This window comes from Petaurus breviceps, unplaced genomic scaffold (assembly GCF_028583685.1).
Source record: "Petaurus breviceps papuanus isolate PSGF00001 unplaced genomic scaffold, PetGlider_PUasm1.0 38, whole genome shotgun sequence".
Lineage (NCBI taxonomy): Eukaryota > Metazoa > Chordata > Mammalia > Diprotodontia > Petauridae > Petaurus > Petaurus breviceps.
In genome coordinates this window covers 18,069,709-18,203,797 of record NW_027186304.1, presented here as the reverse complement: position 1 = coordinate 18,203,797, position 134,089 = coordinate 18,069,709, and the positions used below count along the sequence as shown (strand labels likewise).

General features: G+C 37.7%; 3 protein-coding genes across 13 annotated transcripts in view; 2 read left to right on the top strand and 1 right to left on the bottom strand.

Moving 5' to 3' along the window:
* Positions 1–18,343, top strand: part of LDLRAD4 (low density lipoprotein receptor class A domain containing 4) — a 617,131-nt gene extending 598,788 nt beyond the window's left edge. For all 5 annotated transcript variants that reach the window (XM_069099596.1, XM_069099598.1, XM_069099597.1 and 2 more), the window contains 2 exons: positions 15,567–15,620; positions 17,680–18,343. In XM_069099596.1, coding sequence (XP_068955697.1) covers positions 15,567–15,620; positions 17,680–18,210 — 585 coding nt within the window. In that variant the 3' untranslated portion in view covers positions 18,211–18,343. The remainder of the gene's footprint in view (positions 1–15,566; positions 15,621–17,679) is intronic.
* A 27,025-nt stretch (positions 18,344–45,368) lies between these two features.
* Positions 45,369–81,248, bottom strand: FAM210A (family with sequence similarity 210 member A). 4 transcript variants are annotated; one of them, XM_069099593.1, is made up of 6 exons: positions 81,019–81,248; positions 78,434–78,568; positions 69,602–69,796; positions 64,200–64,691; positions 57,484–57,595; positions 45,369–54,785 (listed from the first exon to the last, which is right to left on the bottom strand). In XM_069099593.1, the coding sequence occupies exons 4-6, from the start codon at positions 64,643–64,645 to the stop codon at positions 54,552–54,554; spliced, it is 792 nt and encodes a 263-aa protein (XP_068955694.1). In that variant the 5' UTR covers positions 64,646–64,691; positions 69,602–69,796; positions 78,434–78,568; positions 81,019–81,248; the 3' UTR covers positions 45,369–54,551. The 4 variants fall into 4 exon arrangements, with proteins under 4 accessions (XP_068955694.1, XP_068955695.1, XP_068955693.1 ...); XM_069099594.1 differs by having other exon boundaries at positions 69,602–69,746; XM_069099592.1 differs by lacking the exon at positions 69,602–69,796 and having other exon boundaries at positions 81,019–81,247.
* Positions 81,249–121,003, top strand: RNMT (RNA guanine-7 methyltransferase). Of its 4 annotated transcripts, none has more exons than XM_069099588.1 (11): positions 81,249–81,402; positions 89,112–89,567; positions 92,273–92,408; positions 96,291–96,416; positions 97,668–97,783; positions 98,849–99,030; positions 104,181–104,345; positions 110,507–110,624; positions 116,974–117,075; positions 118,542–118,575; positions 119,847–121,003. In XM_069099588.1, the coding sequence occupies exons 2-11, from the start codon at positions 89,157–89,159 to the stop codon at positions 119,882–119,884; spliced, it is 1,428 nt and encodes a 475-aa protein (XP_068955689.1). In that variant the 5' UTR covers positions 81,249–81,402; positions 89,112–89,156; the 3' UTR covers positions 119,885–121,003. The 4 variants fall into 4 exon arrangements, with proteins under 4 accessions (XP_068955689.1, XP_068955692.1, XP_068955691.1 ...); XM_069099590.1 differs by lacking the exon at positions 81,249–81,402 and adding an exon at positions 81,513–81,698; XM_069099589.1 differs by lacking the exon at positions 81,249–81,402 and adding an exon at positions 82,062–82,218.
* Positions 121,004–134,089: the final 13,086 nt, after the last annotated feature.

Here is a 134,089-nt window from a genome sequence, read left to right as displayed (position 1 = left end):
CACACACACACACACACACACACACACACACACACACACACATAAACAATTTGATCCATTTACTCCTGTAAATTTTTCATTTTAAGCTTAAATATTTTTAGCTAAAAGTTGCATTTTCCTGCTTAATTTCTATGCCTATAAATATCCAGATTAATATGTATTTTATTAGAAATATAGGGAATTGCCTTGCTTTTTTCTTCATCCCATCAGATTTTCCTGCATGCACTACTACTTCTTTTAAGAGACATGTCCTAAATAAAGGTAAATACTGGTACATAAGAATAGTCTGATGCTTTGTGGAAAAAAGAGAGGTAAAACTAAAGTATAGGGATGGACCTAAAGGCTGTTCAAAGAGCCAGCCTTTAAACTCAATCTGTTACTGCCATCTAGAGTCGAAAGGGCAATACTAAAAATAAAATTAAAAAAATAGATAAATCAAATCAATAAAATGCATAGTTAGAAGAGGTGTAAGAGAGGAAGAGGAAAATAAGAAGCTCTTAACTCTGATAGAGATGAATTGCTCTAAAAAGCTGTGCTATCTGTGTTTTGAAATGCTCACACCTGAAGAGGTACTTTTATCCTGACGTTGCAGATGAGGAAACTGAGACTCAGTAGATAAACGACTCACCCCATAGTCCAACCATTAGGTCAAAGTGTGTGGGGCATAGGGAGAGCTTAGAGCCCAGTCACTGAATCCTATCTTCTGAATCTGAATCCTGAACCTTTTCTATACTAAACTGTTTCTCTAAGCCCTCTAGGCTTGCTGTTTACTAAAATAAGAAGCATATGCCCACAGAGTTGTTGTTACTGTTTAATCTTGCTATAAGGACTCATTTCAGGATTCAGCTACTAATTTAAAGATGACTTGTTAGGAAAAAAAACCTCCTGAAAAAACTGAGGATAAATTTAAAGAATTTTTTTTCATATCATTGAGCAAGTTGCTTTAGCTTGCTGCCTTTAATTTCCCTCTTTGTAAAATGAGGCTTTAATATTTTCATAAATTACCTTATTATAAATGTTATAAGACAAATGTCAAAGCATCATGGCATATGAGGTGTACTGGCCAGCTCTCTACCATTCATATTATTTCATCCAGACTGTGCTTTCCCTTAGAAAACACAAAACAGAATCTTTACACAACTCCATTGAAAATTTTAAACCATCATGAGTACATCTGAAAATACTTTCTCTTTCCACTGGGCATAACAGTAACCTGTAACCTGGGGGGTTCCACTCCAGCGTTAATTACCATTAGTGCTACATTTGTCACCAATCAATCTATTAGCTCCTTTCATGATGCTTGAGAATTCCTTTGTACCAAATGAAGAACGCCTTAATTATGAGGCCTGGATAGATAGAATTATATGTATAGCACATTAATACAAAATTGTATTAATAAAATAGATTATAAAAATTCAATATACAAAGGAACAAGCAGCTCTTAAACTTCATTAAGGACAAGGACTGTGTTAATTTTTATCTTAATGTCACTCTCATCACCTAGAACTATACTCTGTCCAAAGTAGGTGATTAATAAAATGCTTGTTGCTGAATAAATGAACTCCCATTGGTAGATATCAAACTAGCAGCTAACCAAATGGCCTGTATTCGACTTCAGGTGGAAAGAAGAGAAACCAGTTTTAATCTTGTGTGAACAGGGCTATAATCAATGGAAATTTCGGGGAAAAAAATAACATGAGTTTAACAGGAGCATTTTATGCTTTTAATGAAATGAAGAATATTTTCTATGTGAAATATGGTGATACTTTTAAATATTGTTACTTCAGCTAGGGGAATAGTGGTCAGAAATGCTAAACATAGGATCACAGATTTAGAGGTAAAAGGGACTTTAGATGTCATTGACTCCAGCCTCTTCATTTTACAGATAAAGGGACAGAGTTTCAGAAAACACTGTTTTATAGAAGTCTGGAAGATTAATTTCATGCATAATCATATTTTATGGATGGGAACTCTTTATGTCTTTAAACATATGCCATCAGAAGGCCGAGGTTTGAAGTTCCAATTCTGCTGTTTACCAATGATGTGACCTTGAATAAGTCACTTGGTTTTCATATGACTCAGTTTTTTTCCTCTGCAGAAATAAGTATGAGAACACCTACAGTATCTACTACATAAGATTGTTTTGAAGATCACATTTGATAACATATACAGATCACTTCACAATCCATAAATTGCTGTAAAAATGTTAGACATGATATCTACCATGTCACATCAGAGTGATAAATACTTAATGAATGAATGAATACTGTAAGCTTACTGGTACGCAACCAGGGACTGAATCATTACACAAACCATCATTTAAATCCCTTGAAGGCTCAGCTTACATTTGAAGCCTTTCCCAAGCTACTCCTTCCTCCAAGCTTTTAATAATTTCCATTTCTCTGAAATTATTTTGTAAGTATCATAAATTACTTATTTGTACATTATACCCCCTCCCCATATAATTTGTGTTCCTTGATAGGGCTGTTTTGTTTTTGTCTAATACACAATCGTATTTTGTGTATAATAGGTTAACAGGTGCTTAGAATTTGGAAATTAAGGATTAGCCCAGGTATCCATAACACTTCCCAGTCATTTCCAAACCAGTCCACCTGTACTCTCCCTGGCATGCCCTCCTTCTTATGCTTTGCAGTTATTTCTTCATGTGTTGTCTTCCCCTATTAGACTGTGAACTCCTTGAAGGCAAAGGACTGGCTTGCTTCCTTGTATTTGTATCCCCAAGGCTTGTTAGCACAATACTTGGCACATAGTTAGTACTCTATCATAAATATGTAAAAGCGAGGCCTCTTGCTTTTTCTGAATTATTTTATAATTTTGAAAGGTTTAAGGCAGACTTCTTAAACGAGAGATTTATTAAGCATGAAATTGCTATGGATATTCCTACAGGGAAAGAAGCTAATTTGTACTGAGAAGACACATGTGTATCTGTGTATTTGTACAATAGTTTGCCATCATTTGTTACTATTCCCCACAACAAATCCGTGAAGTCCTTTTTAATATTGTTTTATTTCTCTATTTTCAACTGATTATAAGACATAACAATGCAAGCATTAGCCCAAGAACATTATAGTTTTCTATTGTTGAGATAAAAATCTGTTATATGATAACTCTAGAAGCATTGCTTTTTGAATTAATGCCAACATTTAATTAGTTCCTCTTCTTCCTTCAAAAATTATTACTAATATTTGGCACATGAAGAAGCTGAAACATCTATAAGCTATAAAAAAGAATTCATGGCTTGCTAACTAAAGTCTCTTCTGCATCACAGGGTGGATGGTGCCTATGACAATTCTATAAAGAAGCATTGGTGCAGAATTGGCCTGGAAAAAAGTAGCCTGATGAAAGACTCCAAAGCATAATTTAAAGATGTGAAGTGTTTGTTAGTCCACTACTACTGCTGTCACATTCATTGAATATAGAATGAAAAAACTCAGAGCCTTCTTTGTATAGAAACTTTTATAGGACTGTTAAGAAGTAATGGATTGGGCGGCTAGGTGGCACAGTGAATACAGCACCAGCCCTGGAGTCAGGAGGACCTGAGTTCAAATCTGGCCTCAGACACTTAACACAAAAAACTAGTTGTATGAACTTGGGCAAGTCACTTAACCCCAACTGCCCTCCAGAAAACAAACAAACAAAAAACAGAAAAAAATAAGTAATGGATTGTAAACCTCACTTGAAGTGCTAGAGAAAGTCCCAATGAGCCTTTTATGACTGAAGTTTTTGAATTGGCAAAAATGGATACCAAAGTCATCCTTGGCTCAAGGCAACAGAAGATCAAAACTAGAAATCCATGTTCGTATCAAATTTGGAATATGGTTTTCTATTCTGTATGATTCATTTTGGGAAAGACATTGAAAAACTGGAGTGTATCGAGAGGAGGGCAAGCAGGACAGTGATTGGACTGGACACCATTGCTCTATGGTACGTGAATCTGTTGAAGGAAGCAGTGATATTTGCATAAGAGAAGAGATGAGTCCTGGGGAAATTAAACTTTTCCAAGGATATAAAGGACCCTCACATGAAAGAGGGATTAGGCTTGGTGTGCTTGGGCCCAGAATACTGGACTAGAAGACAGGGGAGGGAATTATAGAAAAATACTTTGGCTCCCTGTGAAGAAAGATTCCTAACCATGGGAGCTGTCCTGAGGCAAGAGCGAGCTCCCCAGAACTAGAGGTCTTTAAATAGAAGTGTGACAACCATTTGCTGGGCATGTTATTGAAGGAATTCCTAGTCAAGCACAAAATGTTTGGACTTGCTGACCAAGTCTACATTAGGAATCGGGAAACATAGATTCTGGTCATGACAGCCAAGAATTAGCCACATGACTCTGAGTAGTTCACTTTTCTCATTTTCATCTTTATCTGTTTTATCTCATCCTCACTTTATCTTCATCCATAAAACATGAATGTTAAATTAAATGATCCACAAGTTGCCTTCCTGCTCTGTCATTCTGTGAAATGGGATCATAAGATCATAGATTAAAGCTGGAAGGGGCATTGGAGGTTAAGTCCACCTCCATCCTTTTAAAGATGAGGAAGTTAAGGCCTGGGAAAGTATGTGACTTACCCAAGGTCATACAGCCCAGGTTCCCTGATTCCAAATTCGCTGTTTTCTATTCCACCACACTACCCTAAAAAGAACATGCCAGAAGTGATTCTAGTCCTGACTCTGTCATGAATTAGCTACATGACACAGGATCTACATGTGGAATTTAGGATTTAGGAAGAATGACCTGATAGCTATGAATTGCTGAAACGAGTGGTTGAAACCTGCACGTCAGGAGGGAAGGTTCTGATTCCATGAGTTCCTTTCAGCAGAGGCTTTCTATGTGCCAGCATCTTCTCCTCCTTCCATGATTTTTTGCTGGTGAGGAAGAATGGGCCAAGATCGGATACAAAATCAAAATTTCATATTTCGACCCTACCAGATCATTTCCCACGCTGCATGACATTTCCTGATCCCTCCTCATTCTACTGTCTCCCCTCTGTCGGTTATTCTCCATTTACCCTTTATATAGATTTGTACAGTTGTTCACATGTCCACTCCCCCATTCAAATGTGAGTTTCTTGAGAACAAGGATGGTCTTTTACCTTTCTTTATATCTTTGAACACTTAGCACAATATGTGGCCCATAGTAGGCACTTTAATGACTAACTGCCACCTCTTGAAGCACATAGACAGTATTGTGTGTGTGTGTGTGTGTTGTATGGTCTGTGTGTCTTATGCACACATGAAAACTAGCCTAAATTTAAGATTGAAATACAAGTGTTCCAAGACCAGTGGACACTAATTGACTTACCTAGATTGGACCTTAAGCCCATTCAGAGGTAAGGATAGAATACATTCTTCATTGGATCTGCATCAGTGTTTCTTACATTGTTACAGGTCACAATCCATTCATTCCACCTTATTCTATGTGTTACCTGTAGTCTCCCAGAGATAGAGGTATTTACCCAATGCATATAACATATTTTCTCAAATTTGACTCCGTGTTTTTCACCTCTGACTTTCTTTCACAGAGAAATGGAAAGAACCCCACCATCTATCAGTTTGATTTCAGTCCCTAGAAACCATAGGTACACTTTTCTTTGGTCATGACAGAAAGAGGTATGCTAAATGCTACCATAGTTGATTTAAAAAAGCCAATGAAAAGACTCACTTCCCATGAGGGCTTTTATTTTCCAATACTCCTTGCAGGGGACTGGAGTGGCACATCACTCTGGAATGTTGCAGCAGGAAAAGGAAAGTGACTCAATTGAAATACAATCCTAGAATCTCAGTTTAAAAGGACCTCAGAGGCCAGTTGGTCACTCATACCTGAGCACAAGAATCTTCTCTATAGCATACCCAGGAAATAGTCATAGTAGAGGAACTCACTGTTTCCCAGGGCACTTTCAGATAGCTCCAATTGTTCACCTTTTTTTTTAAGTCTAACATCAAATATGAATCTATCCCCTATTGCTTTCACTCTGGTTATGCCCCCAGGCCCAAGTGGATCAGGTTTACCCCTTTTCAACATGACAGCCCTTAAAATACTTGAAGACAGCTGTCATGTCCCTTCCTCCAACTCCTTCCCATAAGTCTTCTCTTCTCCCTGTAATTACAACTTCATAAGAGCAGGAACTATTGTGTTATTACTTTGAATCTCTCTCTTGCAGCTAGAATAGTGATTTGCACTTGGTAGGCACTTAAAAGTTCTTGGAATTCAATTGACCTGACCTGATAGATAGGATTCAGTAACCTAGATTTGTGCCTAGCAAAGTCAGGGGCTAAACAGCTGTAAGGCTCTTGGAGAGCCTTATATGATCATAGGAGATGATAGCACATTGTTAACTACCAGGGGCTCTACAGTTCTCTCCTTTGCCTTCTGGGGTCTTACTCCCATTTTTAAAGCAGATACTCAAGGGTAGCCTTTCTTAATTTTGGCTCTCTTCTGGTCCTTCTCTGGGCGGGGGGGGAACAGCAGCAAACAGATGCTTTGCACACACAGTGTTTACTTTGACTTTGTTGAAGTCATCACTAAAAGCAAGTAAATGAGAAAGAGAGGACGATATAGACACAATGCTCCACAGAAGGCCAGGCTCCAGCCAGATAGGGAGAAGGAACATTGTATGAATGGAGAGATGCTGAAGGAGGTGGAGTAGAGGGGGGTGGTAGAGGGACAGAATGGAACACACTCAGTGATTCTGAAGGGTCTTTTGCTCTCATGGATATATTCTTCAAAAATCATTCAATCTATACATGAAGTGATTTTAGCAAAATTTCTTGGCTATAAAGGGTGAATGTGTGTGAAGAATCTAGGGTAACACTGAGATTGCAGACTTGGGTGACTGGTAGTCACCTCAGTGGTAGTAAGGAAGTTCAGAAGAGGGAAGAGATTATATGATATAGAGGCAGCCAGGTTGCCAGAGGAATAATAATAGCATATATCTCCCAGGGTTCCTAGCATGTAGTGTTGGCTATTATTGTTGATGTTATAATACAAGTCTGAAATGCATATTGTAACTTATCCATGCCCATTCTTCCTATACAACACACTCTGTCCCTCTCAAAATAAAATGAGGGTGGAAGACCGGGCTGTTATTCATCAGTGACTATGGCAAGCCCCCACTTGCTGCAGCTGTGAAGTGATGGGGGAGGGGTCAGAATATGTAGGATACTGGGAAGAGAGGAATTTTGCCAGTGAAACCTGTATAGCTACTGCTGTGAATTCCTGTGTAGAAGCTAAGTTGTCCCTGCCCTGACGGACCAACCCACAGTCCAGAGGAGGTTGAGATCCTGAAAGCAAAGGGAAGAGGTTTACTGGGGAGTAGTGACTGATAAAAGCAGATGTGGTTACATTGGGAAAAGACCTAAGGCTGGCTATCACCGGATGGGTGGGATGCAGCCCACCTTCCCACCCTGCAACTTAATGATCACTCTACCCTTAGATATATGCCTCACTTTAGAGACCACTGTCCTAGCATACTAGAGCTGACATGACTTGGCTGATAGCTCTGAAGAGATGAAGTCCAAAAGCTGATAGCAAATAACAGGTATCAGGGAGCATTATCCCAACAGAGACTCCAAGACCAATTAGGAACATAATCTGCAGAGAGCTGTGCCCAACACCCAGCCAGGAGCAGGCCCTGAAAAAGTGGTGTGATGATATCACCATTAGTCATTACTTGCCCCTCCATGAATGGGCCTGGGCCACCCGAGCATGTGCCCCTCACGTGATTCCTATGCTTGCTGATTCTGACTAAGGATGTTTTATGTATTTGAAGAAAAGCTGCCCCAAGATTTGGTGTGAATGTTCTATTTTTTATTTTTTCACAATGTTAATTCTGTTTCTTTGAACTAATTGTGTCCTCTAGTTAACTAGGGAAGAAAAAAATGCATTGACCCAACTAATTGTAGCAACAAGCAACCCAGCGTCCCCAGGGTTGTTGCCACCACAGATTCTTGGATCTGCTTTGATAAAGGAAAGCAACTCAAAATGGTTTAACAAGCTTACTTTAATCAGTCAAATATATATCATTTACCTAGTTCAGGGGAAAAAGGTCAGCACCCCGAACTTCAGAATATACAGACAGAATTATCAAGACGGAGAAACAGATCAAGTAGACAGTTTTCAAACTGTCCAACCATTACATCCATACCAAACAACATCTGGGTTTCAACATCTGGGTTTTTCAAAGCCGAGGGGGGGGGGCTCTCAACAACTGCTTCCCAGAATCCCAATCAAATCACAGAACACTTCCCAAAGTGAACCCCAAAACAAAGCTGCAAATCAGGGCTTATATAGCCTTCTCCTGGCTCAGAGAATGTAACAATCTTATTGACTCACTGGCCAATCAAGAAGTATCTACTGAAAAACAAGCCTCCCACCCCAGGCTCCAGGTGCACTTTAGCCTACGGGCAGGGAAGATCTTTAAAATTTACATTCGCATTACACTAATGAACTGTGGTATTAAGCAGATGTAGACCCATACAGTACCCTAAACCTGGGTACCCCATTATTAGAGCAGGTATACCCCAAATACTAAAATTAGATACCTAAAACATAGACAAACGGCTATCGTGTCTCAGTTTGAGCAACCTTCTGTAGATATATCATCTGAACAAAAGTGACCCAAAGTTTCATTCAATTCAGCCCCACCCATGCCCACATAACGTGAATGAGAATAAAACAAAATAAAACATAACAAAACCGTAGCATAAACATGGTAATATCTAAATGTGCAGAATTTCTGGCAGTCAGTCCTAATCATTTCGCTGGACATTAAACTGGTAACTGCACCAAAATATAAAGAGTTAGAATGCAGGTAGTCTAGAGAATTTTGTTTTTCTTTTAATTTTGAGGTGCTACAGGGAAATCCCCCAAACTTCACTACATTGGATTGAGTCTCTGAATGCTACATTATGTTGCATGTTATTGTCAACTTTGTTATTTTCAAAAGGAACGATATCATTGTGGTAGTTTCTATCACAAATGGAAATAATGTTCAAGGGGAGGCCTAGAAACAGAATATCATTAAGCCATATGTACTCAATTAGGGAGGTGGCACAGAACTGTAGAAAGAGGATTGGATTTGGAGTCGGTTTGGTGACCTGATTTTAAACTCCCACTCTGGTACTTACTGCCTATATGACTTTGAGTAAATCTGAACCTTTCTAGGGATCATTTTCTTTATCTATAGAATTAGGGAATTGGAATCAAGGGTGAAGAACCTGTGGCTCTCTAGGTCCTCAAGTGCAGCCCTTTGAATCTAAACATCAGTCAAAGGGTCACACTTGAGGACCTAGAGGGCCTCAAGGCTGCAGGTTCCCTTCCCCTAATAATCGATGATCTCTGAGGTCCATTTCTGCTCTAAATCTTTACTCTTATCAATCATCCCTGTTTGTGTTCTGGACTTTTGTCTCTTATGTGATGCGGTATGTTTGAAATGGCTGCTTAACAAATGCCCTTTGATTGGGGAATGACTGACTAAGTTGTGGAACATGAAGGTAACGTAAGGCAGCGGTATCGAGCTGAAATAGAACCAGATCCTTGCGGCCACACCTTATTGCTTCTCTTTGTTTCCCCCATGCTTAGCACAGCGCTTTGCGCACAGCAGTTGCTTAATAAATGCTTGTTGAACTGGTTAACAAGCATTTATTAAAGTGCCTACTGTGTACACAGCACTGTGCTAAATTCTGGGAACGCAAAGACAAAAATGAAGTGGTCCCTGTCCTCAAGGAGATTATACTCTATTAGAAGGGAATAACATATGCAGAGATAAGTAAATATAAATTGTATACCAAGTGGGGATAAAGAAAGACTAGTTTTCTGATTTCAATGGCATAGAGAACTCCTGGGTGAGGAAGCAATTCAGCAGGAACCAATGCAATTCAGCAGTAATTTCTTTGCAAAATGTATATATTGTCTTAGGGTGTTGCCTAAGCATTGAGAGGTTAAGTGACTTTCCCAGGGTCATATAGCCAGTATATGTCACACATGGGACTTGAACTCAGGTCTTCTGACTCTAAGACCATCTCTCCAACTTCTACACCATAGTACCCTTCACATGGATGATAGCCCAGCAAAAATGACCTTCCTTCTTGCTAGATTTCAATAGCCTTTTCTTTCACTGCTCAGAAGGCTTAGGGGCAGAATCACATCTTCTACAATTCCTGCTCTATGATGGCTTCTTTTTGCCAGCATCCCCCACTCCCTTTTATTTGTTTATTTATTTTTAATTTTCCTTTTTTTTTAATCAAATGCTTTATTAACTTCTAGTTCACATCATTCATTTCCGCAAGATTTTGAATTACAAAATTTCTCCCTACCCAACACCCCCAAAATAGTGATCCCACTGGATATGCCCTCCTCCAATCTGCTCTCTCCTATATCTTCTCCCATACCCCCTCCAACTTTCCATTAGGGCATGGTGCCTGTATATCTTATTTCCCAGTTACATGTAAAATACTATTGATAATAGTATATATTTAAACATTTGATTTTAAAACTTTGAATTCCAGATTCCTCCCTTATCACCCACCCTTCCTGGGAAGATAAGCAATTCAATATAGGTTGTACATATGTAGTTATGCAAAACATTTCCATAGTGGATATATTGTAAAAGACTGACTATATTTTCCTCCCTCCTATCCCACCTCCCACTTGTTCTATTCTTTACTTTGATCCTGTCCCTTTTCAAAAGTAGGTGCTTCTAACTTCCCTCTCCCCCAGCCTGCCCTCCCTTCCATCAGCCCCTCTCTCATCCCCTTCCCCCCTACTCTCCTGTAGGGTGAGATACCCTAGTGTGTATGTCATTCCCTCCCTAAGACAAATTCAGTGAGAATAAGGTTGACCCATTCCCTTTTGCCTTCCTGTTCTTCCCCTCCACTGTAACCATTTTCCCTTACCTCTTCTATATGAGATAGTTTACCCCAATCTCTCTTTCCCCATCTCCTCTCATTATATTCCTCTCTCACCTCTTAATTTCACCTTTAAGTATCATCCCTTCCCATTAAACTGGTCCTGTGCCCTCTATCTATGTATATCTGTACACATATATACACACATTCACATATGTATACATATGCCCATACACCCTCCTATATAGACATATATGTGTGTGTATGTGTGTGTATATCCATACATACACATTTCTATTCCTTTCAATTATTCTCATACTGAGAAAAGTTTTATAAGTTACAATTATCATTTTTCCATGTAGGAATGTAAATAGTTCAACTTTGATAAGTTCCTTATGATTTCTTTTCCCTGTTTACCTTCTCATGCTTCTCTTGCTTCTTGTATCTGAATGTCAAATTTTCTATTCAACTCTGGTTTTTTCAGCAAGAATGCTTGAAAGTCCTCTATTCCACTGAATGGCCATATTTCCCCCTGAAGCATGATACTCAGTTTTGCTCGGTAGGTGATTCTTGGTTTTAATCCCAGCTCCTTTGACCTTCGGAATATCATATTCTAAGCCCTTCGATCCCTCAGTGTAGAAGTTGCCAGATCCTGTGTTATCCTGATTGAGTTTCCACAATATTCTTCTTCCTGGCTGCTTGTAATATTCTCTCCTTGATCTGGGAATTCTGGAACCTGGCTATAATATTTCTAGGAGTTTTCTTTTGGGGATCTTTTTCAGGAGGTGATCAGTGGATTCTTTCAATCTCTATTTTGCCCTCTGGTTGTAAAACATCAGGACAATTTTCCTTGAGAATTTCTTGAAGGATGATTCCTAGGTTCTTTTTTTGATCATGCCTTTCAGATAGTCCAATAATTTTTAAATTATTTGTCCTGGATCTATTTTCCAGGTCAGTGGTTTTCCCAATGAGATAGTTCACATTGCCTTCTATTTTTTCATTTGTTTGGATCTGTTTAATAGTATCTTGATTTCTCATAAAGTTACTAGCTTCCATTTGCTCCAATCTAATTCTGAAGGAATGATTCTCTTTAGTGAGCTTTTGAGATTTTTTTTTCCATCTGGTAAATTTGGCTTTTTAAGGCATTCTTCTCCTCATTGCCTTTTTGAGCCTCTTTGGCCATTTGAGTTAGTCTATTTTTTATTTTTCTTCAGTCAGGTTGTTGACTCTCATTTCATAATTTTCTTGCATCATCCTCATTTCTCTCCCAATTTTTCCTCCACTTCTCTTATTTGATTTTCAAAATCCTTTTAAAGCTCCTCTTATGGCCTGTAACCAGCTTGTATTTTTCTTGGAAGCTTTTGGTGCAGGAGTTCTGACTTCACTGTCTTCCTCCTGTTCCATGCTTTGATCCTTTTTGTCCCCAAAATAGGAATGGAAAGTTGAGTTGTTCTGTGTGCTTTGCTTCCTTTGCCTGGTCATGTTGCCCCTCAGTCACTTGACCCCTGGGCTTTTTGCCACAGTAGGATTCTGCCACCAGACAGGGGAGCTTCTGTACCAAATGCTGGGGTTTTCTCAGCTGCTGAAGGTATTAGTTGGGTACCCTCTCTGAAGCCTCCACACACTCTGGCAAGGTGGTCACATATCCCAGGATCTCCACCCTAGACAGTGATCCAGATCCAAGCAGGTTAAAGCAAGAGCGATTACCCCTCAGACTGGTCGCTTGGTCCCCCTAAAGTGTGCAGGCCAGGAGCTGAAGCTGCCACGTGGAGGCAGCTGCATGGCCACAGTGCCTCAGCGGCTTCTCCCTCCAGGGGATAAAGGCCAGACTGAACTCCCAAACTACTGGATCCCAAAGTCCACACTGCACTGACCTCTCACTTTGTCCATAGCATCTATGGGTTGATAGTTCTGGAAACCGCCACAGCTGCTGGTGATCTGAAGTACCTCTAGCCAGCGGCTGCTCAGCCCACCCTGAGCCTAAAACCTTGGCTCACATGGGGTTGGGGTTGGCTCCCAGAGCGCTGTGCTGGCCACTTCCTGCTGGTCTGCCGGGCTGTCTGCAGTGGGAAGTTAGCTTCTCTGTGTCATTTTGTGGGTTCTGATCCCCCACTCCCTTTTAAAGGAACTGATTCAAGAAAGAATACTGTGGTAGCAATAAATGTTGCCTCTTAAATGTGGTCATGTGGACTAATGAAGAAACCAAAAATCTTTAGCTTTGAAAATGATATGGGTGGAAAGAAGGAAGGGAACAACAAGCATTTGTATAGTGCCCTGGAGTAGTGGATTGAAGGCTAACTCTGGAGTCAGAAAGACTTGAATTCATGTCCTGCCTCTGGAATATATTAACTGAGTAATCATGGCCAAATTGCTTAACTCAATTCCCATGGAACTCTCCAAGGTTGTAAGTTACATATCATCTTCCTTATCTAGATGGAGCTTTTGCAGCAAGATCTCCTTACAAAATCTTATATCCAGCTGGACTGAAAACAAACAAAATAGTGGTTTGACTTCAAACAAGTTTGTAAGATAGAGGAGAATGCCAGTGGTATCATCCCAATTTTGTTGTTTTTTAAAAAATTAATTTATTTTTAATTTTTCCTATTTCACTTCCATAGATTTTCGAGTTCCAAATTTTCTCTCCATTCTTGCCCTACCCCCACCCAAGATGGCATGCAATCTGATACAGGCTCTATATACACATTCATCTTAAACATATTTTCACATTAGTTATGTTGTAAAGAAGAATGGGAACCAATGGGAGAAACCATGAGAAAGAAGAAACCAAAAAAAAAAAAAAAAAGGGAGAGCAAATACTATGCTTCAATATACATTCAGAATCCATAGCTCTTTTTCTGGATGTGGGTAGCATTTTACTTGAATTGCTAAGCAGAGATAAGTCTGTCAAAGTTAGTCATCTAACAGTGTTATTGTTATTTTTTAAAAGGTTCTCCTGGTTCTTCTCCCTTCACTCAGCATCAGTTGATGTAAACCTTTCTAGGTTTTTCTGAAGTCTGCCTGCTCATTATTTCTTATGGAACAGTAGTATTCTATTACATTCATATACCACAACTTGTTTAGCCAATTAATGGGCATCCCCTCAATTTCCAGTTCTTTGCCACCACAAAAAGAGCTGCTATAAATATTTTTATACGTGTGGGTCCTTTTCCTGTTTTTATGATTTCTTTGGGATACAGACCTAGAAGTGGTATTGCTGGGTCAAAGGGAATGCACAGCTTTACAGCCCTTCGTGCACTGTTCCAAATTGCTCTATGGACTGGTTGAATCAGTTCACAACTCCACCAATAACGCATTACTGTTCCAATTTTCCTCTATCTTCTCCAACATTTATCATTTTCCTGCTTTGTCATGTTAGCCAATCTTATAGGTGTGATATAGTACCTCAGAGTTGTTTTGATTTGCATCTCTCTAATCAATAGTGATTTAGAGCTCACATGACTATAGATAGCTTTAATTTCTTCATGTGATCCCTATTTGTAAAAGAGGAAATTGACTAAAAGAGCATGTGACCTGTTCATTATCAAAATTCTACTGTTGAGATTTGAAACCAGGAGTCCTGACTTTCTGCTACACTTGGAGGGAGAGGTATGAGAACTGCCTTTAAAATATTAGAAAGGCTTTCTTGTGGAAGAACTTTTCGGTTTATAAACAGCTTAGCTTCAGGGAACAGAAGTAAAATCAGTGTTCACTGGAAGATATAATGAGGGTGATTTCAGCTTCATATAAGAAAGACCTTTCTAGCAAAACTTTTCCAAATGGATATGACTACTTTACAAGGCAGTAAAAAAATATTCAAAGAAATGCTGAACATATTTTTCAGAATATTTTAGAAGAGACAAATGTTTTTGGTAAGGATTGAGCTAGAAGCCTGCTGAGGTCCCTTACAACTATATGGTCTTATACATCTAAGAAAAAATAAAACATTACCCATTCATCATACATAGTAGGTGTTAATTAAGGTCACTTATGTTACTTTCTCATTTGGTAATATGCTTTGAAATGTCACTTTTAGTCACATATATTACATCACCTCTGACTTGTGATAAATAGAATTAAAGGATGACTTATTAGAAGATATTTGTAAGACACTGAGATTTTGAGAATTAGCTTTAGTGACTTTGAAAGCCAGGGGGATTATAAAAGTCTTGCTTACTTAAGATAAGTTTTGTTGATTTTTCTTGGCTCAGAAAGTCCTGATTCTGTGTAAATTAACCTATTTTTACATAAAATAAAAATATGAAATAAAGTTAGTCACTTTGGTGACAAAAGACTGTTTCTACTTTCCCCTCTCTCACACTTTTAACCCTAAATTGAGCAGTACTAGATTAAAATATGTGAATTTCCCAGAAATTGATAGGCAAAAATAGTAATTATTTGGGGTTAGTATGTATGTACAAGTTAAAATATTTTTTAGTTAACACAACTTCAAACATATTGTAAATGAGACTAAATTTTTCAATATTCTTTGTCCCAATGGACCTTTGCTGTTCAAATTCAACCATAAAATGGAAAAAGTCCTTTGATGACCATCTCTCTTCTAACAGATATTATTTTTTTTCAAAATTATTATGTTTGCATATATGAATAAAAAGTGTTTGCTGTTAGTGGTGGTTGGTAAGAAATTAATGACATTTTTTCTCTGTGTTTGTGTGTTTTTCTTCTCTCTTCACCAATGTTAGGAAGGGTGCTTGTGGCCTTCAGACAGCTCAGTGCCACGACAGGCTGCTTCAGAGGTATGATATTTAAATTGCTTTGCAAGGTTCTCAGATTATTGTTTGGGAGTAGTGGGCTATGTTGTGTAGCAACAGTGTCTACTGTGGGGAGTCTGATGGAGTACAGAGGCAGAGGGAAAAAAGGGCTTAAATACCTGACAAATAACAAATGACTATAAATACAGCAGAATCATCAGGAGACAAACATACAAGCAGAGTACAGACTGAGACATAACATACAATGTCAATGTAAGTGGCTGCAAATATGATAAAGAAGCAGATGCCCCACCAAGGACTTGTGACATATAGAGATCAGAAGAAACAAAAGATATTCACTAGGGATAAGCGTGGAATTATGATGACAAGGGTTTGAAAGATTGAAGTGTTTGGTGACTGGCTATTTATGCACAAATCAGTGGTGCCAAACTCAAATAGAAATGGGGGTCACTAATGGGTACATAAAGATCTCTGTGGGCTGCATGCTGATGTAATGTTGTCACTATTATATTGAAATTTATTTATTTTGTTAAATCTTTTCCCTGCCTAGCTCACAGTTTCATCTGGTTCTGATGCACTCAGGGTAGGCTGTGTGTTTGACCCCTCTGAGATAAGGCACCTTCAAGGTCTTCTCAAACTAGAAATGGATTATGAAATTATAGAATCATTCACCCAGACAATTTTAGCATTAGAAGGGACTTTAGAGAATCATCTGTTTATAGGATCATAGATTTAGAAATGGAAGGGACCATCTAGTACAACCCACTAATTTTACAGATGAAGAAAGTGGGTCTTAAAGAGATTAAGCAACTTCTCCAGAGTCCCACACATGTGATTCAAATCTAGGTGTTTCTGACTTCAGGTCTAGCACTCTAGGTACTCTGCCACACTGCTTCTTGGTTCAGAGGAGCTGATGTTCAAGGTCACACTGCTAGTGGTCAGTAGAATTAAGTCTGAGGTAACTCATCTGAGTTTGCAAGAAGAAGAATACTACTTTGTCCTGAACAACTATTTGTTGTTCAGTAATTTTTTAGTCACATCTGACTTTTGGTGACCCCATTTGGGGTTTTCTGGGCAAAGATACTGGAATGGTTTGCCATTTCCTTCTCCAGATAATTTTACGGATGAGGCAACTGAGGCAAACAAGGTGAAGTGACTTGCCTAGGGTCACACAGAGAGTAAGTGTCTGAGGCCACATTTGAACTCAGGAAGATCAGTCTTCCTGACTCTAGGCCCAGCACTATATTCACTGCACCACCTAGATCATAAGTACTTGTTCAATAATTGCTCGATTAACGTGAGATAACAGATACTTGAAGAATTAAAGTAATCTGTCTAGGACATGGAATTAAAGTAATCCATAATCCATGTATGTTATATTTGAGCATACTAAACCTAAAGAGTCAATTATTTAGAATGTTCTATTCCCTTACTGTACATAGACCACATACATACATATACACACATATGTATAAAGGTTCAGGGGGGAAGCTATGTTGGTTTCTTCTTCCCTACCAATCTCTTCTCTCTATTCTGCTCCTCCACCAGGTTAAATCAGAGCAAAAGAACAGGAACTTCCACTTATTTCAGAACAGCAGGGGAGAGACACGTTCCAAATATTTGGCTCTTTGGAGGAAAAAATGTAAAGATCTACACACATGTATATACATATACATATATACACACAGGTATATATGTGTTTATATTTATGTGCATATATACATATACACACATACACATGTGTAAATTATATATAACAACATACATATACCTGTATTATATACTATCTTTCTATGCATGTATATTTTTTTTCTATGTAGAACACAGAGTAATTTTTGTTTTCTTCCTTTCCCTTAAAAGTAGTATTTTCCTTGGGGTGGCCAGGTAGCACAGCGAGTAAGAGCACCGGCTCCAGTGTTGAGAAGACCTGGAGATCGAATCCCGGGCTCAGACACTTAGCACCCACCCAGAAACACCTGGCCGTGTAACCTTGAGCAAGTTACTTAACCCCAATTGCTTTAAAAAAAAAAAAAGTATTTTCCTTGAACAAGAGTTTCTTCATGCTTGTTTCTTTCCCTTCCAGATTATGTATGCCCCCAGGACAAGGGACAGATTTACTGCTCCATCGTTTATGCAGAGGGACCGTTTCAGCCGCTTCCAGCCCACCTACCCTTATGTACAGCATGAGATCGATCTTCCTCCCACGATCTCCCTTTCTGATGGGGAGGAGCCACCACCATATCAGGGACCCTGTACCCTGCAGCTTCGGGATCCTGAACAACAGATGGAACTCAATCGAGAATCTGTCAGGGCCCCACCCAACCGAACTATATTTGACAGTGATTTAATAGATATTTCTATGTACAATGGGGGCCCGTGCCCACCAAGCAGCAATTCGGGCATAAGTGCAACCAACTGTAGCAGTAATGGAAGGATGGAAGGGCCACCCCCAACTTACAGTGAGGTGATGGGTCATTACCCTGGCTCCTCTGTTTTCCATCACCAGCACAGCAACACCCAGAGGGGAAGCAGACTTCAGTTACAGCAGAACAATTCAGAGAGCACAATAGTACCTATCAAAGGCAAAGACAGGAAACCTGGGAACCTTGTCTGATTTCCTCCTCTGGGCACTTGAGCGGAAGAGAAAAGAAACCAATAGGAGAGGGCAGCCCGTCCAGGCCTGCCTCCTATGCACAGTGTTTTGAAGTTTTACATGGTACACCTGAGTAAAACCAAATGTGCAAACGTGTTCTTTGTTTCTGATTCCTTTCAGGGGAATTGCATGCAAAGTGGATTGAAATATTACAGACTTCCATTCAGGTTGACCATGAACAGTGGCTTTTTTTGGGGGGGTGGGGGGTGGGGGTGGCTGGAGGGAAGGAAGGAGGGAGAATACTTTAAAAAAATACAAAAACAAAACCCACAAAGATTATTTGAATTATTTAATTCTAAAAGGAAACTTAGCACATAAACAAGGCCTCTAGGGCCTCTTTTCTATTGACTGAATGGCAGAGGAAAAAAGAAGAAAGTATTACTATGTGATCAAGGGGAAGAATTGGCCAGTTTACTTTTCCTCCCAGGGTGTGGAATTTTTGTTTTGTTTTGTTTTTGAAATACGAATCAAAATTCCTGTTTTGTGTGCCAAGGTATAAAGTGGGGAAATTAGATGAATGCAAGGAATCCATTTGTGTTGTGATAAATGTGTTTTTAAAAGTTGCACTATCTTAATGTTAGAAAATATATATATATACATATATATATATATATATGAGGGGAATTGTTTTATGTGAAGTTTTATCTGTTGTCTTTTCACCTGTGGATTAAATATTAGGCCTGAGGAATACTCTAGAGGTATCTGCCCCATAGCCTCAAGAGAAACGGAGTTGGTTAGTTTGTAGGGTTTTGCCTATTGTCTACCAACTTTCAGAAATCAAGAAATGTGTAGAGCTCATCCTTGCAATAACAGACATTAAAATGACAGGCATCATTGAGGTATCTTGGAGGCTCTTGGATGGAAGATAGCAAAAATTTAATTCCAGCATTTCTAACTTACATAGTTTTAGGTATTCTTACTACAATTTTAGACTGAGTATTTTATTAAAAACAAAACTGAAAACCAGACACTAAATTTCTACGTTAACTTTGAAAAAATGCTGCCACCCTTCTCCTTTGGACATTTAATATCTTCAATACACTTAAAAAAAAAAAAAGAGGCTCTGGAGCTCTTGTCTTCACCATAGCCTGAAATATATCAGTCACATATCCTGACAATATGCAATAAATTGCTTGAAAATGCAAGGGTTTGGGGGTCTTTTGGTTTTTAGTAATAGGTTTGGATCATAGGACTCTTTGTTGTTGTTTCTTCTGACTCAGTCAGTGTAAATGAGTAGCCCCTCAGCAGTCACGCCTCTCTACCTTCAGCCTATTCCTCAGAGGGTGTGAAGGATGCTAGGTGGGCAAGGGGCTTACGTATTCTTGGAAAGCCGCAGAAGCTGACTCACCAGGCAGCTAAGGTAGTCTTGGTCAAAAGACATTGACTTTCCCAATGCCCCCCAAAGGCATTGTAGAGGAAGGATGCCCGTATTGTCCCACCCCCAGGATTTCACTTAGCACTTCCCTTGCATGAAGGCAGGCTAATAACTAAACAGTTGAAGGATGGCTGTGGTGACTTTGAGAACACAGGATAAAAAGCACAACATGCACTTGAAATGCAATTAGGAAATTAAGTTTGAACCAGTAGCATTAGTCTTAGTCTAAATATTCCTGATATTTACATGTATTAATTCTCACTTGAAAGGGGAAAAAGTCTTTTTTTCTCCCCTACGGTCTTAAACAAATTTCTTTCCTGACAGCAGCAACTGAGTGCATTGTAGAGAAGTACTGTAATGGTAGTGTCCATCCTGGTTTGGGGAAGTTCAATTTCTGTGGGACTTCTGCGCGTGAGAAAATGTGACTGAAACCCTGATTATTAAAGTGACTATTTGATCTATGCAGAGTTTTAATGCCAAATCAGAGTATGTGTAACTTGTGTTTGCTGTTTGTGAGTTTCTGGAGGTAATTTTGTCATGAGGTGACTTTGTGCTATTCAGGTCTGAACATGTGAGTGATTGTATTAGGATCTAAAGTCCTGTTTCTTACTAATCCCGGTCTGCTTATTTCTGGATCTGAAATGTGATGGAGGCAGAGGGAGGAGGGGCTCTAAGCCTTCTGCTCTGCTCAAAGAGTTCTTGCTCTTTTTTGAGGAATGAGTGGAAGGCACGTTCCTTTGGTAGCATCCATGTCTCTTGGTGATGCCCACAGAACCGTCATAACTCAGACAAAAGAGAGGGAGAAGGATGGGCAGCCTTGTTTCCCATTCTGCTGAAAATTCTGACCAGGGAATGTGCAAAGGGAGGGCAGATTAGAGATTCTGAGACCAAATTAATCACAATTGAGCCTTCCCAGTCTTTGAGGAACCTTAGGGCGAGCCAATGACACCTATCATGTTACCCTGAGAGCCTTGATATGGGACCAGTTTAAATCTTCCCTATTGCTTTGGAGGCATCCTGAAAGATTAAGTCTGTTAAATATGCCCCTCACACTCCTAGTTCAGAACCCATTTGTTTTGTGTGTATCATTTCTAGCTCCCATAAGCTTTTTTAAAATGACCTTGGAGCTTCATCTGTAGAAGATGCCAATAACTTGTCTACTATAGCAAAAAGCATATTCTAATTGTCAGGTTAGAATTAGATAATTATTTGTTGTACAAATAGTGAGCCATTTTGTCTGTAATAATCCTGTCAGAGGATATTTAGTTTGATTATAGAAGTAGGTATGCATGTGGGGTCAAAGATTGTCTCTCTTGACACCCATGAGATCTAAGTGAAAGTCAGCTAAGAAAGTCAGGAATGACTTTCATTCCAAACATCTCCTGTCATTTTAAGCAAAGGGAGTAAATCTTCATCATTGCAATCCTCAGTGGTTTTGCAATATTTACTTCTAATTGGCACAAGAAAATATTTGCAAAGGTAGCAACTTCATCCGCTCTTTCTGGGATTTGTGTGCTAAGATGATAAAACTTGGGTTTAGTTCATAGCCCTGCAAGCAAATGGCAAACTTTCATCTTTCATTCTCATTGAAACAGATGTTCTAGTGATAATTGGGAATAGATATTTCGGTGTATAAGTGGGGAGAAAAAGGGTTGGCAACAGCATATCTTTTCAGTCACTGAATCTTGGAGGTCACCAGAGTGACATTAGGATTGACTTCTGAATTGGAAAATGAGAACAAATTGTAAGATCCTAGATTTAGTGTTGGAAGGGATTTTAAAGGTCATCTGTTCCAACCCCTATTTTACAGGTGGGGGAAGCTGAAGCCCAGAGTGATGAAAACACTCGTTCTAGGTCACAGGGAGAGTAAATAGAAAAGCCCAGATGTAAAGCCAGTCGTGTTGATCCAATGTTCTCTTCTCATTGAACCACACTGCCTAAAGCAGTAAACAAAACTAGCTTTTCTCAATTCAAATAGATCTTAATTCAAATCATGGTCTATGGTCAATGTTTATTAAAATGACTTTTTTTTTTAACTTAGGAAAAGGAATTGTACTAATCCCCTGCCTAAAAAAGAGTAAGACTTATATTAACACTTCAATTGCCCAAAGGCCTGATTGAGATTGCTGATTTTAATTTGGGATCCACCTTAGGCTCCTGGGCAGTACTTAGAGGAGCTGAAGCAGGTGGTGTAAACCCAGGGACCTTATTTATTATCAAGGAACCCCTAGATACAATTCAGAGAGGGCTCTGGGGGACCTTTTGGTGTTTGGGGTTTTATTGTTTGCAAGAAACATGAGTGGGACCCTGAGCTCTTCTCTATGACCAGTAGTTGGGCTGTAGAGGAGAGTTCTGGTAAAGGTCAGTAGTAGCATGACTGTTTCTTATTAATCCCAGCCTGTTTATTTCTGGATCTGTAATGTGATGGAGGCAGAGGGAGGAGGCTCTAACCCTAACCTCTAGCCTCTAACTGAGCTTCCAGGGGTTGGTGCCCTGAGGTGTGCTGGGACAATGACCTGCCACCAACCCACACCTTTGTTAAGCCAGTAAAGTTTCAGAAATTAATTTTTAGAGCCCAGGCTCAGTTCTTATAAATATCAAAATAGTACTTTAATGCAAAACAAGAATACTACAAAACTTGGGAATTTTAAAGTAAGCCTGTTTTAACCCATAAGGTTAAAAGAAAATAGACAAATGATCCTTTATAACACCTGGTTTCAAAATGGTTGATATGATGGTCTTAAATCTTTCAGAGAATTCCTCTTGGTTGTATACTTGGCCTAAACTCATGTGATATAGGAAAAAGTGGTTACCCATGAAACATTTGGGGAGAAAATGAGGGAGGTGTCTGGATCAGTGATTCAATCAGTGTATTGAAACTCTTTTCTATTACAATTTATAGCTTTGGAACGTTGCCGAGGATACTGAGAGGTTATGTCAATTGCTTAAGGTCACTGAGCTATAATATTTAGAGAGAGGGACTTGAACCCAGGACTTACTGACTCAGACCACTTCTCTGTCCAATGCTCTGCATCCCCACCTCAAATGAAACTATGGCTTCCTTGATCACCAGCATTAGGGATGCAAAGAATATGTGAGGTTGCTTGTACAAATTTTATATGTATGCGGAAAATCCCTGGGCACAGATGAATGAATACATTTTAAACCTTCTACTATCCCCAGTTCTTTCTCTCACTTTCCTTTTCCTTCACAATCCTTTCTGATCATCCCAGGAATGAGAAGGTCACATGAAGAAAATACATTTTAAGCACTTTGCTCTTGGTAGGGCACAGGTAGAAAGGGGAAAGGGAGAAGGAAGAAAAGGTGATTTCAAACCACGTTCCTTACCATATCAATGGTTTTCTTTGTTACAGTAATAGTGCATCTTCCATCCAACTGTTCTTTTTAGGAGATGGAGGAGGAGGGGTGTCTAGAAAAAGTTCTAGGACTCCCCTAGTTACATGGTGAGAGGAAAGTTTTTAAGAAACTCAAAAGCACACAGTCTCAGTCTAAAGAAAAACCATCACTGTGGTGTCAATAATAACCCAACAGCACTTGTGTCTGACCAGAGGGTGAATTCTATGTCACTCATTCAGTTCTCTTCTTGATTGAAGGGCTGCTAAGTCTTGATGTGTATGGTGTTGCCTATTTGCTTTAATGTTTTCCATTTTTGCTACTAAACTAACCCAAAGGACTTAGAAAGTCTGCACCTATCTGAAACTCTTTGAAAGTGATACAGTATAGGGAGGGAAAGAACTTTCCAGCCATCCCAAACTATATAACTTGTTCAAAATACCTCTCCCTGTGCTATATACTATATATATGCTATTTAGGCCAGGGAGGCCTAAACCCAGGCCAGTGGCAGAGCTTGGGAACAGGCCCACACCTAACCTTTTCACCTCTTTTTTTTTCATTACCTGCACCTCATTTTCTAGATGCAGGTCAATAAAATATATCTTGAAAGCTGGTAGTTATTAAATTTTCTTCTACCTTCTTATTCCTAGTTCTACACCTCATCATTCATGTCCTTGAGAAACAGCCCTTCTCCCTTCTTACAAAGAACATAGCACTTTCCAGTTCCCATTTCCTACAGAAACTTAGAATCATAGAATGTCAGAATTGGAAGGGATGCCAAGGGCTATTCGGTCCAATGTGTTCTTGAACAGGAACCCACTGTTCAACATAATCCCCCTGACAGTGGTCACTGGCTAATGTGCCCACTAGCCTAAGGCAGCCCCCTTGGTGGCTATTAGTATGGCCTAGATTTGTATCTTCCAATGAGTCCCTGCTGCTATCAGGCTGACAGACCTGTCTGAAGGAGCTCCAGAGTGGCCACAGCCAACCCAACTTGCATCCTGGGAAAATGTGGCTCTTCCTCAACGTCATTTCTATTTTGCAACGTTCTGTATTTTGTTTTAGGCACCACCATTTAGTATAATTTCATTTAAGCGCTGCATCTCTGTGAGGTTTAAACACACAAACACACACACACACACACACACACACACACTGTCAGTTATTGCCAGAGCTCAATGTGTGTGTCTGTCCTTTGCTTGTTGCTGCTACTGCTGCTGCTGCTTTCCTTGCTTGGGTATGTTAGCTTTCTAATTAAAAAGTGGTAGGGGCAGGAGTTTTGGTTAGGAAGCAGTTGTCTCCTTTCATCCTCGAGCATTTTGCTTCATTTTCTTGCTGGACCATCTCATAGTGTGGTTGGGGTTAGAGCTAGACACAGCATATAGACACACTATACATATATAATTTCAAAGAAATCTGCATGTTAGTAGTTTGTGAGCAACTAAGGTGCCTCCTGTTCTCTGGTCTAAGCAGAATTAGGAACCTAACCCCCACCCCGTTCCCCACCTTGCACTCTATGCTCCACCTTTGTCGTGCCTCACTTAAAATGGTGCTTTTTCAGTTGTTGGTCTCTTCTGTTTTTATTTGTAAGGTGCTGTATATAACTTGAATATATTATGCACATATCCTACCTACCCAATGGGTAGAACAAAAAATGTTAATACTGTAAAATAATGTATAGGTGATACCGATTTTAAAAGAAATGGCATAGAATTTGTGAATGCCTATGTGCTTTGTCCTCTTTTGTAAGAAAATTTACAAATGGATGCATACAAATAAAGTCTATGTAGTTTATTTTCCTATTAAATATCAATATTATAACACATGGGAAAAAATCCAAAAAACAAGTGACAGTTTGACCAGCCTGTGTATAGATAGCCATCAATTTGTTGCACCTTTGCTGTGAAGATGATTTTTTTTTAAACAAACACAGCTTTAATGTTACAATTTAATGTGTCTCATTTCAGCCACCATTTTGCTGTTATGAAGGTGGACCAGTATTAGCTGCTTTTGTTTTGGTCAGAAGAGATCTTGGTTTTTTTTTCCAACTTGCTTATCAGACAGAAGACACATCCCCACCTTGTCATATGAAAGTGCAAAGCCCTGTGAAAAGTCCCAACAGTTTTGTGTGTAAATGTGTGTACAAATGTGTGCACTCGCACACGTGTGTGTATGTGTGTTACTTTTTAAAGAGATGGAAGAATAAGGAAATCAACCTGTTGTCAGGGGGCTTTATTCAACTAGAAGCATTTTTGACTGTCTGTGTTACAAGTCTCTCTGTGCCTTTTTCTTTCTCAAAAAAAAAAAAGTGGCTCTAGCTGTTAAGCTTGTGAGCAATTCACATAGTTCATAGAGAAAGAATACCTCAGGAAAAAAGACTTTTATTTTAGAGTACAGATCCCATTCTTAATTTAACTGAGAATTTCTGCAAAGTTCTCCATGACCTTCCCCCATTCCCCCCACCCCAATCTTTAGGAGGGAGTTGGCAGAACAGTCAAATGAAGAGTTGTCTATGGTGGAAACCAAGAGTCAATAGGCTTTCTCCTCCTGTTGGCTTATGGTAGGAACTACACCACATAATAGCCAACTGCTGAATAAATAGATAGGTCAGAGATGATGTTACATCTTGGCTGTAGCTTAATGTTCAATCAATTCTCACAGCATGCAACAATAGTTGAGTGTGCAAGGTGGCTCCATTCTAAAAATCAGATTGTAACCTTGGCACATTTAGCTTCAATTCAAATATTTATCTTAATGTCATCAAAGGAAAAAAAAAACCCTCAGAATCCCACCCCACCATATTTATTAGAACCTTCATTAGGATTTGAAGTCTCTGAAGCCAGGTGCTATATATTGTATCCTGGACATGTCCTTTCTGGTCCTTTTCCATTGAGTGGAAATAAACATAGCTTTCCTGTTTCCACAATTTCTCCTTTAGTCTCCCAGAGGACATGTTATTTCTGTCTGAGTACTTCCAGAGTTTTATTTGCATTGTGATATTTTTTAAAGAGTCCACTTCTAAAAAATTTCTAATGAAAAACAAAGTTTTGCTGAGTAACCCTGTACAAAAAAACCCAACAGCATCATCACAAAACTACCCTTATATGTTGAATGGACCAAAAATATTTTTTTTTCCTTTTAAATCAGTGATCTGCTTTGAAAGGACAGTGAAAAGAGAAAGAATATCTAAAAAGCTCCTATAAGAACCTCAAGTCAATTCATAACGTTTTGGTTTACTCTGTGCTGTAGCCTGCATCAACGCTTTAAGAGGATTCGATAGTAACAGCTTCAGCCACATTACTGCCAACTAGTCCAAAATACAAGGCTAATCCTACTCACTTTTATCCGTACATCAGAATAGTTAAAACTTTTTTGGGTGTGTGGGGTGGGGGGAAATTGTTACCTGACTATCTGAAAGCCATCATGAAAAGCTCAGGATCCAGAGATACGAGACAAAACCAGAGTTTACTCTTAAAATATTGCTTCCTTGTGCCACACCGATCTAATTGGGATTTCAATTCTGCTGTTGAGACATTGGTTCATTTTTAACCTGCTTTGGCGATATAGGACTGTTGTTCACTTCACGGCTTTCAGAAATCACATTCTCAAGTATATACTTGTCTAGTTTAAAGCTATTTTAAAGTATGTAAAGTACTATCCGTCACATTTAGTTCATTTATTTTTATTGTAAAACAAATCTACTAATAAAACGTTTACACCTGTATTGGAACTTTTCCATAGTTGTTCATGTGAGCTCTAATGACCGGCCTCTGTTAAAGTCTTATATTTCCTTTAACATACCCATTTGTGGTTTCTTTTTCAGCCTAACTCCCCGTTATATGCAGGAAGAGATTTCCAACTGTTGTGTTATCTGCCTCTTTTAACTGAGCAATGGTGATGTAGTTCTTAGACCTAAGGTCTGTAACTGCAATACTTTTAAAGAGACATGTTGCTCTAAATGCTGTTTGTTAGTGATGAAATACAGATTTTTCTGCTTGTTTCTTGATGCTGTGGTCAAACCATGGCGCAAAATAATTAAAAAAAAATCAATGCTATGCAACTGCTTCCTGGGTTTTTTCTTCTTTTTCTGAAAATGCATATCCACATTAAAAAAAAAATTACAAGCTTTAAGCCAATGGCTTAGGAGAACTATTTACAGTCCCCTCCCATTCAGGTTTCATTGCTTCTGACCTGTTTGTTGAGCAATCTATTAAATCATTAGTAGAGTAGAGCGTAGTGTAGTATAGTATAACATAGCAACATGTAGAGTAGTATAGTATAGTATAGTATGGTATAGTATGGTATGGTATGGTATGGTATGGTATAGTATTATGCTATACTCAACTCTGGTCAACCGCATCTGGATTTTGTGTTTACTTTGGGATTTCACCTTTCAAAAGAGTTGATATTGACAAGCTACCCATAACCAAAGAAGATGTGCAGAAGATGGTGAAGGCCTGTCAAAATCACAACATTGATGAAGAGCTGAAGGAGCTGTGACTCCTTAACCCGGAGAAGAGAAAACCAGGAGACAGTTCTTCAAAGCCTTCAAATATTGTGAAGGCTATCATGATAAAGCAGGAGCAGGTTTTTGCTGCATGGCTCCAGAACCTAGAACTAAGCTTAGCAAGCTTGAATTATGAGGAGGCCGATTTCATCTCATCATAAGAATAAAAGGCCTGAGCTGCCCATCAAAGAAATTAGCTAAGAAGTATGGAGCTCTCTGTCATTGGAGATATTCAAACAGGTTGTCTCACTGAATGTAAGGGCACCAAGGTGGTACAGTAAATAGAGCACCAGGCCTGGAGTCAGAAAGATCTGAATTCAAATCCAACCTCAGACACATCAGCTATGTGATCTTGGGCAAGGCACTTAACCCCTATTTGCCTCAGTTTCTCATCTATAAAATGGAGACACACTGGAGAAAGAAATGGCAAACCACTCTAGTATCTTTGCCAAGAAGACCCCATGGACAAAATGTACGTAGCTTCAGACATGACTGAATAACAAGGGATGTTACAGAGGGTGTGAATAGAAAATGGGACCTTAAGATTGGAAGACCGACATTTGATCCCCCTTCTCACTTGTGTGATGACGGCCAAGTGATTTGACCTCTCCAAGCCTCAGTTTCTTCTTTATTCAAACAATCAGCACTTACTAAGTGTCTATGTGCCTATATCAGTCATTGTGGAATACATAGATTAAACAAAAAATCTCTGCCATCAAGGAATTTGAAATCTAGTCTAGGGAGACAACATATACATATGCAGGTAGATACAAAAAATGCTATACACCATGATTCAAGGGCGAAGGACCCAGCTGCTGGTGGGAGAAGTGAAGGGAGGAGATCAGGAAAAGTTTCATGAGCCTTGAAGGAAAGTAGGGAGGTAGAAGCAAGAAGGGAGTCCTTTCCACACCAGAGGGACCAGCCAGATGCAAAGGCATCTTAACAGGAGACAAAGTACTAAGGGTGATGAACAAGCAAAAAGAGAAGTTGGACTGGACTGCAGTGGGCATGAATAATACCGAGCATTTATATAGGGCTTTAAAGTTTGCAAAGTGGTTAACAGACGTTATCTCATTTGGTCCTCACAACCACCCTGAGAGATAAATGCTAGTATTATTGGTACTTCACAGATTAGGAAACTGAGGCAAACAGATATTAAATGACATCCAGGTTCAGAAAGCTATTGAGTGTCTGAGGTGGTATTTGAACTCAAGTCTTCCTGACTCCAGGTTTAGTGCTTTATCCACAGCTAGTGCCTATGTAATAAGATGAGAAGATGTAGGCTGGTACAGGGGTTTAAATGCCAATCAGAATTGGATTTTAGATGTAATGAGGAACCGTTGAATTTTATTAAGAAGGTGCTGACATCGGGATATCATCCACCTACAGAGTTGTTTTAAATACCATGTAAACTGTAAAAAGGGATATGAATGTGAGCTCTTGTTGGATGGAAGGTTGATCTATAATGTCTGGTTTGACTTCAAGACTGTAGTCTTGAGCTAATTATAAAGCCCATTTTATAAGCCCAGAATTAAATGTTCTAGAGACTTCTGGAGCCAAGAGGGAGTGAGGCAGGAACTCCCCGGAACCCTCCCAAATTCCTCTGCAAAAAACCTTGAAAACTGCCTTGGAACTGATTTAGGAGAAGGAAAGCAGCTTCCAGCTCTGCGGGAAAGATCTTTCTCACTGGACTAGGAGAAGAACAGTGGCCAGCCTCACCGCACCAGGTCTGCACCAAGGCTACAAGCCCCAGGGCAATCCACCAGCTAGGTCCGGCTCTCCTGAAAGCCAGCAGCCCCAGAGGCAAGCTGGCAGAGCAGCAGCATCACCCCCAGCACAGGCCACCAGTAGGGCCCTGCCTCATTGCTGACTAGTAATGAGGCCTCACCCCTGGGCCAGGTCAACGGTGAGACCACAGCCAACAGCAAGATCCCTCCTCCAGCGCCAGTTTCCACAGCAACCCAGGAGCAAGGCCCCACCCCAAGGGCAGGCCATCAGTGAAATCCCACAGACCTGGGGGGCTGGGGAAGCCAACAGGGAGAGCCCACCCACCAATATAAGCCAGTAGGGAGCCAGGAGCAAGTCCCTGAGGCCCAGTGGACACCAGCAAAAAGACCTTGAGCACCAACACAAGGGTCTTGGAACAGTGCAGTAGCAGATCTCAACTCTACATAAAATACCAAGTCACGAGATAGGCAGAAAAAAATGAAAAAACGAAAGAAAAAAACTTGATTATCTAACATTGCTATGGTAACAGGGAGGAGCAAGGCACAAACTTAAGAGGACAACAGTGTCAAAAAGGCTACATATGAAGCCTCAAAGAAAACTATAATTTGGTTTCAAGTCCAGAAAGAACTCCTGAAAGACCTTAAAAAGGATTTAAAGAAGCAGAGAAATAGAAAATTTGGGAAAGAAATGAGAATAACGCAAGAGAATCATGAAAAAAGAGTCAACAGCATGGAAAAAAATATACAAAAATTCATCAAAGAAAATAACTTCTTAAAAAATGGAATTGGCCAAATGGGGCAGGAGGTGCAAAGGTGCAAAAGCTCACTGAAGAAAATAATTCCTTAACAATTAAAATTAGGCAAGTGGAAACTAATGACTCTATGAGTCATCAAGATATGATAAAACAAAATGAAAAAAATGAGAAAATAGAAGAAAATGTGAAATTTCTCATTGGAAAAACAACTGACCTGGAAAATAGATCCAGAAAAGATAATTTAAGAATTACTGGATTATCTAAAAGCCATGATAAAAAAAAAAAAAAAGCCTGAACATCTTTCTAGAAATTATCAAGGAAAACTCCCCTGATAAACTAGAACCAGAGGGATAAACAAAAATTGAAAGAATTCAGTGACAACCACCTGAAAGAGATCCCAAAATGAGAACTCCCAGGAACATCATAGCCATATTCCAAGCTCCCAGATCAAGGAGGAAGTACTGCAAGCAACCAAAAAGAATCCAGATGTCATGAGGTACCATCAGAATTACACAGGATTTGGGGCAGCTAGGTGGCCCTGTGAGTAAAGCACCAGCCCCTGAGTAGGGAGGACCTGAGTTTGGTTCTGGCCTCAGACACTTAACATAAAAAAACTAGCCGTGTAACCTTGGGCAAGTTACTTAACCGCCCTCCAAAAGGCAAAAAGAAAAAAAGGAATTACACAGGATTTGGCAGATTCCACATTAAAGAACTGGAGGGCTTGCAATATGATATTCCAGAAGGCAAAGGAGTTAAGGCTACAAGCAAGAATCACCGTACCCAACAAAACTGAGTACAATCCTTCAGGAAAAAAGAATGGATTTTTAATGAAATAGAAGACTTTCAAGCCTTCCTAATTAAAAGACCAGAGCTGAATAAAAAATTTGATCTTCTAATACAGGAGGCAATGGAAACATAAAAAGGTACAAAAAGAAAGAAGAGAAAACTTAAGAGATTCAATAAGGCTAAACTGCTTATATTCTTATATACAAGCTACAATCATGGGTGAAGCAAGGATATCCATTATCCCCTCTATTATTCATTATTGTACTGAAAATGCTAGCTATAGCAATAAGAAAAGAAAAAGAAATTGAAGGAATAAATATAGGCAATAAGGAAACAAAACTATCACTCTTTGCAGATGATATAATGGTATACTTAGAGAATCCTAGAAAATCAATTAAAAAACTAGTGGAAATAATCAACAACTTTATCAAAGTTGCAGAATACAAAATAAACCCACATAAATTGTTAGCATTTCTATATATTACCAACAAAATCCAGCAGCAAGAAGTAGAAAAAGCAATTTTGTTTAAAATAATCATAGATAACATAAAATACTTGGGAGTCTACCTGACATGACAAATACAGGAACTATATGAACACAATTACAAAACACATTTCACACAAATAAAGTCAGATCTAAACAATTGGAAAAATATCAGTTGCTCATGGGTAGACTCACCCAATATAATAAAAAGGACAATTCTACCAAAATCAGTGTATTTATTCAATGTCATACCAATCAAGCTACCAAAAAAATTATTTTATAGAGGTATAAAAAATAATAACAATATTCATCTGGAAGAACAAGGAATTTTCAAGGATGTCAAGGGAATCAATGAAAAAAAATGTGAAAGAAGGTGGTCTAGCTGTACCAGATCTCAAACTATATTATAAAGCTGAAATTATCAAAATAAATCTGTTACTAGCTGAGAAATACAATGATAGATCAGTGGAATAGATTAGGTACACAATACATTACAGTGAAGGACCATAGTATTCTAGCATATGATAAACCCAAAGATCCAAGTTTTTGGAACAAAAACTGCTAGGAGAACTGGAAAACAGGATGGCAGAAACTAGGTATAGACCTACATCTCACACTGTATACCAAGATAAGGTCAAAATGAGTATGTGATTTATACATAAAAGATAATATTAGAAACAAATTAGGAGAGCATGCAATAGTTTATCTGTCAGATCTATGGATATGGGGAGAATTTAGGACCAAACAAGATATAGATAGCATTACGAAATGTAAAATAGATCATTTTGATTATATTAAGTTAAAAAGCATTTGCACAAACAAATCCAATAAAACCAAAATTAGAAGGAAAGCAGAAAGCTGGGAAATAATCTTTATAGTAAATATCTCTGATAAAGGCCTCATTTCTCAAATATGTAGAGAACTGAGTCAAATTGATAAGAATATAAGCCAGTCCTCAAATGATAAGTGGTCAAAGGATATTGAACAAGCAGTTTTCAGATGAAGACATCAAAGCTACCTATAGGCATGTAAAAAAGTGCTCTAGATCACTCATGATTAGAGAAATGAACATGAAAGGTACCACCTCACACCTATCCGATTAGCTAATATGACAGAAAAGGAAATTGATAAGTGTTGGAGGGGATGTGGGAAAACTGGGACACTAATGCACTGTTGGTAAAGTTGTCTTGAAGCAGAAGTTAAGTGACAGGCCTAGTCTGTCTCTTTCCCCACCCTGTCTCTCTGTCTCTTTCCTTTTTCAGTCTTCTTGTACAAAATTGCTAAAATGGAAATGTTTGCATGATTAAACGTATATAACCTATATCATATTGTTTACTGTCTAGGATGGGGACAGGTGAGAGGGAGTGAGTGATAGTATTTGGAACTCAGAATTTAAAAAAACGTGTTAAAAATTTTTAACAGGTAATTGGGGAAGAAAGAAAATGTTATTTTAAAAAAAAGTTAAATGGAGTTGCCAGGAAAGTCTTTTTTTTTTTTGTCAAAAGAACATTTTAAAGCATCCCCCTGGGGCAGCTGGATGGTATAGTGGATAGACCACAGGGCCTAGAGTCAGGAAAACCTGAGTTCAATCCTAGCCTCAGTCACTTATTAGCTATGTGACTCTAGCAAGTCACTTAACCCTGTTTGCCTCAGTTTCCTCATCTGTAAAATGATCTGGAGAAGGAAATGGAAACCACTCCAGTATCTTTGCCAAGAAAATCCCAAAGGGGGTCAGGGAGAGTTGGACACTGACTGCAATGACTAACAACAACAATAACAATAAATAGATCATACATACAAACAAATGCAAAGTGATTTCAGGAAGCCATGTTGTACCAGCTGGTAATCTAATCCAATCCAATAAACATTGATTAACCAGGCACTGTGCTAAACTCTGGGGATACAGTTAATAAAAAAGACAGTCTCTTCCTTAAAGGAGCTTACAGTCTGAAATGGAAAATACACCGGAAACGCACAGAAGGAGGCAGGAAAGGGAAGCACCAGAGGGTCCTCAGCCCAGGGACATCTTGTTCTGTGGATTGAAACCAGGACGAACAGCAAATGAAAAGTAGAGTGGGCGAAGAGTCCAACTTCTGAGGAGTTTGATATTCTACCTTTCAGTCCCCCAATCAGAGGGGGAGATTTTTTTAATTTAAAAAATGTTGAGTTCCTATTTCTCTCCCTCCCTATGGCCCCACCCCCACCCATTTTGAGAAGATAAGCAATATGAGAGCCAAAATAGGATGTTTCCATCTGCACTCAGAGCTCATCAGTTCTCTCTCAGAAGGTGGATAGCATTTTTTCATCATGAGTCCTTGGAATCACCTTGGATCATTGTATTAATCATAGTAGCTAAGTCTTTCACAGTTGATCATTGTTATAATATTGTTGTTGCTGTGTACAATGTTCTCTTGCTTCTTCTGCTCATTTCACTTTACGTCAGTTCATCTAAGACTTCTCAGGTTTTTTAAAACCATCCTGCTGATCATTTCTTACAGCACAATATTATTCCATCAAGAACTTTTTTAGCCATTCTCCATTTGATGAATATCCCCTCGATTTCCAATTCTTTGTTACACAAAAAGTAGTGATAAATGTTTCTGTACATTTCAGTCCTTTTACTTTTGCTTTGATCTCTTTGGGATATAGAGTGAGTAATGGTATTTCTAGGCCAAAGGGTATGAACAGTTTTTATAAACATTTTTGGCATAGTTCCAAACTGTTCTCCAGAATGGTTGAACCAGTTCGCAACTTCACCCAGTAGTACATTAGTGTCCCAATTTTTTCCATATCCCCTCCAGCATTTGTCCTTTTTGGTCATGTTAGCCAGTCTGGAAGGTGTGATGTGGTACCTCAAGGTTGTTTTAATTTTTGTTTTGCTGATCAATAGTGATTTAGAGCATTTTTCAGATGACTGTTAATAACTTAGAGTCCTTCTTTCGAAAGTTGCCTGTTTATAAACTTTGACCACATATCAATGGGGGAATGGCTCTTATTTGTATAAATTTGGCTCAGTTCTCTAAATATTTAAGTTTCTCACAAAATACTTGCTGCGAATTATTCTCCCAGTTTCCTGCTTTCCTTTTAATTTTCACTTCTTTGGCTTTGTAAAACCTTTAAAATTTGATTTAATCAAAATTATCCATTTTGTTTTGCATAGCTACACATGTACAACCTGTATTGAATTGCTTATCTTCCCAGTAAGGGTGGGTGATGAGGGAGGAAGGGAAAGAATCTGGAATTCAAAGTTTTAAAATCAAATGTTTAAAAAAATATTATTATTTTTTTTTTACATGCAACTGGGAAATAATATATACAGGTACTGGGGTATAGAGATCCATCTTGCCCTACTGGAAAGTCAGAGGGGGGATGGGGAAGCATATAGGAGACAGCAGATTGCAGGAGGGGGTACACAGTGGGATTGCTGTTTTGGGGTGGTGGGTAGGGGAAAGATGGGGAGAAAATTTGTAACTCAAAATATTGTAGAAATGAATGATGTAAACTAAAAATAAACATAAAATTTAATTTAAAAAAATAAACACCAATTTTTGTGCTTCCTATCTCAAAAAAAAAATTGTCTATTTTGCCTGCTGTGATCATTTCCATATCTTCTTTGTTCGTAATCTCTTCCTTTTTTCTATATACCTGACCAGTAAGTTGTTCTATGCTCTCCTAATTTGCTTGTAATATCACCCTTTATGTCTAAATCATATATATATATATGTATATATATATATATATGTATTTTGACCTTAACTTGGTGATATGTTGGTCTATACCTACTTTTTGCCAGACCTCATTCCAGTTTTCCCAGAAATTTTTGTCAAATAGTGAGTGCTTGCTCTAAAAGTTTGGATCTTTGGGTTTACCAAACCCTCAATTATTATGATCATTTATTATAATATATTGTGTACTTAATTTTTTCATTGATCAGCCAATCTATTTCTTAGTGCCAGATATTTTGATGATTCCCATTTTGTAATATAGCTTGAAATCTGGGACAGCTAGGCTACCTTCCTTCACACTTTTTTCATCGTTTCCCTTCATTCTTCTAGATGAACTTTGTTATTATCTTTCCTAGCTCTATAAAATAATTCTTTGGTAATTTTATTGATATGTTACTGAATGAGTAAACTAATTTAGGGGAGAATTGTCATTTTTATTATATTGGCTCAGCCTACCCATGAGTAATTAATATTTCTCCAGTTGTTGATTCTGTCTTAATGTGAAGTGGTTTGTAATTCTGTGCATATGGTTCCTGGGTGTGTCTTGGCAGGAAGACTCCCAAGTATTTTATACTGGCTATACTTATTTTAAATGGAATTTCTCTTTTTATGTTTTGGTAGTATATAAGAAATGCTGGAACTTTATGTGAATATATTTTATATCTTGCAATTTTGGTTTGATTTTGATTTTAAAAAATCAACTGGTAATAAACATAGTATCAATTGTGTGAATATGAAGATGTGCTCTGATTTAGAAAATTGTGAAAGCCTGCCCGATACCTTCTCACAGGTTCCTCAGGGATACTTTCAACACATGTGTAAGTCTTTCTTATGAAGGTTCTAAAAAACGAGAATCACAGGTCACTAGTTGCTGGTGTCTATTGATCTACTTTGCAAGAGGCAATAACAATGCTGTTTTTTTCTAGGTACTTGTTATCCTCTATTTTTAGCAAAAAATGCATATTTTAAGAGTCTAATCATCAATTTTTAAAAATCATGTCACTCAGCATAGATCTCCTCAGGAAGTATTAAGTCAGATCTAGTTGTTTTTGCAGAGTTCATTTTCTTGAGTTCCTTTTCTACTTGCACAGTATCAATCTGTTAGAGTTCCAATGTGACAGTTCTACTGTCATAGAAGATGAGACTATAGATCATAAGAAAAATGTGGAAAAATCCATTCTGCTTTTTTATTTGTTTAGATTTTATTCATTTATTTTTTTATTTGATTAGTTCCATCAGTACTCGAGGGCTGATTTTTCTTAACTAGATCTCATGCCAAGATTTACATTGATTTCATTTCCTTTTTACCATTTCTGCCATTAAATAATGCAGTAATACTCATAATCTTCCATCAATATTCTCTGTAAAGTCTTTCAAATAAGTTTATATTCTTATTAAGTTGGTTCAACCATGTCTGTCTCTTCATGATCCCATTTGGGGTTTTCTTGGCAAAGAGACTGGGGTGGTTTGCCATTTACTTTTCCAGTTCATTTTACAGATGAGGAAACTGAGGCAAACAGGGTTAAGAGAATTTCCCAGGGTCATAAGCTAGTATCTGAGTCTGGAATCAAACTCAGGTCTTTCTGATTCCAGGTCTGGAGCTACACCCACTGCTCCACCTAGCTGAGTTTTATATTCTAGACTGGTGTTATCTTTGGTTGCCATTTCTTTCAGAATCATTAAGATCATAGAATCTTATGGGGGCAGCTAGATGGCACAGTGAATAGAGCACCAGCCCCGGAGTCAGAAGGACCTGAATTCAAATCCGGCCTCAGAAGCTTGACAAACTTACTAGCCATGTGACTTTGGGCAAGTCACTTAGCCCCCAATTGCCCTCTAAAAAGCAAAAAAAAAAATCACTAAGATCATAGAATCACAGATTTAGATCCGGAAAGGACCTCAGAGGTCATTTATTCCAACTCCCTTATTCTATAGATGAGGTGCCTGAAGCGCAAAGAAGATAAGTGACTTTTCCAAGGTTGTACAAGTAGTAAGCATCCAATGTGGGATTAGAAAGCAGGACCACTGAACTTTGACTGAACAGTCCTGCTCCTTGAGATCAAGTATTTGCTGGTTACGGCAGTTTCTGTGCTCTTTTGGCCTCCTCAGGGTGGCAGTTATTTTATATTGCTTGGCTCTCTAGGAATTGTAATAGTCAATGTCTTTTTCTTTATCTATTTCCCACTTGGAGGTGGTAAATGGGGAAGACAACAATGGATTATTTAATCTGAGAGTTAAGAGCTGTTATAACTGCACACAGTATCTTCTTTTATTTATCCCATTTCTAATCTGTTGTTGATTTTGACCATGAATTTGTTTGGTTGACTGCATATATCTTGTTTTGAAATTACTTCTATGTCAATTAATAGGCAGCTGTATGGTACAGTAGAAAGAATACAGGGCCAAATATGGTCTGTCACTAGCTGTGTGACTCTGGGCAAGTCACTTAACCCTGTTTGCCTCAGATCCTCATTTGTAAAATGAACTGGATAAGGAAATGGCAAACCACTCTAGTATCTTTGCCAAGGAAGCCCAAAATGGGGTCACAAAAAATGGGACACAACTGAAACAACCAAACAAAAAAAGTGGTACAATGGATAGAGGAGTAGATCTGGAGAAAGGAAAAACCAGGTTCCAATCCAGTTTCAGATACTTATTAACTAGGTAAGTCACTTAACCTCTGCTTCAATTTTTTCATCTTTAAAATAAGGATAATAGCACCTACCTCCAAGAGTTTGTTGTGAAGATTAAGTGAGGTATTTGTAAACCATTAAGTGCCATATAAATCCTAGTTATTGTGATTAATTTCCCTTAAGTTATTTTTTAAAAAAGTGTTTAACCCATGTCTACATACAATATTTATTGTATACAGACATGACCCATAGCTTCTGAGTGGTTTAGCCTCTTGTTCTCTTCATCCTGAATTATATTTTCCAACATATTTTTTCAGTCTTTCTGATACTATTTTCATATTGAAGTCAAACTATTTTGGTATATTGCACATGATTTCATAGAATTTCTGTACTTCTTTATCTTCTGGAGCCAGCATAAGCTGTGTAGTAATCATGAGCACAGCAAGGTGAGATGATTAAGATTCCATGCCACTGGAATGTAACCATAGGGCACACATTGAAATCAATTCTTTCAACTTGTTTATTTGTCCAAAGAGAACCTTTAAGACTTTCTTCCATTTAACTACAACTTATACTAACTAGTTTTATAGAGAGAATGGTAGTAATGATAAGGTTCAGTTTCTCTAGGAGCATGTCATGGTATCTGGACAAAAGGCTTCACATTTGTAATGCGAGCAGTTAATGTAATGTTTTAAATAGGCCACATACTGTGATCCTTAGTACTCTCTGCCTTCTTTTTTGCTCATTACAGAAGGAGAAGGGAACAGAATTCAAACCAATATGCATTTTTGTTTCATGAGCTGCCATGGGCAGAGAATTTTTCACCAAGTGGCTTACATACCAGTGGTGAACGTCTTGTCAAGAGATGTTTAAAAAAAATTGTCATTGTGGGGAAAAGTGAGACAGCCCCAAATGTCCATCTCCCTTTTCCACTAATGTATCAGCGTGGACATTTGTCCTCCATGTTCTTAGTTATCAAGTAATTTAAACCCTGTGCCTGTGTTCAGATTGGATAATCTCCAAGGCCTCTTCTGGCTCTAAATCTTCCTTCCATATATGATGTATCATCACCCAAACCTTTTTTTTCCTTAAACTGAGTAGATTGATAATGCTTTTGAAACATTGTAAGAATTCTCTGGGTCTCCTTTTCAGGCATTCACTTGTATTGATTTTCATTATGAATACCACATTTGTAAAGCATGTTTCACACACATCAGCTTAGAATGAGTCTGTTACTTAGAATAATTAGGTTTCTCTCATTAAATTGTTTTGATCCATTTTACATTTAACAGACTCTAATTAAAATACTTATTTTTTAAATAGCAATTTTTTTTACATCTTCAAAGTCCTTGAGTGTCTTTATATCATGATTCTGTCAAGACTGATTTCTAGAACTACTTGTATGCTCATAGGGAAAGTAAATAAGAGAAAAAGAATAAACATTTATATAGTGCCTACTATGTATAAGGTAACTGCTAATAAGCACTTTGCAAATAATATCTTCTTTGAGCCTCACAAAACTCTGCAAGGTAGGTTCTGCTATTACTGCCCCCCCGCCCCCCACTTTACCATTCAGGAAATTGAGGCAAATAGAGGTTAAGCAACTTGCCCAAGGCCACACAGCTAGTATCTGAGGCTGGATTTGAACTCAGGTCATCTTGACTTCAGAACTTCTGCCACCAACTGCCAAAGCTTCTCAAAGTTCATAGTATTAATTTCATTCTTTAAATCCTCCTCTTTTCCCCTCAGGCATTAATATATTAAGAGAAGTGTAATGGCCATAACTTTTTTTTATTTTTTATTTTTATTTTTACAACTTTTAAGACTTTGAAACCCTTTATGAAGGAGAAAGAGTGCTAACTGGTCCACCCTATCAAGTTTATGAGCTAAACAAAATGTAAAGCTTCAGTTCTTTATGGGCTTTGGGCTGTCTCTGTTGAAGCACAAAATTCTTACTATTCTCAAATGAATTAAGGGAAGAAAAGAATCTTTAAATGTTAAAGTTAATCACAAATGTAAAGTATCATCTCACCTTGTCTAAATTTATAGTGTGGACATTTAATTTCAGTTAACTGGGAGTAATCACTTGTCTTTTTGGCTTGTTATCATCTTTGGGGATCTTACCTATCAAGATGCGTGAGGTTCTATTTGGCATCTGGCACTTAGATTTAGAATTACTGTAGGAATATGGTCACTCTTATTTGCATTCCCCGGCCCATTTTCTCTCAGATCTTTTCTAATCACCAACAGCTGTTATTATTTTCTCACAATACAATTCACCCATATGTGTTTTATTGAGATAGCCTGTTGAATTCTTTTCTTTCTTTCTTTCTTTCTTTCTTTCTTTCTTTCTTTCTTTCTTTCTTTCTTTCTTTCTTTCTTTCTTTCTTTCTTTCTTTCTTTCTTTCTTTCTTTCTTTCTTTCTTTCTTTCTTTCTTCCTTTCTTTCTTTCTTTCTTTCTTTCTTTCTTTCTTTCTTTCTTTCTTTTCTTTCTTTTCTTTCTTTTCTTTCTTTTTTTTTTAGCAATCAGGGTTAAGTAACTTGCTCAAGGTTACATGGCCAGTTATTTCTGGGTGTGGTGCTAAGTATCTGAGCCCGGATTTGATCCCCAGGTCATCCCGACACTGGAGCCAGTGCTCTTACTTGCTGTGCTACCTGGCCGCCCCTAGCCTGTTGAATTCTTAAACAGGAACCTGTCTTCTACTTGTGCTGGTCAGCTGGAGTATCTACCTGCTGGTGCATTAACTGAAGCACTATGTGTGTGTATGTGATATAAAAAATTGCTCATAACATCCATTCCCCTCCTAATTTATATTAAGTGTGGATTTAAAAATTCTTCTCCATGCTTACTTGTAGGCATACTTATAACATTTCAAGATACAAAGTAGCTTAGAAAAAGAGCAGCTTTAAAATCCTCTTTCATTTTCTTGGATCACTTTTTTTGCACACCAATGTTGAAATTAGTACTTAAGGCATGGAGCCAAATAGCAGAGAAAAGGCGGGGACTTGCCTGAGCTCTCCCCTAAACCTCTTTAAAAAAAACTTAAAGCCTCAAAGCAAATTCTGGAGCAGCAGAACCCATGAAAGGATGGGATGAATCAATTTTTCCAGCCTGAGACAACTTAGGAGACCAGCAGGAAAGGTCTGGCGCATCGGGGTGAGAGTAGAGTTCAGTACAGCACAGGCTATGCCCCGGCAAACTAGGAGTAGGCATTGGAAGTGACTGAATAAGTGGCAGCAGTGGTGGTTTCTGGACCTCAGAGTCCACAGTTAAATAAAGGGGTCAGAAGATAACAGTAGTCCCTTTGTTGCTTTGTTCCTATTTGGATACGGGTTGCAGTTCTGGGTGTCAATACCAGCGTGAGGAGGAACTCTAGCACTCTAGAGCTTGTAGCCACAGAGAAGCTGGGACAGTTTCAGGGAGGAAGAGTGTTTCTGGTTGGTCACAGACCAGAGCACAGGACAGGAGAGTAGTAAATATACTTCTCCCTAGATCATGCCACCTTGGAAAAACCAAAAACATAAAGGTCCCCAGAATTATCTCTGAAACAGCTGCATAAAAAACTTGAAGCCTGGAACAGTACCCCCTTTGCTCTGGAAACAGAGTCCCACTTTAGCATAGAGTTAAAAGTCAAGAAATAGGCTGGAAAGATGAGCAAACAGTGGAAAAATATCCTGACTATAGAAAGTTAATATGATGACAGGGAAAATAAAAACACAAACTCAAAAGAAGACAACAAAGTCAAAACTGCTACATCCAAAGCCTAAAAGAAAAATATGAATTGGTCTCAGACCATAGAAGAGCTCAAAAAGGATTTTAAAAATCAAGAGAGGTAGAGGAAAAATTGGGAAGAGAAATGAGAGTGATACAAGGAAATTTCTGAAAAAAAGTCAACAGCTGAATAAAGGAGGCACAAAAAAATACTGAATAAAATAAAACCTTGAAAAACAAAATAGACCAAATGGTAAAAGAGGCATAAAAACTCACTGAAGTAAAGAATTCCTTAAAAAGTAGAATGGCGCAAATGGAAAAAAAATAATTCCTTAAAAATTAGAATTGGGCAAGTGGAAGATAATGACTTTATGAAAAATCAAGGAGCAATAAAACAAAATCAAAAGAATGAAAAAATAGAGGAAAATGTGAGATACCTCACTGCAAAAACAACTGACCTGGAAAATAGATCCAGAAGAGAAAAAAATTAAAATTATTGGACTACCTGAAATCCATGATCAAATAAAAGAGCCTAAAAATCATCTTTCAAGAAATTATCAAGGAAAACTTCCCTGCTATTCTAGAACCAGAGGGTAAAACTGAAATGGAAAGAACCCATTATCATCTCTTGAAAAAAATCCCAAAATGATCATTTCCAGGAATATTATAGTCAAAATCCGGAGCTCCCTGGTCAAAGAGAAAATATTTCAGGCAGCCAAAAAGAAACAATTTAAATATGGAGTTAGAGTCAGGATAACACAACATTTGACAGTTTCTACATTAAAGAACTGGAGGGCTTGGAATATGATATTCCAGAGGGCAAAAGAGCTAGGATTACAACCAGCAAAAGGATTACTACACAGCAAAACTGAGTATAATCCTTGAGGAGAAAAAAAATGGATATGCAATGAAATAGAAGACTTTTAAGCTTTCCTGATGCAAAGACCATAACTGAACAGAAAAATTGACTTTCAAATATAGGACTCTTCTATAAAAAGCATAAAAAGGTAAACAAGTGGGGAGGCTAGGTGGTGCAATGAATAGAGTGCCAGCCCAGGAGTCAGGAGGACCTGAGTTCAAATCCAGCCTCAGACACTTAACACTTACTGGCTGTGTGACGTGGGCAAGTCACTTGGGCCCGATTGCCCTGCCTTCCCTCCCTCCAAAAAAAAAAAAGGTAAACAAGCAAGAGAAATCATAAGGGATTCATAAGGTTAAACTGTTCACATGGGAAAATGATACTTGTAACTCCTAAAAACTTTCCCACTATTAGGGCACTTAAGAGTGTGTGTGTGTGGGTGTATGGAGAGGGGGTGCATGGGTATGAGTTGAATATAATGAAATAATTTTTAAAAATTAAAATTAATGGATGAGAAATAGCATTGCTCTGACAGAAGGGAAAAGGGAGAGCTAGAATGGGGTAAATTATTTGACATAAAAAAGGTGCAAGAGTTTTACAGTGGAGAGGAGGAAACAGAAGGTGGGAGGGGGAGTGAGTGAAACTTACTTTCATTGGAATTATCTCAAAGAGGTTAGTTATAGAAATCTATCTTACCATATAAGAAAGTAAGAAAGGAAGGGGATAAGAGAGGGTGGAAGGGGTCTGATAGAAGGGATGGTGAATTGGAGGTAAAAGTCAGAAGCAAGACACTTTTGAGAATGGATAGGGTGAAAAGAGAGTACGATAAACAGGGAAATAGGATGGAGGGAAATAGTTAATCATAACTGATAAAATTTTTATAGTAAATTTCTCTGATAAAGATCTCATTTCTCACATATACAGAGAATTGAGTCAAATTTATAGAAATAAATCATTTCTCAAAGATAAATGGTCAGAGGATGTGAAAAGGCAATTTTCAGACAAAGTCATCAAAGCTAACTATAGTGATATGAAAAAATGCTCTAAATCACTATTAATTAGAGAAATTGCAAAGCAACACAACTCTGAGCTACCACCCCACATCTATCAGATTGGCCAATATGACAAAAAAGGAAAATGAAAAATGTTGGAGGGGGATGTGGGAAAATTTGAGATACTAATGTTCTGCTGAAGTGGTACACTGATTCAACCATTCTGTAGAGCAATTTGGAACTGTGCCCAAAGGCCTCTAAAACCACATATATCCTTTGAACAAGCAATTCCACTACTAAGTCTGTATCCCAAAGAGATTTAAAAAAAAAAAAAGAAAAGGAAAGGACCTATATGTACAAAAATATTTGTAGCAGTTTTTTTTTTTAGTGATGGCAAAATAATTGCAAATTGAGTGGACATCCATCAATTAGGGAATAGCTGAACAAGTGGTTGTATATGATTGTGATGGAATACTATTATCCTATAAGAAATGATGAGCAGGATGCTCTCTGAAAAACTTGGACTTACGTGAACTGATGCAAAGTGAAATGAGTAGAAGCAGGAGAACATTGTATACAATAACAGCAATATTGTATGATGAACAACTGTGAATGATTTAGCTCTTCTCAGCAATACAATGATCCAAGACAATTCTGAAGGATTTTGGTGAAAAATGCTGTTTTCAAAGAAAGAACTGATGGAATCTGAATGCAGATTGAAGCATATTTTTTTCTTTATTTTCTTTTTCTTATTTTGGTCTGTTTTCTTTCGCACGACTAATATGGAAATAAATTTTGCATAACTGCACATGTAAAACCTATAGCAAATTGCTTGCCTTCTCAATGAGGGGGCAGGGGCGGGAAGGAGAGAATTTGGAACTAAGATTTTTTTTAAGTATTAAAAATTACTTTTCCATGTATAATGGGGAAAAATAAAATATGCAGCATCCTAAGAATGGGTATAAAAGTAGTGTCTTAATGCCACCTGCGTTTGAAATTATTCTTCATTCACTCAGTACCAGGAATGCTATTTCTCTGATCTTGTGGCCATTTAATAAGATCTTATATGACACTTGACACTTATCACTGATACAATCTTATGGTCATGACCAATACTCTGGAGTAGGCAAGGCAAGTGTTTACAGATGTTAGTTCTTGGAGCTGGGAATCACCTGAAAAGTGATCAAGTTCAAACTTTCCATTTTACAATTGAGGAACAGAGGCCCAGAAAAAGTAATTTGCCTAAGGCGAGAGAATGTTTGAATTAAAATGGACCTAAGAAATGGCAGGGCCAGGATGAGAAAGCCTTTCAGCTTTGAGCATAGTTTTTTCTGTCCTTCACATTACTCTTCCAATATTGGCATCATAGCTGTATTCTGTAAATATCCATAGGAAGGCATGGCTCCTCTTTGGCTTACTTACAATCTCATTTTAAAGCTTGGCTAAACCCTAAAACTCTGCTTACTTTCTGCTACTCTTTTCCCACCAATGTTTTAGCTTTGCATGGCCAAAGGAGAGGAGATACTGTGTTTCAGACTACAACCTATCAAATCTCAAGCTAGAAGATGACAATAGCTGCAGGCCTCCTATATATTTAGTCATAGTTAGTCTTTTCCACACTCTACTTATCAGAAAAACTTGCTTTCAAATATCAGATGTGACATACAGACATCAAAGTTAAACGCTAGAGCCGTTTTAATGCATTATAGCTCCAGTCTTATTGCTTACCATGAGATAAAAGTGTATATAATTCAAATAAGTAACCCCATAAAGAATAAAAGCTTGACTCTGGTTCCTTGCTATGTTGCAGAGTTGCTGCTATCCTGAGTTGCCAAATTTGATTTCTTAGCTTGACATTTTTGAGGGGATTTAGAAGGTAGTTGGTATATCTATACTTTTGGTGAAACGCAATCATTCTTACAGAGGGATATACCGAACCCTGGAGTTTCAGGAGCTTCCTCCAAATGCTAGCTCTTAATCACTTCAGATGCAACAGTGATTGGCAGGCAATAAGTGGAAAATTCTGATCTAAGCTAGCTCCAACTATGCCACAAACTTTGGCTCAGACAAGCTGACCCATATTTAACCTCATGCCGGGTGCACTCTGAATCAGAAAATAAAAGCTAACTTCATTTCAATTTGAAAGCTATTAGGCACGTCCACAGGCTTCATTTCTCTTTGAAGAAAGAGAACATTTAAACACACAGACATTAATAAAAATATAGACTTTTATTATTCTTGAAATACCCATTACTTGCTCCAAATGTAAGTTTTGGGGTTGTTTGAAGGAATTTACCTAACTACCATGCCAGAATTGGCCTTAAATTACAAAGTAAGTAGATAACAATACTGAAATCATCATAGTTAATTCTAGGGCTGCCCACTCTTGGCCAGGGAAAACATAAATGTTGCCTCTTTTCTGGAATCACTGGAAATATTATCTTTTTCTCTTTTAATATAATGAATTAAGGGAAATGAAAAAAGAGGAGCTGGAGGAAAAACATGATGTAAAAATCAAAAGAAAATAGGCAAGAATGAGAAAAAAGGGCAGGGAAAAAATGGGTAATGGTTAGTTTCCTGTACTAGATAACCCTTCAGATTAGATTCTCATATTTGTAATGGTTTTCTTTTTAAATATCTTAAACTACAGCTCTCTCTCAAAGGTTCTGAGACTTTTTGTGGCAAAATGGTGCCATTACTTTGTTTTGAAGCTGAGAATTAGACTTCATTTTTTATTAGGAAGGGGAGAATTGTAGAATGTAATTTACTACCCATCATACTTGAAGCTTACTCAACAGAGGAATAAGAACTTGCTTGTTGATGGAGCTCCATAGCAACATAACCTTGTAATTCTATCTTCACACTGTATTTAGAGGAGGGGAACAGTCCAAAATGGTACTTGAAACTTCACAGACAGAATTTTTGGCATCTTATTGTCAGACAGAAGAGAAATTAAAGTATACTATTCTTGGAAAAGTAAATGCAAAGGCAACACAAGTTGATTCAGTCATATATGAACTATTATATGAAATATTCAAATGAAATATAATCTGGACTCTGAATAAAAGTTCATTAGAAGGTACTTAATTTAGATGAACTCTTACATCTAACTTGAACATATTATTAAATCTGATAAATTACTACACTTTCAAAATAACTTAAAAATAATTTACATCACTTCACCAAAAAGTCTCAAAATAATTACATGATGTATTACCAAGTATAGTTACTTTTTAATGGCTAACTTGAAAACCCATGAAGTCAATCAACATTAAGAAGCTGAACTAAAGTGATGTAAGGCAATAAACATATGCTAAAATGGCAGAGAATTATGATTCCAACATTAATCAATATACCTAACATCTCTTAAAGTAACCATTTGCAGAATAAAAAAGGAGGAGGTTCACTTAATCACAGACTCCATTATAAAGTAAGGAAAATGCTATTTATCAAATTAAAAGGACTAAAAATTAAGTTTTAAAATGACTTTTGAAACACAAGAAATAATTAGGCCACTTTAGTTACAGCTAAACATGCTTTCTGTATACTTCAAATATAGTTCTTTCACATTTGTTTCAAAAAGCAAAATTTCCTGAAATTTACATGTTATAGAGTTTTTAAAATTTTAAAAACTTATTTAGGAGGTTTACATTGCCAATCTTTCCAATAAACTATAGCAGCGCTAGGCAAAATTGTTTATTTTACTTTCCTAATACTTCTGTTCTTATGGACCATACAGAGTAAAACAAAATAAGGAGAATGCCTTGTATTTAGCCTTTTCCTTTAAAGTGTTCTTACACATAAAGAGAAATGATATTTTCTGAAAATTTCTTTGTGTTGCCTATACATTTTCCCCCTCTATGATTGTCCAATCAATTCATAAAGAACAAGCTTAATATTACACTCTGCCCTGAAGGTTTCTGAAATCAAGACTCATTCTTTCTACTTCAAAGATCATCCTTATCAAAATAGCCAGATAATTGCCAGAGGATAATTGTGATTCTATAATTATTATTGTTGGTGACTGCAAATGACTCACAGGGAAGAATGTAGCTTGATTTTCTATGACTAACCCTGAAGGAAGAAAGACAATCAAAAACTTGTTTTGACTAATTCTGAACAAACGACACAGAAGTCAGAGGAAAAAATCCACAGAGGTGGAACAAGACTCAATTGACTTAACTCAGTGATTCTAAAGTTTGAAATCAGTACAGAGATCCTTCAGGCATCAGAAAGTCAGTCAGAAATTCAGAATTTTCCTTGGAAAAGGAGGAACAGTAATGTGTAACATCCAGCCTTGGCCACATTCCCTTAAGTCTCTTGAATATTTTGTACCTCCCTAGGCCATTTACTATTGTATTATCACTACACCATCATGCAGGAATGCAAGGAGACAGACAGAACCCTCTCCCCGCCCCCCTCAACACACACAAAACCCTCTTCTCTGATGGGCTGTGTGGATGATCCCCTCCAACTGGATCACTAACAATGGAAAAAATATTTCACTCCTGAATTTACCTTTAAAAACTATAAAAGGCACATTGTTTAGTTTTAGTATACTTTTTATATTAATGTTAAGCTATACTTAACTAGTAGAGTAGAGTAAGGAAGATGATACACTTCACTCTGTGCCCAGTTCAGAGAATATCTAGAGTACTTGTGTTCGCTTCATTTTAGGAGACATTGTCAAACTAGAGTATATCCACACCAAAAACCGTCATAAAAGAAAAGTTGAAGGAGTTGGGGATGTTTAGCCTGGAGAAAAGACAGGAGTGACATATGCAATAGCCTTCTTTGGATAAATGATGGCTTGTCATATGGAAGAAGGGATTAAGATTAGACTTGTTCTGCTTACTTTTGGAGGGCATAGTTGGGACTAATGGGGGGGAAAAGGGCAGATTTTGACCTCAACATACATGAAATTTTCTTAACTAAGAGTCTTCCCAGAATGAAATGGGCTGCCTTTAGAGGTAGAGTTTTTTCATTACAATTTTCAAGGGAGGGCTGGATAGCTCCTTGCAGGTGATATGGATGGGTTTTACGTTCAGGTACAGTCTGAATCAGCTAACATTGGGGATCCTTTTTTTTTTTTTGGTTTTGTTTTGTTTTTTTGGAGGGGAGAAGGTAGGGCATTTGGGGTTAAGTCACTTGCCCAAGGTCACATGGCTAGTTTTGTGTTAAGTATCTGACTGTATTTGAACTCAGGTCCTCCTGACTCCAGGGCTGGGGCTCTATTTACTGCCCCACCTGGCCGCCCCAATTGGGGATTCTTTTAAAACTATGATTTACAGCCCATGAGATGCACATGCCTTAATGGGCAGAAAAGTAGTCAAGAAAGTCATAGTATAAAATTGCAATCTCCTTTGGAGACATGGATTAGAATATTTTTAGGAAAAAAATATAGTGGAAAGTGTACTGGACTGAGAGTAAGAGGACCTGTATTCAAATTCCAGCTCCACTACTACCAGTATGACCTTGGGCAGGTCACAACCTCGTGGCTTCAGCTCATCTCTAAAATGAGGACTAAGTGGCCTCTAAGGATCCTTCCAACTTTAAATCTATGATCCTAGGGATCTTCATTTTAGAGGTTGCAGTGAACCACAGTTCTGGGTTTATATGCTCAGTTTCAAGCACAGATACATAGCTATATCTAATATATAGTATGCTCAAATTTCCTAAAAAGCAAAGACCTAGTAGAGATGAACACATTCTAGAACAAACCTCTTTCCAATTTTTTTTTTAGTTTTATATTTTAAATAAGTATGATTACTAAATTTAATCTGACAGTTGATAACATAATTTGCATTTGAAAGTGATTTGCAATAAAAGACATTCTACTTGCATATTTCTTAATTTTTAGTAACCCTTAATCATCCTTCGCCAATTTATTTCAGGTTCCAAAGAGATTAATTGCAGTGAAACAAAATTTGGGAATTTAAAATAAATATAAAAATTAAACTACAAGGGGATTTTTTAGGGAGGAATAAAGGTGAAAGAAACAGCACCTAATGCTTAAAATGTTCCTGAAGATTGAGTACTGTTCATGTGGCTGTTAGAAGAATTTTTTTTTATATTAATCCAGGCAGATCTAGATGCCATAACAATTCTGTAAAAATTAGGAAATTAACTTCAACTTCCTTAAAAATAGGGTACACTCAAGACTGACATCAAGGGATAAAATCCATGTTACAAAATACTTTATATTACCTATTCTAACCATGAGGATATTTATTATATCTATGAGTAGGCTAACAAATTACATGGATTATCTGACTGCAATAGAAAGAAAACAAAAAGAAATGGGAATGCATCTATGAATATACATCCTCAAACACTTTCTACTCGAGCTATCAGATTTTTTTTTTACATCCTTGTAAAATACCAACCAAAAAGAAAGCTGATCAGCACAGATCAGTCAGTGCCAGTAAATAATTCTACTTTAACTTGACTGGAAATAAATAGGGTGGGGAAAACTATTTGGCACATGCCCCAAGGAAGTCAAAGATACAAAGATCTAACATATATACCAAAATAGTATTGGTACTACCTTTTGTGGTAGTAAAGAGCTAGAAACAATGTAGATACCTATCAACTGGGAAATAGCTGAAAAACCTGTGGCACATGAATAGAATGAAACGTTATATGAAAATTGACAGCTTTGAGGAATTAAAGAAGAAAGTGAGATTTGGATGAACTAATGCAGAGCTAAATAAGCAGATCAAGAGAATAATGTACAGAATGATGTCAATGTAAATGAAAAGATCATTAAAAGTAGCTAAATATTGGAGTAATGGAAATCCAAAGATGATCTAGAAAACAAAATATCCTTTCTCCTCTATGATTAAAAAAAGGGGTGGGTGTGGGGTGCTAGTTGCAGTTTCTAACTAGGACGTTTGGCCTTTTCCTTTTTTAAATAAGGGAAGATGAGAAATTAGAGATATAAAGACAAAAGTATCAAGATGCAACAGGTGAGGAAAGGTAACAAAAATAAATTTAAAGATAAATGGGGTTAGGTGTTAAAATTAATGAACTGTAGATCGTTTCAAAGTTATGTTAAGTTTTAGTTCTGAGCTGAGGCATGTCAATGATTTATTTCTGTTAAAGGAAAATCTATAATTTGCATGTTTTTGTTTAAGGCTATTGCTAAGTAAAAGACAGTTTTAGAAACTTTGGGTTTGGGAGTTTCTTTTAGTTGTTTTTTGAGATTGGGTCTCCTATCTTGTTCATGCTAAAAGTGAGTGGCCACTCATAGGCCTGATCACAAAACTGATGAGTAAAAAAAGTTTTACTTTGTTCTGTTTTTCCAACTGGACTGGTTCAACTTCACACTGTTCCTCCATTTGGCAGCCTGGTGGCCCTCCATATTTGTGTCAGACTTAGTGTAGACACTCATTTGCCTTGAGTGTTACTGCTGCTTTAGAATTCCTAAACTCAGGCAATATACCAGTCTTAGGCTTTCCCCAGGTACAGGGATTATAGACCTATGCTATAACGCCTAGCAGCCTTGTTTTCACTTCATAATAGACCAAAAAGTTCCCTCAATCTTTTTGTTCCCTCACTAACTTGCTGAGCAAACCCTTTTCCCACCAGCACAAAGATTAAACCGGGGTTGATTCTGTTAATTTTCTTAGTTGAATGTGGGAGTTCTGATCTCAGGAATGAAAAATCCCTTTGCCTGATTTCTCATAGATAACCATATGTGAGCTAAGAGGAATTTCAAAGTAGTTGAGGAACATGATGAGGTTTTACTCTTTTACTACACTGGACACATAGGGGTATTTCACTGCAGTATGTTAGCCATTTTGTCTACCAATACTGCAAATTTAATATGCTACAGATGTCTTATTTTATTTGTAATCTGGACTACATTCTTACCCTATGTTACTAACAGCATCCCTATAAAATTTCTGATGCCAAGCAATAACAGTACTTCCCACAAATTTAGAATTTTTATGAGATAATTTCATAGCAACTAAAGACAGCATTTCATTTTATACTTGAGAAAACTGCAGATTAAAAGACTTCAAAACTTGGAAATCTACAAATAAACCAAAAAAAAATCTAGTGGACTAAATATAGAACAGGTGTCAGGAAAAGTGAATTCTGGTATTTTCAGAGTAATAAATGATATGACACTGGATAAACTTCCATTGATGAAGAATTAATAGTTTCTCCGTTGAAAAAAGAAGAGAGATACACAATATAGTATGTTACATAAGGTGAAAACAAAGACTCAGAAAAGAGGATATGGGGCTCTCTATGACATGTTAAATACATGCAGAATATAATCTTAAAGCTAAGAATGAATGGCCTAATGAATGCATGAAGAATCAATTAATCTTTCTCCTGTGGAAAATGTCAAAACTCTTCTGGAGAAAACTGTGCTCAATTTAAGCTTACTTGTAATGCTTAAAAAAATACTATTTATATTTCACTTTTTAAAAATATACTTTTTTCCATTCCCTAACTGATAAATGGTAAAGGATAGCAGTTTTTAAAGGAAGAAATCGAAGCTAACAACAGTCACAAGAAAAAAAGCTCCGAATCACTAATAATTAGGGAAATGAAAACTAAGCAGCTCTAAGGTTCAACACACCAGAATGGAAAAGGTGACAAAAAAGCATGACAAACGTTGGAGGGGATCTGAGAAAACAGGCACGTTAACGAACTGTTGGTAAATCTCTAAATTAGTCCAACCATTCTGTAAGGCAATTTGGAACTCTTTCCCTTCCTCTCCCCACTCGAGCCCTCTCCTTCAAAGTCTTTAATCAGTGCATATCCTTTGACCCAGAGATACCACACTACCAATAAAACCTCACTGCATACTCTGTGAATCGACCTTCTTTCTGTTCCCTACTAGCAACACTGTATCTCCTATTTCTGTGCTTTTATACTATATATCTACATCTATATCTCCTATACCTGGACTCCCACACCTCCCACACCCACTCCCTCTTTATCTCTGCAGATCAGGCACCATTTTTGGTATGAAGCCTTTCTTGATCATTCCCTGACAAACTACCTTGTATTTAAATTCTGTGTATTTATTGTATTTTCATTAACTTTATGCTGTGTTTATAAACATGTATATGAGCATATGGATATAAATACACATATAGATATATTACATGTGCTGGTTGTCTCTTCCATTGTCTAAATTTATTTTGAGTAAGGGCTGCTTAATTTTTTTGCATTTGTATCCCCAGCACCTAGACCAGGGCTTGGGTACGTAACTGCTTAATAAATGCCTGGTGATTGACTGACTGACCATAGGTATGAAAATATTTATAAAAGCTCTTTTGGTAGGGGTAAAGAACTGGAAACGAAAGCAACGATCCATCAACTAGAGAATAGCTGAACAAATCAGTGTGTGAATGTAATGGAATGCCATTGTACTTTTAAGAAATACTAAAAGAAATGGTTTCAGAGAAACTTGGGAAGCTCTGTAATAGCGACACTGAGTGAAGTGAGCAGAACCAGAGCAATTTATACTAAAACAATGGTTTAAAGATAAATAACTTTCAAAGACTAACCATGGCTCCAGATGAGCAATGATGAAGCTCTCCATCTACCTCCTGACGGAAAGGTAAAGAACTCATGACACAAAATAAGGCACATTTGTTTTGGATAATGAATGGGTTTTTTTTGACTAAGCACATTTGTTACAAGGATTTTTGTTTTTTCAACTGGCGGGGGAGATGTGAGGGAGCTGGCTAATTAAAAAATAAAATTTAAAAAATGTGCTCTTTGCCATTTTGGAATATTACATTAAGCTTTTCTATACCAGCAGAAATGAAAGATTACTCAGTCTCTGTATTTGAGAATAAGAAAGCTCTCTTCCAACTGCAATCCTCATAGGAAGTTTATGGGATATTAATTTATAAAATGTTCTAATACAATGACTAGGCTAAGGAATATAAATATTCCTTCAGGTTCAGTTTTATCAATGACCCTCTAGTGACACTGAAATATTCCAATTAAGTGGACATAAACAGCAATACTGGTCAGTGGCATGAACCAGCGATAATGTTTTTAACTTCTCAAATTCTACTGTCCTATCAAGTACAGTATATAAATATGTCATAAATAGATACCACATCCTCCTCCAAATATCAATTTAAAATACACAGAACTGAAGTCAGTTAATTATTAGTTGTGCAAAGGAGGCATACCCACACCCATCATGACAAGTATTTCATAATGGGTGAATTTTCCTCCAGTCAATGCCACTGAAGACAACATGAATGGCACGATTCTTCCATCAAAATTTCAAGTATAATGTTCCACCCAAAAATTTCTGCCTAAAAGGGGGACGCTATGATTCTTGAATTTACTCAATAAGAAAACTAACATTAACGCTGTATCTTATTAGGGGTGGCAGAAGCACTTGCATGCTAAAATATGATAGTTTTAATCGGTGTTTGTAAGGGTGCCTACTGATTCTAAAGTCACTTTTTTTTCTACTCTTATAACTTACTCAACTAAGAATCATAAACATGAGGCACAATTTATGAGTGTCTAATTTCAGTAGCAAGCTTACCAGCAAGTGAAATTATTTTCATTTTTACTCAGAGAAGTTGGTTGATGAAGACAAAAATGCATTTAAAGGAAAATTTTATGTTCTAGGTGACAGCTACCAACTTAAATCTCTAAAAAGGAACTATACACATATGTACTTACTTTGAAAAATTTGACACACAGATTTTAGGCAAAACTATTTTTAAAATGTCAGGTTGTTTAGTCATTTATATATAAATCAGTACATCTCACTTTTATCACATATATAGTCTCAATTTTAATTCAACTTTCTTCATATAAAATTAAAGTTTTAACTGGTAGATGGTTATTAGGATGGTTTCATCTTGCTATTTTCTTTTAATAGTGAAAGACTTCTGAGATTTTGAGAGACAACTAAAAAATGCACTTATTCACTGACAACTATAGTGCTAAGAACTCTCCATGTTGAGAACTGATTATGGTTAAAAGTCTAAACTGACGGATAACATGAAGATCATGATCCCAACAAGACCATCCTTTTTTATGAGAGAAATTTCTTATATAATAGTAAACTGCTTAGTCTGTCATCATTACAGCAGGAAGTAAAATTAGCAAGAAAGATACTTGAAAAATCATCACGACATAAAACAATAACCATTACTTATGCTGCTGCTGGTATGAAAATTAGTACACAGGGTTCATTTTTTTTTGCACGAAACACTGATTTTCTAATGATATTTAACTTTTAAAAAGGTTTTATGGGTTATTTAACCTTTGGAGCACTAGTATTTCAAGATACTGCCAACCAAAGGTATAATTAGGAAAATGTGTCTTTGTCCACAGTTTCCTGAGGGTTAAAGTGCATGACTTTTCTGTGGTCTGGCACATAAAAATTTCTATTCTACTTTTTTCTTAAATGAAACTTTTTCTTTGGTTTCTTGTAGTTTTTCTGTGAGTCTATCTTTTGTTTCTCCCATTTTTTCTGTAATAAGGTCCTTTGTTTCCTCCATTCTGTCCTGTAAGTACTCTTTAACTGGAGGTGGTGTTGACATGTAGCCATGGCTACGAAGATACTTGACAGTAATGGATGTTCCTCCCAAAGTCACAGTGTATCTGGCAGGTGTTGCAATCTTAAAAGAAAGAGCAAATGTATGGTAGATTAGTTAAGGCAATTGCATGCTAGCAAAAAAAAAAGTCAGATTACAAATATAAAGTATGTCAATGAACATATTACTATAATAAATGTAGTATTTTAAAGTTTAACAAAGAACTTTGCATACATTTTCTCAGTTGATCTTTTCTACTGTGAGTTAGCTATTATAAGAATTAATGCAGGGATTTTTACAGATGAAGGAATTGAGGCTCACAGAAGTGAATGCTTTGCCCAAGGCCACAGAATTAGTAAGGTCCAAGGGAGTCTTCAAATTCAGATTTTTCTAGACTCCAACTTCCATTATAACATGTTTCTTCTTATTAAACAATACCACTGTCATTTAGAATTGATGTGAATGAGCCAAACATGCATATTCCACATGGATACTACACACATTCTTAGTTTTCAATCAGATTTTTGTGCATCTAGTAAGCCTTTTACTTTCCTAACATGCACTTTGTGCACTACATAGCAATCATTTCACAGTTGGCATAATAGATAAAAACCTGGTGCAGGACTTGGACAGACCTGAGTTTAACTCCTTCCTCTGCCACATACTGGCTAAATGACTCAGGACAAGTCCCAAGGTAATAGTCTGCTAAGATTATAAACTGCAGACAGAATTTCACCACTGGGAATTCTATAACAATGAAAGCACAGGGCAGTTAGGTGGCCCAGTGAATAGAGCACCAGCCCTGGAGTCAGGATGACCTGAATTCAAATTCAGCCTCAGACACTTAACACTTACTAGCTGTGTGACCTTGGGCAAGTCACTCTACCCCAACTGCCCTGCCTTGACCCCTCCAAAAAAAAGCACAGGCCTCATGCCCCTTCTAGCTCTAACAAACTCTATGAGTTCCTTCAAAATGTTCTGGAGTTTGGAATTTGGTGGTAAGCAAATCACATGAAAAAGAGAAATTTTATAGAGTACTTTATACAGTACTTAAAAAAAAAGAACTGGAATTCTTACTACATAAATCTTGGAAGGGCCTTCTCCTCACCTCCACCAATAAAAAAGTAGAAAATAATGTAACTGTTAGCAACAATAAAAATCTGTGTAGCTATTTCTTAATAAACATCTAAGAAGTTTAGATGCCTCAAAATAATACCAATCTGCTAACAACTAAAAATTCAAATTAAATTAAATTTGACTCTGCAAGGAAACCCGCCCCCCCCTCCCAACCAAAACAAAACAAAAAATACCAAGTGCTAGAACTGAAGAGTTGGAAGCAGAGTATTGGGTGAATATTTGTTTTTACAGAATTTTATTTGCTTTTCAGGTATTGCTTATTATCCTGACCCACAACAAGAGCTATATGCATACTTCTTTCGCACTATCTTCCCAAACCACAGGACAAGGAAAACTTGGCTTCTCTCTCAGTGTGCAAGTTGTAACTCTAGGTCATTTCTCAGGAAGATGCAAAATACAAATTGTCATCCTAATGAGGTTCTTGTCTGTTATCTTCTTTTACTGGTAAGAATCATGAGTATCAGAGGGTGAAAAAAAGGGCATGTCAACTGTCTGAGACGCTGTGGTAAGAAAGGCACTGATTGTGAAGCCAAGAATTGATCTAACAATTCTAAAAAATAATTCAGAATGATATCCAAATCATGAAATTACATATATCAGGCATCTATCCCAGAGAAGTATATAGAAAGGACCTATGTGTACAAAAATACTTATGATTTACTATAGCAAAAGTTGGAAACAAAGTGGGTATTCAACTGTGAATATCTTAGCAAATTATCTATTAGAGTATGATAAATTATGATCGTCCCATAAGAAATAGTAAAGGGAACAGATTCAGAGACAACTGGGAAGATTTGTATGAATTAATGCAGAGTGAGGAGAGGTACTTTTATAATGACTATAGTAATGTAAAGGAAAACAATTTTGAAAGAATTATGAAATAAGTTACATATGATTATGGTACCTCATAAGTCTAACCATGAAGCAAGCTTCCTACTTCTTGGCAGAAAGTTAATGGACTAGAAATGCAGAATAAAATATGTATTTTCAAAAATAGCTAACATGTGGATTTGTCATGCATACTTGCATGAGAGAGGGCTTTTATTCTGGGTGGAGTCACAGGGGATAGATGCAGTGGGTGGTGAGTGATACTGATGGCAAAAATGGAAAGCAAAGAAACATTAAAAAACAAAACAAAACAAACAAGCTACAACTCCCCCCCCCCAAAAAAAAAAGCACAGAAGAGAACAGGAGGAAGTATACATGAAGTGAAGACAGAATATTGTATTAACACATTAAACTTAATATACATATATTTAAAAAAAACTGCAATATTCATCATTTTATGTGAAATCCTCTTCTTCTGTTCTTTGATTTACAAAGTATAATGCAGACTTCTCAGCAATGAGAGATTAGTAGAAGTATCAAAAAATCAAGACTATTCTGGGAAATATCCACAAAATGGTGAAACATACAGAAATTTGTCAAGTTGTATCTGGTTATCTAACTTGTGATAAGCCTTAATGACCTAACTTTTTATCCTAAAACTAGTATAAATATATTAACATTTTATGAGATTAAAAACTCTAAACTTTAGAAATATAACAGTTAAAACATAACACTGTTTCAGCTCAACAAAGAAACTTATGAAGAACAATGTATATCAGTTAGATCTAGGATTCAATGCGTTTGTTAAAATACCCACCTTAAACAAGGCATATGCAGTTAGTGCATTTCCACTTTGGGAATTTTTCAAAATGTCCACTATGCTGTCTGGTAACCCAATGTGTTGCAGAAAAGGAACGACATTCACTCCTCTAGTAAGGGAAAAAAGAGAACAATTTACACCATACAAATTCTAGTATTCTTCAAAGGTTTTATGAAAACTCTAGCGATATAATTCATGTTTTATTTTTTTAAATTGACCACAACTTGTCAAGTGCTTTCATTTGACTAGAAGTAAGTTGCTTCCATGGTAGAATGCTGCTAAAATGTCTCACAAGTAGGGATATTTAAAACCAATAAATGTGTAAGAAAATAAAGAAAATAAAACTGATTAAGCTAGCTTTATGTTCACCATCTTATATGTTTCCCTAATTGCCATAGTTAAGCAGTTCTACTGGGGAGGAGGAATTAGCTGCATGATCCTTTAATGACTATTAAGACACTAAGTATCCTAAAGTGGGGAAAAGCAAATGGGAGGAAATCAGCAATCTCTTTGGTTTCACTGGCAGGTGGTGCTTATTTTGACTCAAAACTCATTATTTCTAGTTTTTACCTTTAAGACATACAGTATAGGGGCGGCCAGGTGGCTCAGCAAGTAAGAGCACCAGCTCCAGGGTCAAGATGGCTTGGAGATCGAATCCTGGGCTCAGACACTTATTACCCACCCAGAAACACCTGGCCATGTAACCTTGAGCAAGTTACTTAACCCTGATTGCTTAAAAAAAAAAAAAAAAGACATACAGTATATAAGATACTATTTAGCACTGAACTGTATATTAACTTTTAGATATTAATAAAAATTTATTTGTATTTGGTCCAGATAAACATTTAAGCATCGCAGCAAGCTGGTGTAAGAAGTTCTACAGGTATTATTATTACTATTTTACATCTGAGGAAACTGAGGTTCAGAGAATTTATGACTCTAGGCCATGGACACAAAGATGAGTGGTGTTAATGGCAAATAGAAACTGAATGAGGGTAGCATATTGACTTATTAGAAAACCACAAATTAACATTATCTATGATACATTATATTTTTATTTATTTTGTCAAACATTTCCCAATTACACTGTAATCTGGATTTGTGAGTTTCATACCTCTGACACAGATAATAGAGATGGGCCCTAAAGTCAGGTTTTCTTAAATTTTGGTCCAGAATTCACTACATTAAGCTGAGTCTCTTAAAACAAAGAGACACTGAAGATGCAAATGTCATTTTATATTCGAATATCAAAGAATATATTGGTATTCTACATAGTTGGTAAGAACCTCAGTCTAACATAATTAGCCTACATGTAACCAAAGAATCTATAGAGTTAACTCTTTTAAAAAAGAAAAATAGTATTTCTAGTTATTCTTACTCTAAGCTCTGTTTTAGTTTTGTATTGGTAGTTTAACACTGGTACAAAAAACACATGGAGACTAGAGACAATTCTCCATGATTTTAACAAAGCTGAGAATGCCACCCCCTCCCCCCAATTTCAGGTCTAAATTATTTTGTTATATGTGCTTAGTAACATAAATCCTTTTATTTGATTTTTTCCTAGTATGAATTTCTAATTTCTACAATATTACTGATTAATGCCTCCCTGATATCATATTTAAATGACTAAATATTTATCAAAAATCTTTATAATGATCATGAATGATAACATACTACCAGAAAGGCTGTTTGAAATAATCATCTTAACTACTTAAGTGGTCTTTTCTGCCTCCAATTTTGATTAAACTCTACTGGAATAATAAAATCTTACAGCTGGAGCGAGCCTTAAGTTACCCAAGTCCAAAACCATTTGTTCTAATAACATAAAATGAAAGACAGATCCCTTCTTAAAACAGATTCCTATGCACAGAAGAATCCTGTGTTTTGTGACTTGTTACTACAGATGTGGATGTAGTATGGTCCTCCATGACTCTCAGATATAATAACAATGCTTGACCTAGTGCCTGGCACATAGTAGGAGCTTCATAAATGTTTCTTTATTGATTGAAGTACACACAACAAAAGGAGGAAATAACAGGGCGAGTCAATGAAATAACATTGTCTTCCAGTACCAGTATTATCATAATAGGGCACAACTGTTCCTAGAGCACCAAGAGCCAGGCATAGCAATCCTAAAGAGCAGCTAGGTGGTGCAGTGGATACAACAATGGGCCTGGAGTCAGGAAGACCCGAGTTCAATTCAGCCTCAGCCACCTACAGTCCTGGGACCCTGGACAAGGCACTTAACCCCCTGTTTGCCTCAGTTCCTCATCACTGGAGAAGGAAATGCAAAGTACTCCAGTGTTTTTGCCAAGAAATACCTCATGGACAAAAAACATCCATGTGGTTATGCAGAGTTGGATATGACTGAACAACTGTTAGTCCAATTTAGGAATATTAATAAAATTATATAGGGTTTCATTTATTTCCCCAGAGAGGCATCATGGTTTTGTAACACATAAAGCCTTGTACTTACGCTGTATCTACATCACACCAAAATATGTAGGTAGAAGTGAAAACTTTCAATCAATTTGTCTATATAAGGTCAGAAAATTATATTGTCTAACATAACTGATTCAGTTTTTTGCCTACCATTTCTATTATCTAGAGCTATATAAACTCATAGCAAAGACTAAGAAACCTGCATCTTCTCTGTGAAGATCTGCCACTAGTAATGGATAAATTCTAAAAACCTATTCATACAACCATTATTACTTTTTTTTTGCTTTGTGGAGAGCAACTGGGGTTAAGTGACTTGCCCAAGGTCACACAAACAGTTTTGGTGTTAAGTGTCTGAGGCCTAATTTGAACTCAGGTCCTCCTGACTCCAGCTGGCACTCTATTCACTGCACCACCTAGCTGACCCGAATTATTACTATTCCTACAACTGTAAACTGGAGATACCAATATCTGGCCTCCATTTTCTATCAATGACTGAAATGAAAATTTATTTTACTAATTTTTAAAAAGCAAAAGAAAATCCTAAACATTTTAAATCTGTTAAGAATTTTGAGTTTTTTAAAAATTGGTGCTACATAAACTTCAAGAACCTTTATTTTACCTTTTGCTTATATTACCTGGTGAATATTGGCCAGTGTGAAAGAGAATGATACTTGTGTCCAACCATTTTACCTTATGGTGATCCACTCACTTTAAGATGAGATTTTCCCCCAAATCTCTTATAAATAGGGAGTTTTATTTTGTACTCAATCTACCAGGTAAAATCTACATTTGAGCAGGGAAATAATCATTTTGTACAGTAGAAATGAAATATCTGTAGGCTTAAGGGAGAAAGACACTACCAAAGTGAAATGTAGCTTTATCACTGATTTGTGGTAAACTCAGAAGATTTTTGCTACAGCTCCCTAGAATTAAGGATAAGGTCAGTTGGTTGGAGTAATTAGAACACTAGTTTAATAATACAATCTGATATCAAGGGCCTTTCATTGTCTATATAAGGAACATTCAAAGTACAGGAAGAAATATTTTCAGGTTGACCGAAACAGTATAGGACTAAATTAATTATCGATGGTCTCCCTCTAGATGGGACTGAAAGTTTGTATTTAATAAAATAAACTGCAATTTTACTGTAATTGTTATTGTTCACATGAAAAAATATGCTGTTTTTTCCTTTAAAATTGCTTTCCTTCTCATTTATGCTCACTAGTATTTTCTGACATTACTTTCTTATATATTGGTTGTTAGTTTGAGAACAAAGCAATTTTCAGGGTTATGAGTTACAGAATTAATGTTAAGCAAAATTTTATGTATTTTAATCATTTTTAAAAGATTGCCTTGGGAAACAAAAGACAATCTATTAAAGTTCAATGATATGGCAATGTACCAGAATTGGCCTGGTAAAATTTAACTATTTTAGTTTGGCATAATTGAGGAACCAGCAAATTCCCATCTTTAGGCACAGCAAAGAGACAAGGCAGGATAGCAAGAAAGGAGGACAAATTTTGCCACCTTTCCTCACTGAGAAACAGCCAGATTTCATGATCAGTTAATAGGAAAGGAAGAAGGGAGAGATTTACACATTGTACATAATGGTGTTGCTCAGCATGGCAACAACTATCTTAATTATATTGAGCTGACTGGATTATATGCCTTTGGGCATCTGTACTTAGTTACAGAGAAACCTTCCCAAAGAAGCTAAAGGCAAGCTATAAGAAAATTAGATAAAAACAAAATACTTGGATGAGGATCTTTCATTTAGTTACTAGAAATTGAACTCATCTCCTAAAGTTAAGGAGACTAACTCCATGGTAAGGAACTACCCTTCATGGAGTGCAGTAAAAGCAAAAAGTATGGAAGACAAAAACCTCTTTCTGTTCCTATTAGATATACTGGAAAATATGGTTAATCAACAAAATAGGACAAGGAGATTTGTGCTAAATTTCGAACACTTTGCTCAATAGCTCATAAAAAGGGGGATAATGCTATCTAACTAGTTTAATAATGGGTCTGATATCAAAACTCTGTTGTTTCTTTTCTTTTACTATTTAAACAGGCAACATCAAAATAGTAGGGAGAAATACATTTTAAGTTCAGCTAAAATAGTATAGTATGAACAAACAGTATAAAAAAAAGGTGGTATTCTCTAGAAGACAGTAGGAATTATTTAATAAAAAAACACACAATAAAAAGATATGAAAACAAAAAAATGAAAAGGCCATAGCTACAAGCATCTTAGGATCATTGATGGCAGAGCTAGAAGGGGCTTTAGAGGTCATTTAATCCAACCTACTCATTTGTAGAGGAGGAAATCAATATTAATAATTACACCTCTTTAATCCTATGTTGCTGGTTTGCTAGTTAGTCACTGTGTACATACACATCTTGGGTAGAAGTAGTCTTGTTTTAACAGGTAAATTTTTTCTTTCCAGTCAATTTCATATGTAAAAACTATAAGATAGCAACATCTGAATATTGCGGAATTAACCTAGACCCTAAATATTTTATGTAGTTAACTACAGCTGGGTACCTAATCCAGTCCTGAAAACATACTATCTTCCGTAAGAGAGTTCTGGTTGTTTTATTGGTTCACTGAAAAAGGCTACAGGATGACTTCTGTTCATGGGTCTCCATTTCCTTCACTGGCGACTCTTTTCCTGGGACTATCATTTTACAAAGGACCTCAGTCATGCTTTCCCATATTCCTGCCTCTATTGTTTTTGGAGCATCTCCTTTTTTTCTGGCCTCATTTGATGAGGATGCCCTGGGAAACCTCTACCCCAGGACCTTCCTTCCCTCATAGGTGACTCCATCCCTGTCTCCCTATATGAGTTGTCTTTTCCCATTTGAACATAAACTCCTTAAGAGTAGAGACTGTCTTGCTTGCTTGTATTTGTATCCCGAGCACTTCATATAGTGCCTAGCTGGTAGGGATGGGGAACCTGTAGCTTCAAGACCACATGTGGCCTGTTCCCTACCTCTGTCAGAGAAAGCACTTATTAAGTAGTCTATCTTATCACAGAAAAAGGCATATATATCAGAAAAAGACATAGCAGTTATGTCCAAAGCAGATAAAACAGCAGAATAGTGGTGATGTCAGAGGATGAGATGAGAAATTGGCATATGCATGATGTATGTTTTCATTTATACCACTATTTCTAAGACTGTTTAAGTGGAAGCATATACTTTCATTAGTAAATGAGAATTAGATAGCACTTAACAAGGATGGTCAATTTTCACAAGGCCAGGAAGCAAAGGCTCACTAAAAACTTTCAAGAGCTAATTTCTGATTGAGGCGAAATAGCTTATTTAAACAATTACCAGCATAACATAATGTGTAACATAAGGTACAAATCATTAATTTGCTATTTTTTTTTAAACAAACACTAAGAATGAAATCTTGCTAAAATTCTGTGTATTTCAAACCAGATATGTTTTTGCCGTATTTTATATATGTATTTTTTTGCATTCACGCAGTATTCACATGGCATATTGGAAAGAACACTATGTTGGGAAGAAGTAAATCTGGGCTCTAATCCTGGTGCTGCCACCAACTTGAACTCTGAAATTTTGTAGGCCTTAGTTTCCTCATCTATAAAATGAAACAAAGAATTGATGTTTACAGCTGTGTCTTTACAATCCTGAAAATTGTTTTTTTGCAGTTAATAATTGACATTTGTTTAGCACTTCAGGTTTGCAAATCACTTTAAACATATACCATTTCATTTAATTCTCATGAGAGTCTCGTGAGGTAGATGCTATATGGACCATTATCCAAGATTTTAGAAATGGAAGGGACTTTAGTATCCATCTAATCTAATCCACACCCAAAAAGGAATCTCAATTATAATACACTGCATAAGTGTCTAGTTAGTCTTCACCTGAAGAATGACAATATGAAGGAACCCACTACCTCCCAAAGTGGCAGATGGTTTCCACTTTTGGAATGGAATCTTCATTTTATAGATTAGACTCAGAAAAAGTGACATAATTTATAAATGTCAAAGACAGGATATGAACTAGAGCCAACCTCCAAGAAGCGTACACTTTCCAATGTACCATGCTACTTCAATTATTTCTGCAGTATACTGTGCTTAAGACAAAATACATAAAGTTTCCGTACATTACCAGATTATGCATAAGATATTTAAAGTAGGCCAGAGATCAGGTTAAAAACAAGATTTAAGATTATCACAAATAATGAAAAAGGTAGGCCAACAGTCAGATATAAGGGGAGGTCTTAAAGAATAACTTACTTTGAGGCTGCATAATAAAATGTTCCAAACCAAATACAGGAAGTCACTAAATGCACTGGAATCATAACTTTTCCATACTGTCTAAACGTTTTCTTAAATCGCTGATATAGACTAATAGATTTGTCTAGTAATGGATCCAGATCTTCCTTTTTCTCAGCATGAATTCCTTGGGCAGCGCCACTAGGTGATATAACCCTCTCTGATGAAGTTTCTTCTTTTTGTTGTTTATGGTGAGAAACATCTACTGGCTTGCTTTCCTTTGAGATATGATGTGCAGAAGAGAGATGTAGCCAATGGTTTTGAGGACCTTGCACCAAAACAATCTTGGGCCAAGCTTTATGTAAGCCTTTTATGCTTTGAGAGTGCCCAATGGAACGAGCCCTATGTGAGACCAAACATGTTCTATTTGCCAGTTGAGACATAGTCCGTATTAAATTCCACTGCATTTTGATGAATGGTGGTTTGTTGATTTCAGTTCCTACAGAAACTAGACTAAAAACAGACACACAAAAATAAGAAAGCTGGATTGTACACCTTACATGGTATAATTTTAAAGTAAACTTAGTAATCAGGTACTAGAAGATAAAAGAACATTTGGCTAAAGCTAACATTAAGGTTTGTTTTCAAGTGCTAAGATCTACTGTGGAAGGAAAATGTCATTCTATATAGCTATTTACTCAATAATCCAAATACAATAAAATAAACTATGCCTGGAGTCTTCATGCGGAAAAAAACCCCTGAAGTTATGTCTGTATGTCTGATGAACAAAATATGCATCTCTTTCTAGGGTACTGTGAAAACCACACACTCTCTCTCTCTCTTCTAAAGATAATAGTAGTATACATTTACCGTGTGCCCTTCATCTTTTAAAGGTGGTAATAAAGGGAACCCTAAGGTTTTAGGCATTCATCCTACATGTCTGGAAGAGTTTATTAGAGGACAGGTCCAGAAAAAAAGAGAGAATATAACATATAGCTATCAACAATGTTGGATGGTCTACAGAAAGTTCCCCATCCCACCTTTAAATATTAAAACTTTAACCCTTTAAGTGGAAATTTCAAACATATTTTTCACTTTTCTGGTAAAACAGGCTTTTTGAAAATAATTAACTTTTTTGGAATCATTCAAGGACATCATGAATATTTATCATAATACTATGCCATAAATATTTGTCATATGTATTAATCTAATTGAAATATTTATTAAGTATCTTTTATGAGTAAGGCAGTTAGGTGCTGGGGATACAGACCCTGACATAAGGGAGTTTATCTTCTGTAAGAGGTTACTGTTCTACAGAAAGCTTACAATCTTGCTACATTGCTCTCGCTTGAATTTGGCTATTTCATTGATGAGGAAAATAAAGATCAGAAATATTAAGTGACTTCCCCATGGTCACATACCTAGTTAAATGTTAAGTGATGGGACACGAACCCAGGTTTCTTCCTTATACCAAGTCTATCACTCTTTACATTAACTTGTGCTTGATTTTCAGGCTCTTGTATCTCAAGACCAGGCCATATTTTCTTCTTTTTTTTTGTCTTTTTGGAGGGGGAAAGGCAGGGCAATTGGGGTTAAGTGACTTGCCCAATGTCACACAGCTAGCAAGTGCTAAGTGTCTAAGGTCACATTTGAACTCAGGTCCTCCTGACTCCAGGGCTGGTGCTCTATTCACTAGGCCACCTAGCTGCACCCAGGCCATCTTTTCTGCTGCTCTTGTGCATTACTTCTGTTATCATGTGTCCCGCCCCCTCTGTACTTAGCTATTTCTAACATGCTGTAGCTATAGCTGAGTCTACTAAAGAATTTTGTATTATAATGTTCAAAGTGGCATGTCTAATGAATAAAAAACATCACAAGTGAAGTAACTTTTTGGAGTTTAGAAATCTTTAGAAACAACAACAAAAAATCTTCTCTTCAGTTGGGTTGTATTCAGGGGTAAAGGGCTGAAGCCACTAAAAAAACACAACTCCAGATATCTAAGATGCTACTATATGTGTACACATGCATATACCTACACTGCACACATACAAAAAGTGCACAAATATGAAATATCCTCGTCCATTAGGCAAATGATTAAAGTTGAACACAAGTTGCTGATTTTTCTCACCCTGCAAATTTTTGCACATAAGATTTTGCAGAAAATCATTAATGAGAAGCATGAAAAACCTGAACAGAAAAGATTCACCCAAGACATTGTCTGAGGTGAGGGTACCTTGCTTAGACAGCTAATACTGTCAAATTCCAGAGTTTTAGAATCATAATCCAAGCTCAAAGGGATAGAAATAACAAATTATACCAATGACCACCTTAAAAGCGACCCCATATTGCCGCAGGGAAAGCCATTTCTTTAAGCATAATCCTGGTTCAGTAAACTGCCACAAATCCAATCCTCAAGGGCCAGCAATAAAATCAATCAGTGGCTATTTACTGGGAACCTTATGTACCAGGTACCTCACACAGAACTACAATAATTAAATAATCCCTACCCTCCAGGAGCTTACATTCTATCGAGGGAAGCAACTAATAGCTGTCATCACCACCAAATACCCCCTCCACTCTCACTTAAATGCTGCTGAACATAAATATAGAAAATCATGCAACTTTATGAATAAGATCTCTATTACAAATTTATATTATCTCACTGTACCCTCTCTATAGCAAGGCAGTCCTTTTACTATTTGCTGATTTTTTATCCCATTCACAACTGTTCTAAGCCTCCCATGTCCCTAAATCCCTAAAAACACTTTCCACCCTTCTCATCCTCAGAATTAAAGAACCCACTTCATTATTTACAGAAAAAAAAATAGAAGCCAATCACTTTAAGTTCTCTCCTCTCCTTCTCTTTGCCTCAACTCTTAGACAACATCCCCCATTCTCTCCTCTTCTACTCCCAGTGAACAGAGCTGTTGGCAAGGCAAGTTGTTCTTTATCTCATCTTCTCCCAAGCTCTCCAATGGCTTTCCGATTCCCCTCATTTTCCTATCTTAAATTTCTTCTTATCGCCTATATATTTCTCTGTTGCCTACAAACACATCCATGTCTCTTGGATCTTCAAAAAACCTGCACTTGATGCTACATACTGTATAAACTATAGTCCTAGACATATCTCTTCTTTTCTTCTCAGCTAAACTCTTTGAAAGAGTAAGGGTAAGAGTAAATCCATTGATTGTCTAGCAAAAAAAAAAAAAAAAAAAAAAGAGAACTTGATTAGATAGGAGAGAATGGTATCAAGAAAAAACAGTGTCCAAGAGGGAAGAAGGGTTAACAGCCTCAGATGTTGCAGAGATCAAGAAGGAAGGGAACTGAGAAATGACCATTAGATTTGGTAATTAACAGAGTAATGACAACTTTGTAAAAAAATAAGTCAGAAACCAGATCATAAGAAATTGAGGAAAGAAAGTTGATGTAAAAGTAGTCAGCTTTTTCTAGAGTTTATCTGAGAAAAAGAGGAGAGATACAGTTAGCTTCAGGGGATTGTAGGCTCTCTTCAAAGTGGTCTTTTTGCAAATGCTTATCCTGAGCACTGTGAGATGAGATAACCAAGTGTCACAGGAAATGGGTTTTTTTGGATGCCTTTTAATGTATAAATAACTCTTCTAATTCCTTTACCTCTTTACAAGCTTGTGAGACATCTTTCCATTTACTTGCAATTTGCTTCAGTTTTCAGGCTTACCTTATTGAGACATCTTAATATCAGTCACTTCTAGTAGTATGATTACTGATAAGTTATTAGACAAGGATCTCATATTTCAAGTGATAATAGCTAAAGAAAAACTGTTTAATGCTTAATACTCTCGCCACTTTGTCACCATTACTGAGAAAGCAGAACAGGGATATACAGGACTGAGAACCTTGGAATAAGGAAAGCCTGAGTTCAAATTCTGCCTCTGATCCTTAATAATATGTGGTCAAAGGTTACTCACTTAACCTCTATGGGTTTCTGTTTCTTCATTCCCCAAATAGGGATAACTCCTGCTTTCTGTACTTCACAGGGTTGTTGTGGAGTTCAAATTAGATAATGTATTTAAAACACTTTTGAAAACTTTAAAGTTATATATTAGGTATTATTATTAGAGAATGATAATATTTACAAGAAAGTGTGCAATGATGCCTTCAAAACATCCTAGTCTGGAGGATTCAGAGTAGGACTTTGTGTGGGAACTTTATTCCAACAAGTGGAAAAAAAAATTCTTGCTTTTTCAATTTTCAAATGGTTTCTAAACTTATTCTAAATTCATCCAAAGGAAGAAAGTTTTCTAATACCTGAAGAAAGAACAATACTGTTAAAAGTTAGATTATCACTTCAAGAGTTCCTCTACTGAACTCCTTAAGTTACAGCTACCAGTTACTTAACTGGAAATACTTTCTTCAAGCCTCAATAGCAACCATGTGTTGCTGCTCCAACAGCACACCCTTGGCAAAACTTTCAAATATATTCAAGTGTAAACAACAGAGGAATTATCGTTAGAGGTCAGTTCTCGTCTTCAGCAGTTAAATGTTGGCACTAGTACCTATTATTGAGGCTACAAACAATAACCAAAAAGGGGCAAGAATTGTTCAAGGTCTGTTCTGGCCTGTTAGAAATATCAATGAATTCATTAATATGATAAACTTAAATCGCTAATACATGAAGTTAATTTTTAGTATGTTAAACTTGGGCTAATGTTACATAAATTTTCCATGCCAATTTTAAGAAAGACATTGGATTTTGATTTAATTTTTTAAACTTCTGATTTTAACCCTATAATAAACTAATATTTATCTAAAAGAAATTTTGTGCTCTTAGATGATTTTAAATGTTTATCAATAGCTAAAATTTGGTACATAGATTACCTTATCAAAATAGATACATTAAAAAAAGAATTAAACTCTTTTCATGTGTTTACTGCCTTGGTTTTAATAAAATCAAAAATTCTAATTCAAGAAATCAGTCATCTTAAGAGGCATTTATTCTTATTAATGCACTAAATCAAATTTAACTTTATTAAGTTAAATAAAAAAAAAGCAGAAAAAAAAGCAAGCAAACATAATTATAGCATTCCTGAGTTACTGCTCTCCTCCAACCATATGTATTCAATATATTCCATTTAATTTTTATTACAAGCTACTAATCTACCTCCTTGTGTACATGTATGTAATATATACATGAATGCACACACACATATGGGGTGGGGAGGAAGGTTTATAATGGCAGATTTGAGACAAACAAGATCTTGGTAAATTAAGATTTGGTTCTTATCAAATTCATTTTTTTCAGAAAAGGTTAACGTATGCCCTCTTGTGAATTCCTTTGGAATTGCAGCTTTACAAACATTTCTAAATGTAATCGGGAAGAAAGGGATAATGATCATTCTTTAACTTTACTTGCAAATCCCTTTTCCACGAAATACTTTGATCTTTACCTCTTTCCAACGAATCAGACGTGGCACAGGGAAAGAGTCCTGGATTGGGAGTTAGACAGCCTGTGTTCAAATCCGGGTTCTGTCACTTGCCCAAGGTCAACAGGTAGTAAAGTAACTTCACCTCTCTGGGTCTCAGTTTCCTCATCTATAAAATGAGGGGGTTGCAGTAGATGACTTCCAAGATCCCTTCTGGCACTAAATATGTGATCATGGGTTAAAATTAGCATCATCATCCATTAAAATTTACTAATTCCCATACCCATGGCTACTGCACAAGGTCAGTGGTTCTCACAGTACAATCAGCAGATTACTACTGGTGGTCTACTGCAAAAACAAACAAAAAGCAGAAAAATGAATCTTTCTGTCACGGAGATGGAGAGGAACGAGGTTATTCTTTGCCTAGGCAAAAGCCACCTAAGACGTTGTTTGTAGTGGCATCAGGGGTGGGCAGGATAAGTAAATGGACGACGACACTTAGGAGTTCAAGGCTGGAAGAGTCTGAGGACCCCCTGCTTTGGGGCAAGAAAAGGCAAATCAATTGTAGTTGCACCCAAACATTTCCAGACTATTTATCACCTTCTATTTAGTAAACTTCAAGTAATTTACCCAGTCCAAAGGGCAGGGTAAAGAGTCCTCCCTTAAACTAGCAGTACCTCACTCCCATACCTTGGATTTATTATGTATATACTTTCATATGTAAATTTTATTCTCCCAAAGAGAATTTAAACTCCTTACGGGCAGGGGCAATTCAATTTATGAACCTAGCACAGTACCAAGTACATAGTAAATAAAGGTTTATTAAGGAATCAGAAAAACTGACTGGATCAACTCGGTATTCTGAGGCCAGAACCAGGACTCATTGGAATTTATAGGGAGATGGGTGTTTCAACTTCCTAAACATATAGAGCTGTCTAAGGATGAAAGGGACTGTCTTGTAAAGTAGTGTGTTCAAGTAGAGACATTATCTTATTGGAGAAGGCAATTTCTGAGATGCCATTCAAAAGATTTTTCCCTACTTTATTGTCAAGATGAAAATAGTGTTGCGATGGCTCTACTTTTCCTAGGCTAATAATCCTAATGTTGAAAGAAAAGCAGAAGCACTACTCAATCAGAGCCATGGGGCAAATTGAAGAAAAGGCCTAGGAAGCACCTGTTCTTAAGGTGGTAAGTAAGGTGTGGGATGATCCCCTCCCTTGGCAGCAGGGGGCCTTCAGTGATCTTTCTATTTTGCATATAGCTTCTTTACTCAGCACTCCTCCCTCATCAGAGCCTCAGCTCTATTCCCCAGACCCCCTGTTGTTCATGCTGTTTGTTTCTCCAACTCAGAACAGAATCACAGCAATCACTACTCTTTTTTTCTAACAGTCTCTAGATAGCTATCATCTCCACTGTCTTTGTTCACAACTCGCTACTCCAAGGAGACTTTCTGATTCACCAATAGCAATTTTAATTCCAACATCTAAAATTAATCACATTATCACCCAAACTAACTCTCCTCTTTATTTGTTTGGCTATTTCATAATTTTATTGTAGAAAAGGCACCAGACTGGAAATCAAACCTTTGGGGTGAAGACTATGGACCTCTTAGAATAATGTTTTAAAGCACATAATTCAAATTTAGAATGGAGGGAGGAGGAAGAGAGAGAGCAAGCTGCAGAGTGGGGGAGGTCAGTCTGTGGACCAGAGGTGAAGAAGCCCTGATCTAGTACAAATCACTTTGTTTTAAAGTTAAGGAACTTGAGGCCTGAGGGACTGTGAATTGTCTAGTATAACAAAGGCAGTAAGTAGCAGGAACCAGAATTTGAACCCAGATCCCTGACTACAAAATCATCGTCCTTTCCATTTTAATACATTACCTCATTGGGTTTCTAAGGAAAAAAAAAACAACCAACAAAATCCCCAAACTAAAAACTTTTATAATCTTTAAAGCGGTATACAAACTGTATTATTACTGTGGGAGTCCGTTATTGTCATTTTTGTGGTTATTATGAAACTCTGAAGAGTGGTAGATCGTTGGCTTTGAAATCAGGAAGACCTGGGTTCAAATTCTACCTCTGAAAAATACTGGTTATATCACTTACCCATTCAGCGCCTCAGGCAATTTTAAAGACTACACATGGCAAAAGAGTTTGTGAATCTGCTTTGGTTGAGAACACTTGTCATCTGGAGCTTCCTACCTTGATAAAAAGCACATATCTGGTCTAATAAATGAATGAATGAAAGACTGTAATTATCCAGTGACTGGAGCTCAAAACTTAAATTTCATCTTTGACACTCCTTTCCTGGATTCTGCAGCCAGTAATTCAGCATGTCTTCCTGATTCTTCCTTGACAATAACTCTCATAACCACTGCTTCTTTTCAATCCCCACAGTTACCACACCTTTTCTTTCATATCCTAACTACTTCAACATCTGTACAACTACAACAGCCTCTTAACTACTGTCCTTCCAACCAGCTCTATACCATGGCATCAGATTCACTATTACATAACTGTTTTTACTTTGTCATACCACTTCCTAAACTTCCAAAATATTCTCCATTAATCACCGGACAAAGTTCAAAATACTCTATCCTGGCATTCAAAACTCCACAATCAGAGCCCAACCTTATGTTCTCCATGACTTCCATATAGTCACCAAATGCTCAAATGTTTATTCCACACCCACAAATAATGGTTCTTCCTCTCTATAGAGGAAGAATAGATTTAGAACAAAATCATGTTCTTCTTATAATCTTCTCTGATTACCCCAAGACAAAATTCTCTTCTTCTTAACAATTACATTTATTAAATTAAGTGGCAAAGGGGCGTTCAATAAATAACGTGCTCATTTCTGCTGTGTTGTGATTTTTAAAATATGGGTTCTAGGGTCTTTAGAAGATATAAAAGATGCCCATTTTGGTCTCTGTGCCCTGGAAAAGCTAAATTAGTGGAAGAGGTATAATTTAATTGGTTTTGCCTCTCTTCATAATTACTCTAAGTTATAATCAATTAGACAGATATATACAAACGAGTTACGAGGTAAGTGGACTTTATTACAGCTCTCTAATGAAATATTATACATATGCAGAACTCAAGGTCTTGACCAATTTAGCTGCCATGATGCCTGGGATTTAAAACATTTAAAGTAGGGCCAGCAGCCAAGTCTGAAGGTCACAAAATGAGGCTTAGTAGAGAGGCTGCTAAATATCCCTAGTGCCCAGAGGCCCTCCTTCCTTGCCCCCAGTTTAGCTACCAGGTGACAGAGTTGTCATCACAGCTATGCAATTCTACACTCTATTAATTTTGAAGTTCAAGATCCAGTACTCTAAAATTTAAATTTCAAGGTCAATCCTGGGAAAAAAGATCTCATAGCAGAACCTGGGTTTATGAATATTTGTAGAATTTTAATTTTCAAACACTAAAAAATAACATGATGGGAGGAACTAAAAAACATAATGGACCTATCTATCTAGCTATTGCTACACTCCCACATCTAGTTAAACTAAAGGTCATATTACATTCCTGTTAGATATTTATCTCCAGATATATTTATCATACTATTACATGAAAAATCTGCAATATGCATGCTATCTTCCAATACCAGTATTTTATAATAGAGTTCTACTGTAGTCCAATATCCCCAAAAAGGGTAAAGAAAAATGACCAAAAGGCATTTTCTTAAACTAGGTTGTGGCAATTACTGAAATCTACAAAGGGTTGTAGTCAATGTTTGCCTAGAAAATATCAGTCTTACAGAAAAGACTAGTGTGCTTCTTGTAACAGAAGCAGGCTGATATTTTCTAGTTGGAAATTCTTAATATTAGTCATTGATTAAAATTTAAAAGTTGGAAAGTAAAATTACCCAGTCATGGCTACTAAAGTAATTAGACATTCAAACAGAAACATTTAACTGTAAGTCTGACATCAAATATAGCCAGGAAGTAGTTCACCATTACCAAAGTGTATGTCAAATCCAGGCACTGTAAAGTATTAATTTATAACACTGGCTCAGAAGCAAAGTTCAAAAGGACACCTTAGTAGATCTACCTCGACAAGTATTTAACAAACATTTTTTCAGATAGACTCCAACAAACAATTGTTTTTAAGTACTTTTAAGTACTTAATAACATTTGCTAGATTCTATCTGAAAAATGTGTGTTAGGGAAAAAAAGCAAAATGAAAAACAGTCCCTTCCTTAAATAACTTCATTATACTGGAGTGACAGTCAGGTGGCAAGGTAGATAGAACCTAGAGTCTGAAGTCAGGAAGATCTAAGTTAAAAATCTAGCATCAAATACTTGCTAGCTGTGTGACCCTGGGCAAGGTTGCCTCAGTTGTTTCAACTGTAAAATGGGGATAATAACAGCACCAACCTCTGAGTTGTTGTAAGGATTGAATGTGATTATAAATGTAAAGCACTTAGTCCAGTGCCTGGCAAGTAGTAAGTGCTATATAAATGTCAGCTTTAAGGGTAGCAAAGTTTTCCCTATGCTCTGATCATCACGACTTGATCCTCACAGCCATGTAAGGTAGAGGCTATTATTTCCATTTTACAGATGAGGAAACTGAGGTTGAAAGAAGTTGTGTGACTTGCCTAAGAACATATAGTGTTACAAAGTATGTATGACAACAGTATAAAAATGAAGTTAAGTACAATATACTGTAGTGTTTAAGCTGTGAGGGAGAGAAAAACCCAAAACTAGGTGAGACCCAATGTGGTGTTGGTATAATGGAAAGAGTGACAGATCTGGTATCAGAGGATCTGGATTAAAATCTCAGTTGTCACTTATTACCCGCATAACCTTGGCCTAATCTCCATACACTCAAATGCTCCCATGGGTGGGTAGAAGTTCACTGAAACACTATAGGATCCTCTGCAATGGTCTCTCTTCTCTCCCCAAAGCCTCTTCTATCCAGAAACCAGAATGGGGATTTGGCACCAGAACCACTGAGGGCTTACTTCTTCCAATGATCCTACCCATAATCTTTCCTATCCAGACCTTTTTGTAATCTCCTGTTCCCTGTTGGGAAGGTAACTTGGGTCTTGCCATCTGCCCTATGGCAGGATTCTTCTATATGTGTTGCTTTCCTGAAGTATAATGTAAGCTCTTTGAGAGCAGGGATGATCTCAATTTTCTATTTGCATTCTCGGCATTTAGCAGTGTGTGGCATGTGGGAGTTGCTTAATTTATATTTTTCTAGTTGATTTCACAATGAGCTGAAGAAGAGGGAGAGAGCACTGCCAACTTGGAGTCAGAGGACCTGCTTTGCCATTTTTTTACCTCTGTGACTCTGGACAAATCATTTAAGCTCTCCAACTTTATTTTCTCCATCTGTGGAATGGGGGGAAAGAGGCCTCATTAGATACCCTCTGAAGACCCTTCCAGTTCTAAATGGAAGATCCTGGAACTAAGGGGTTTGCTTAGCAAAGTCTTTCCACGATAAAAGTTAATGAAAAAGTGCTGTCCCTGGCAGAATTCTGAACATTCTATTAGATTATATGCTCCCTGAAAGCAAAGACTACTAATTTTGTCTCTGCATCCCCAGTATTTATAAAGTATAGCGCCTGACACGGAGTATATGCTTGATAGATACTTGTTGATTAATTGTCTGAAAGAGATAAAAGGGAGGGGCACATGCAATCTAGGCAGGAGAGTCTGTTCCAGGAACAGCAAAGACATCAGTTTGCCTATAATGCAGAGTGCATGAAAGGGAAGAATGTGCAAAAAGCCTGGAAAAAGAAGGTGAAAGAAAAGCAAAAGTAATAATTTATACTTAATGCCAAATAGGTTGGTACAATACATGGAGCTCTGGGCTTGAAATCAGGGTTGAAATCCAGCCTCAGACACTATATGTGTGGCCCTGGGCAAATCACTTAACCTCTGTTTGCCTTAGTTTCCTTACAAGAGTTGTGATTATCAAATGAAATATTTGTAAAATATTTAGTACAGTACCTGGAGCATATTAGGTACTATATGGATGCTAATTGCTGTTGTTATTATATAAGCTTGTATTTTATCCTTGAAGCAATAGGGAGCCACTGAAGCTTCTATGGTACAGGAATGTCAGAGTCATTTAGAAAGATTATTTTGGAATTGGGTAGAGGATGGCTTAGAAAAATGAAGAAACTACACACGACTCAAAGTAGTGCCGTGGAAAGAGAAATTGGGCTCAAATACTACCTGACACTGTTAGGCGTTGGGCAAGTCACAACCTCCCAGGGCATCTTTTTCTGTAGAATGAGGGGGATGGAATAGGTAGATGGTTTCTATGGTCCCTTTCACTTCTAACTCCAAGATATGATGACTCCCAAATTTGGAAATCTGGATATTTGGAAGGATGATGGTGACCTCAATAGAAACAAGAGTTTGGAAGGAGGGTAGGATGGAAAGACAATGAGCTCTATTTTGAACTTGTGATGTCGAATTTGTGATGTCTACTGAACATTCTGTAATTTTAGGATTCATTAAGAATGGCAGTATCCAATTCTAGGGAGGCAATACTCCTGGTATTCTGACTGGGTAAAACCACATCTGTGATACTGTGTTCAGTTCTGGGTACATTTTAGGATGGACAATGATCAATGAGAAGCTGAAGAACATTTTTGCCATATAATAATTGACTGAAAGAAAAGGTGATAATTAGTTTGGAGCTAAATGCCTTGATCTGGGATCTTATCCTTTCTTTATGCCTTTTCTCCCCACCAAAACAAAACAAAAAGCAAACACTTAAAACTTTGTGGTTCTTTGATTTCCCTGTAGTTCATCTAAGCATTAGACTCATGATACTACTCTTATGGAACTGTACCACGTTATTGCATTCTTCCTTTGTTACCAGGCCATGTTTCTATTTTCTGCATATTAAAAAAAAAAAAAAAAACTAAGTTGGCTGAAGAATTCCTTGTACTGGGGCAGCTAGGTAGCTCAGTGAGTAAAACGCCGGCCCCAGAGTCAGGAGGACCCGAGTTCGGTTCCGGCCTCAGACACTTAACACCCACACAAAAAAACTAGCAGTGTAACCTTGGGCAAGTTACTTAACCCCAAATGCCTTCCAAAAGGCAAAAAAAAAAAAAAAAAAAGAATTCCTTGTACTTCCACAACAACCTTTTGGGGAAATTTCCCATTTTATTTCTCAGTGGAAGATTCTCTTTATATGTACAGATTTTCCTGAGAGTTCCATCTTCCCTGGGTTAACTTCCATGTAATAGCTCAGATTTATAGGGTGCTTTAAGGTCTATGAAGTGTTTTACATACATTATTTTATTTCATCCTCAGGGCAGTTCTGAAAGGTGGGTGCTTTTGTGATCTTTATTTTACAGATGAGGAAACTGAAGCTCAGAGTGGTTCGGTGACTTGCCCTTTGCCACCTTCTTACTGTGTCTGAGTTAAGATTTAAATTCTCAACCTGGAGTTGAACATTATACTCACTGTTACCCTATAAAGCTTAAGTTCATGGACCTCTGCCTATGCTTTCTCTCAAACCTCTGGTGCATGTCAGACTGTACTATTCTCTTTTTCTTTGGATAGAAGTCACTTGTCCCGATGAGGTTCCCATTCTTTCAAACTCATGGCTCTTTCCCTCCTGGTCAGTGAGAACCAATTATGAAGTATTAATTTTCTTCATTGGTTCTTGTATTTTGTATAGCAGGAAACCATATTTAAAACAAATGATGATACTCTGAACCATTATGATCTGGGCAGGGGGAGAACTCCAGCACCTCTGAATAACTAAAGGCTTTTATTACTATTATGGTCAGCCTTTGAATTGTTTCCCACAATTCCTCACCCATTGCTCCATTTTGTGCAGCTGCTCTACAGTGCACACCAAGGACAGCCTAACTCCTATTTCTGTCCTCACTGCTCTTCACCGAAATGTTCTCCCCTTCTGGGTTCTACGTTTCCTCATATGAGTATTAACTACTTAATATACAAAGTTGACTTACTCTCTTGCTCTCATTGTAATCTATTCTGCTATTTCTGAGTAATATCTACTCTTCCACAGGTCACTCAATGATACCTAAAGGTCATTTTGGACTCTACTGCTATAATCCTTAGTCTGCCTTGCTTGTTACCTAAGCAATGTGTATTTATGTCATGCATCTGAGTTTGTGTATTTTATTGCTGGTTTCTTGAATTTTGTCTCTTGTGGATTTCTAGGAGAGTCTGCTGTTAATCATCTATACTGTAGCTTTTTAGTCATTTTCATTTGTTTCCAACTCTTCTTGACCCCGTTTAGGATTTTCTTGGCAAAGATACTAGAATGGTATGCCATTTCTTTCTCTATCATTTTACAGATGAGGAAATTGGGGCAAATAAGGTTAAATGACTTTCTCAGGGTCATGTAGCTAGTAAGGAGGCCACATTTGAACTCAGGAAGATCACTCTTCCTGCCTACAGGACCTGCACTTTATCTACTGCGCCTTCTACTTACCCAATACTGTGCTACTCTCTCTCTATAGCATAGTTCATATATATATATATATGTGTGTGTGAATATATACACATACTTATATTGTACAGTAGACATAAGTAGTTTCCTCTAATTAAGATTACAGGATTCCAGGCAAATACATTTTAATAGCCCTCTTTAGGGATACTTCATTCATGGTCAGGAGCCCATGGTCTAGAAATCCCAATCCTGTTCTCAGATAATATGTTCTTATCCAGCAGTTTCTTGTAAAATCTTCTTTTTCACTATAAGCAATGATCAACATTCCCCTCCCTGCCAAAAAAATCCCCAAACCACCACTTGTGCTTGGAATGTCTTCATATTATTGCCCAAGACTCCACAGTCTTATTTAAGGAAAAAATCTCTTTGTAAAATTAGTTTTCCCAAAAGGGAATGGACTTACTTTGGAAATATTGTGTGGCCTTGGTGGAGACGTTAGAGCAAGATGAGCATTTGTAAGGTACGCGGCAGAGAGGGAGGTATGGATTGTATCAGGTGGTCTCTAGTCCCTTCCAGCTTTGAGTTTCTGTGAAGTTACCTGTCAGAATGGGAGAAGGTAGGCACCAATGTAAATCTTATTTTTTAAAAAATTTAGTTATCTTGTACTACTTTCTCGTTTTATAGATGTGGAAACTGAAACTCAAGGAGAATAAGTGACTTGCTTAAAGTCAAGCAATTGGCACATTCGACTAGAGCACAGGCCTCCAAACGCTCAGTCTAAAGCTCTTTCCACTTCACCAAACTATTTCTCCTAATTAAAAATAATGATTATAAAGACATAATAGTGTCTGATACAAATATTTTCATGAAGCAAATCTCTTACTTCTTGTTATTCCTTTCCTAGACTTAAAACAGAACAGCTCAGTTATACTCGGCTTTAAAGTTTGTAGAATCAATATCATTTAACACTTGATCCTTATAATGACACCATGATGCGGATGCTAGCATTATCCTCCTTTTACAGGGGAGAAAATAAACTCAGAAAGGTTTTACAAGCCCAGAACCACACAAACACTAAGAGCCTGAAGCAGTTTTCAAACTTAGGTCTTCTTAACTCCAAGTCCAGCTCCGTATCCACTATGTAAAAATCTTTCCTGAAACCACATCCTACCCTTGGGAATAATTTCATTTTTAAAAAATTTTTAAATGTCAATTTTTATGTCACATATATATAGTTTGCAATGGAAATTTTGCTTTCTAAGAAATGCAACACTTAGAACCACTAAGAACAGCAGGTTCCACTGACACTGGTAAGTACAAGTTGGAGGGGAGAAATTCATTCTTCAAAGTGCTTTTCTCCATTAGTAGAAAGCAGAGTAAATTCCTCATCCTTCTCTCTCTATTCAAGTCACTGTAGATATCTATACCAAGTGGTAAGCCTCTCAGAATTGGCTAAAATGAAGGACTATGTAACTTACCATTTGTGCCTACAATTGAATCTTTTCCAGTCAGTAAACAAACATTAAGTGACTACTATGTGTCAGGCACTGTACTTGACAGTTTCTAACAGAGCTTGTGTTTTATCTGCCACTACCTTTGAGGATCTATGCTAAAGTTCAAACTACTTTCTATTTTTTAATCACCTGCACCGTCCTTTTCTCTCCATTACTTTTTATCACATTCTGCCCTGCCCTAATTCTTGGACACTGGATTAGGATTTCTAGTTCAGAGTTATTAAAAACCCAAAGTGACCTCGGTACCTATGAAGAAGCATTGAGCAATGAGACCTATATACCTCTTTTGATCCCTAAGAATTCCTTGGGAAAACTCCAGTACGTGCAAACACGTTTTCCCTTAGTTATATTAAACTTTGATCTAAGAACCAAAAGATTTAAAAAGAGAACTTCATAGAATTAGAAATAAAATCTGTTGGATGATGAATTTCTAATGGTCCCTTGGAACTGCAATGAGAATAGGTAATTTAAGGATTTTATTTACAAAATATTATTTAAAAATACACAAATGTACATAAATTAAATAGATAAAAATAGCCTCTAAGGAATAATGTATCTTCCAGAATGCCAAAATTCATATTGAACAATTTACAGTCAATGTAGCTCAACCAAAATATTTAAATGAAGCTAATGTCTTGTCTGCATTCCCTTCAATGTCTTATTCCAGAATCAAAGTGTATGAGCAATCAGCATGTACACAGTTTAATATCTCAGTAATTAAGCTGAAAATCTAAGTACATGCAGGCTTGTAATTTCTCATTCATACAATGCTGATAACATCTTCTTACGAACACAGTTCTGACAATGTTAACTCTCCTGACAGGGAGGTAAAACGCATTTCTTTAAAACTAAGAGATCGGCCTTGGGAGTCAAATAATTCAAACTGAATCGTGAAGCTGCTTGGACTTTCACAACTTGGAGCAGCGGGAGAGTTTTCAACAACATCTCGATATAAACAATCAACCAATTACTTGGCTTATCTTTAGTGCAGGTCCTTTGAAACAGCCTTATGTGTAGACCAGCGTGTCCAATTTAGAATAACCAGGGGGCGAGGAGGCGAGAAATCAGCCCAGTTCAACAAACACCGTCCAGCCCGGCCAGGAGGAGACGTGAGGTCCTTCACACACATCCCTTCCATCTCTCCAAAGGACCACGAGTGGCCTGCCAACAGCAGAGTCCGCTCCACTCAAGAAAACGGCTGGTGGGCCGGAGCTCTGGGAGGGGGGCAGGGAACTTGTCCGTGGTGAAAAACGAAACTTCCAGGGGCGCTCTCCCCACGTCAGGACCCGGGAAGAGGGAGGGGGAGAGAGAAGGAGCCAGGGCACATGGAGGAAAAAGGAGGAGGGCGGGAGGCAGGGCCCCGGGACGGTTAGCTACCGCAGGGACAAGGGCGCGCCCTCCCCCACGGGCTCGTGGGGCAGCTGGCCACGAGCACCGGGTCTGGCTCCAAGCTTCTCTCCCCACGGCAGGGGGTCAGCGACGCCCCCTCCACCTTTCCCCTTCCCCACCCCGTGAAGCCCAGAGGCCGAGGTACCTCGGAGGACGCTGGCTCTGTGGCCGCAGGCCCTGACAGGGCCGGTGTTATCACTGATGGGAGACGGAGTCCCCTCGGGATCCTCGTGGAAGCCAGGGTGGCCAGGCCTCCTCTCGCCCTCCCCAGACTCAGGCGGCCTGGGCAGTCATTCGCTCTCTTCCACCCCAAACGTGCTCGCGACTGCCAGGTGCCCAGTTCGGAGCCTGCAAGGCAATGGGCCGCGCCCAGCACCCTGGGAAACGTAGTTCACTTCCAACGGCGGATGCGGGGGAAACGGCAAGCGCATGCGTCATGACCTCTCCCCGCCTCCCGGAAGTTGCCCAACAGGCGCAGCGTGGCGCGCTTACTACTTCCGCAAACAGAATGGCGGAACGCTTCACTCAGGTAAGTGTTCCAGCGGCAGGCAGCGTCTGGTGGCACGCTCAGGGTGCCTGTTACTCTCTTGGCCCGGCCCTTTGGGGACTCTGGTCGTCGCTGCATTCCTCGCGCTCCTTGCCTACCTCTGCCCTCGTGGGTTGGGTTTGTAGCGGGGAAGGAAGTCGGCGGTCCTGGTCGGAGGTCGGTCGTGACGTGCCTCGGCGCGCGCGGCGGCTGAGCCGGCTCCTGCAAAGGTGGTCCTGAGGGAGGGCGAGCGCGGACCTGGGAGCCGTGCAGGGGCTGCTGCTGAGCCGCGGGGAACTGTAAGACTGGCTGGAGAGCTTCGTGTCCGTGCTCCCAGGGGAGGGGCTCGCGTTCGCTTCCGGGCCACGCGCGACGCGGCTGGGAGGTGCGGGGAGAGCCCGTGAGAAGTTTCTAGCCCTAGATTTGGGGGACGCGGGCGGAGCGGGAGAGCTGCGAGAGCCGGGGAAGAAAGTGGCGGAGGAGCGCAGCCTGTGGCCCCCTGGCCTTTCTTCTCAAGCCCCGCGCTGTGCCTCCTATTCCGTCCTCTTTTGGGCTCGAGGCGGGGGCGCCAGCGGTGGGCCGCGGGGGGTCCGCGCACTGGCGGCCTTCTAGCGCGGAGCCCGTGGGCCCTGGCAGACTCGCGGCCCCCGCGGCCACGGCGCAGGGGCTAAAGCTTTCCAGGGTTAGTGCCTGAGATGTGACGCCGTGGTCCCATTGAAAGGGTTGTCCGCCCATCTGTTTTCCGCATCGATAATTTCACTGCACTTTTATCGAAGCGTTGACTTATCTCCGAGTCGTGCTCTGTGCATCCCCTTCCAGGTAGAGTCACTCATTCATTCTTGAGACCTTTTTTGGTCTGGTAAACTCTTACCTGTGGAGATGAAAGAAGACTGCCCATATAAATGAAACTCACAACGGCCGATCTTCTTTTTCAGCTTCTTAACGTTAAAAAAAATTCTTATTCTCAGATCTAACTTTACTAAAAATTTTCAGCTGTAAAGTAGAAATTTGCTGAATTGAATTTAGTATTTTGGACCTGTTTTGTGCCTAATCCTATGAACGATAAAAAGATAGCTAAGCTTGTCATGAAAAAGTCTTGGATCATAGAAGAGGGAGTAAGGTGTAAGAAAACTGGGAAGGTGGCAGGGGCTAAGTCCTCAAGAGCCTTAAAAAGCCCAACCGAGGATTTTATATTTGATCCTGGAGCTAATGAGTACCCACTGGAATTTAGATGTTGCTGATTGTCAGACCTGTGTTTTAGTAAGACCAACTTGAAAGCTGAATGGAGGATGGACTGGAATGGGGGGAGACAGATAGTGATAGTCCAGCTGTGAGGTGATGAGGGCCTTCGCCAGGGTGGTTGCAGTTGGAGAAGGCACACTCCAACTCTCAGTCCAGTGTATGTTGGGGTCAGTTGAGTCAGAGAGGAAGCAATGAGACAAGACAGTACCTAGTTCTGGAGAGATGACCAAGAATGAAACATTGTAAGTCAGGGAGTTTGTCAGATTCAGAAGATGGAAAAAAAGAGTACAAGATGAAGAGGTCTGTCTAGAGTGAAGTGGGAAAACACAGTAAATATGCTGTGAGTGGAAAGATGGTATAAGAGGCCTGGAGGTTGAATCTACAAAACTTTGCAAATGATTAGATGTGAGTTGAAGACAAAAGAAGAGTTGACAATGGCATCCAACGCCTGAGCCTTCTGTGGTCTTCAACCAAAATTGGAAGAATAGAGGGATGAGGTGGGGGGGATGAATTATTTTGGACCTTATGAGTTTGAGATGCTCAGCACATAGTGATGTTGGACTAGAATTGAGGGGAGACTTGAGTATATTGATTTGGTGTTATCTTAGAATTAAAATCGTGGGAGCTAATGAGGTCACCTAGAGAGAGAAGAGGTCCTAGGGGGTTCTCCTGTACTTAGTCTGTGGGGTATACATGTTAAATTTATACAACAAAGGAGAGTTGTTAGTTCAGGAGAGGGCAGAATCAGGTCTTAAGAGCCAAAGTGGCTGCAGTTATCCATGATAAAAAGCAACTATGTATTCAGTAATGCTTTTAAGTGAGTGTACATTTTAGTTTTTAGTCACAGTATATCTATGTTTGAAAACAAATATATGTGAAGTATATTTATTTATTCAGTCAATAGAAATTGTTTATTAAACTAAGTAATGTTGCATATTTTGTTGCAATCAAGTCAAGATCATGATGCTGCTTGGTGCACTCCTTGAAATAGTTTTGCTCAAAAGTTGGGAACCACTGATAATCTCCAAGATAACAAATGTCTGATCCAGCTCTAAAGTCCTTTGGTTTCCAAATTCTCTTACATTACTTTGTATACAATATTATAGTTTACAAAGTACTTTCATATACATTGTTTCATATAGACCTCTTCCCTGCTTTAGTTTAAAACCATTTTAAAGTTCTATTTCCTTTCTAAAGCCTAATTTTAAGGAATAAAACTTCCTCTAAATTTGGTGCTATAATTAGTTATCTATAGTCATATGAAAAAATACTCTAAATTGATTAGAGAGGTGCAAATCAAAACAACTCTGAGGTGCCACGTCACACCTATCAGGTTGGTTAGCACAGCAAAACACGAAAATGATCAATACTGGAGAAGATGTGGGAGAGTTGGAACACTAATTAATTGTTGATGGAGCTGTGAGCTGATCCAGCCATTCTGGAGAGCAATTTGGAACTATGCCCCAAGGACTGTAAAAATGTGCATACCCAGCAATACCACTTCTAGGGCTGTTTCCCAAAGAGATCAGAAAAATGGTGAAAGGGCCCACACGTGCATATTTATAGCAGCTCTTTTTGTGGTGGCCAAGAACTGGAAATCAAGGGCTACCCATCAACTGCAGAATGGCTAAACAAATTGTGGCATATGAATGTAATGGGATACCGTTGTGTTATAAGAAATGATGAACAGGTGAACTTCAGCAAAACCTGGAAAGATTTATATGAACTGATGCTGAGTGAAATGAGCAGAACCAGAAGAACAGCCACAGTGTGTGAGGACTGATTTTGATAGACTTAGGCCTTCTCAGCAATGCCGGGACCTAAAACAGTTCCAAAGGGACACATGATATAAAATGTCAGCCACATCCAGAGAAAGAACTATGTAGTCAGAATGCAGAACGAAACAGATTTTCTTTCTTGTTTTGTTTTTTCTTTCTCATGGTTCTTTCTATTTGTTAACAATTCTTCTGTTCAACATGACTAATGTGAAAATGTGTTTAATAGGAATGTATGTGTAGAGCCCTGTAAAGCCAAGCAAGAACAGCTCTCCAGAGAACCGTTGCTGTGAATAGGTCTAAGGTTCTTATCACATAGTATAGTGAGCTTTCTATTTACTCAGCAGTAAACTAAGGCAAAGCATTCATAGACACCAAATACAGCATTCGCAATGATTAACATAATAACTTATCACTAAAGTGGCCACATAGTTTTAAACAAAAGGTATCATTCAGGATACAAAGTACAAAGGTCTCCCACAACTAGGTCACATTGTCTTAATCTGTTAGAAATCTTTTTCTTAACTTTCAATCATCCTTAAGGGGGTACAAGTTACAAAATACAAAGTTCTTCCACCCCTAGGTCACAGTAAATCATGATCTTGTCAGTACTAAGTACCCAAGGGGATGTCTTTTCATCTTGACTGGAGGCTGGCTCCCAGATTCCATGGGTTCCTCTTCCATGCTCCCAACTTTTGCTTGAATTCACCCAGCTGCCATCTGGATTCATAGGCAGCTCTCAGCTCCTTGTCCAGTTCCTGTTCCATGTTGAAGCTCACAGTGTCCAGTCCACCTCAAGTCCTTCACCGTTTCTGTTTCTGGGAAAACAAAGTTTAGCAGAGCCAAAACATTCATGCACATTGCTGGCACCATCATCAATTCACTATCTGCATGTAAAATCAGTACAGACCCACAAACAAGGTCTGAGAAAAACAAAGTATCACAAATCAGCACAGAACAGGCAAACACAGTGCCAGACACCACAAGTTTTCTCCTTCTCAACTCTGCTCGGTCCTGGCTTGTGCTCCTCCTTATATATGGTGGTTCTCCTTCCTGTCCCACCCTTCCTGTTCAACACGTTCCTCCCACCTTTAAATCACAAGGGGCTTAAATAAGGTGTTAAATACTTAAATAGCTTGACGAAGGTGCTAAGTATTTTTTTTTTGCTTGCCATTACAAGCCTATAGATCTGTCTGCAAGCCTCTTGGGGAGGGAGGGAGAAGGGAAGGAGAGAAAATTTAAAAGTTATGGAAGTGAATGTTGAAAACTAAAATTAAATAATTTTATTTACAAATCTTGGTGTTATAGAGGTGGCAAATTGAACTTTGTCAATAGTTGATTTGAACTAAAACCTTGTATACTGTTGACATACAAAGTGTTCTTTGTTTATAACCATATTGTATAATGATTTGAGTATATACCTAGTATTATTTCTTTTTAAACAGATTTAGAAACATGATTGACATTAATCTATTTCTAAATTTCTTGAGTATTTGTCCTCTCTGTTAAATTATTTTTAATGATCTTAATTGAATAATCAAGATTAATGGATAAACTACTGATTAAAATAGATTCAGAGAGTCAGCATTTATTAATTTTATAAACCACTTTGATATCTGTGCCAAGAAAACATTAAATGGGGTCATAAAGAGTTGGACATGACTAAAACAACTGAACAACAATTTTTTTAGCATTCTTTTAAAATTTTGAGTTCCAAATTCTCTCCTTCCCACACATACTGAGAATGAAAGCAATGTAATGTAAATTAAATATTTGAACTCATGCAAAAATGTCCATATTAGCCTTGTTGCCAAAAAAAAAATTAAAGTGAGATTATATTTCAGTTTGCACTCAAGAGTTCATCAGTTTTCTCATTGGAGGTATAACATTTTTTTCATCGTGAATCCTTTGGAATTGTCTTGGATCATTATGTTGAACAGAATAGCCAAGTCTTTCATAGTTGTTCATCATTACAACATATACTGTGTGCAATGATTTCCTGGTTCTTCTCAATTCATACAGGTCTTGCCTTGTTTTTCCGAAACCATCCTCCTTGTCATTTCTTATGCCCACAACAGTACTCCATCACAATCATGCCACAACTTGTTCCCCAATTGATGAGCATCCCCTGAACTTCCACCACCCTTTGCCACCACAAAAAGAGTGACTAAATATTGTTGTACATAAGTATTGATTTCTTTTTTTCTTTTATCCCTTTGGGATAGAGACCTAATAGCAGTATTGATGAGTCAGAGTGTGTGCCCAACTTATAACCCTTTGTGCTTGTTCCAAATTGTTCTCCACAGCGGGTGAATTCGTTCATTACTCCATTAACAATTCATTAGTGTACCTATTTTCCCCTCATTTCCTGAAACATATATCTTTTCTGATAGGTATGAGGTGGTTCATTAGAGTTGTTTTAATTTGGCCTTTTTCTGATCAGTAGTGATTTGAACATTTTTTTTCACATGATATAGCTTTGATTTCTTCTGAAAACTGCCTGTTCATACCTTTTGTCCATTTACCTATTGGGGAATAGCTCTTATTTTTATGAGTTTGACTCCATTCCCTATGTATTTGAGTTGTAAGACATGTATCAGAGAAGCATGCTGTAAAATTTTTTGATATTACTTAATTGTCTGTGGTACCTTTTAGCAAAATGTAGTTTCTCTGATTATCTCTTTGTTAGATCTATTTTTCTTTTGCTTTGTCTGAGATCACATTACTACCCTTGCCTTTTTTATGTCAGCTGAAGCATATTAGATTCTACTCCAGCCCCTTATTTTGCCTCTATGTGTTTCTGTTTCAAGTATCTCTTCTAAACAATATATTGTTGGATTTTTGTTTCTAATCCATTCTGCTATCTGCTTCTGTTCTGTGGATTAGCTCATCTCATTTACAGATAAAGTTATGATTGTTGTATATTTCTCTCCATCCTAATTTTTTTCTGTTGATTGTTATCTCTGTCTTGTCTCTTCTCAAAAGACTATTTTACTTCTAACCACTGCCTCACTTAATCTGCCCTCCCTTTTATGATTTGCAGCCCCTCAGCCTCCCTTTCTCTTAACCTCCTTCTCTTCTTGCTTCTCTATTAGGTAAGATAGATTTCTGTACCCAGCTGAGTAAGTTCTTCTCTCTTTCTTTCTCTCTCCACATATCTTCCCTCTTTGAATCAATTCTGATGAAAGTTGAAAAATCAAGAATTGCTTGGCCATCACTTCCATTTTCCTTCCACTGTTTTCTGGCTGCTTGCAGTATTTTCTCCTTGACTTCTGAGGTCTGGAATTTGGCTATAATATACTTGTGAATTTTCATTTTGGGATCTCTTTTAGAAGATAATCGGTGGATTTGTTCAATTTTTGTTTTATCCTCTGGATCTAAGATATTGGGGCATTTAAAAAATAATTTCTTGAAAGATAATTCTAGTTCTTTTTCTGATCATAGCTTTCAGGTAGTCTAATAATTCTTAAATTATCTCTTCTCCATCTATTTTTTAGGCCATTTGCTTTTTCAGTGAGTTATTTCACATTCTCTTCTATTATTTTTTTGGACATTGCTTTATTAGTTCTTGATGTCTCATGGAGTCATTGGCTTCCAGTTGCTCAGTTCTAATTGTTAAGAAATTATTTTCTTCATTGAATTTTTTTTAATTTCCTTTTCCATTTGACCTATTTTGCTTATTGAGGAGTTCTTTTGTTCAGTGATTTTTTTTTTGCCTCTTATCAAGCTGTTAATTCTCTTTTCATAGTTTTTTTTTTTTTTGCATTATTCTTATTTTTTTAAACCAGTGTTTCCTGTACTATACTTATCTCTTTAACTTTTCTAGGAAAGTCTTACTGGGCTTGGGTTCAGTTAGCATTTTTCTTTGAGGCTTTCCTTGTAGCTGTTTTCACATTGTTATTGTCTCTAAGTATATGCCTTCATCTTCCTTGCCACCATGGTAGCTTTTCATGTTCCAGGTTCTTTTTTGTTTGTTTTCTCGTCCTCCCAGCCTGTTTCTTGACTTTGAACTTTATGTTGAAGTTGGACTCTGCTTACCTAAGGGTGAAGAGATGTTATCTTAAGCTTCAGGCTTTTATGTGCTGCTGTTTTCAGAGCTAGTTCTGAGGATCTGAAAGTTTTCAGTGCTCCGAAGGTAGTGTGATCTGGTTAGAGATGTTGTCACTGTTCTTCCGGTTTGTACTCTGGTCTTTACTCAGTAAGCCCCCCTGCTGTCCTGTAGTACTGCTCTTCTTGCCTCTGGAACTGTGACCAATGTCCCTGCTCCCTTTTGGCTGACCACATTCTTCTCCACCCTGGAACAGTGACCCAGAACTGTGTATGTGCAAGTACCTGCATGAGGTCCCCTGTAATCTCTTTCTTACCAGTTGTCCAACCCTCTTAATATCTCTGGGTTGGGAGCTCCTAAAGTTGCTGCTGCTGTCACACTCTGGAGAGGCCTCCACTCCAGTGTCATAGAACATTCCTGCCAATTTTCTTAGGCCAGAAAAGTGTCTTACCCTTACCTGTTGGCTCTTCCACTACAGAATTTGATTTGAAGTATTATTTTAAAGTTGTATGGAGGATAACGTTGAGAGAATTCATCTGGGTTCTGCCTTTAATCTGCCATCTTGGCTCGACCTCCAGAGTCAGTATTTAGAAATGATAATTCTCCATTCATTATGCATATTTAACATAAAATATTTGCTTTTGCAGCTTTCATTTATGAACTAAAGCTTTAAATTCAGATCACTGAGCAAAATGGAAAATTCTGCCAAAACAGAGGATTGTGAAAAGATCTTTGAAGATGAAGAGGCATCTGTAGTTTCCAAAATAGAACTCTCTGTCAGTGTTAATGAAACTGAATCCCCTGATGGAAGGGATACTGACAGTGTTCAGGAAGGCACACCAAAAAAAAGAAAACTAGAGTTTCAGGATGATCCTGAAGTTAAGACTGCCAGTTGTGGAGAGGGTACTCCATCAAAGACAAGAAAGTTGGATGATGAAATTTTTTCTGAGGAAAGAGCTGCAGCAGGTGATGAAGAGAGCATTTCACGAACAAGAAAGTTAGAGACTGATGATGATCCAAAAGATGCTACTTCTAGGTGTGGAGATGGCACTCCTTCGAAAAAGAGAAAATTGGAAGGTGAAGATGTTCCTGTAAAACGCAGAGTAAGTTTTAATATGTTTAAAATATTTAGATTTTAAAATTTATTTAAAGATATAGCATAACTTTAAAGGAGCTATTTAGCTTCCATGTTTTATACTGATGTTATAAATTATAAATTTATAATTTATATTTATAAAAATTAAAAATTATAAATTTATAATTTATATTTATAAAAATTATAAATTATAAAAAATAATGTTATAAAATAAAGAAATACTGATGTTTATACTTATGTTTTTATAATGTTTAGCTCAGGGGTGGGGAACCTGCTGCCCTGAGGCCATGTGTGGCCTTTTAGGTCCTTGGGGGCCTTTTGACTGAGTACAAGTTTTACAGAAAAAATCCTTTTATTAAGGGGATTTGTTCTTTGAAGTTGCATTCATTCAAAAGGCTGCACTGGAGGACCTAGTGGGTCAAATAACTAAAAATTTCCCAAGATTAGAATTGATGATTTCAGTTCGTTTTGGCAGGAACCAAACTGCAATACTGAGAAAGCACATCAAGAAAAAGTCAAATAATGTTACATTTCTCTTAAAATCATTTCAGAGGAGGAAGAAAGCACAGCTACTATGAGTCATAAGTAATATTTGTAATAATTTAGTAGCTAAACCAGGGGTGGGGAACCTGAGGCATTGAGGCCACATGTATATGAAGTACCACAGGTGTATTTTAATTTATGTAATATTATAATGTGGTATTGCCCAGCTGTTTTTGAAATAACATATTTCATAAATTTTTTTTTAAAACAGATGCATATAGGTAGTCAAACACTTCAAATTGGAATCAAGCCATATTTTATGGTGAATAGTAATAAAATTTACTTTGTTTTATAAATTCTGGTTTTGGTCATTGGATTTGCTTAAAGCAGATCACAGTTCCTTACAGATATTTCTCCATATAGACTTAGTTCAAATATATGTTCCTTTGTACTATTGTAGTTTAATATAGATGCCATTTTATACTTCGGTGTTATTCATTACTGTTAGACATCTGTAGCTTTACAGTGTCTTGTACATAGTAGGCATTTAGAACATTTAATAAAATGTTTATTGTTGACTACATTAATTTTTCTAAATTGTCTACATTATTTCTCAATTCTGAAAGTTTAGAAGAGTTGTACTTCTAATGTTTTAAAACCTAATTTTAGATAAAACAAAGAAAACACAATTTTAAAAGAAAAACCTTTTATTTGGGAAGAAGGGAGAAAAGATCATCTTTCTTCCTCTTAAGATTTAATATAAAGTATTTCTTAATTGCTTACCATGTTCCAGGTACTGTGCTAAGCAATAGGGATATAAATAGAAAATCTGGACAATCATTTTTCTCAAGGAGTTTATATTCTAATGGGGGGAAGAGAAGGGAACAAGTGTTTATTAAATGCCTATCCTGTGCCAGGTGCTGTGCTAAATTGTAATAATTACACCTAATATTTCATTTGGTCTTCATGACAACCCTGGGAGGTAGGTACAATTATTATTCCCATTTTTCATATGAGCAAATTAAGTAGACAGAAGTTAAGTGACATGTCCGGGGTCACTGTAATGTTAATGGGATTTAAGATCTTCCCTCCCCATTAATAGGCCTCATGTAGAGGCCATTAAGGGAAACTTGATTAGGGGAGACTCCCTTGTAGGAAGAGCTTTACACTTTTTGTTAATTTCTAATTAGGCACTGAGTCATGATGCCCTCTGCCTCTAAAAAGGGTATATATACTCCTAGGTTAGCATTTGGCTTTGGGGCTCACTCATTGGAAGAGTGCTCTTGTGATTTGACCAGATGAGACTCTGGGTAGCCCTTAAGGAGCCCCCCAGCTTTGAAAACCCCAGGCGTTGGTGCTTCTCTCTCTGGTAGCTATGTGTGTATTACCTTGATCAGACAGTTGGATCTGTCTGTTGATCTGTGCTAATTTCTCAGACAGTTAGAAGTCCTGTTGGTTGGTCTTTATTTCTCTGCTTGTATTTCTTTGTTTGCATTTTCTCTGACGTTTGGGGTGCTGACTTTTACCCTTAACCATTGAATGTAATTTTAAAAAGATTGTGGACCCCTTGAACAGCTATGTTTCCTAGTAAAGCAGTTCTAAGAACTTGTGCTAGCAGCCATCCTTAGTATGCCAGTGTTGTTGCCACTACAGTCACAAAGCTAGTAAGTAGTTGAGTAGGGGTTTGAACTTCCAACCCCTGTATTCTAGCCATACTTTTGCCTAGCTGCCTTGGCATACAACACACATATACATACATACATACGTGTATGTATATGTGTGTATGTGTATATATATATATATAGTAGTAATGGCTAGGGAAGGGTATCATGGTCTGTGTGACATAACAAAGATGTTGAGTGGATCAGTAAAGTGTCTTAGTAACACAGCTTTTCTAGATTTGTTAATGGTGGTAGTGATTTGATTGCAGTTTTTAGAAAAAAAGATGAAGATTGTATGTGTGGGGGATGTGGGGGTGGGGAGGTCGCCACAGACAAGGTGACCGTCCGGGAGATGGCCTATTTGGCGATTGTCTCTGGTGACATGGTTTGGAGAGTGAAGCTGTTTTGGACAGGAAGAGCAGGGCGGCATAGAGAAGGAATCCCGCTGATGAATGGTGGGTTTCATGACTTTTAGCTGCATTTTAAAGTTGGGTGCACATGCGTAGATTAATTTTTGTTATTCTCAGTTTTATACTTGTTTTAATATTCTCCTTTTTCCTGTGTTAAGCATTTTGAAGAAGGACATGGCTCAACAGTAGCTGCTCACTACAATGAGCTTCAGGAAGTTGGCTTGGAGAAGCGAAGTCAGAGTCGTATTTTTTACCTTCGAAACTTTAATAATTGGATGAAGAGTGTCCTCATTGGTATGATTATCATATTTTTATTACAGATTTATGTTGTCTTTTCTATTCTCTTCCTCTAACATAATTGGGTATCGAACAAACACTTTGGTATAGTTAAAAAAAAATGGTATAGTTAAACATTAAGAAAGTTTTTGTGTACTTGGATCTAAAGCTAAACTTACCAGAATGACCAATGATTCCACTTAGGACTTACAATTTTAATTCTAAGTAGGGATTAATAGAGACTTAACCAATAGTGAGATATTAGAGGGGGAAAAACCAGCTAACAATAAGCCCCTGGTCTCTGAAAAGGAGGTACAGTACTCCGTTTGTGGGTTGTAGTTATTGTTGTTGTTTTTGCTTTTTGGAGGGAAGAAGGCAGAGCAGTTGAGGTTGAGTGACTTGCCCAAGGTCACACGGCTAGTAAGTGTTAAGAGTCTGCGACTAGATTTGAACTCATGTCTTCCTGACTCTAGGGCCATTGTTCTCTTCACTGTGCCACCTAGCCACCCCAGTATTCCATTTGTTTGAAGTTATTGACTGATGTTCTCTGTGATAGTAGTGATAGTGTAGCTCAAGTTGGTAGTTGAGAAAGCATCTCTTTATATCTCCATTCTAGTAGCTGGGTTAAATTTCTAGAACAATAGCATAGACATTGTAACTGCTTGAGCATCCTCTTCTATCAGCATTGATATGGTGGGATTGGGGTGTGTCTGTCCCATAAATAGTTTCCTTAGAGACAATGATGAATTTGGTGGTTGCTGTCAGTACCCTATACTTTAGGTACACTGAGTTAAACTGGCCATTGCGGACAAGCCAACAGAACTTTTTAGGGGTGAAGGACTTGGTATCTGGTGTTGAAAGAAAAAACAGCCAATTAAAACTTTGCAAAATCTCATTTACTGGCATAGCAGTTTCTATGAAAAAAAAATGCATTCTGGATGCCAGTCACTGGAGATAAAATGATAAATTGGAGACCGCTTGTACTTGATTTTTAGGGAAAAGGCTCATGTAGTATTATACTTCAAAGCATGAAGTACTGTTTGTAGGGGTTTTTTAAAAAGATCCCGCCAAGAAAAAGATTGTAATTTTTGGTCATTTGTATTCTACTCTTTCTTCCCCTTCTTGCAGTCTATTATTACAGGTCAGTCTAGCTGTCCCCTAAGATCCCTCTGAACTTTGATTCTATGATATTACTCTTAAATACTTTGTATTCTAGTCATTTATATATATCCTTCCAGCTTCTCTGTTTGCTTGGCTTTGGCTTTGTTTATAGGATAGCCTCAATCCACTTAATAACTTTTTGTCAGTCTTTCTGCTCATTTTTTTGGTCATACACTTAAGATTTTTTTTTCCGGTGTCAGTTTCTGCTGTAGCATCAAGAAGATAGCTTGTGGGGGCAGAGCCAAGATGGCTGTTTCAATTCTGCTTGCTTGTAGAGTACAGCACCTTCTCTGATTGATGTGGGCACACCATGCTGAATGGTCCTGTACCAGTGTCTCCCGTGTCACATAATCAATTCCAAAGTTCTTAAGAGAGATCCTGAGAGTGACCCTGTAGCGCTTCTTCTGACTACCATGTGAATGCTTGCCTTCCTGTGAGGAAAAGCCATCTACTAATGCAAATTGGCACCTACTCCATATCTTTTAGAGTCCTGGTCAGTTTATGGGAGCATTATGAAATTTAAGTGAATTCCCACAGTCACAGTGTGTTTTGGAGCTGAGACTTGCACCCAGGTCCTCTTGACTCCACAGTCTTATCAGCTCTACTATGCTACATTGTTTATTCTGGTTTCTTACTCTAGAATAGTATTCCATTATATTCATATTCTTTTCAGTTCTTCTCCCAGTCTGTAGGCACTGATTTTGTGTCTGTTCCTTTGCTAACACAAACAGTGCTGCTGTGAAAATGTTGGTATAGCCGTGTAACCTTGGGCAAGTTGCTTAACCCCAATTGCCCTCCAAAAGGAAAAAAAAAAAAAGAAAGAAAATGTTGGTATAGTTGCTGTATTTTGGACCTTTGTTTCAGTCTTCAACTTCCTTAAGATATAATCCTAGTAGTAGGATTTCTGGCTCAAAGGTTGTGAAAAACTTACTTACTTTTCTTTCATAATTCTAATTCTAAATGAATAACCCAAAACTGTTTGACCACTTCACATGTTCACCAGCAGAATATCAGTATGCCTGTCTTCCTACAGTTCCTCTTATTTTTTATTATTTTGATAACATTTTCAGTATAATTATTTTCCTTTGTATAGGTTTTAGTTTATTCATTTAAAAAATTCCTGTTTAGGCATGAACTATTATGTCATTTTTTTGGTCATCTTTGATAGTTTTGCATGGTATGAAGTGAAACCTTGGAGTTAGTTTTTTATTTCTTATACTATTTGGATTGTGTAGAAAAATTTTTTGTGTGTATAGTATATATATATACATATATAGTTCCTTTTTTAAATCTGAAATTTCTGATTTCTATGACATAAACTTCTTGATCTTTATAATTTTAAAGAGTACATTTGAAACGTGATTTTGTCCTGTGATCCTACAGTTAATAGAAACCCAGAAGCAATTGTTCATTGATCAGTGAAGATAGGGAACAAGTAATTATATAGACTGAAAACTTGAAGGTGACCTCAGCTTACCCTTCATTTTATAGTTGAGCAAAGTTAAAACCCAGAGAGGTCTAAGTGACTTGCCCAAAGTCCCAAAGATAGTGAGCAGAACTAGGATTTGAACCCAGAGCCTCCAGCTCCATACAGTGTGCTCTTTTTACTGTACTTCCCTACCTATAAATCATACAACATACCACTTCTGTGAGATGGGCTGTGTAGATTTTACATGTCATCATTATACAGAGAAGTAAACAGGCCCCATACTATGACTTCCCCGTGGCCCACAGATTTGAAGTTGAAGTTTTGAAGCTGGGACTCAGGCTAAGATCATCTGTCTTCCAAATCCAGAACTCTTTCCATTATACCATGATGCTTTCTTTTATGTTGTACAAAGCAGAAGATTTTATCCTGAATGTGATAAGAAAAGAGAAGTTAATTTGTATGTAGTAATTTAGATAGAATTTAGTAGTGCTAACCACTGCAGTTGTTTGAGAATATTTATATGGGGTAGCTAGGTGGCGAAGTGAATGGAGCACTGGCCCTGGGGTCAGGAGGACCTGAGTTCAAATTGGGCCTCAGACACTTAACACTTAACTAGCCATGTGACCTTGGGTAAGTCACTTAAACCCCAATTTCCCTGCCTTCCCCCCCTTCAAAAAGCAAAAAAACAAAAATAAAGAATATTTACAGGTGTTTAGCCAATGTAAATATGATTATTTCTGTGAGCTCTAAATGTGATTTGACAGTTGTGATAGATTCTTATATGTGAGGGTTTTTTTCCCAAGATCTTGATATAGCTTTAATTAGACTGTGTCACTTTTTGACTAATCTTTGGTGTTCTCTTTAGGTTTCATTCTGTTCCCAAGAGAGTCCTACTTTAATCAGGCTGTTAACACTTGAGAGTTATCATTGGAAAAACTCCTATTTCCTTTGAAAAATAAGACTTTAAAAAATTCAGACTTAACATCAAAGTCATGACTGTTAGTTTATGAATTGCTAGTTCTTCCCTTGCTTTGGGAAATAAGTGATCATTTTACACATCAGGATTTGATATATGTATATATAGTTGAAGAGAATTCTAAGACAGTTTTTCAAAATGCTTTCCTGTGAGAACGTACTAATAAACACATGATTTTTAGTTGTCCCACTTAGAGACAGCTTTATTTTTGTAGTTTTGAATTTATTTTTAAGTTGCAAATTAACTGTAATAATTCATGTGTCTTGTCAGATGTTTAGAGCAACAACCAGTGCTTTGACAAAAGTAAAGTATTTGGTTTACTTTTTTTTTTCAGGGGAATTTTTAGAAAAAGTGCGACAGAAAAAGAAACGTGACATCACTGTTTTGGACCTGGGATGTGGGAAAGGTGGCGATTTACTCAAGTGGAAAAAGGGCAAAATTAGCAAACTAGTGTGTACTGGTAAGAAGAAATAAATTGTTTTAGAAACAACTATTTCTGCTGAGTCAGGTAACTGGAAACGATGCAAGGACCTCATAATTAAAATATTAAGGCATGAATCCCAGAGACCAAATTATAGTGGGGCTCTAATCTACTTTTAATTAATACACTAAGACTTTAGTGATGCTTTTAAAGTGAAATATTGTATAAGTAAAGGCTTTTTTCCCCATTGTGGACCATTTATGTTTTCTGTGGCCTGGTACTGAATTTTTAGGCATACATAGCCAGATGTGTTGTAAACACATGCTATTGGTCACAAGGGACATGGTGTAAATAATGAAGAAGTTAGAGTTTAATTTAGCCTTAAGATTTTTGTTTAATTGAACTTGTTAGCCTTTTACCATTTACATTCGAGGTACCATACTAAGCTCTGGTGATAAAAAGACAAAAATGATAGTCTCTGCTTACCTTTAAAGAACTAGTATTTCCCTGGGAAAAGAAACACCTTACTTAATAACTGCAAGATGATTTGAGAGAGAGAGAGCACTAGCAACCTGGCAACTGGGAAGAAAAAAATTCAGAGAGGTAGAAATGAGAAGTATTGCATTCTAAACATGGAGGGCAGACAGAGGCAGGAAATAAAAGAAATGTAGAACGGTGGTTTGGAATCACAATGTGTAGGATTAAAAATAACCAGGCTCAGGTGTTTGTATTTTTATGTTTAAAGTCTCAGGGAACTACTCACTGCTTTGACAACTCAGACTTGATATCTTATGTTTTAGGATCATTTTGGTAGTTTTGTGAAGAATGGTACTGTTACGCAGAATATAATCAAAAGTGGATATCTGTGAGAATGCGGTAATGAATAATGTGCAGAGAATGTCCTGTTGGAATTCAAACCAGGACCAGTGCTTTCCTCCTTAGCAAATTCCTATTTACTGAAACTTTGATTAGACCATAGTCTTTGAAACCAAGATTCACCTTTTGTGTTGACTCTTTTAAGTCCTTAGATAGTAAACTTTGCCTTTTAAAAACTTTTTATCCCTTTTAAAAAACAATAAACTAATAGGTGCCTTTGTATCAGAATGAGAAAATTCTTTTTTATTTTGAAGGAAATAGATTTGATTTAATACCTAAGCTATTTTATATTTAGCCCAGAATTTACAATTAAGATTATTGTTTGAGATTTGTGACATAACTCTGCCTCTCCACCTTACTATTACCCTGTGTTTTGGTCTGTAATAACTTTTAATTAGAAGCTTTTCTGTGTAGATATTGCTGATATTTCTCTTCAGCAGTGTCAGCAGCGCTATGCTGACATGAAGAATCACTGTCGTGACCACGAGTACATTTTCAGTGCAGAATTTGTAACTGCAGACAGCTCCAAGGTATTGTTTTCTTGTTTTATGTGTTGTCTGAACACTGGAATTGATTTTTGGTATTTTAAAATTTTGTCAGTTATTTTAATCTCAAGTGAATTGTACTTTAGTTTTTATATTCTTTGAAGAATTTATTTTTACCTCAGTCATATCCATTTTAAACTTGAAATTAATTAATTTTTGTAATAACCTTAAAAGGGGAAGTCAATAGTGACAGAATAATTACCATTCAATGGTCATTTTATAAACTGATAGATTTATCATCTCACATAGAATCTTGGTTGGACATTACTGCTGAATCCTTTGGTTTGAGCAAGATAGTGGTAGGTTTAGAATCTGTGGACAGGAATGGCTTCAGAACATCCTGAGCCAGAGGCTCATCCAGCATTTGCTTCAAGATTTCCAGTGAGAAAGACAGCTCATACAACCTCTGAATTGTTTTCATTAGTAGAAGTTATTTCTTAAATCTCCCCCAAATATGCTTCTGCAAACTCTACTCATTGCTCTTATTTCTGCCCAGTCTGGGGTCAGTCAGAACAAATCCTAATTCTGTTTTTTTCCCAATGATGACTGCAGATAGTGGAAAAATTTATTTTTATTATCTCTTGGAATCTTCTTAACATGATTATCCCCTTCATCTGATACTCATGTGTCATGCACTTAATTAAGACCAATCCCCATCTTGGTTGTTCATTCAGTAAATATTAAGGTACCTGTTTGTAAGGCACTGTGGTCCTGCTGCATTGGATGCTTTCCAGATTATTTAATATCCTTTCCTATAGAATGACTCTAATAGTCTCTTCTTGCCTCCCTAAATAGAATTTGGAAGTGTTTTACCTAATGAAAGAAAAATAAAGTTTATCTGATTAACAATTTATATTATAAAATATTAATTTTCTTAGTATCTTCTCATATTGTTGCAATGTCTTATTTAATTTGTATTTGTTAAGTTTTTTGGAAAGCTTTTGAAATTTTTTTACCTTTTAGACCCTCAAATTCTGTTTTCAACTTGGAGAAAGTTTTATATCTAGGCTTTTATAGTTTGAATTCTTAGCCTGTTTGAATTTGTTTCAGGAGCTCTTGACTGATAAATTTCGTGATCCAGAGATGTGCTTTGACATTTGCAGTTGTCAGTTTGTATATCATTATTCATTTGAGACTTATGAACAGGCTGATATGATGCTCAGAAATGCTTGTGAGAAACTTTGCCCTGGAGGGTACTTCATTGGTACTACACCAAATAGCTTTGAGCTCATGTAAGTATTTTTTTTTTTGGTAGTGTGTGATAGTTTATGAAATGTCCAGAATGTGTACACTTTTAAAAATGTTTTCAGCATGACTTTTTGTTAATGCACTGTCATATTAAGGTCTAACAAATGCAGTATACTCATTTTTCTAGTTAAAGGATCTTTTTTGAGAATATGCACATAGAATAGTTATGTGTTGAACCTTGACTTGCTGATTTTAGAAAGCACAGTTCACATCATATATCAGTATAGGAAACTGATTAGAAATTTCATGTGATTGCTTAATATTTTTGGCTTTATTAACATGCTCTAATATTTCCTTGCTTATTTGATATATGTCAGATTTCATGCACTTGCCTAGTCTTATTGTCAGGCATGTGATGAAACAAAGGAAGCTATGAGATTTCTCTTTATAGGAAGAAAGCTGTCTAATGGTTTTCCTCTTTCTTTTTTTCTTTTGTGATTTAACCTCATTCTTATTTGAGAGAAGTATATGGGAAATTAAAGGCCGAAAAAATGCAAAAACCAAAGCATGCCCTTTACATTTCAAGATGTATTTCTATTGACTTTAGTTATGGTACAGAGAAAAGAAAGTGGGAAAGTTGGTGTACTGTTCTCCCCCCCAACCCCCACTCTGGTCATAGATTTAGGGTATAAGCCTTGGGATAGAATTCTTGGATAGAGAGTGGCCCCTAGGCCATATACCTAGGGAGGAACAAATTCAGAAGCAAGCAGCAACAGTGTAGCTTTGGACTTCAGGAGTGGAGCTGGGGTGTCAGTCCAGCCCAGTTTGAATAATCAGGGTAGGAAGCGCAGAACAAAGAAGAGCCTGTGGTTCTGAACCAGCAGAGCTTTCCAGCTGGCTAATAGTGGCTGGGACCAACAGCAGTCTGCTGTTGCTCAGACTCCCTAAACCCAGGTCAGAAACATGTAGAATTTAGACCTGGGGACAGCATTCAGATTTTACCCTGGATCACAACACTGAGAGCACTGAAAGCTTCTAGACTTCAAACCTGAGCTCACCCTGAGATCCAGGAATAATAGCACTCAAATTCCCAAGAATATAGGAGTGGAATCATCCCAGTCATTTCTTCTGAAAGTGTGCAGAACCCAGCTCTAATGCTGAGTCTAAAGTCAGGAAGTAGGTTGGAAGGAAAAGCAAACAATAACAGAAAGAATTCCTTCATAGAAAATTAGTATGGTGAAAGGGATGCACAAATCACTAAGCCAAAGAAGAATGTTCCCAAAGCACTTAAAAGTAAAGTTTCAAAATAAAACACAGCTTGGACAAAAGTTCAACTAGCATTTTTGGAAGAGATAAAGCAAACATTTTAAAAAGAGCTTTAAAATTTTTTAAAATGAGAATTCTAGAGAAGAAATTGGAAAAGAAATGACAGCTATGGAAAAAAAATGGAATGGGAATTTATACCTTGGCATGAGATGTAGAAAATCTCGTCCAAGTGATCTCCCTGAAAATTAGAATGGACCAAATAGAAGCCAGTGACACCATGAGACAAAAAGAAATAAATGAGAAGACTGAAAAAAAGCAAGACTTAGAAAAAATGAATAAGAAAAATTTAAAGATCGTTGGATTCCCTGAAAGCTATAACCACAAAAGAGCCTAGATGTGCTATTTCAAGAAATCTTAAAAGAAAACTGCCTAGATGAAGCCAAGATGGCAGAGTACAGGCTGGCTACTGCCTGAACTCTCCCAGATGTTTCCCTCCATATAACTTTAAAAATAACACCTCAGATTAAATCTTGGGATGGTAGAGCCAACAAAGCTATCTGTAGTCATGTGGAAAAAATGCTCTAAATCACTATTGATTAGAGAAAGGCAAATTAAAACAACTCCGAGGTACCCACCTCATACCTATCAGAAATGACAAGTGCTTCAGGAGATGAGGGAAAATAGGTACATTAATGAACCATTCATGGAGTTGTGAACTGATTTCACCATCTAGAGAGCAATTTGGAATTGTGCCTAAATGGCTGTAAAACTATGCATACCAGTATTAGCTCTCTACCCCAAAGAGATCATAGACAAAGGGAAAGGACATATATGTACAAAAATATTTATAACAGCTCTTTTTGTGGTGGCAGAGAATTGGAAATTGAGGGGGAACTCATCAGTTGTGGAGTAACTGAACCAGTTGTGGCATATGATTGTGATGGAATATTGTGGCATAGGAAATGACAAGGATGGTGTTTTCAAGAAAAAATTAAAAAACATGGGAAGGCATATATGAACTGTTGTAAAGTGAAGTGAGAAGAACAGGGAGATTATTATACATGGTAACAGCAATATTGTGATGATGATCAAATGTGGAAAACTTTTAAGTATTTTGAAAGCTTTGTATACACCAAATGGTGTCACATTTCCCCAATTTGTAGGATACTCTGTAGCTTCCCATAAACTACATGTTATTTTTATGAGTCCATATTTGTTAGTTCATGAAAGGTAGTATAATGTAATAGTTGACTGGACTTGGAGTCAGAAAGACTTGGTTTCAATTCTTTTCTTCAATTCAGTCCAATTCTAGCACTTGATAGCTATGTGTCTCTGGGCAAGTCACTTCGTTTTTCATAGAAATTGTAGATCTGGGACTGAAAGTGGTGTTGGAGGTGAATTTGAACACAGGTATTCTGATTCTAGAGCCAGTTTCCCCCAATCCCCCTACTGAGCAGTACGTTCTTAGCACATGTGTCCTCATACTGAGAAGAATCATCAGCAAGTATTAATTAAGCACATTGTACTTGACATTCTGTTGCCCACTGGGGATTACAAAGAAAAGAATTAAGCAATCCCTGCTTTCAGGGAGCTTCTTTTCTATAGGAGAAGATAACTTGTACACATATAAATATATAAAAAATAAATGAGGTGTTTTTTATGGGGAAGCATCATAAACTTAAGACATCAGGAAAGATTCCATGTAGGGGGACATATTTGAGCTGAGCTTTGAAGGAAACAAGGAGGAATAGGTGACTAAGGAGTGCTGTCCAAGCAGAGATAATATGGGCCAAGGCATAAAAGTGGAGAATGGAGTGTTGTGTACGAGGAACCAACCGTACAGTGTGTGATGGATGATGTGTAATAATAGCTAGGAAGTGCATTTTGGAGCCAGGTGTGAAAGGCTTTCAGTGCTAAGTAGGAACTTGGGTCTGACCCTGGAGGAAATAGGGCAAAGGCATCACTGAGATTTCTTGACTGGGGGGAGAGCATATTCACACTTGTACTTTAAGAAAATTATTAGAGCTCTGTGGAGGATGAAATGAAAAGGGGGGCATTACAATGATAGCAGTTAGTGTTCTTTCATGATTCCCACACGAGAGGTGATGAGTGCCTGAACCAGGAGTGTTGTCCTACAAGTAGAGAGACAGGATTGGACGTGAGAAATATTAGACAGGCCTGAGAAGTCTTCGCAACTGATTAGATATATGAGGTGAGTGTGAAGTAGGGAATGACTGGTGGGTGTTGTGAACATGGATAACTGGAAGTGAGGTAGTAACTACTTTCTGTAGTACCTTTCTCACATAGTTTTTGTGAGGTTCAAATAAGCTAGTGTCTTTTTAAAAGAAGGTGCTTTGTGAACTTTAAAGTTATTAGACAAATTGTTCATCATATTAATTCTGTCATGATGAAAGGAAACTGAGGCCCAGAGAAGTTAAATGACTTTCCAGAGGTCACACAGATAGTAAGTAGCAGAGACAGGATTCCAGCCGAGGTCTTCTTTATTTTAAATTTATTGTTCATTTTAAAATGCTGTATACTGGAAGTAGATATTGTATACTGGAAGTAGATATTAAGTAAAAGTTTTATCCTCTGCTATAGAGATTTCTATAATAGTATAATATTTCCAAATGATCTTGCCAAAGCCACTAACTTTTTTCCTTAGTCCTTATTTTTTCCGTCTTCTTTGGCACTTAACACTGTTGACCACCTAAGTCAATTTGCAAATATCACTGGGTGCCTACAATGTACAGGATATGCTATTAGACTCCTGTATTGGATAGGAGTAAACATATATCACAATTTTTCACCTCAAGAAGTTTAAAGCAGGGGCGGCCAGGTGGCTCAGCGAGTAAGAGCACTGGCCCCAGTGTCGGGATGACCTGGGGATCGAATCCGGGCTCAGATACTTAGCACCACACCCAGAAATAACTGGCCTTGTAACCTTGAGTACTTAACCCCAATTGCTTTAAAAAAAAAAAAAAGAAGTTTAACGTCTTATTAGGAATACAAGTTGTAGATTTGTGAACATATAACAGTACTTGAGGTACGATGAATTAATTATAATTGCAATTGAATTGTATAGAAGGGCCATACTGGTTTGAAGTCTGAGAATACATCATGGAGAAGAAAGGGATTTGTTCTTAATTTTAAAGAACAGGTTGGATAGTCTGAGAGAAGAGTATATTCTAGGCAAAGACAAAAGTAGTGGCTTTAAAGGGCAAGATGTGATCCCAGAATAGATTTAGATGGAATCATCTTGAGTTTTTTCTTGACTGAGAATACTGGGTTAATCATTGACCTAGAATCCATGCTTTTCTTATATGAATATAGTTTTGACAAATTACTGGGGCTTAGGAGTTAGCAGTCTTTTCATATGATAGGAACTTAACTACCTGGTCGCTGGTCATTTGTGGGGGCATCCTTTCCTGATGCCCCTTCAGAACATAGTTTCTTTTAGGAACAGTGTTACAAAACAGTGGTTATGTGTACTTGAAATGATACTACACTTAAGGTATAATTATGGGTTATTTAGTTCTGTGGCTTCATTTCACGACGTAATTTATTAGCCTTTATAACTTTGTTTCCTTGTCCCAAGTTTCAGATACTGAACTTAAAACAAACTTTCATGACCTGCCTATTTATATGGATTGCTTATGTACCAAACTGGAGGTTGTAGTGGCATTCTGCCTGTAGATCAAATATAGGAGAAATTGAAGCCATTTGGACCTAGAGTATTACCTCTACTTTTCTCTTTATTTTTAATGGTAATAAAGTTAGCATTCAACTATATTGCCTCTGAAAGTAGCACAAAACCGATATATGCAAAACAAATCAAACTGATGGCTTTTTGTCAGATTCAGTATTTTCAAATTAATGATTAGAATAAATTTATTAATCTAATTTTTATCCTTTTTGTAATTTACAGTAAACGCCTTGAGGCCTCAGAAACAGAATCATTTGGAAATGAAGTCTACACTGTAAAGTTTCAGAAGAAGGGAGAATATCCTTTATTTGGATGTAAATATGACTTCAACTTGGAAGGTGTTGTGGATGTTCCAGAATTTTTGGTTTATTTTCCTTTGCTGATTGAGTAAGACTTTCATAATTTATCCTTTTCTATTCTCTTTCTGCCTTAAGTGGGTAAGGGAGTATAGGTAACAATGCTATTTGTATTCAGCCAGTGTTGGGGAAAAGAAGTGGGACTCCAATGAGGAGTGTGTAGCCTTACAAATAGAAAAGTAACTACACAATACTGGTGCCACAAAGTTTATGGTGCCTTGCTCCTTTGCTTTTCTTTGGCTTTCTTAAATTAAATCACCAGCCATTTATTAGTCGCCTACATTGTGACAAAATGCTGTGCTAGGTGCTTGGGGAGATACAAATAAAATTACAAAATGATCCTTGAAGCTTACGATTTAGCAAGGAGAAGGCCACACATACAAATGGTATTATACTCCACAATATCTATGTAGTAACCATAATTCACAAGAGACTATACACAGATGTACAAAGTATGAGACTAGAGAAAGAAAGGATCATTTCTTTTTTCTTTTTTTTAGCAATTGGGGTTAAGTAACTTGCTCAAGGTTACACGGCCAGGTGTTTCTGGGTGGGTGCTAAGTGTCTGAGCCCGGATTCGATCCCAGGTCATCCCGACTGGGGCTGGTGCTCTTACTCGCTGTGCTACCTGGCCACCCCAGAAAGGATCATTTCTGACTGGGAATGTCAATGAAGGTTTCATGGAGTAGGTAACTTTCCAGATGGGCTTGAAGGAGTTAAGGGCAGATGTGGGCAGGGGAGGTGTCATTCTAGACAAAGAGAATAGTATGAATAAAGGCATAAATGCTAGATACATAGTGTTAATAGATAGTTGGGCAACTAGTTAAATTGGAGTGTGGCATATTGGAAGGGAATCTGAACTAAGGTTAGAGAGCTATAGAGTATAACTAGATTAGGAGACTGGGACTTGAATGTCAGAATAAGAAATTTAATTTTTATGTAGTAGACAATTAGAAAATTAAGAGAGCAGCATAATCTGTGCCATAAAGAGAGGAGTAATTTGAGGGATGAATCTTTAGATAAAAAATTGGGTTGGGAATATAATTTGAGAGTCTGTTTTGATAAAGTTAGTATAACAGAAGGTATCTACTGGCTTGAGGCCTCAGATGTACTAGATAGAGGGAGCTGGTGGCTCTGAAGTTGGGATGATCTGATTTCAAATCCAGCCTCAGATACTTAACTAGCTTTATGACCCTGTTCATGTCACTTGATCTTTGCCTTAGCTTCCTTGTCTGTATAATGGAAATATTAACAATTATCTCTCAAGATTGTTCTGAAGATAAAATGAGTTAATATTTGTTCAAGCACTTTGCAAATATTAAAGCACTGTCTACGAGTGCTAGCTATTCCATTTAGAAAAGTTGCTACCAGTTGTGGTGAAAAGATAACTAAAGTATTCTGTGAAAGTAGGGGGAAATCAAGAATATAGTCCTTATTTCCAAATTCACAGTAAGTATGCTAGTTTGAATTTGATTTAGTTACACTTTGTGCTGCTTACTGTTGTGAAATTTCTCATGAAATTATGATTTGACTAGGAAACCTAATCTTTTTTTTTTTTTTTTGCTTTTTGGGGGGCATTTGGGGTAAATGACTTGGCCAAGGTCACACGGCTAGTTTTTGTGTTAAGTATCTAAGGCTGGATTTGAGCTTAGGTCCTCCTGACTCCAGGGCCGGTGCTCTATTTACTGCTCCCACCTAGCCGCCCCTAGGAAAGCTAATCTTAATACAGTAGAGATTCTGATTTTTTATTTTATTTTATTTTTGTGATGAACAATTACACTTCATAATGTATACTTTTACTGAAATCTTCATATCAGGTTATACTACCAGGCATTTATTAACCACCACTGTGTGAAATGCAAGGAATACAGAGAAAGTCAAAAAACCCCCAACCCAGTTCCTTTTCCTTCTAATGGGTTTGACAGCATGAAAACAACTGTGTACAAACAAGGTACATACATACTGTGTTAGCAATGGAGTATTCACAATGCCTGTGGTAACTATAAATATGCTGATATAGTTACTAATCACAAAATATAACAGACTCTCTACATGGGTGACATAGCTAGAACATTATTCAAATACCAGAAAACGGAGTCCCCAAACTAGAAAGTCAAAGCCATCACAGTAGCCACGGAGTTGGCACTCATAGTTAATGCAATAAACACCCATTCTCAAACCTTCAAAACAGAACAGGCTCCCTCAGGCAAAGATCCTCCTCTCCTCACTCACAGTAACTGCTCAGACTCCGTGCAGCGTGCTCCCAGCAGCTCTGGCCTCCCGCAGTTCCTGTTCCCGGCAGTCGTCAGCAGGTGTCCTTAGCAGAAGTTCACGCCTCCGCAGAGCCACTTGCAGTCACCACGCTGACTCCAGCCTGGCTCCTTCCTGCCCCATCCTTTCCTGCTGCGTCAGCAAGTTCAAGGGGCATGGAAGATCTCCAGATCCATTACCATTACACATACATATGTGATAAATTGGAGTACAAACAACATATACATATATGCATATACATAATATACATGATAAATTAGAGATAATCTCACAAGAAAGACACTAAGACTAAGGAGGACTCGGAAAGGCAGAAGCTGGGATCTGAGCTCAGAGTTGATGGAGACCTAAAACCTAGGAGGCTGGAGATGAGGAGGCAGAGGATCCGAGGCTTAATGGCCTGTCTGTAAAGATGCCTTGAGTCAGTAGATTCAGTGTTTTGTGTGAAGAATATTAAGGAAGAATCTATGGAAAGGTAGGAGGGGCTTAGGTTATGAGGAGCTTTAAAGCCAAACAGAGGATTTTCTATTTCATCCTGGAGGTGATAGGGAACCATTGGAGTTTACTGAATGGAGTAATAACATGGTCAGCTGTATGTTTCAGGAAGATCTATTTGACAGGTGAGCACAGAGGATGGGTTAGAATGGGGAGAGACTTGAGACAGGTTCAGGCTGTTGTAGTAGTTCAGGTACAGGGTGATGAGAACCTGTGCTAAGGTGGTGACAGTATCAGAGGAGAGAAGGGGAAAAAATTGACAGGACTTGGCAACTGATTGGGTGAAGGAGGGAAGATTAAAGACAGTGAGGAGTCAAGGATGAACCTAGGGTGTGAGTGTAGGTAACTGGGAGGGTGGTGGTATTCATGACAGTAATAGGGAAGTTAGTCAGAGGTGAGGCTTGGTTGGAAATGTAATGGATTCTGTTTTGGACATAGTGAATTAAAGATGTCTACAGGGCAGCTAATTCAAGATTTCTAATAGGCACCTTTAAGTATAAGATCAGGAGACAGGTCCGTGTTGGACAAAACATTTGAGAATCATCCACAGAGATGATAATTGAAACCTCGGGAGCTGATGAGATCAATAAGCAAATTAATATATATAGAGAGAAAAGAAATGGCCCAAGAAGACCTGGGAAACACCCATGATTAATGTATGTAGCCTGCATGAAGATTTAATAAAGGAGACAGAGAATGAATAGTCAGACAGTAGGAAAACCAGGAGAGAGCACTGTCACTGAAACCTAGAGAGAAATGATAGATCTGCTGGAGAAGATGGGATCATGTGTGCGTATAGAAGAACCATTTCTTCATGTGAGACAGGATTGAAGGAGAATATAGTAGCATACCAAGGGGGATGTAAGATGAGAAAAATTCCTATGTGAATGGCTTCATATTTTTTTCAGTAAAATGAAAAGCAAGATTTTTGGAAGGGAGCAGGGAGATACACAGTTTTGAAGAAGAATGAGAAGATTTAGGAAAGACACTATGGTAAATGGGAGAGTGACTTGACTAGGGAGGTATAAAAGGATTGCCTTGGTTCATTGAGGACTTACTTGAAATTATTATGTAACATAAATTTGTAGTCGACCCAATCAGAAAGAGTAATTTTGTGATTTCCTTCCTAGTTTTGTTCAGCACAATCTAAGAGCAAAGACGGGATGATGGGAGTGATCCAGAGCTGAGACTTGATAGGGCAAGATTGGCAATAGGATAAGAAGGCAAAGGACTTGAGAGAAAACAACGGCATGGAGTTGCTGGTTCACCAAGGGGTCAAGATGGGGAAGGGAGGAAAGTGTAGCCAGTGCAGAGAGGATGATTGGGAAAGAACTAAGCAGTTGAGAGATTGCTGGTCATAGTGAGGATGAGGAATAGCTTTGGGTATGCAAGGCAGAATAGAAGTAGAGTCAGAATAGTTGATCAGATAGAGGAATTAGAGAGTTCATCAATGAGGCACTGGCAAGATCAGGGGTATGACTGTCTCTGTGTCACTGCGGTGGACTGGATGGGAAATGAGCGATTGGAGGAGTCGAAGAAGTATCAGTATATATGTTGGAGTCCCTTAATACGAAGATGGGAGTTGGAGAGGAGAGAGACACTACTTACTGAAGAAGGAAAACGTGTCCTGGGGGCCAGCAGCCACCAGCATCTTAACCAATATGGATTGAATGAACTTCAAAGGAGAAGTGATTACTGAGTGGTAATGGTAGAGGGAGAACCCAGAAATGGCATATGGGGAGTAAGGTACTAACTGTAAAGTGCTAGAGTAGGAGGAAGAGGGCATTTATGTAGGCTGTCTTCATCTCTCTGATGGAATTCAGGTAAACCATGGAGAGGGGGTGAATGGTGAAGGCAACTAACTTGGATTGGAGGTGTAACAGGTAAGTCTTAGATCTATCAGTAGAGCCCAAGCTAAGCATTGGAGATTTCCTGTGATGTCATGCAAAAATGAACTTTAGTATAAACCATCTGAATTTTATTTAGAGTTCTAATTTTTAGTATCTTCTTTTTGGTTTGTTTGGTTTTCTTACATGAAGAATAATTAGATTCTTTAATAGTTACATAAACTACTCTTGATTTTTGTTTGCTGATTTTTTTTAAATTCATAGCTTAAATATAACAGTAAGTGGCTTAAATTGTTTACAGAATTTTCAGTAGCATTTCTGCAAGTAGAAATTGTATACTATTTGTAGTTATTTTGCAAGTATCTGCTGAGAATCTTCTCATTGGCGTAAAGAAAGTTATAAGCACAGTGTACATTGGATAAGTTTTCACACTTAAAAATTTCATGTTTTGACTTTTGGGGGGCATTTGAAAACTAGTTGAGTTTTTTATTTAGGTGCCTCCCCATGGTAATGGGAAGGAAATGTAAATACTAGGCCAGTTGGCACAAGTTTGTAGTCTGTGCTACTAAGGGGGCTGACGCCAGCGGATTGTTTGATCATGGGACTTCTGAATGGGCTAAGCCAGTTGGGTGTTCCCAGTAAGTTCAGCATCGATATGGTGAATCTTTGGAGCAGAGAGCTCAAGGAGAAACAGACTGGCCCGGGTCAGAAACGGGTGGTATTTCCAGCATGGGTGAGATAGGGACATCTAATCTCACAAAAAAAGAGCTTAAGAAAATGTCAAGCATATTTGACAGTTTAATTAAAACACTTTGCAGAAGTTAAATATTCCTCATTTCTCATCTGAAAATCCTTTGACTTGTAGAAATCAGTGGAAAGGAAATCAGCTTTTTAGTTAATACCTAATCTTTAGAGTCACAGCTTTCTTTTCTGTTGTTTATTGACAAGACTGACTATATGCTAGCTCATTTTAGAATCTATTGATTTAACTAAATTTTTTGGAGGGAAATACTCCTTTTTTTCAACTTTTTGAGATAGTTAATGAATGCTGTCATTTTACCACCTCTCTGAAAGTAGTATTTTTATTTCTTTAAACTATTTTATTCAACTTCAAGTGATAAAATTTCATCTTCTTTTGTTAGCCTGGCTTGTCTCTTGTCTTTTAAGCCCTCAGATTTCCTTAACATTTTGGATGGTGCCCTTTTCTAGTTCCCTTTCCCTTTCTGGGCCTTAGTTATAAAACAAGGAGGATAGACAAAATATTTTATAAATTTTATAAATTCTTTCCAGTGTAAGTACCTCATATACTTATTAAATTTGTGTACTACTGTGTAAGATCTTTGAGGGTAGAGTTTATACTTATGTATCTCCCAGAGCTCCTATTTGAGTGCTTTGTACATTTTAGAATCTATTAATAATAACTTGTGGAAAGAATGAATGAATTTTGCATCAGTGTGTTATCATTTCTAGGGAGGGTGGTTATTTTATTTGAAACCTGAAGATGTCACTGTGGCATAGAAGTTTCAAATTATTCAAAATCTGTATGTTTTTACTGCGCTATCAGAATTTTTTTTTTTAACAGAATGGCAAAGAAGTATAACATGAAACTAGTTTACAAAAAGACATTTTTGGAATTCTATGAAGAAAAGATCAAGAATGTTGAAAACAAAGTGCTCCTCAAACGAATGCAGGCGTTAGAGGTAAGTGTTTTGAAAAGAATTTGAAATTGCTATTTATTTCACAAGTTACATCAACTAGATTTTCATTTTTGAAGTATTTTCTAAGCAGTTTGTATGTTCATTCTTTCCAGTAATCTCTGGCTAGCTGCACTGGCTGCATTCTCCAGGTCTTCCCATTTTGACTTCTTGATGGATCATTTAAATTCTTTTGTCTGTCTCTTGCCCCCTTGTTACTGATCTATCCCTGCCAATATTTGTTCCTGAATGATTCCTATCATCTTGTGCCTTTGTCCCTACTCATGTTCTAGTGAACAAAGATGGGGGAAAATCACAAAATTATGCCAACTGAATTCACTATAAATTTATGTTTTATAATAATTTTAACTGGGTTTTCATTGTGGCAAAACACTCTTTTTAAACCTTTCCAGATAATTCACTAGGCTCTTTCAGACCTTTATATCCTTCTCAAACCTCCCATGGCTCCCTCTCCTTCACCTTCTCACCTGAGAACCCTGCCTTGTATTTTACTGAAAAAGTTGTGAAACCATTCACCAAGGACTTCCTCTTCATTTCATATCCCCCATGTATGACAGTCTTCTTTTTCATCCTTGTCTCACATGAAGATGTGACCTGTTTCTTTGCCAAAGCAAAACCATATATATGCACAGGTGATCCCATTCCATCCCATCCCATCTTTTCCAACAGATTGCTCCTTTATCATCAATGCTTTTATCATTAAACATCTCCCAGTTTTTTGGATGCTTCCCTACTGCCTACAGACATTTCATTGTCAAAAAGACGTTGCTTGTCCATCCCAGCTATCTATTGTCTTTTGTCTCTCCTTTTTGTGGGTAAACTCTTTGAGAAGACTCTCTACTAGGTGACATCACTTACTTTTCTCTCTTTTTAATTGTTACAGCACTGTTGTAAAACATAAAGCTGCACACTGAACTCGATTAATATGTAATTGGGAAATATTTGACAAAATATAAAAGTAATTAAAACATAGATAACATTACATTTTAAAACTGAATCAGTGTGTGACTGATGGGGATCCTTATATATGATTCCTGTTTGAATTTGATGCCATTACTCTACAGTCTGGCTTCCAGCCTTATTATTCGGATGAAACTTGTTTCTCCAAAGTCACTAACATTCTTTTAATTGCCAAATCTGATGTCTTTTTCTCATTCTTCATCTTTCCTGACGTCTCTATAGATTTTGATACTGTTGATCACTTTCTTCTTGCTAGGTACTCTCTCTTTCTACCTACCTATCAAACTTTTCCTTACTTTCTTTTGCTTTAACTTGGGTATTTCCCAAGGCTTTGTCCTGGATCCTCTTTTTTTCTTCCTCTTTACTATTTCACTTGATCAGCCCACAGATTCAGTTATCATCTTTTTGCTGATGATTCCTGCCCTGACTTCTCTACTGACCTGTAGTCTCACATCTTCAGCTGATTATTGGACACTTTGAACCTGATGTCCTGTAAACATCTTAAAATTATATCTAAAACAGAATTCATTCTCTTTCTCCCCCAGATCATCCCTTCTTTCTAATTTCCCTATTACCATCAAGGGTACCACCCTTTTTCTAGTCACTCAGTCTTGCATCGTAGATGTTATCCTTGATCCTTCTCTCTTATCCTATTCAATAAGTTGCCAACTCCTGTGAATTTTGTCTTCGTAATATCTCTTAAATAATCTTCCTTTTCTCCTTTACCTTCATAACATCTCTCACATATACCCCTTTCTCTCCTCTGATATTGCCATCACCCTGATGCATGCTCTTATCACATTGTGCCTGAACTATTGAAATTACCTTCTGATCTCTCAGTAAATTCCAGTGACACCTCATCATCTCGAGGACCAGATATAAAATCATTTGACTTTCAGATCCCTTCATAACCTGACCCCTCCTACTCTTTAAATACCTTACACCCAACCTGGACTCTGCAGCCTAGTGACACTGACTCCTGACTGACACTGACATAGGCATTTCTCACTGCCTATCCCCCAGTCCTGGCATGCTCTGCTTCCTGTCTTCCTTCAAGTCATGACTACAACCTTGCCTTCTACAGGACACCTCCAGTCCCTGCTTCATTCTAGCGTCTGTCTTCTGTTGATAATTTACAGTTTTTCCTCATGTAGTTTGTTGCATATTGTCTCCCTCATTAGACTATAAGCTTTTTGAGAGCCCTGACTGTTTTTTCCTTTCTTTGTATCTCCAGCAGCCTGACGGATAGTAGATGCTTAATACATATTCATTGTCTAATTAATTGTATTATGCTATTTTCTCAGTGCATCTTTTTGGACCATCTTATAATTGAAATCCTTTGGGTGTTTCAATAACTTAAACTGGATGGAGAGCACATTTAAAACACATCTAATTTTTTTCTTATATTTTAATAATAATAATATTGAATTTCAGTAAAAACCAGTTGCATTTGTTTAGTTAGTGTTTTTCTTTGAATTAATGTCACTGCATAAAATGGCATGATTTTTCAGTAGCTCTTTCTAAGTCCTTGTCAGGGAGTATTTGTCAATTGATTCTTATTCACTTTTCTTATTGTTGTTACTTTTCCTGGATAGCCCCATTTTTCCCCTTCGCTTTTCTATTAAATAATTTTGTAACATTGTTCCAGTCTTATTTAATTGTATCATTTTTTGACTAAAAAGTGGAAGTAATGTTAAGGAATTTATGGTTGACACTTTTAAATCCTTATGATTAAGTAACATTGAAAGCACGCAGTAGTAATCTTAGTCTTAAGCAATCTCTGAATAATGCCAGATAAAAGAATAAATTTTACTGCACATTTTCAGATTATTTAAATTCACCAAGAGCTGAACATTGTCTGTTGCTGGGCATGTTGTTTTGTTCTTTTACTTTTCATCCATATGACAAATAAGGAAATGAAAACTTTTTTCCTCTTTTCTCTGGACTAATTAGAAATAGGATGTCTTTTTCTTTTCCAAATCTAACCAAGAGAGGGAGTTCTGTACCCACTTTTATTTTTTTAATTTGTCATGGTAAAACTACTTTTCAGAGTATATACATGAAAACTATTGTTTTCTAATTTTTTTCCTCTTTTTCCTGTCTCATGTAAATTTAATATTATATAAACAGTTCGAAAATATTCAGTCTTTTTATTCTCTGCCATTGAGAGATGGTATCATTGTCCATAAGTAGGAATTACCATGAGATGAACATTTATTAAGTGCTTACTATGTATCAAGCACCGTGCTGTGTGCTGGGGATACTAATAAGAAAAAGACAGTCCCTGCTTTCAAGGACCTTGCGGTCTAATAGGGGAAAAGAACACACAAAAGGAAGTCGGGTGAAGGGAGGAGAAGGAGCCTGGTCTGGGGGCTTGATGTTGGTGGAGTTGATTCTGAGGACAGCATGTGACAGGAAATGAAGAATTGGCTGGCCTTCTGAGCCCAGTGGAAGGATTTTGGGGAGTTTTTTGCTGTACTCTCTAATCCTCCAGTCAGGGACAGAGGCTCGTTAGGATGCTGATGAGCTATGAGTACCACCTCTAGGTATCTCCGTGACGATTAGTTTCCTGGCAGGTCCTGTAGGGCCTTCCTTTAATTTTGATGATAACCAATGAAGAGTTTACAGAATTCTTTCCTCACAAAAACCCTGTGAAGAGTAGGGATTTTTTTAAATGAGGAGTAATAGCTCTTTTCTAGGAAAATGAAGCATTTTTAAGAGCTATTATGAATTCAGACGCAGTACAGTAGCATCCAACCACTGACTCTTTCCCTTGTATTCTTTTGTAGAGGTTGTCAGTGTGTTATTGAACCATCAAGTTTTTTTTTTAATGTGGACTAAGAAATGGGGAGAAAAATGGCAACCTTCAATTTTATAAAAATAATAAAAACTTTAATACTATTTATATCTAATTTTAAGCAAAAAAGTAATGTTTAATTATGTAATATATAAATTAAGGGCATTCTTTTGCCTCTATAATATCATGGTAGTTTGTTGTTTCTTTTTTGCTTTTTGGAGCGCAATTGGGCATAAGTAACATGCTCAAGGTCACATAGATTGTGTGTGTGTGTGTGTGTGCGTGTGTGTGTGTGTGTGTGTGTGTGTGTGTGTGTGTGTGTGTGTGAGAGAGAGAGAGAGAGAGTATGTGTTAAGTGGCTGAGGCCAGATCCGAACTCAGGTCTTCCTGACTCCAGGGCCGGTGCTCTACTCACTGCACCACCTAGCTGCCCCAGGTTATTTATCATTTTGATACCATATTGCTCTTTTTTTCATTTTTTGGTTTTTCTAGTCAATATGGGGGTAAGTAATGATTGCCTTTTAAACTATTTTCTCACTTCTTAACTGTTAGGAACAAAGAAATTATTTTTAAGGCTTTGTCCCTATAAACATGCATATGTACACACATACCTATCCTTCCATTTATAAGGATTTGATTTATAGCTGTTATATATTTATTGCCCCTATCTAATTAAATCTGTTTATGTCAGGAGACTTGTCAGTCAGTCTTCTGTGTTCATCCAGGTCTGGCCCAGGGTCTTTCTTCTCAGATTCTTCAGCTAGGCACAAGCACTCTTATTTCAAGTGTACCGATAAGAAGGGGGAGGGGGGAGGTAGAGCTAAGCAGAGAGGATGGAGAAGAGATTAGAGAAAAAGATAATGAATCAAGGAAATACTCATGACTCGAGTAGTGAAACTAATGTTCTTGTGAGGATTGTAAACTGGCTCTCAGGGTAATTACAGGTAGTTACATTCAAAGATGTTTTGAGTGGGGTGACTATTTGAAAGATAGTTTCTTTCAAATGTTTGGTGGTTAGGGTTAGAAAGGACCTCTTCCCCCTATTCCCCCCCAAAAAAAATATTAGTTAAATTAATTTAGAATTTATAGTCATCCACATCTCATATTAATAACTTAAAGATGGCTTATGAAAGGAAAAAGTTGGACCCTTCCTTAATGTTCCTGGGTTTCAGTTTCCTCCACTTTAAAATAAAGGGTTTGAACTCATTGACTTTTAAGGTTTCTTTAATTTCTAGATCAATGATCCTATGATACCTTTCTGAAGATTGTGAGTATTTGTATTTAATTTTGGTTAGTGTCTTCCTAGCATTCATTAACATCTCTTAAAAATTTGAATCACTTTTCTTTGACTTTACTTTCTGATTGCTTTATCCCTCAATCCCATTTTCTTTCATATGCTTCTTTGGTTTTAAGACCTTTTAGTATTAAATAATTAGTGTTTCTGCAGGATATTTAATTATTTCAATGTCATTTGAATGATATATTCTTATACTTCCATGGTATAATCCATTATAGCTTATTAAAAAGGCATTTATTTGTAGTTTACTTTCTTCTTGTTGTTTCATCAGGTCCAGTTCTACATGAGTTCATGAACTTTTTCCGTGGGGTTTTCTTGGCAAAGATTACCGGAGTGTTTTGCTATTTCCTTTTCCAGTGTATTTTCCATTCTAAGGATGAGGTCCTGAGGCAAATGACGGTTAACTGACTTGCCCAGAGTTCACACAGCTAGTAAAGTGACTGAGGCTGAATTGGAACTTAAGTCTTCCTGCCTCCAGGATCATTGCTGTATTCTCTGCCCCACTTATCCATCCGCTTCTTTTCTGTGCATTGTGTAATAGAAAAGTTATTTAAAGAGGCCTCAAAAGCTCAGCCAGTTCTTTATTTCATATTAGCTGCACTCTTTGGAATTGACTCTACCAACATTATGCCCCTGCACCAGATACGTTCTTCCCCTCTTCCCTTCATCCTTTTCAGCTTCCTTTTTTGTGTTTTCTTCCCCCATTAAATTGTAAGTTCCATGAGGACAGGGGCTATTTTTTTTTTCTCATTTGTATCCTCAGTGTTTAACATAGTACCTGGAATATAGTAAGCACTTAATAAATGTTTATTTTGAACAGCTTCACTAACAGTAGAGACAATCATAATATGAGACAATCTGTTGTCTCATAGCTCCTTCAACATTGACTAATTGTATCTTTTCTCGTCCTTGCCAGTTTGATGAGTATGAGGTCATGGCTCGAAGATTTTTAGTTTGCATTTCTTTTAGTGATTTAGAATAGCTTTTCATGTGGTTCTTTAAAAACTGTTCACATCCTTTGGCCATTTCTTTTGGTAGTGCTTTACATTTTTCTTAGTATTTACCTCAAACAGTAAAGTTGCATGTGATTTGCTAATTGATGGAACTTGGGCTTTCTTAGTCCAAGTCCAAGATTCTTTCTTCTTTGTCATAGTGTCTCTCACAATTCTCTTATATGTTTAAAGTAAGTTATTATTTTGCTCCTAAGAGAATGTCTAGTATTTGTTGATTTAATTAGGCATTGATATAAGAAAACTCAAGAGTTTAATTTACTTTCTTAGCCATATCCAGCCAATGAGAATTCCAAGCTTGCCTCAGGAAATTTGGGCGATTATGAACATGCTGCAAAATATATGAAAAATAGTCAAGTTAGATTACCTTTGGTAAGTATTTCCTAAAAGAAAATATTTGTTAGGCATTAGATAAAGCAAATATTGTATTGAAATATAAGATAATTCAGACCTGTCCATTGTGTTTCTCTAGCAGGCTCTGACCACTTCACTGTTCTTTGACTGTTTTTTTTTAAAAGCTTTTCCTTGTTATACATACTGCAGAGGTACTGTTTGTGATTCACCTATATTTACTTCCCAATACAGGAATGATAACCATTTTCCCCAAAAATCAATTATATAAATGCAAAAAGAGAGTATGGAGTGAGATAAGTTTTAAGGGATTAGGGAGGAAACTGATGTTTTGGGTAATAATAAAAGCAAGAGAGCACAAAAATCCAGACTTTGTTGTCCTTTTTGGCTCACCCTTTCTCTCCCATTTTTTCTCAGAAAAAGAGGAGTGTGTTAGACTAAGTATTTGTATCCAGTATTGGATTTGTGAATGTAGTTTGAATTATCTTTTTTCTTTTTTTTCAGTGTATTTATCATGTATTAGGATATATGTTTCTCCCCTACCCCCAAGATAAAATGTCATGATCTCATGTTCTCTGTATGATCCTCCATGATGCCTTTGCAGCTGGAGCTGGTGCCTTCAAGTCAGTCCCCTAAAAACACAATCTCTTAGCATCTGTATGTCCATCTTCCTGTGTCCATTTCACAAATATGATTTGTTCTTTGAAAGTTCCCACTTTTTCATTGGGGGCGGGGGGAGTGTCCTGGTATCACTGGCTTTTCCCCAGATGCTGTCATAGCCTCATCTGAGCTCTTACCAGGAAGATCAGGCTCCAAAACTTTCACAGTAGTCATTACAATTGAAGGAGGAGAGGTTTGCCGATGTCCATCACGAGTACAATGGTAACTGTTTGAAAACTTATGGCTAGGGCCCAATGGCAGCGTAGGAGGTGTCTGAGTTCTCTTAGCTGTCTCCTGGTAACATAACTGCAATTTAGCTTGGAGATTATGCGCGGAGGCCGAATTCTGGAGCCTCTGAATGAAGCCAGTGGCTGACACCATCTTGGGTCTGGGCTGAAGGGCAACAGCTGTGGCCACAAAGGCCACTGGGAAAGAAAGGCTAAATTATCTTTTTCAGAAATAGGTTACTATCACTAATTATACAAATAAACTTTATATATTGGTTAAGATAAAGAAAATTTTGGTTATAATTGAAGAGGTGCTTAACTATTTTGTAAGCACTTAAAACTTAAAATGGAACTCAGACTTTTGGGATACCCTGCACAGACTTGTATACAGACAATATAGAGTCACCCTTCGAAATGTGTAGTATCAGTTTGCATTGATGATTAAGTCTAGACCTGCGGTTTTTCACCTTTATTACCTTAGCTATCATTTAACATTTAAAATTTTTATGAGTTATAAACAATAACAAATTCCTATAAAGCTGTGTATGGTTTTGTGTTGCACTTTATAACTTTCTCCTCTCTTTTTTAATTTAAATTTAGGGGACCTTAAGTAAATCTGAGTGGGAAGCTACAAGTAAGTAGCATCGGTATGAGCATGTGACTGACATCTTTTAGTGTTTAGATCTGATAAGTTTAAGGAGTTCACATGCTGATGAAAAATGGTGAAGATCAATTTTGCTCTGTTCTGCACGTGTTTGTTATGTTTTCACTTTCCTGAATGCCAGCCTCCAGGCATCTGAAGCTCTGCCTCTCCCACTCTCCCTCAACACACAAACACCCCAAGTGAGGGCAAATATGCATGGGTGAATGAACTGTGTCTGTGATTAATTAAAAGTTTATTTAATGCTATTTACTGTATTTTCAGGTTTATATAGAACTAGCCTAAGACTCATATTTAGTCCCTTCCTTCGTTGTGAAACGATTGACTCTTTAGCCTTAATTTACACCTAAACGAGGGTTCTATTAGTAACATACTCCATTAATCAATCAGCAAACATTTGTAAAGTACTGCGTGTGTGTGTGCTAGGCACTGCGTTCTGCTCCAAGAATACAAAGAAAAGGCAAAAATGGTCTGTGCCCCCTGAAAATGAGTCTTGTTACATGCTTTGGAGTGCCAGAAGAGTGGGGATGCTTTTAAAGAATTCTTCATGTACTTGCTTAGTGAAACTAAGACTATGAGTGCCCGTGAAGCAGGGTCAACTCTGTCTTACAGTTGAAGTTAGAACCAAAATATTTGCTGTCTTTCAGAAATTAGTCAGTTGTGGCCATCAAACCAGTTTTAGCTGGTTACTATCTTGCTAGCGACACAAAAACTGGCAGAAATTCACTATGAGGACTCTCAAAACTTTATTTCATTCATACACAGGTTTCTCATTTATTGTTTCGATTTTTAAATAACATTGTTAGAGTCACTGCCAATTGAATTCATTGTGGAGGTGTTCTACTACTTGGGAGATGATCTATTTATATTCTCTAGTAGCTTCAAATTAGACTAGGCATAAAGCTTTTTGTCTTCTAGTTTTGACATATTTCAAAACTATCTTGTGTCTTTTTTTTTGGAGCCATTAAATCATTGAAGTGATGCTACTACTGTAGATTATAGTGTGCCTACAAGCTTGGCATTTGGTGATCATTTGTCCATTTAAGCATGAACTGATGTAGGCTGTCAGGAAACAAGAAAATCATTGAGGATAGTAGGGTTTCTCCCTTTCCTCCTTTTTTCAGCACTTTCTGAGAGCAGAGGAGTTTTTACCAAACCTTATACTGTATACTAGAACTGTTCTTTTTATTTTTCTTGTAGAGCAAGATACCAAGCCTTAAATATGTTTTTTCTTTTATTTTTAGGTATTTATTTGGTTTTTGCATTTGAAAAGCAGCCGTGAACATAAAACTAGTCAAAAATAGTCAAGAAGAGTGGTTTATCCCATTTATACAAATGTGGAGGATTCACAATCAACACTAGCAGCTTTGTTTTAAATTTTTTCTTTCCTTTTTAAAAAAAAAAGTTTTTCCTCTTCCCTGAAAAAAAAAATTTGATGTGAACTTGTAGGCCCTTGCCAAGAATTAGGGCAAAGACATGTGTCTACCTTCCAGCTCCTGACTCTGGCAGATAAATTTTTGTGTGTATATATTAAAAAAAAAACCAAACAAGCTTGGACATTCATCTCTTTGAAACAATTAGTTTGCTTTCAGAAATGATCAGGGGGAAAATAACATATTTGACTCTTTGCTAACCTAGTAGCTTTCAAAAATTGTTACAGTACAACTTGTTATTAAGGCAGCTGAGCCATTACCACGATGCTCCAATTTGTTCAGTAATGTATTAAGTTTTGAGGCTCTAGGATGTGAGGCAAGAAATCCAAGTCGTAAGTGTGTTTGTGCGCGCATGTGTGCGTGCTTTTTTATGTATAGTTTTGTTGTTTTCAACATTAAATGGTTTTTTATTCTGTATAGCTTTGAATGTTGGTGTTCTGAATGTGTTGGTAAGGTAGAAGATTTCAAATGTGTATTTTAGAACATCTTAAAGTTTGAGGCAGCTTATTTAGACAGTTGCTAAAATATTTCATGTAAGTAGTAACCTACTACCACTAGTATACTACTAGTATAGTTTAATATAGCTAAAGTAGTAGTTTGCTTAGCATAACATCCTTCCCAAAGTAGAATTTTTTAAAGATGCATAGCGTAGAATTGTTTTAGAATTTGTTTTCTACAGTAATGTTTGCAGCTTTTTTTCTTTTCCTTTTAAAGGAGAAATATGGGCTGCCATCTAAAGTGTTTGATCGCTAGAACTACAAAATTCTGAACTATGGCTTATAATGGGTTATAGATTCCCCTTACTGAAACAAACACATGATTATACGGAAACATTTTTTATGCCTTCTAATGCATCATTATTTGTAAGATTGTATCTGGCTACTGTATTTGATAATTAAGCTTCATGTGGATTCAAGTTGCAATATTCATTTTTCTGACAATTAAAAAACTCGCTTGATACACACTAACCTACAGATTATTTTACCTAATCTTTCTTTATAAATGGGATTGCTCTAGCAGTATATGGTCATAAAGCCAATATTTAGACATTCGGTTGATGCCTAGGGAAGTGTCATGACACGTAGAAGTGCCCTTTGAGTCCAGGGGTCCATTCTTAGCACCACCATCTAGGTTTTCTCTGCCAGGCCTAGCTAGAGCAATGGCCAAGGGACAAAGGAGTAAGAGCAAACGGAGGAGGAAAGGGGATTTGTCAAAGAGAATAGAGGTTAGTGAAGTACTGTTGAAAACTTCAGGTATTCACTGACAGCTCTTCCATAGGTTGTTTACATTTTCTTTAACTTCATAATCACATGTATAATAAGATGAAAATATATAACTTACTACATGGGGAGAATTTCTTGTAGGCTTTATAACAATGATCCTTCCAGCAAACTACTCTTGTTTTTATTTAGTGAATAACACACATTAAAATAACCAAGAAAAATCTTTGAAAGCTGAGTAAATGTTTATTGGTACATGAGGAGTCAAAATCTCCATTGGTGGTTGTAAGTAGAAGGAATGCCTTCTCTGCTTTAGCCTCCAAATAGCTGAACTGCTTTAATTTCTTAGGTCATCCTAAGAAGTAACTAACATCAGTAATAGTAAAAACACATTTCTATGGTACTTCAGTGTTTACAAGGTGATTTCCTTGCAACAGTCCTGTGTAGCATTCAGGGTAAGCATTATTCCTATTTTATAGTTGAGGAAACTAATGCTAAAGGAGCAAATTTCTCATGGTCAGACAGGGTTAGTGAGTGTCTGGGTTTTGACTGATTTTCTTTCCACTATACTGATTTTTCTCTGTTATAATTCTGGAATTTTGGAGATATGCTTGTTTTCATAGTTCTCTCTCATGCTCTGCCTCAAATTAGTGTATTATAGTTGTTGGCAAAGGTACTGAGACTTAAGATTTTCTTTTCTTCTGATATTTGTAAATGTACCACAGCTATAAATAAATATGGACCATGAAGATTGAATAATAAAATAATGTCACTTTGTTGTGAGCACATGAAATAGTCAAACTTGGTTCTTTAGTTTGCATATAGCTCTGTATACATATCTTTAAATAGGTTTCATTTATTCTTACAAGGCCAAATTATACATTTGTGGGTGATTGGTAGGCCAATTAATTTTATCTGAATGGCGGAAAAAAACTAATTTGCCATTATCTTCTTTTAGAATGTCATATTTTAATAACAAAGTCTTTCAAAGGTTACTTAAAGTGTCATAAGATAATCAGGTAAAGATGGGGAAATGAAAGCTTAAGTACATCTGAACCCAGCTCCCCTAAGAAATTTCCCAGTAAAGAAAAATAAACAGGAAGTGGTGACCAGGGGAGGGGTATTTTGCACTTGGAAGTCACAAGGATGGTAGGAGGAGCCATAAGGCAGTTGATTTACACATTCTTCCCAAGAGTGGTAATGTAGATTTTATTTGTTCCCAGAGCTAAGTGAAAGGTTTGGGGTATATGCCTGGTGGCTTTGGCATGAAGATGACCAGAGAGGAATTCCATAATGAGGACAAGTTGAGCTTCGGAAAAAAGAAAAGGTTGCCACAATGGGGAAAATGAAGCAAAAGGCAATAAAATGAATAAGAACTCTTAAGAAAAAATTGGAGAAAATCTTTGAACAGAAGATGGAATATATGAGCCAAGTAAAATAGAAGGGAGCAAATGAAACTGATTTGATGAGAACAAAAAAAAATTTGAACATCAACTGAAAATTAGAGTAATGTGAGGTATCTATCAGAACCCATTGATAAGGAAAACAGGTAGGGAAAGAGAAAATTTAAGAATCGTATGACTCCCTGAAAACTATTAGCTGGCTCCTGAGCCGTGATTGAAACAAATCAACATATTCCCATCACATTGAACTGAGATACTGATACTCAGGATTAAAAAAAAGAGATGTAAAAATACACTTCTCCCTCACTCCCACCCAAACCCCCAATTGAGAAAACAAGAACACTGTTAGAATCATAGTCAAGCAAGACATACTTCCTCATTGATCGTGTCTAAAATAATGTTTCATTTTACACTGAGGTATAGAAGGTGAGTAGCATATTTCATGACGAATTCTCAGGAATTGTGGTGGACCATATTGCTTCCCAAGTCTTTGAAAATTGTCTTTATGATATTGTCATTGTATAAGTTGTAGTTCCCAATTATTTGGCTTTTCATTGTTTCATATAAGTTCAAGTTTCTCTGAAGCCATTCTATCCTCTTCAGAATTTTTTTACAGCACAATAATATTTCATCATATTTATGTGCCTTAACTTTGTTCAGCCCTTCCCTGATGAATGGGTACCACCCGGTTCCAATTCTTTGCCACCACGAAAAGAACTATGAATGTTTTTGTACATTTTAGAATTTACTTTTCTTAGAATCATTCTCTCCCTTAATCTACTCTCTTGTCACACCTCCGCTTTCCATTTTGTTTCCCTGAGTGAAATGTATTTTCTGTACCCAACTCTTGTTTATGTGTATTCTTCCCTCTGATCATTTTAGATGAGAATGAAATTCAAGTATGATCTTTCAATTCTTTCTCCTTGTTTGAATAGACAACTTGCATACCCTGATTATTGAGATAGTCTTCCCTAACCTCCCTCTTCCCCTCCTTTTCACTTCTTTTAAGATGCTCAGGACACCAGAACTACTCCCCAGTCTTCTGTTTAGTTAGACTCGATTCCTGATGCTGATAGGATTCAGCAGGGACACATGTAAACAGTTTATCTTTGTTTTAGTCCCTTATAATTGTTTATTCATGTTTACTTCTTTATGTTTCTCTTAACTCCTTGTTTGAACTTCAAAGTTCAGTGCAGATCTGGTTTTTTCATTAAGGATGCTTAAAAGTATTTTTTTCTTCTATAGGGGGAATTCAATTTTGCTGTATAAGTTTTTACCTTTAAGCCTGTATCTTTTGTCTTCTTGTATTTAGCTATTCTGAGCTCTTCTACCCCTTTATATAGTGGTGCCTGCTAAATCATATATGATACTGGCCATGGTTCTTTGTACATGAATTCTCTGGCTGCTTGTAGTAATTTAGTTCTTTGATCTGAAAACTAGATTTTTTAAAATGTTGCTGGGGATATTCATTTTTGGGTTCCTTTCAGAAGGTGGCTGTGTAGCAGCAAGCACCCCAAGCGTCCTCAGGGTTTGCAGCTACCACAGGTTCTTGGATCTGCTTTGTTAAAGGAAAGCAACTCAAAATGGGTTAACAAGCTTACTTTAATCAGTCAGACATATATCGTTTACCTTGTTCAGGAGAAAAGGTCAGCACCCTGAACCTCAAAGTATACAGGCATAATTATCAAGACAGAAACATCAAGTAGACAGATTTCCAAACTGTCCAACCATTACATCCATACCCAGTCAACATCTGGGTTTCCACATTCTGGGTTTTTCAAAGCCGGGGGACTCTCAACAACGGCTTCCCAGAATTCAGATCAAATCACAGAACACTTCTCAAAGTGAGTCCCAAAACAAAGTTACACATCAGGGCTTATATAGCCTTCTCCTGGCTCAGAGAATGTAACAACCTTATTGACCCACTGGCCAATCAAAAAGTATCTACTGAAAAACAAGCCTCCCTCCCCAGGCTTCTGCTGCACTTTAGCCTAGGGGCAGGGAAGATCTTTAAAATTTACATTCGCATTACATTGGCTGGTGACTTCCTTTTCATTTTGTCCCCTTTAAGAGATCTAGTCTAGAGACATATAAACTGATGCTGAGTGAGAAGAGCATAACCAGGAGAGCTTTGTACACAATTACAGAGACATGTGTGATGACTAACCGATAGACTGGGCTTCTCTCAGCAGTACAAGGTTATAAGACAACTCTAAAAGACTCAGGATATCCACATCCAGAGAAAAGAACTACAGAATTTGAAAGCAGATTGAAGCAAACTACTTGTTCTCTTGTGTTTAGTTTTGTTTCATTCCTTCTTTCTCGCTCACTTCATTGGTTATACTTCTTTACAACCTGACTAATAGAAGAATACACATTTTCTTTTTCAGTTTTCAGTGTTTCTAGACCATTGGGGGAGGGTGGTGGTGGTGGTGCAACTTTCAGGTAATTCAATGTGTCTTACATTATCTCTATTCATTTTTCATGTCATTTTTTCTGGGTGGGGGGAGCAGAGGGGAGGGGATTTATGGAAGGTCCAAGGAGGACTTACACTTCTAGTGTAAGGGTCTGCTGAGACCTTTTCAAGGCTGCTCATCCTGGTGTCTGCCTGGTGCTCACCTGTTGCTCAACTCTCACCTGTGGTTCCAAGAAGTATGTGCAGCAACCACACCCTGGCAAACCATCTCAGCAGATTTTAAACCAGGTTGAAGATAGGCTTCATACCCCTTGCTCAGTTAAGGGGATGTCTGCATGTGAAGACTCCGGTAGAGTGGGCAATGAGAACAATTTGTTTTAACAGCCATGAAAGTGGCTGAAGCAGGTGCCGTGAAGCCCTTAGAACTTGCCCAGGCATCAGACACCAAGGTCACTCACTGCATCCCAGGCCATCACCATTGTCTTGACTTTTATCTTGCCACTGGACTTTGATGCCTCTGGAAATGAGTGAGGCTGACAGTTTTGTCTAACTCTGCTTCACTTAAATATTTCTTGTTGGCAGTTTTCAGAGAAAGAAATTAAAGATATCTATAAACATGAAAAAATGCTTTAAATCACTATTGCTTAGAGAAATGCAAATCAAAACAACTCTGAGGTACCACACCTAACAGGAAAATGATAAATGCTGGAGAGGATGTGGAAAAATTGGAACACTAGTGCATTGGTGGTGGAGTTGTGAACTGATCCAGCCATTCTAGAGAGCAATCTGGAATTATGCCCAAAGGGCTATAAAAAAAGTGCATACCCTTTGACCCAGCAATACCACTTCTAGGGCTGTATCCTAAAGAAATCATGCAAGTGGGAAGAAGACCTTTTTACACAAAAATATTTATAGCAGCTCTTTTTCTGGTAGCAAAGAATTGGAAATCAAGGGGATACCCATCAATTGGGGAATGGCTAAACAATTTGTGGTATATGAATGTAATGGAATCCTATTGTGCTATAAAGAAATGAGGAGCAGACGGACTTCGTAATAACCTGGAGAGACATATAAACTGATGCTGAGTGAGAAGAGCACAACCAGGAGAGCTTTGTACACAATTACAGAGACATGGTATGCGTGATGACTAACTGCTTCTCTCAGCAATGCAAGGTTATAAGACAACTCTAAAAGACTCAGGATGGAAAGGGTATCCACATCCAGAGAAAAGAACTATGGAATTTGAATGCAGATTGAAGCAAAATACTTGCTTTTCTCCTTTGTGTTTAGTTTTGTTTCATTCCTTCTTTCTCGTTCACTTCATTGGTTATACTTCCTTACGGCCCAACTAATGCTTAATGTGAAGGTACTTGTAGAGCCTGTATCTGATTGCATGTCATGGGGTGGGGATGGGGAAGGAGAGGGAGGAGGAGAAAATTTGGAACTCAAGGGATTATGAAAATGTTATAAACTAAAAGTAGATAAACATTTAATAACATAAAATTGAAGGAAAAAATATTTATTTTTCCATGGACAATGGCATGGCACCATACCAAATACTGATTGGGAAATCCAAGGAAAAAAATCATTTTTTCAAGTTCTTGTATTGACATAGGGAGCCAGAAAAGATATGTGGACACTGATATGGACTCTGGCCAGGAAGGCATTATGTGGAACGTTCCAACCCAAGGAGAATTTGTTTACCAAAGCTCCTTTAAGAGATCCCTGGAAATGGAAAGGCACAAAACGGGAACTGGTGAGCAGAACCTCCCCAAGATGTTCTCTCTTAAAAGGTCATGGGTGTAGCTGATTAATCAGAGTACTCCAGGGAACGTATACTTCAGATCCCTGGACACCTTCCTGTGGTATAAATATTAGAGATGCAAGGATGGAGGAAGGGGTGCAAGGAAGTGTGCCTCTTAGGCATTTGATAAAGGGAGAATTTGTGTAAAGTGTTCCAGTTGATTAGGTAGGAAAATTTAGTTAAAAGGAACATTGGAATGAGGAAGACTCAGGGTAGGGGAGGCAGATTACTTGTAGAATGGATCATGAGAATAGCTTGAGGACCTCAGAGGAAGAGGATGACAAGGGTTTTGTGCCCTCTGGTGCACTGAAACCCCCAGCACCCATCCCTGCTGCTTCCACATCCCACCAGAGCAGGAGAAGCCACCCCAGATGTCTGCCTTCTATCCTGACAGCCCCTTCAGAAGGGGCAAACAGGGATAGGGGTGGGGTATAGTCCCAGGTTAGCTCTTTCCTTAGGACATTAGAGGCCCACATGCCTGTCACTAAAGAAGGCAAAGTGGACATTTTCTGGGTGTCATAGGTACTTAAGCCTATGTGACTAATATGAGAATGTCCATATGGAAGGTGCAAGAGAATTCCCCTAGGTGGCATTGGCCCCCAACTTAAGGGTCATCTAGGTGACTTTCACAGTTGTAGTGGAACTGTTCCAGCCTATCAAATAGATTGTACGAATAATCCCCACTGACAAATTTATTATAGGCAGACTGGCATATTGGCTGGACACAGTCCGCCACCATTGCTATCTCCTCCCACCAGCTGAGGGGAAGATAGCAATTTATGATCCCCTTCAATTGCCTTCTGTCAAAATGGTCCAACTCAAGCAACAGAATTCTAGGCCCAGAGAAAGGGATCACTGCCATAATACAAGAACTATTATTAGAGTTCAGTCATATGCAGGGCTATCTCTCAGTTTCACAGTCTGGGACAGACCTGCACAACTTGTAAACATCAGGTCACAGATAGCTTAGACTAGAGACAGACTGCTGTGGGTCGTGTGATAAACAGGAGACTGTGCAGTGGCAATCCCACAAGTGGTGCCTTGCAGGCTATATGTTATGTAGGCCTGATCTAATATAGCTAGTGAGGCAGACCTCTCTAGAGGTACTTGGGAATTAGCTACAGTCTATTGATGGACAGTTCAACTTTTGGCCATGATTGCTATCAATGTAGTTCTAGACATAATGACTGATTGGAACCAGTAACCACACTCAGTATGAATGGGATGCTGTGGTACACCTGGCCAGTGCCTTTTCTATTCCCCTTAGACAGGAGGACTTCAGTGAGGGGAAAGGGTGAGTCTTGGGTGTGTAGCCATTGGGTTTTGCACCACTAATTGTAACCTAGTGGCTACTTTCTTTCCACTCCCTGATAATGGGACAACTAGCATCTTAGATAGTGGAGACCCACCCTTGAGGGGAATATAGAGGTATTAAAGAGGAGATTGGCTGAACCAGGTAGTCTCTCTAGCCAGAAAGAAGTTGCCCATTTTCATTGGCATCTAGGACTGGTTTCAAGCATTCATTATTTTATCCTACTAGGGTCTATTACTTGAGGGTGTGTATGGGCCATGGAACACCCATCTTATGCCCTAATTTGGGGCCCATCGTGAAATGTGGGCTACAGTAAATGGAGTTCCATTATTAGGCAAAGGGGAAATGTGCTTTTTAAGGGCTCTGATGATAGCTTTTGCATGAGGATGGGCAAGAGATGTGGCCACCCTCTGTAGAGGTATTGATATAACTGCTGTTGGGATATATCATAGACCAGCCCCAGCACCATGGACGAGGACCCACATATTCTACTTGAAAAGATCTGGACGACTCTACTTCCCAGGAGAACTCCCCTAGGTGTTCCCTTTCTACATGACAGTGACATTGGCAAGAAGTGCAACTAGCCTTTCATTCCTTGACTTCTTTGGTATAGAGATGTCTGTGGTGAGCCCAATCCTGTGTAAGATATTCCTTTCCCTGGTGGATTTGGGGATGGATCTGTTGTACTACTAAGATGATTTGTCAGCTGGAGGCTTGATTAGTCATGTCATTCCATTTGGATTTCTCTGGAAAGGGTCTCCTTTGGTGCACAGATACAGGGATAATGTATAAGCCATGGTTTTTTTTTTGTTGTTGTTGTTTATTTTTTCTTCTGGCATTCATTTGTTGTTGTTCAGTTGCTGTAGAGGTTCACAGGGAAGCCCCTATACTGAGTTGGACTTGGCTTTCCAATTAGTTTGCTGCCATTAACTGGATTGAACAAGTAGGTTGTTGGCCACAGCTCAAGAGTCAATATAGATGAATACCTTCTTTTGAGTGATATCATTGCCTTGAATAGTGTGAACTTTACCTTGAGATAACTTGATCACTACTTCACTTCACTGAGCTTATTTTTAATATGATTGAGAGGTTGTGACAGCAAACCAGGCCCTGCATCTTCTGGGAGCTTGTATAGACAAGGTTCTCAAATTGGTAGATGCATAGGCAGTGGAGTACCTTTGGGCACATCCTCTCTAGTCTCTTGGGTGGCTGAAACCCACCAAGTGGTGCAGTTTACTCATCAGGCTTCACTCAACTTTGAATGTATCTCAGGTTTCAGTGTGATGGGAATATCCTTTTTTTTTTTCTTTTTGGAGGACAATTGGGGTTAAGTTACTTGCCCAAGCTCACACGGCTAGTTTTTGTGTTAAGTGTCTGAGGCTGAATTTGAACTTGGGTCCTCCTGACTCCAGGCCTGGTGTTCTATTCACTGCGCCACATAGCTGCCCCTATGATGGGATATCCTTGGTCAATCTCTCTGTCTCAGTCTTAGTTAACCTAGTAGCAGGTTAATCATTGCAAAGGGGATACAATTGACCCTTACCTATGTAAATGTGCAGGTGAGAGAACTATGGGTCTCGGTTCTGTCTTTCATGAGATTATCTTCTGCTGCTAGAGTAGGTCATATATGTCAGTCAACAAATATTCTCCACCTTCCAATCAGAGGGAGAAAGGGGGCACCAGAGACAGAGGGTATTGATGAGTATGAGTTCCAGAGCTGACGTGATCTTGAAGGATCCAGAAGTTACTGTGGAATGATGGAAAAGTCCAGAGGAGGGTAGTCTTCTGGGAAATGTGCACCATGGCATCAGTGAATGACAGGTAGACAAGTTGAAGAACAGGCTCTGGTAATGGGATAGAAATCTGTCCACAGACTCTCTGTGCATTACAGTACCATGGTCTAGAGGACAAGCAGGAGCTGCATAAGAATCCACCACAAAGTGACCCATGTAAGCAGAAATCCAACCGGGGAGAGACACTGCACAGCAGGGGGCTAGACAGATCAGGCTCTATTTCAGGCCATGGAAATCTGTCCACAGATTGTCTGTGGACTAAAGTCCTTTGATGTAGAGGAAAAGCAGGACCTGGACTAGAATCCACCACCTGGGGACCCAGGTAAGGAGAAATCCAAGCTGGGCAGCTTTCAATGTAGTTTGTTGTAGTTCCATTCAAACTATGCAGCATGCCCAAGTCACAGCTTAGAGGGATTGTACAATGAGCCCGAAATAGGAAAAACTACTTCCGGTAGCCATCAACCCAATCAGAGTCTAGGCATCTTTCCTGGCTTCTGGGAATTCAGGGCCAGGAGTTTATTCCTAACCTCAGGGATGTCCCTCTGGGTCCCTTCCCATTTCATCCCCCAGTATCTTAGCCTACTGGGATGTTCTTTATATTTTGTCTGGATTAATTGCCAACTCATTTTATTCCATTTGGGTCCTCAAGGTAGTGGGTATTGCCCACTTCTATATCAGTTGTTCCTACCATAAAAATATCAATATAGTAATGGGTTGTAACATTAGTTGAGTTGGATTTTGGACACTTTCCTGCCCAATGGTGTCAAGTAGCCAGGCTATTATGCTATCCTTGGGGTAGGATAGTATGGTTGCAGTGTACTTCTCAATAAGTGAAAAGCAGGCTCCACTAGTCAAGTTTCTAATAGGAACTTGGATGCATCGATCCTTGCCAGCTAAATTGTAATAATCTGGGTAGCAGACTACCCATCTTTTACATTCATTCTGCCCAAGGCCCACTCTGTAGGAGAGCCAATTTAAAGCTTAGGAAACCGAATTAACAACTAGTCTGAACAATGGTCACAGAAATGATCTAGTGGAAGCCCCCAGTTGGTAATAAATGAGTCCTGGTCAAGATTTTAGGTCACAGGACTTGGAGGAGGATACATTGTTGCTCCTGCCCACCAGATGATCCACCTGGAGACTGAGGGGAAAGTAAGTGACTACATCTAGAAGAGAAGATGTGGACTGATGGGGAGTAGAACCACAGACTTTGACCTTTGCTATTCCTTGTTTTATTTCTGTAGATAACACTGGATACTGAATACTAACCTAACACTCTGATTCCATTCACATTATTCCTATTGACCCATTTGATTTTCTACTTGACCTTCAACCCTGGCTATCACCTATATGGTGAAGTCAACCAGACCATAGCGGCACCCTAAAGGGGCTCCTGCTTTTCACAGGGACTGTCTTGTGTTTGTGTCCCTCTACCCATCTCCAGCCCTATCTTCCTTCCCAAGTATAATTTTTGCAGTCAACAAAACTGAACCCCTTCCTGTGCCTGCCTCAAGCAATGACAATGCAGTAGTCATTTTTGTTGTTGAATCCTTTCAGCCATTTCTGACTCTTCATGACCCCTTTTGGGGTTTTCTTGGCAGAGATACTGGAGTGGTTTCTCATTAGTAGCTAGCTTCAGCAGATAGATCTGTCATCCAGTTTCAGGAACACCTGATGAGTGTTTCTGAAATGCCTTTCAAACTCTAATTTCTGTGTAATAGGCACAGTCACAATCCTGAACATGATCCATTATGTGCTACAATCTATCTGGTGCTACTTCACTGATTCCTTCCCTGCATGTCTTATATATACCTCAGAGGGGAGAGTATTTATTTTGAATGATGGAGGACTTGGACTAGGAGATAGATTTTAGCCAGTGAAAACCAGTTTGATTGATATGGCCCGAGAGCACACTTCTTCAGCCTCTTGCCAGACTGACACAATTAGAGTTATTTCTTACTTCCCTGCTCCTCATTCCTCCATCCTTATTAGGTAATTTAGAAAAAAAATCTTCATTTTATTCGTCCTATAAATAATAGGAAAATCACATTCATATAATGCTGACTCTTTGGATATTATCATATTAAACATATTGTTTCAGACAAAGAGCTAGTTTGGTACCTAAAGGGTTTTGGACTTTCAATGAAGCCTGGAGACCCTTTCCTCGACCTCCTCCCATCCCCCCACATACAGTGTACTGCCCACTGTGGGTGTGGCGATCACACACTGAGACTGTCCCTACTAGCAGGAGCAATAAAGCACATTAAAGCTATCTCTGTGTGAGCTGACATTTTTCATCTGAGCTCCCCTCCACTACAACCTTCAGCCAGCTCCCTACAGCAGAGGGCACCAAGACGACACAGACTTGTGCTACTCAGTGATTCTGCCTCTGTCCAGCACTTGCTTGCTCTTTTCCTCCTGGAGCAGCTGCAGGGTAGCCCTCTTTCCAAGCCCATCTGTGACTTAGCAACTCTGCCTTGTCTAGTTGACTCCTGTGTCTTATCAGTGCGTTCTGTGCCAAAGCACGAGGGGAATTTTATTTATCTCTCTTGTTTGCCCCTATGGTTCTAATATAGAAGCAACTCACTTTTTTCTCATATTTCAAGTCTTCATGCATACGAGGAGGAAGGAAATGGGAGGGACTGTGCTGATTGATTCTTCTTGGAGTGTATCTGCTCTATTGACTATGTATGGGTGTTATCAAAAGGCATGGCAAGAAACATCTGTGAATTGATGATTGTGCCCTCAAAACACACATTCCAAAAGGCATGCAATTGACTGGATGGGTGTGGATAAGACAAAGTTTTATCTTTTGATGTTTCTAATATTGAATCTGGTTTCTTGGTTTTTATTATTTATCATTTAAATATGTTTATTTTTATGTTTAATCTGTTTATGTTCTATGAAGAGCTACTTTTGAGATTAGTTGAAAGGTAAACATACAGTGTTCATAAATCAAAAAAGAGGAATTAACTGGATTACTTTGGGATTGGCAGTATTGTAGTTTTTGAAATCTATATCAATTAAAAATCAGAAGGTTGGAATGCTCTTCCTTCCACCTCTCTTATTGAATTCCTATAGGAATTTAAAGCCTGTAAAACCCAACCCAAATGCTGCCTACCCCCAAGAAATTTCCTTTCATCCCACCAGTCACCTTTCTTCTTTGTGTATACCTGGAGGGGCCTGTGCTTCTGACGGTCAGGCAGACTCAGTGGGAGTTAGCCTGCCCAAGTCTTCAAAAGGCTTCAACATGAGCCAAAGACAAAGTGGACAAGCCTCAAGAATAAAAACTGGCATTTCTGTTAAGCAGCTTTGGTTTTGGTGCAGTAACTCTTGGATAATCCTTGGTTATGACTTTCTGAACTTAGGCAAAATCCATCAACTTAATGCTCTCTGATCAGTCCCAGTTAATTTTCTTCCTTTTGATTCTTAGATAGCAGCGACCAGTCTTTTGAGTAAGGGTCAAGGGAAGGGAAGAAGCATTTGTTGAGTTCTGACTTCTATGTACAGACTGAGCACTTTGCTGCCATCTCATTTGATCCTCAGTAATCCTGATTGTTATGATTCCCATTTTAGCTGAGGAAGCTGAGGCAGATTGAAGTTATGTGACTTACCCAAGTTCACATAGCTAGTGTTTGTGGTCAGATCTGAACTCAGGTCTTTCTGATTCCAGGCCCAGTGCCCCATCCCCTGTACCACCTAGCTACCCCTAGGCAAACATGGCTTATTCTTGGAATTATTTTCTGCTCTTCTCCCACCTTAAATCTCTACTTCATTGCTTCAGGAGAGGATCACTGTCTATTTGCATACTTACCTGCATGGGATTATCATTAATGTTTAGTACTTACTAATGTTGGTTCCAGCAAAGTCCAACAGTAGCTCTCTTATGCACTGATCATGTGTGTGTGTGTATATATATGTATATATATACACATATATATGTGTGTGTGTGTACATATACATATATATGTTTGTATGTCTGTATACACACACACACACCTACTCATCTTCCTGAGTTTGAATCTGTCTTCAGACACTAGCTATGTGACCCCAGGCAAGTCACTTATCCCTATTTGCCTCAGTTTCCTTATTTGTAAAATGAACTG

Bases quoted from the DNA above. Each gene is read 5' to 3' on its own strand.
- FAM210A (XM_069099593.1), bottom strand. From the start codon at position 64,645: ATGCAGTGGAATTTAATACGGACTATGTCTCAACTGGCAAATAGAACA. The intron at 57,596-64,199 runs GTAAGTTATTCT...TTCCCTTACTAG, and splicing joins TTTTATTATGCAGCCTCAAA to AGGAGTGAATGTCGTTCCTT. The intron at 54,786-57,483 runs GTGGGTATTTTA...CTTTCTTTTAAG, and splicing joins CTGCATATGCCTTGTTTAAG to ATTGCAACACCTGCCAGATA.
- RNMT (XM_069099588.1), top strand. From the start codon at position 89,157: ATGGAAAATTCTGCCAAAACAGAGGATTGTGAAAAGATCTTTGAAGAT. The intron at 99,031-104,180 runs GTAAGTATTTTT...TGTAATTTACAG, and splicing joins CCAAATAGCTTTGAGCTCAT to TAAACGCCTTGAGGCCTCAG. The intron at 104,346-110,506 runs GTAAGACTTTCA...TTTTTTTAACAG, and splicing joins TATTTTCCTTTGCTGATTGA to AATGGCAAAGAAGTATAACA.